General features: G+C 48.8%; 4 protein-coding genes and 4 long non-coding RNA genes across 10 annotated transcripts in view; 5 read left to right on the top strand and 3 right to left on the bottom strand.

The window, feature by feature from the left end:
• Positions 1–1,022: 1,022 nt before the first annotated feature.
• On the top strand, positions 1,023–5,710 carry LOC122184855. Its single transcript, XR_006180661.1, has 3 exons — positions 1,023–1,098; positions 1,920–2,014; positions 5,626–5,710. It is a non-coding gene; the product is annotated as an uncharacterized LOC122184855 (long non-coding RNA).
• An 11,225-nt stretch (positions 5,711–16,935) lies between these two features.
• LOC122184950 lies at positions 16,936–34,221 on the top strand. Its single transcript, XR_006180680.1, has 7 exons — positions 16,936–17,008; positions 18,043–18,108; positions 19,447–19,502; positions 19,660–19,792; positions 27,506–27,592; positions 30,715–30,824; positions 34,083–34,221. It is a non-coding gene; the product is annotated as an uncharacterized LOC122184950 (long non-coding RNA).
• DNAJB8 (DnaJ heat shock protein family (Hsp40) member B8) lies at positions 29,822–30,661 on the bottom strand. The gene has a single exon (XM_042880361.1). It carries the CDS (start codon positions 30,541–30,543, stop codon positions 29,917–29,919), a length of 627 nt encoding a protein of 208 aa, XP_042736295.1. The 5' UTR covers positions 30,544–30,661; the 3' UTR covers positions 29,822–29,916.
• Positions 34,222–35,676: 1,455 nt separating the features above from the next.
• LOC122185048 lies at positions 35,677–65,383 on the top strand. Of its 2 annotated transcripts, XR_006180712.1 has the most exons (16): positions 35,677–36,076; positions 36,231–36,326; positions 39,116–39,187; positions 43,770–43,866; positions 44,468–44,646; positions 48,053–48,154; positions 49,907–49,961; positions 51,796–51,920; positions 53,228–53,411; positions 55,821–55,871; positions 59,786–59,858; positions 61,548–61,689; positions 63,208–63,293; positions 64,510–64,631; positions 64,998–65,058; positions 65,146–65,383. It is a non-coding gene; the product is annotated as an uncharacterized LOC122185048 (long non-coding RNA). The 2 variants fall into 2 exon arrangements; XR_006180713.1 differs by lacking the exons at positions 35,677–36,076; positions 36,231–36,326; positions 39,116–39,187 and adding an exon at positions 42,965–43,232.
• Positions 65,384–74,474: 9,091 nt separating this feature from the next.
• On the bottom strand, positions 74,475–85,905 carry GATA2 (GATA binding protein 2). Of its 2 annotated transcripts, none has more exons than XM_042880258.1 (6): positions 85,690–85,905; positions 84,847–85,281; positions 83,612–84,211; positions 80,977–81,122; positions 78,028–78,153; positions 74,475–77,198 (listed from the first exon to the last, which is right to left on the bottom strand). In XM_042880258.1, exons 2-6 carry the CDS (start codon positions 85,073–85,075, stop codon positions 76,899–76,901), a joined length of 1,401 nt encoding a protein of 466 aa, XP_042736192.1. In that variant the 5' UTR covers positions 85,076–85,281; positions 85,690–85,905; the 3' UTR covers positions 74,475–76,898. The 2 variants fall into 2 exon arrangements, with proteins under 2 accessions (XP_042736192.1, XP_042736193.1); XM_042880259.1 differs by lacking the exon at positions 85,690–85,905 and adding an exon at positions 85,383–85,390.
• Positions 76,477–82,339, top strand: LOC122184907. The gene is made up of 3 exons (XR_006180673.1): positions 76,477–76,651; positions 79,684–79,833; positions 81,751–82,339. It is a non-coding gene; the product is annotated as an uncharacterized LOC122184907 (long non-coding RNA).
• A 35,085-nt stretch (positions 85,906–120,990) lies between the features above and the next one.
• Positions 120,991–128,541, bottom strand: RPN1 (ribophorin I). Its single transcript, XM_042880410.1, is given in 11 exon segments — positions 120,991–121,587; positions 122,670–122,915; positions 123,367–123,486; positions 123,681–123,819; positions 124,067–124,166; positions 124,494–124,686; positions 125,599–125,808; positions 126,009–126,315; positions 127,651–127,715; positions 128,024–128,508; positions 128,511–128,541. Coding segments are annotated over 11 exon segments (2,079 nt in total). The 3' UTR covers positions 120,991–121,404.
• A 6,775-nt stretch (positions 128,542–135,316) lies between these two features.
• Positions 135,317–140,657, top strand: part of RAB7A (RAB7A, member RAS oncogene family) — an 18,250-nt gene continuing 12,909 nt past the window's right edge. Inside the window, exon 1 of the mRNA XM_042880301.1 lies at positions 135,317–135,415. The gene's annotated coding sequence lies outside the window, so the exon portion shown is untranslated. The remainder of the gene's footprint in view (positions 135,416–140,657) is intronic.

The raw sequence follows: 140,657 nt of genomic DNA on the forward strand, positions 1-140,657 counted from the left end.
CCATCAGGTGCTCAGAGCCCATCCAGCCTGACCTTGAGTGTCTCCAGGGATGGGGCATCTGCCACAGCTCTAGACAACCTGTGCCAGTGCCTCACTGTCCTTATTGTAAAAATTTGTTCCTTATATGTAATCTAAATCTTCCCTCTTTTAGTTTGAAACCATTTCCCCTTGTCCTGTCACAACAGACCCTGCTAAAGAGTCTGTTCCCTTCTTTCCTACAGTCCCCCTTTAGATATTAAACGGCGCTCACAGATCACCCAGGAGCCTTTTCTTGGGACTCAAACTCTTGATTACTCTTGCTTTGGGGCTGAAGGATTGCCCAGCACGCTGCTTTTCCTCCAACAGAAAGAACTCCTTGCTTTCTCCACTGCTCCTGAGGAACCAGTGGCAGATGATGGAGACAGAGCGGCTCACTGCTCTCATGGCTGGAGAAGTGGTAGGAAGCTCTTGGCACCATAAGATCTGAGTTAATGTACTCTGCTCTGCCCGTTGTGCCTCCTTGCTCCCAGCATGGGCATGGGCTCCTGTTATGCAGCGTGCCACATTTTTTTCCTGCAGTAAGTCAGAGCCTCCTGGGATCTGGTATTGTGCTTTTTTTCCCCCCCAGGTATTTTTGTCTGTGAACCACAGAAAGCTGAATAGCAGGAAATGAAGTGCAGATTGAGAACATGGTTGAGTGCACTTGCTAAAATAAAACATTGGGGGGAGGAGGGAGAGATTCTTTTATAAATAGAAAATGAAGTGTGTTTATTTTTTATTGATGAAGTATTTAATTGCTGTGAGGATTTGAGAGATGTTTGTAGCTGTGCATTGACTAGAAAAGCTGCTTGGTCTTTGGTGCAATCACCCTGCTCAATCAAATCACCTGTTTCACAGCTGGGAAGGGCACGGGGATGTCAGGATTTCTTGAAGTTCTCTGATTTGCCACAATTGTGCCAGCAGTTTTGGAGAAATTGCTGGTTTCTTCTCCCTGCATCCTAGGAAGACGCAAAGACGAGATGAGAGGATGTGTTCGGCAGCAGAAGAGAAAGTCTCTGGCCAGCACACTTGCACTTTGGCCAGGCTGGCTTACCCAAGCAGTGATTTTGGTCAACACACGTAAGTGAAGGATGTTGAGATAAGGCTGTGACCTTTTAGTTTATTTTGTTCCTCTCCCACAAATGCTGGATGGATCCAGCCAAGCAGCTGAGTTCTTTTGTGAGACTAAATTAATCTCATTAATTCAAATGTCTAAAATTAGCAACCTTTAGTAATCAGTGACCTGGACTGCTTTCTTCTGGCGCGGTGAGTGGGTTAAATCTCTGCAGACCATCTCATCATCAAGCTCTCTGGAGCTGTTCTGCTCTCCCTGTGTCTCTGAATTACCGCCTGAAAGATTGCACTTTTAAGCTGTTTGCTCCAGTGAAGGATTATGGGGCTTCAAATAATGCAGAGACCACTGTGCTTGGAGTCTCCATGACAGGTCTGGGCCCCTTCATAGGAATCATGGTGTAACCAAGAGGTGTATTAAAAGAAAAAAGGGGGGGGGTGGGACTGCTTTGTTTGAGGTTTTGTAGAGTCTTAACTTAGTAGTGTCCCGGGAGGCTTTGAGGCACAGGCTGAAGCTAGAGAGTTAGCCGTCCTTATCAAACTTACTTGAATTAGATCCCCAGTGTACAGAAATTGGAAACACTAGTTGCATTTCAGAGGGACCAGTCATTGATCAGCCTCATGTCTGTGGAGCAAAACCATCATGAAGGAACTCAGGGTCACTGTTTCAGCTTGCCTTCACCTCAGCTGTTCCCATGTAGGAAAAGACATCAATTCCCTTTGTCCATAAGAGGCTGTATAGGTGATCCAAGCCCTTTTTCCTCATCTATCTTACCCATTTATACTAAGCCTCTATTTCTGAAAGTCTCGCCTTGACCTTGCTTTAACAGAACTCCTGTCCTGATGTTGCCATCACAGAGGAAAATGTCCAGTTATGCAGCCTCTGGACTAAACAGCCACCAGCCCAATGGAGACGACCTCATCTGTGAGTAAACTGCAAGTTCATTTGCCTTTCTTGGAGATGAAAACCTCTCAGCAGCTCATGAGCTCTCACAAGAAGGTCTGAATCCTTCTACATGGGAGTGGGTAGTCCCTCTGCTGGCTGATGTTCCAGTGGAAATTAGAAGGGGTTTCGGGCAGAGGAGAAATTCTAGAGGGGAGAATAGATGCAAGAAATTCCTAGGAATGTCACAGAAACCAACATCCCCCCCCTCCGCTCCTTCCAAACCAACCCACCTAAAAAATGCCATTTTGTGGGCTATTTTGGAAAGGAGTCCATGCCTGGGGAATTTTTGGCTGATGCCTATGGCTTTTAGAAGTTTCTGGGAGATCAGACGAATAGAAACAGGAACCAGATGGGACTTCTAGCTGCTGGAAAGAAAGGGAGAAAGAAAGGAAAAAAAATAATCCACCCCTTGTTTAAAATCTGAAGAGCACTTGTTCACTTTTGGGGAGTTTCCCCTTCACCCTGGTTTTCTTATTTTAAAGTAATTTAGCACAGTTCCATTATATTCTCATAGGACGTTTCTCCCTTTTGTTGTTGTTGCTAGGAATTTTTCTTTCTTTTGCAATAAAAACCAGTTTATTCTTAGGAGAATTTAAGCCTTTGCCTTACTAGATAAAAAGAAAGACAGCTGTTGGTTTTGTTCTCACAGCAACCTCAACATCCCTTGGCAATTTACTCACTGAGTTTATCTCTGTGTGGCTGCAAAATACAAAATAAGATGGTGGCAGTGAAGAGTAGAGCAAAGTCAGAGATGGCCCTGAACTAGCAAAACTGAGGGTGTGTAATTTCCATTTTATGTAAATGACCAAAAAAGGGAAAGTTGCACTATACTGAAATGCGAGGTGCACTCAAACATGGACTGCAGATGCCTGGTGCCCTCAGTGACCCAACTTGTCAGGTACAGCATTGGATTTGTAGAATTCTGACCGTTGGGTTTTGGGGGTTATGGATTTAAAAAAAACCCAGCCTGGTCCAGTCCCAGGCTCCATTTTATCAGACCTTGGCTCTGGAGCTGGTTCATTTCTGGAATATATCCCAGAGACTGAATAAGGGCCAAGGAGCATTTTCCAGCTCCTGTGTCCAAGCTGGACTCCGTGCTGGGAGTCGCAGTCCAGCTGAGATCTGACACCATGCTGGAACTGGGCTTAGTTGTGCATCATCCCTATAGTCTTTTCTTTCCATACTGATGGGCCAGAGGGAACCAGTGCCATACATCACATTGTGCCCTTACTCTTCTCAGGAAAGACGTGAGATCTTATTCCCTGGCTGGTGGGAAGAATGGAAAATAGATAGCAGCTCATAGGTGAAGGTGATAACTGGCTATTACCGTACTTAGAAGCTTTGCCAATTATCTTCTTTTAAGCATTCTGCTTTTAAGGATTCTTTTAGTGGTTAATGTGTCTTCCAATTTTCCAGATATTTACTGCTTCCTGGAAAAAAATGCACTCTTCCCAGGATCCTATCTTGTTTTACGGTCTTCCTCTCTTAGCATCATTTTGTATTATTTCTCGTGCTCTCTAATCTGCAGCCATTCCCAAGACAGGGTCATCAACACAATGCAATGATCCCTGATAAACTTTCACCCATGGTTTGTGTGTCAATATGAGAGGAAATCCATCCTTGGGACTTAGTAAATGGGTATTTCTAGGGATTGGATGCTTCACAAACAACGCTTAGACTATACTCTGTGTTATGATACTTACTAATGGTGATGCACAAAGTCAACAGTAGATATTTTAAGACATGATAGTTGATGCAAATGTGCGTGCACTTGAACACATGGCTTTGGTTCCAAGGTTCGTCACAGACAGACCTAACTAAGCCAGCTGCTTGAACCCTCTGTTATGGTGACCAATTGATTAGATTAGTTTAAATGAAAAAAATGCCCCCAAATGCAAGGCTTTGGTTTTGCACATCCCATTTGAGTTCCGACTTTATGGCTTGCTTTTTTCTTTTGGCTCCAACTGGTCAGGCAGGATGTCCCGTATTAGAATGCTGCTCAGTTGTTGTTGTTCTTTGCGGTTCCAGTGAGCTGTTTTTTCAGAAATGTCTGGAAGGAAAGAGACAGAGGGGACTTGGTTCACAGGTTTTGTACAAAAGCTTTTATTTTCCCTTTTTCCCCCCTCTTTTTTACTTCCCATGGATCTGATGTGCGAGTGCTCTCAGGAGTGACATGCTCAGATTTTACAGCGAAGCGCTTATCACATGACTCAGGTGACTGCTGTTGTGGTTGAAGCAGTATCATCCTAGGAATTTTGTTTGAATTTAGCTGCCAGCTCAAACAAAAGTCATCTGAGTAGGCAAGCTTTTACTGGTTTCACTTTGGCTTCCCACGTCGGTTTAATTTGGCCCATGCTTGCTCAAAATGTCTCCAGCTGTCTAGAAACTTGTTCCTAGCATTCTGGAACACTCACAGTCCTTTTGGCCGGTGTGACCTTAGTTGTAAAGGCTGGATGTTGTTTATTTCAGATCATTTTTACTAGCTCTATTATATATAAGGCAGCTTGCATAATCGTAAGAGACAAATGTGTTGGTTGCTGTCCTTCTGTTCACAGGTTCTAAGTTACTGTTGTCCACAATGCTCAGGCATGAGATTTCCCAGAGAACACCACCTCGTTTTGTTCCATGGGAGTTTTTGCTAATATTTTCTTTTATATTATCACTCTGTTGGAAACTTTCCATGCACTTCACGTGGAGGACCAAGGTGTTGGAAGATTAAAGGAATGTCTTTTTTGCCCAACCAACATGAATTGGGTGCTGAACTAGGCACAACTATGCACTACTCAGAAAAAGAAATGCCTCCTAAAGAAGTAAGTGACTGGAAGGAGGCAGCGAAAATCCATCAGATTTGCATGACTAATTAGCTTATCTACTAGTTATTATCCTTGTGTTTACTTGTAATGAGAATCTTCAAAGATTATTCTATATTGGACATGTAGCTGACTTTTTGCTTACATAATTCTTTCTGTACCCAGATATTGCTGTGATGGTTGTCCTACTTCAGCAAATCTAATTTTCTCTTTAGATCAGGTGCGAGTCAGGGAGGCCATAAGAAGGAAGGGGAAAGACTCCTCAGCAGGGTCTGTTGTAATAGGACAAGGGGAAATGGTTTCAAAAATAAAAGAAGGAAAATTTAGGCTGGATGTAAGAAGTTTTTACAACTAAGGTAGTGAGGCATAGGTTGCCCAGATAGGTATTGGGTGCTCCATCCTTGGAGACAGCCAAGGTCAGGCTGAACAGGCTCTGAGCACCTGATGGAGCTGTGGGTGTCCCTGTTCATTGCAGGCGAGTTGAACTAGGCGGCATTTAAGGGTCCCTTCCAACTCAAACAACTCTATGATCTTCCTTACTCATAAATGTTGAGAGGATATGAGTTGTCCTCTTAAAAAAAAAAAAAAAAAAGTCACCTTTAAATACCTACTAGTGTTTCTGTATATCCCACAACTAATTGAACTTACTGCTGGGTAAAGGATTAATTTTCACATGCTGAAAGCAGGGTGCAGGAAGCATGTTACCTTGGTGTTTTGAAACGTGGCTGAAAAGAAAAATTTGAGGTGGTTTTTTTTTTTTACTTTGTTTTTGTTTTTAAGTGTCTGCTAGGTAGTTCTCTTAGAAAGACTGGCAGAACTGAAAAAGAGGACTGATGAAATAAAACTGCCTTTTGACAAATCATTCCAAAGAGCTGAATTCAGCACTGTTCTCTTTCTGAGCATCACAACCAACCAGGTCAGTATTGTTTCCTGTTTTCTGACATTCACAAACTTCCACTGGACACATAAAACTTTACATTTACCACAAAAAGTCATCCAATTTTAACAACAACAACGGTAAATATTAAAAGTACTTTCAACCTGGTAAGGCCTTTATGTATGAAAAAAAATCTGTGTTTGTTACCTAACCCATCAGCTTCCTCTTAAGAAATCTTATGATTCCAGAATCATAGAATCATTGGAAGAGAGAATCTTAAAGGCCATCTAGTCCAATTCCCATATCTGAGCCTTATGTAAACGAGGAAGTTTAATTTTACAGCTCAGTTGTATTTATTTTTTTGTATAAGAGTTTTCAAAATCAGAGACAGGTCCTATGGGGGCATGCCAGGTGTGTTTTGCCCAAAATCAAAGTTCCTGATGTGTTTGGGCTCTTACCTTCACCTACTCCTCTTTCAATGAGAGTGAAAGAGAAGCAGCAATTGATATTCTCTCCAAGCATTCACCCATAATTTCTGTAAGTTTTTTACTGGGCTTCTAAGAAATATTAAGTGTGTGTTGTCTGGGGCATGAAGTGGTTGGTGTCCCATCCCTGCAGACAGCCAAGGTCAGGCTGGGCGAGGTTCTGAGCACCTGGTGGAGCTGTAGGTGTCCCTGTTCATTGCAGGGAGTTGGACCAGATGGCCTTAAGGTTCCTTCCAACTCAAACGATTCTGTGATTTTATGTTCGAAGCCCTCTGCTGCCTGGACAGTGGAAAGAGGGACACTGCATCCTTGGAATTGTCTGAATTTCTGCAGTGCTCCCCATGCTTTGGGTCTCCTAGGTTCCGTAGCCTGGCATTTCACAACAAGGACATCCCCAGAGCAGCTTGGGACCTCCGCAGCATGCGTCCTCCAAAGAAAATGGAGAAATGAAGATGAAAACGGGTCCGGCTTTGCCTTGGGTGAGTCTGGCTGGGCCTCATTCAGAAAAGCCCACCCGTGTTTCCCTCTGAGCACACAAATTGCTGCGACGAGACGTGTCCCCTCGGCGAGCACTTAAGTGCTTCGCTGAACCGGGGCCAAGGTCCGGCCTGGAGCCACCCCGCTCCGTCTTTGGCGCCGCACCGTGGAGTTGGCCCTCCTCTTGGGCTGGAGAAGGTTACGAAATCCTGGCCCTGACAGAGAGCAGATGCATTATTGGGAAGCCCTCGGGTCATGAGAGGGCTAATAGTCACATTCCTGGCTGGGATGGCGAAAGATTTACGCCGGGCGCTTGCTCGCCTCGCCCTGCACCAGCCCGGCTCCCTGCTTCACCAGCCCCCTCGGCTTTAATTGTTGTGTTAATGGCCCTTTTATTTGAAGCAGATCCCCTGGCTTACAGAGGAGAATGTCATTATGTCGTATTTTAGATGTATTTACATTCTCCTTGCCACAGGGATAACGTTCTAATTATTTTCTATAGCTGACAGCACCAGCGTCTCTGGTATTAGGGACCCCTTAGACCTGATTACGTGGTCTGTTTTTCTTCAAATCACCCACAAATGACAGCGTGGAGCAGGTTTATTATCAATTGACGTACCTTTGCTTAACGCAACTTGCTCCCGAAACAAATGTCCTGAGCAGATAATACATGTTAAGAGCATGTCTTTCTGCCTGCACGAAGGCAGATGGGCTTAGGAGGTCAAGCCAACGGTTGACCTCTCCTGACTCCTCGGCACAGTGCCGGGCCATGTTTCCTATGCAAATCCTATCCAAAGGCCATTGGAAAGGGCTGCTGTAAATTATACAGCTACCGTGTCAAACGATTGCATGGGTAGGGAGAAGTGGGTGCTAGGCTGGTTTTGCAGTGAGATGTAGAGAGGCACCGGGCTGTGGTGTAGATGGCGGGACTGTGCTTGTGTGAGAAGTTTCTTTTTAAGGGAAGAAGAGGAATGGAGAGCTGAAAGGAGCCGAGGTTCCTTGCTGGATAGAGCTGTACAACGCACATTGGCCTTGATGGAAAGGGTGGTGAGAGGGGACGCCTGGCAGCGGGGTGTGTGGGGCTGTGGAGGGAGGTTGGGAACTCCATAGAGAAAAGTTACTATAGAAAACAAGCCGGGAGAAGCCTAACAGCTTTGTGAGAAGAGCTGGGTCGGGGACCACCAGGGCCAAGCGCTGGAGATGGGGTGGAGAGGGTGGCTGCAAAGAAGTGTTGAAGCCCTGAAGTTGGCCATGCAGGTATGGGGGCGTGCAGAATTAGGGATAGCAATCAAGATGAGGAGAGTGAAAGAAACAGTTGTTAGAACAGGATGATTTGATTTATCCCAAGTCATTTATTCACCAGATTTTCCCCCTGAGATCTTAAACAGACTGAAGTGGTTTCAAACATCATTATTTAGGACAATTCAACAAAATGTTTGTTACTTTGAAAAGAAAGGAGAGGCGGGGGGTGGAGAAATGAAAGAAAGAAAGGAAAAATAAAAGTCTGGATAGTCTGGTTTGCCACATTTGAATTTTATTGCCAAATTGGGATGGGTCAAGAAAATCACTCTTTCTCTTCTCTGAACAGGGGAGTTTCACTTACAAAGACCCTTCTGATGTGAATGCTTACGCAAGCCCAGATGCAGTCTCCTTGTGTATTCAAACAACAAAAGGCAAGTATTAGTTCTAGTGAAACCCTGTCGAGGAAAAGTTTGTGCACCGGGACATCTGAACATGAGGACAATTTCATTACAAAACTCAGGCGCGTCTTAGTGGAGACTTTTCTCCTTGCAGCACCAGAGATAATTTTTTCCTTGTAGCTCCTGGGCATGCAGGGCATTTTAAAAGCAAATAGAAAAGCAAAGATGCTGCCCCAAGGGGAGTTACAATTTAAGTCAGACTAAAGCAGAATGAAAATGCTGGCTGCCTGGTATTAAAAGCCAGAAGATGGGCACTTTTACTTGGAAAGCTAAGACTTCCATTAAGCTATTTAGATTTTCTTGTCTGTACGCATGGCTTCTGTAGCCATTTTTAGCTTCTCCTTAAAAGAAATAGGTCTCACTGGTTCCTGCAGTAACTTCAGAGCCTATCTGCAAGGTTCAGTGAAAGGTGGCAGTGGGGTGGATGTCTTACGTTTGTTGAAAATAAAAAGCCAGGTAGAAGAGAGACAAACCATTTATTTCAACTGAAGTAAAAGCTTCTCCTTGTGCAGAAGCAGTATTACTAATCTTTAAAAAATCTGAGAGAGACAGAGAGGGATAGATGTTTTCTTGCAGTCATTGCAGCTGCAGCCAACTGGAGAAAATTTCCATCACAGCATGTACAGGAGAGTTGTACCCTTTAAGATGCAGGATAATTCAACCAAGGGAACACAAAGTCTGGGAAAACAGGATCCATGCTTCCACCTCTCTTAAAGTTACTACTTTAATTTTATTTTAATTTGTTCATATGAATTTGGTGGACAGCAGTTTGGGGATTCTTCTTTTGGCTCAAAAAATGTGAACGAGCACCGCATCCTCCGCCTCTGCGGGAGAGCATTTTGGGGGTGGAGGTGCCAATGGGTCATCATCCAGTTGGCCGCAGTGCGAACAGGAGGAGAGGGGATGAGCTGTAATTTTCCTACCACTTTTCTTATGTAGGACTGAGTAATAAAACTGAATATCTGTTGCCCCGGCTTGATTTGATTATCCGTAGGTCTTAGTAGAGGATGAGGATTGACTATGTGCCACTGGGATTGTACCAGTGTTCATTTGTAGAGTTTCCCTTGAAAATACTGACATGTGTGTCTTTTGAATATTTGACTTGTAATTAATACTCGTGGAAGGCAAAGGTTTAATTAGTTCTGCTGTTTCCATACTTTCTTAAAGTGCACTTCAAATCATATATTTCGCTGTGAAATCAGTCATCACTGCTGTATTTAATAGTTACAGAAGAGGGTGTTTTTTCTTAGCATTTCTTCCACAACAGACCCTGATCGCTTGGCTTAGTTTTCAGGATGCAGCACAAAAGAATAAATTGCAAGCTTTAATTGCAAGTACTCTGTGAATTATTAAAGAAAAATATTATGGATAACTTGGAAGAGGAAATGCGTGCAGGAATTTAATGTCATGCTGGCTAATTGTCCAGTAACAAATGGGAAGAGAAAGACTAACTCCATTAGCTCAGATTATTTTTTAAAAGTTGTTTGCTGATAATTTTTGGGTAGCTGTGCTTGGCAAACCAAATATTAGTGTGAAGGTCATTCCAGAGATCTGGGGCTTTGATTTATTTATTTTTTAAACAAAAATGATTGGATTGTTCCACCAACTGATAGAAAAACTTTGTATGCTTCTGTGAGGCTTTTCTCTAAGGGTGACTCCCAAGCTGTACTGATACAGTGCTCTTCCAAAGTGGTCAATATATAGCACTACAGACAGATAAGAGGGGCTGCTGCTTAGCTGGGAGCACTGAAAAACTCTGGACATGCATGCTGAACATGCTGGAGCAAAACTCTAGAAAAGTTTAGGGTCTATAAATCACTGCTGGTGGAGCCCAAGAGCGACAGCTGTAGCACGGACAGACTTAGGATACTACACCTCTGCTGCATAACAAATCCTCTTGTATGCTGTAGCCACCACCATCGTTATCTCAGGTCCAGCTGGGTCTTGCTGGTGAAGATTGACAAGTCACACTTCTGCACGGAGCTCACTTTATCTTCATCAGGAGGTTGTAGGGCTGAGTCAACGCTGCTGGGATTTGCACCGGTGGTTCCAGGATGTCTGGGTATTTCAAACCTAAGGCTTAGACCTCTAATCATCCTCTTATCTAAACTGCCTAACATCTGAGTCTGCAAAATTGGGTTGGAAATCTCACACAAACGTGCTTTACCCACTAGCACTTCTGTGTTTATTTGCCAGGGGAGCTTGGGACTACTGATGGGCACAGAAGATTCAGCTTGGAAGCCAAAGGTTTAATCAAAGTATTGCTTGAAAGGTCCAGTCCTTGACTGATAGATGGCTTGCTTGCTGACAGCTGGAATGGTTCATTCTTTGGGGCAGAAACCCAGCAGCAGCACTCAGTGAGGCAAGTGTTGACCTTTCCTGGGCTGTAAGACCAGAGGAACCCGGTTATTTTATATTAAGTTTTGAATCCACTGGGGATGGAAGGAAGAGTTGGTTGCTTCTTTGTACCTTACAAAGAAGTAGCCTCATCCCTTCTCACCCCCCACCCTCCCAGTCCTTATTGCTTGGTGCATGAGGAAATTGTTCAAAGTAACCAATGTTGCTGGGTTTTTTGGTGGTTTTTTTTCAACCAAAAAATCCAAAGACAAGCGGTATGAGGTCCTACAGCAGCCCAGCATCTCTCTGAATCCTTCCCCAAGCAACTTTTTCAACAGCACTTGGCCACAAAGTCTAGAGAGCTCAGAGATACGAAATTCTTACAGGTTTTATGAGAAGATGGTTGAATGGAGATGACAGGCTAAATTAGCACCTCTATTGCAAAAAGTAGTGTTGTAGTGTTAATTAATTCCTTAACAAACAGCAGAGGATCCTCAGCAGACACTGGGTCAAGGGGAGCCAAAGGGCTTTCTGATCTTCCCCAGCTGTGGAGAAGCTCCAGTTAAAACTCTCACTTTATCAGCCATCTCATTGTGCAGTGGCACCTTGAAAAACAAACAAACTGGTTTTATTTGTTCCCTGTCTCTCAGAACTTCTTGCTTATGTGACATCTTCATTGATATCTTATGTGCATATGGAAGCTCTTCTGTATCTCGTCTTTAGTCTCATTTCTGAAGGAAAGGAATATCCCCTGGCTTAGAGCCACATTGGAATGGGTGATACAACAGAAAGGAAACTTTCCAGTTTTGTCCTCTAGTCAAGAAGGAGGGCTGGTGTAAATAATTCCTCACAAATGAGTGCTTTGATATGTTTGGCTTCTTTCAGACTATCTGGGAGTAGATGCATGATAAATTTCTCATTTTAACTGATGTAGCAAATCTCTGGAGAAAGCAACTGCTGTTTGCTGCACATCTATAGTAGTTAGCCAGATTCCTCTGTTCTGATTTGTCAGATAGAGTGACTGATGATGTTTGTAAATGTAAATTTTGAGTTTCCTCAAATTCTAGTGTGTAGAGCTTCAAAACAGTCATTTTCTATAAACACTGTTGCTTGAAAAAGTCCTGCCACTTGAATATCTGGTGAAGATGAATGCTCATTGCATGCAGAGTTGGCAACGAAGCACCCATCTATAAACATAGAGTTACTATTCATGGAGATTTCTTTTATCCTCTTTCCAGTTGTACAAACACACCACCGCCACCCCCGGCAATATTGCATTGTAAATTACCCTCCTTTTAAAAGCCCTCTCCCCTTAGTGCTTTTCATTCAAGAGATGGGAGACAGCCCTGGGCTTGCTGTCTTCAGATCAAATACAAGCTGCAGACTGAGTATTCACCTGAATTATATGAACTTCTGCCGTCGCTATTTACTTGTTGTGATACATTTCCTTTTCTTGATTGACTAAGCTCTGAGAGGACACATCTGCTTCAGCATTGCCCCCTCAAGGCAGTCCTTCAGCCCTCTGTCACATCTTTTTCTCCCACCTTTTCCTTGTCTGATCCTCTATGGTCTGCTACAGTTTTTTATCATGTGTTCATGATCTGTGTTACACGGGGGAGTCCTGGGATAGGGAGTGTGTTGTGGTGATTGCCCGTGAAGGGCTCCTATCATGCAATGGATGTGAGAAATATTTAGGGAGACAGAGTGCTGCAGTCTATTCTAAGTAGTTATGTAGTGCCTCTCTATAGCATCCTATGATGCTCCAAGGTCTGATTGAGCAGTTTGTCTCTTGACTTCAACGGTGTTCATTCAGCATCTTGGATACCAGGTCCAGGCCAGTTTGGTCTCTGGATACTAATGTGCCAAAGTCCTTTAACATCTTAAATCTATATGTGTATATGTTGGACACTGCAACAGGCTGCCCAGAGGGGTGGTGGAGTCACCTTCCCGGGAGGTGGTTAAGAATCGTGAAGATGTGGTACTTATGGACATGGTTTAGTAGGCAATGTTGGTGATAGGTGAATGGTCAGACTAGGTGATCTTAGAGGTCTTTTCCAATCTTAACAATTCTATGGTTCAGTGTTCAGGGCTATTTAGTTAGAAATTGAACAGGACCGTAATTTGTGGTTAAAATAAATACAAAGCAATTTATTAGAACACATTCTTAGAGCCACAGCCTCTGCAAGACATTTTCCTCCACTATACTATCCAAGTACTGGAGGTGTTTACTGTATGGTTTACTACGTGTCATCCAAAACCCCTCCATAAACAGCTGTTGATTTGCACATAGGAACCATGCAAGGGAGAAAGAAGAGCGGGAGCCTTAGGCTGAGGCTTTGATCAGGGCCCTGGGAGAGCAGCGTGCCCCCACAGCCCAGCAGACCTCATGCCATTGCCACATCCCATGCCCTGCAGTCCTCGCCCAGCGGTGCTGCTATCTGCCACTGTGTTCTGCTCCCCGGCCTCTCTGGCCCTTTGAAGATTCCCCATTGTTTGGGCTATTAACATACTTTCGGGGTGGATGTTTATCTTTTTTGAAACTTTTACAGCAGGCGCACTGTTAAACCAAGCTCGTGGAAGCCCCTTGCAGGCAAGCACCACCAGCGCCCTTCAGTGAGCGCAGTGCAGCTCTTCCCTTTATTTGATCAGCTTCTAATACCTAACAGTTCTGTAAGTAAACATTTATAGATCAAATCAAAAGCTCGTAGAAGGAAGCACTCTCGATAGATTAGAAGCTAAACTGATCTAAATTAGAAGAGATGCAGAGATAACCTTGCCTGGCTAAAAAGCATATACTATCGGTTGCACGCAGATAATTAAATGAATGAGCCCTTTTCTATTGAACAACTGATGTGCAATTGATAAACTTAATTAATAATTAACTTTTTAATTAAATATCAATTTAAAACAAGTGTGGTAATGTGCCGCTTGCATTTAATTTTGCTGCCTTTTCTTCAAGAAAGAAGCGTCATTAGGGTTACAGGTATCTGTTTAAGATGCCTCTGTGCACTGCGCAGGGAATAAATGTGTCCGCTGGGCACTTGCCAGTGAGAAGATGGCTGTAAACAACAGCACCCAGAGACAAAGCCAGCATGCAACTTCTGAGAGGCAGCAGGAACTGCAGATAAAAGGCATGTACATCTCCATCTGTAACTTTCTCAGCAGCAGAAGGCCTACCTGTTCTATGCCCTTGTTTGCGTAAGAAAGGCTACAGTGAGTATAGAGGAGCTGAGTCTCTGTAGCAGCCCTTTGGGAAGAAGGTCCTTCTCCGGCTTTATGAATGGAGTGGCTTGGTGAAAGCAAGGCTAAATATCCAGAACCACCAGATATTACCTTGTTTAGGAAAACAATCCCTAATAAGCATGGGAAAGCTGCAATCTTTTTCCACGTGTCTTCTCACGTGATACCTTAGTGCAATTCCTATTAGTGCTAATGGGGTAATTGGCTCCCTTCAATGTGAACTCCCTATAATGCATCCACATAACTTGATTTGAGAGTGTAAATCCCATTAGCCTGAATGGCGATCTTCTCTGCCTCTCATTTACCCATTTGATCCTGCAAGCACTAACAGCCGATCGTCTCCCTTTGCCCTTTGAAAGCGATAAATACTCATCCAACTTCCACTAAATGGCTCTCAGACACCTTCCAGATCGTTCCTTCCACTGTCCTGCATACAGCAAGGAGCAAGGCAATGCGCAGAAGGCAGGAAATTGGGTTTGCAAACTGGGGAAAAAAAGGTGAAAGGCTGCAAGAAATATTTCCACCAACCCTACGCCCGCTAGCAACAGGGAAATATTTGAGCGCCTCGATGAGGATGTAAGAAAATCTTTCCACTGCAGTGAAGGAGGATCTGGGTGAAGATTAAGGGTTGCTATTTTTTTTTTTCTGTTAATGACTTGATTTGTTTCCAACTGAAAGAAGTTGGATAGAGGATAAGCCAATGGGCCCTACACTGTCTGTCTGCAATGTGGGGCTTGAAGCCAATTGGAAATGACTCTTCTGAAGGTACCATCTTGGACACAGCACCAGACACCTATCCGGTCGGAATACACCGCCAATGAAAGGATGATTTCTTTTCCTGCTTTGCCTCATAAGAGGATATTCTTGCTTCTCCACATGTGAAGGGAAGATGGGTCCCTCCCATGGGGAATGTTACTGCTGGCCACCACTTCCTTTCTGAAAGCCCCATTTGAAAAGGAGGAAATAGTTGGTGGAGGAAGTTCCTGAAAAGGAATCTTTCAAATCCTTATTTTTGTCAGGTTTTTTTTCTTTCAGGGGACACCCAATACGATGGAAATAATTGGCGTGGCTGCCTCAAGTGATGGAAAAATTACAGAAAACTGCAAGGGGTGTGACAGCAAGAAAACCGGCTTCTTCTCCATTTATTGTACAATATTTATCATCAACCCGTTTTGTATATTTTGCTTTCTTTTGTGTAATCTTATCATCACTGGGGTTGAAAACGATGTGATTTTTCTCCTTTGAGTAGTTGCCAAAAAAGCACTTACGTCGGAGTATTAGTGTATCATTTGGCTAGCACATCACATAATGGTTTTTTTACAGCAAGTATTTAACCATGTTTTCATCCTGTGGGAAAGAATGATGGGTCTGTTTTGTAAAAATAAGACCTTGTGGCAATGTGGACATGCAAGAGATAGAAACATAATGCAACAAATTAGTTTCAACACACAGAAATGAGGTAGTCCAGGCTCCATATACATTCAGCAGCGCTGGTTTTTCTCTCTCTCCTTTGTCTCTACTTTTGTCTCTTATTTTGAAATGCGTTGCCTGATCTTATGGGAAAACTTTGCAAGCAGAACCTATTAGAATTCAACCAGCCACCTACCTGGTTTGGGTAGGCAAGCGTATGTTCTTTGCATACGTGTAGGTAAAACAGTGTTTATGAGAACACGTGAGAAAGGGAATGGTAAGGAGTGCCGTGCAGATATGATCAAATTCATCCATTCTGTGTGATTCGATGCAAGCTCATGGTGTTGCATCAAGAAGCAAATTAGCTTTATTACAAACTGAGAAGATGCTTTGGTTTTTAGCAACAGTGAAATATGAGAAATTTGATCATTCTAATGTCATCACAGAAAATGGAGACCTGAAGCAAAAAATAATTTGTCTTTAGGTACTTCAGAAATAATCAAATGTTTGTCATTATAGTTTCAAGTGATCCCATCAACTCTTTTCCAAATAGCAGCTAAGTGAATCTCTATTATAACCTGAAACCCACCATTAACTTGAAAACCATTCGTGCTGTGATCCACATCTTTCCAATCTGTGTGTTTTATAACCTGCCCAGTGTAACAGTTGTGCTCACCTCCATCGAGATGGGGAAAAGTATGTTTAGAAATGGCAGATCTTTATTCTTTTTAGTAAAATATCCCAGTGAGCTGTGACTTTCTTTTCCTTCATATGTAAAAATTCATCATTCTCTCTGTTTTCATGAAGTGACTGTATAATCTGTTTGATGTCCACCTTCCCTCTTCCTACCAGCTGCTTATCCTTTTCTGCAGTTACATGCACATTCGTATTTTGTCATGTCTGAATTCAGACCTGCAGTCTGGAAATGCCATGTACGTGCCTAAATGTACTTATGTGAGAAGTGGATTTAAGCATATGGCTACATGATTTCTATGTTTAAAAAAAAATGCCATTCAGTAAATTTATTAGGGCTTTATAATGAGTTATCATCAGTAGTTGCACTAAAATACAACTCGGAAAAAAAAATCCATTGCAAAGGCCTTGTGGCAGAGTGGGCTTTTTGTGTGTCTTTTATTCGCTTGCTAATTTACAACATTCCATAATTCTGGCCCTTCTAAAAACATCTACGAATTGTTCTCCGAAAGCCTTTCATCCCAGAAGGTGCTGGGCAGGCACAGAGCCTGATGTGAGGCAGGGTGCTTGGATCCTGCCCTTCGGGTGTGCAGTCACTCCTTTGAACCATCGGGTTTTATGGTAGCAGGAGCATACCTAGGGAGGGTTTCACTAGGCTGCTTTAGTAGCTCGGGACAGGGACTGTCCTGTTTTGAAAAACAGGAAAGCCCCTGTTGCATAATGCTGCCCTGTTGTACTACTATAACAAGTCATTGGAAAATAGAGGTGGGAGAAGGAGATGAAGGCTGTCCCGTTGTGTACAGTCCTGCTGAGGAGGATGCACCCGGTGGCACAGCAGAATTTTTCTAACCAGTCTGCTCTCCTAACCAGGTTTGCTCTCATTGCAAGTAGAGCTTCACCTTTCTTGTGCTGTAGCAAGAGTGATTAAAGGCAGCTGAGAGAAGGTGAGTCAACAGTGACTAAAGACCATGCATAAATTCCTAACGAATGGCTAGCAGGGGAGATAAACAGCAGAAACATGAAGCAGCCTTAGTATACCTTACTCAACGCTTTATCTTCATGGAAACGTCACCACTGTGTTACATCATTTCCTCTCCAGATATGGCAGTGGAAGTGCAAGACCTTCCCATAATGGGGCATAAGGTGATTGGGATGTTTTTCATGGCTGCCTGGGGAGTGCCATCAGCCATAACAGAGCAAGTACTTGGGGCAAGGAGAAGAGCTAATAAATGACCTTTGCAATAGTGTGATCAAGTCAAGCCCACCAAAAAATGATAGGTGAGGCAAGAGTTTGCTCAGGAGCTGTGTCCTTCCCGCAGGGCATAACCGGGCAGTCAGCTAGATAGGAACAAACTTGCAACACTGGATTTTTTTGGAGGGCTTGTGTTATCCTTGATAAAAATCTCTTTGGTATTTGGGGCAGAATGGCTCTGCTGGATGCTCCATCCAGCTCTTTCCTATTACCTTTACAAGTATTTTCATTTCCAATCTGCCAAAATCATGGTGTTTACTAATCCTTGCTTCAAATAAAATGCTCTGGTCTAAATGCATCTCCTTGAACTTGGGGGTGTCCTTCTCTTCTGCAGGGTCGGATCCTGCACAAACACACATGGCACAAATTCAGCAGTGAGCGTTGCCGCAGGGCTGCACACATCCATCATTCTTTGTAAAAGACTCTGAGGTAGATGTCTTGTGCAGAAAAAAAAAAAAGTTTAAATAAAACTTAAGCTTCTAGAAAATCTTTTTATTTTTCTTGGAGAAAGAATATCTCCCCTCCCGAGATGAATTCTAAGTAATTTTTGGGAAATATGTTTTTTTGCAAGGTCTTACAATGTGACAGCAACCAAAGGATTACACAGAGCCTTATGTCAAAATCAGAAATTTAACAGAAAGATTTGTTTTCTTGTTTAATGTGACTTTGAGCTTAAAGATTTGAATGTTCCATTTCTCGTATTTTTTTTTTTTTCCCCTTAAAAAGTTTATCTTACTGTCTGAAATATTTTGCGAACCTTGCTTCTTTACTGCTGTGGAGGGGATCTTTCAGGTAAGTTCTTGTTTCTTGTATTTTCAATTTTACAGTTATGGGGATGTAAGAGATGTAACATGCATTTTCATGGAATAACCATCTGACATGAACTTATGGTAAATGTGTTTGCTCTGCCTGTTTCCTGTTTGTATTGACTTTCCATGAATTTCCTGGCACACATACAGATGAGTATATATGGGAATACGGCTGGCAACAGATACGTGCAACTAATGGTAGAAAATGGTTGGGGTAGGGGTCAGTTTCAAGCTTTCTTTAGTGCCTTTCTCTAAAATTTTGATCGACTAACAAGGTGTACACAGTCATCTGACAGGTACACTCACTTAAAGCTAGATGAAAGATGTAATTTCTGTTTTTCAGATGACAAATGCTGCAATGAGTGATGCCAGTAACAAAAATTAGTTGCAGAAAATTAAAAAAAAAAAAAAAAAAAAAAAAAAAAAGATTTCCAAAGCCATTGCAAAGTCCTTACTAGCTGTTTGGAGGGTGAAAACAAAATTCATTAACTAAATAATTTGATCCAAATGATTAGTCCGGTTGTTGGTGGGGCTAACAGGATGTCTGGGCTTGTCTAGCAGTTTGGTTAGAGTTATAGAGATGAGGAATGTGATGCAGAAATACTTTTTTTTTTTAGAAAGCTGCTCTTTTCTTGGCTGGGAAGGAAGCGCTAGTGCTGTATCATGAGACCTTTCCCAGTCCAGACTTCGAATGGAACCATTCAGTTAGAAGAAAATGGTACTAATAAGGAGGTGGGCCAATGCGTCTTGGTGTTGTTCCCATCACTGGAATACTGAGGCACAAAATTGGAACGCTACTTGTAGGAATGGTTGAGGAGCATTTCCATGTAGCTTGCATAAACTGTGTTCATCTTTGGCCCCACTCTATAACGTGGAAATCAGAGTGGTTTTGGAATATGCATTTGGAAAACCAGGTGCAGCATGGATCCAGTTTTTGTTTAATCCAAATGAGTGGATCTTAGAGAGTATGGATTTAACAAAAATGGGTTTGGCCAACAATGAGAGCAGTCCAGTAAATTCCACCAGTACCAACAAACGTCCCCAGCCTTACATACAGTTCAGAACCATCTCCAAACTCAGGGACCCCCTTGGCTATGGGTTTTATGTGTCACAAAGGCTGGCTCTGACAAACATTTTTAGAATCACCATCTGTCAGCTTTTCCTTCAGGGATCCCCATTTACAATAGCTTGTATCCAGGCCATGTGCAAATCCCACTGGGCTGAAACTTGGCCCCATACTTGGTTGGCCTGGATGCAATTAACAAACACAAAATTTATTCAATTTAGTTTGGCCAAAAATATAAGATTCTTTTGTTTGCAGATGCTGAAGTTGAGATGCCTTTCCAAACTTATCAAGGACAAGGGAACCGTTTCGGAGTAAGTAACAGCCAACCCCAAAGTCATCCTAAAATTCAAGTTGAACTGCAAACCTAAGCACCAAATCATTTGTGAAGCTCAGAAGTTGAGTCCATTTTTTTTATTTCTTTAATTTTCATTGCTGTCTCTGAAATTCATTGTTCTGGTTGGGCTCTAGACAGAAACATTGGAAGAGGACACCCAGCACTCACAACATCCAGCAGGAGCAGCAGGAAGCATCAGATATTGTCGGGGAATTCTTCAGTTCCAGAAGTTTTGAAGAAACGTCTGATCCAAATTCTGGAGTGGAGGTTAGAACTCACATTGGCAGCACCTCTAAATAGCTTCGGTCTGGAGATCTTGTAAGATCAGGATCTGTCCCTCTTGATTGTCCATCCAAGCCTTCCATTTTTCAGGTCTTATCTGTCCAACTTGAGCATGATAAACCTTATGGTGCCTGATTAATCTGTCTCAGAAAGATGAAGGGCTGAGTCAATCCTTTTGCATTCACATCTTTGCCTCCCAGCTCCCACAAAAGCACCAGACCACTTAATTTATTCCCATTAACTGTGCCGGTACTCTGTGATTATAAAACAAAATTCACGTCCAGGACATGGGCTTTCTTTGAGCACTTTTAACCCTTCACCACCCATCTATCACAGTGAGTTCTGGAGTCATAGAATCATCAAAGTTGGAAAAGACCTCTAAGATCATCCAATCCAACTGTCCGTCTTCCACCTATATTGCTCACTAAACCGTGTCCCAAACCATTAGCCCTGATCCAGGGATGTGCCATGCCTCTACCTGAGTTGAGCAGTGGGATGAGAAGATAAAGGTGAGATCCTCTGCACATACCTAGCAGCAAGGAGGCCTGAGGCCAATGGTTAATGCAGTGCAGGAAGGAGTTCACATAGGCATTGATCAACGTGGTATAAAATACTTGCAGATGTTGCCTCCCCCAGATTACTTTACTCTGAGAACTAGCACTAGAACATAATATATTTTCTTTTTTACTAATTAAGGGGGAGCTGCCTCCAACTCCTCTAACAGTGTGAAGACCCAGAGGTGCTGGTGATGCTGGGTCACCCCTTCTCCATGTCTCTCAGCCATCCCTGCTGCTGGTGGATAGGAGCTGATGGGGTGCAATGAAGCCACCAGCACCCTCCATTGCTGCAGGTTAGTTAGTATGCTGGGGCTGTGCGGTTCCTCTGCCATCTTCATTCACCTTAGAAATGTGGAGTTTGAATGGTTTATCTCTATTAATCACCAGCTCAAAAAGCTTTGTGCACCAAGGGCCACAGATAATTAACTTCACTATACTGCTTGTCTTATCAGTATCAACCTCTTGTCCTCCTGTGAAATAGTTAAAACCATCAGCCCCTTTTTACTTTTCCATTTAACTCTAATGCTTTAACACTGATGTTCTAAATGGCCCTGCGATTCATACTTATTAGACAAACCTTTCTTTCTGCATCTCTTATATTTTTTGATAATTGGCCATGTACGTTTCTAAGGGGCTCAACAGCTTTTCATGCCACTATACTAATAATTAAAGGTTTCTCACAGTCTTTCAGATTTCTCTTTACCTTCTCTTCTTTGATAAGTATAATTTGCTGTTTAATTTAGGGGCGGGGTGGGGGTGAGGAAAAGTAGTGAGAGGCTGGCTGAATAGGAAAATATTTTGTTTAACAAAATTTGCTAATTTTAAACAAATCTCCATTGCTTCCTCATTTTTATCACTCCTCTTGCTGAAGACACCCTCCCTCCTGCACTGCAAAGAGAGAAGTGGGGAGGCAGGAGATGAGGGCTGTTCTTGCTGTTCTGCTTGGTTTAGCCCTTTGCTGTGCTGGTATCTTTATTCCCATTGCTCCTGTCACTCCAAGGAGCTGATCTGGGACCAAGCCCTTGTGCAGTGGAGCTAGGTTCCAGCTTTTCATCTCCCAGTTTGCTTTCAAAAGGATATTCCTCCCAGAGGCTTTCTTAGCTCCATCAATCTGCCATTCAGTTCTCCCATCCTATTTACTGTGGGGTGTTTGTGCAACTGATGCTTATGCCATTCAGAAGTTTTGCTCCATTTCCTGCCTGTCTCTCACTGTTCTTGAGGGCTTTCTTCCTTCTCCCATTTGCATTACTTGAGTTTTTCCCTTTTATTTCACTTGGTTTTGTGTATGTTTGTTTTAATCCAAATTCCCCAGTTCTCAAACTATTATCTTCTCTCTTCTGTCTTTAAAGTTCTTTCATTTAATTTCTTCTATTTTTCCTGCACAGGGAACCTGCTGGGGAGAGTGACATGTCTGGACCTATCTTTGTCCCAAGCAATAGAGCCATCCCACGTGGAGGACAACCCCAGGGGCATGATCCTGCACCCATGGAGAACACAAGGACAAAGAGGTTTTGGATCTGATAGCACCACCCTGGGTGAGTACCACCACACCAATGGAGGGAAGGCACAGAGTCTGGGGCAGCCTTGTTACTGTTTGTCATCTCTGCTTGCCCAGATGTTGCATCTTTGAGAGAGGTGTTTAAGGGCTCCTGGAAACAGGGGCGTTAGGGAGGACTGGGTCTAGTGCAGTGACAATGCTGCTGTCTCCGTTCACACAGGTGAGGCCACCTGAGCTCAGAAGACCCAATGACTTTAGTCTTCAGTAATCCACTCTGAAAAATAGTACTCAACAGCTCCCATTCTATTTTTTAAATGAACTCACCCCAACTCCCCACCTCTTTCCATGCATGTAGGTTCAACAAGCGTTGATGCTCATGTGGGACATGTGCTCTGAGTGACATGCTTTAGTGGGCACAGTGGGGTTGGGTTAATGGATGATCTTAGTGGTCTTTTCTGACCTGGATGATTCTATGATTCTATAGTGTATACTCTTAAACCCCAGTTCCTGGAATCATGCAATGTCAGGTTCTTTACTTTCCTTCAAAAGAAAACATTTACACAGTTTTGCAGAGAAGGATGCACATGTGACCCCAGTGCTCTGAAGTGCTTACACAAACATCCAATGCAGTTTTTGAGGCGTGTGACTGTTACACTACCTCTTGAAGTGAGGAGGAGGTGGGAGCAGAGGGAAGAGCCGATCATAAATTTTTCCTGTTGGAGATGGGCAGCGTGGTGTTGTGCTCCTACAGTTAACACACAGCGACTGTTTCTTATCAGCTCTGGAGCTGAATTGCAAAACAAGTTCATGCAGAAGTCATTCCATTTGCTTTTTTTTTTTTTTTTAGCAAAGAATTCACACAACCTGTGATCTGTTCTGGGTTTATCCTCCAGTAGGGGAGAAGAAAAAGACCGGTGATGCCACTGTAGTGAATAATTCATCCCATCCTCCTTGCTGGGTGCTAAGTGACCCCTTTGCTTAGCTCCCGCTTAGGCTGGGGAGGAGAGCAGGACGTCTCCCATATCTCCGTTAGCTGCTGGGGGTTAATAGGGGCATTCAACACACACATGCAGGCTCTAAACAGGGTCAGGGGGCAGCCAGCACATTGCGACCTGAAATCTGACAGCTTTTACTCATTCCAGGTTAGGTGACCCCATTTCTCTCTGGGTAGCAGCCTTGCCTGGTGCCCAGCGTGGGCATCTTACGCAGCACGGTGTCTCGAGGTGTTTCTTCTCCTTCCCCATTTCCACTTGTCTGTCTCCCTCCACCACTTTGTTACCCTGATGCTGGTGAGTCCCTGCTTTCCTCCTCCTTCTCCCTAGTTGGTCCATTTGTCGTTTTCTCTCAGTAGTCCATCCTCCTTTCTCTCCGACTTCTTCTGTCCCTTGTTTTTCCCTCCTTCCTCTCTCTTTCGCTTTTCCCCCCTAGTGTCGGAACTTCTTTCTTTGATTCCCCCCCTCCACCTCCCACCCTTTATAGTGCTGTTATCTGTGATTTTGGCAAAGAGCACATTTATTGGGGAGGAATATCCCCATGGCAACGCAGCAGATGGTGACTTTTGATTAGCTTGGCTTTTTTTTTTTTCCCCCGACTGCCAAATCACAATCCGTCTTTGAAATTAAATCAGGCTGTGATAGCATCAGTTGTTCTGGAGAGGGGACGAGAGAGAAACAAGACTGAAGTATTACAGCGGGAGCCAGGATGTAATGCAAATTCGTGTTTTTTAACCCCAGCAATAAAACCCCCCGTTCATTCCGGGAGCAGAAGGAACCACAAGAGAGGGAATAATAAAACTTTAAAAAAATGTATAAGACTTTTTTTTTTTTTTTTTTTTTAATGTTATCACCCCATATGGGCTCCTCACTCTGACCACAGCAGTGTGTTTGTAACATTGATGTCACCGGAGCTGCTGGGCCTAATCCTGTGGCTGTTTAAACACTATTGAGAATTTTCCTCCTGTCATGGGTGGTGGGGACAGGCCGGGTTCTCAGCTGAGCCACTGGAGCAACTATTTATTAATGGGGTGCGGCATCCCAAGTGGGGAGAAAAGCATTAGCAAGCAGCTCCTGGAGGGCAGTGGAGGAGGGAGGCGAGGGGAATTCAGGATAACACGGGGAAGTGGAGCAGCTGGAGAGGGCGGATGGCATCGGCGAGCCAAGATGTTGAGTGATCAAGGGCATGGGAAAGTGAGGAGCTGTCTGAAATGGCACCAGGGAGGTCTGAGCCTGGGGAAGGAAGGGTGCAAAGCTGTTGCCAGCCACGAAGAGAAAGTTACAGGGCATAGCTCCATGGAAGATGGGAAAGCAGATACCAGAGTCAAACAGTAAGGAACTTTCTTGAACGCTTCAGAAGTGGGTGGTATTCAAGACCCGTGAGCTCTTTTGCCTGGTGCCTTCTGGAGGGTGACCAAAGGTGAACGCAATTGAGTGCTAATCATAGCCAAAGATAAAGGAGGGCTTGAAAATGAAAGCTGCAGAGAGGAGATGACTAATGGCCCAGCCATTTCGTGGGAACTGACGTGGTGTCTCGGGCCGTGAGTCGCTGGGCTGCTATCTCCAATTACCCACGCAGGAGTTTAGAAAGCAGTTGTCTGGTCTCAGTGCTGGCTCTTGTGGAGGAAGGGAGTTCAGTAGTAATGACTAAAGGTAAATAAAGGGCCACATCCAGTCTTGGAGGAGTTTCATCAGAAACAAAGTGCTTTTTCTTTCTGGGGTTGCAGCATGCACATTTTCTGGTACTGTGGAGAGCAACTACACATGAGCAAAAGATGCATCTCCTGGAAGAGCTCTGATCTTAACGTAGGATTCAAATCTGTGCCCTTCTGATCTGCAGCATCTCTGCATATATGGGACTATCCTGTCAAGAGAAATAATTGAGGTCTTCCCACTTCTTCCTGATAAGTACTCCGTGCACTCCTGCTTGCTAGGAGCTCTGAGCCACCACCACATCCCGCCCACTGCTTTTTCAGTCCAACCAGTGCCTTTTCCTGCTGTGCTTCAGGGGACTCTGCAGGCTGTCTCAAGTTCTTCCAGGATAAGCCTTCTGGCCAACAGATAAAATTTTGCTGCAGATGTTGCTTCTGCTGGAGAGCTCAATTCAGGAACATTTTGTGTATGCCTTGTATTACATCTGATGTTCGTTGGGGAGCAGATAAGATTTGGGTGTAGGAGATAAGTCAGGTAGAGATGCTGCTGCACCTAAATTGCCAGGAGATATCTCAGGGCCGGATCCTTCCCTATGAGATGCAGGCTCAGGGGAGTGCTCCAGCCTGGAGGGCCTCACATGTTGGTGGAGAGTATGGGAGAAGAGTTTTACGAGCAGAATGAGATCTAAACCTCTTACTGAATCTCAGGGGATGTTCAACCTAAGTTCCTTTTTGTTTAGAAGTTAATCCTAGATTAGAGTTTGTGGAAGCTGGGCATTGCTTCTTGCATTGGTCAGACAGCCACCACCCAAATGGCTGGACTTCTTGCCCTGGACTTACCTTGCAAGTGAATGTCTGCCCTCAAATTTCTTTCCCTTGTCCATCCCCCATTGCCCTGCACAAATACTTTGCAACCACACTGGCTGGCACCTGTAGGAACCACTCTGCCCCACGGCACTGTTGTGCCTGAGTTGCTGATCCCCAATAATTGCAAGAGGGCTGAGAGTCAGCGCTGCTCTACATCCTGCCCGCAGAGCCCATCCCATCAGCATGGCGTGCATGTCCCCAGCGGTCCCAGCACGAGCCTGGCATCTGCAGGGCTGCAATCCAGGCTCGTGGAGCTGCACAAAACAAACTGGCTGTGACACCGCCGCAGCGCGCTCGAGCCTCTCCAGCTTGACACCGCATCATTATATATTGATGCCATGACACCAGCGCTCAAAATAGCATCAGGACAATTTGATTTCCTGCAGATCTCAGGATGGGGTCATAAAAACGGAGACTGTTCTGGAGAAATAGGATAGGGTGGAAATGTTTGTAGTGACATCACAGCCGCTTCCATGCCAATGGCCTCCTACTGCTGCAAACATGTGATTGTGATTTTGTTGCACGCTCCATCAGAAGAGAGCCAGGATGGCCAGGGAGGGAGGAGAAGGGACGGAAATATTCAGTTCTTGTATCTTGATTCAAATATCTGACAATAGCTTTGCAGCCCTGGGGTGCTGAGTGATCAGGAGTGGGGCCATGGAGCTGCTGCCAGATCAGGGGGCTGCAGAGTATAACTGGAGGCTGAATATGGACCTTTGGCTTTGTGGTGGATGATGCTGCTCTGTATTGGGGTACTTTGTTGGAGAGTTGGGTGGTCTCATGCTCACTCTTCTCTACTGGTCCCTGTTTTGTCTATCGTCACTCTTCTTGGCAAGAACCACCTTCAGGCCAAAAAATACAGCTGCAAAAGCCTCTGCATAGCTGTTGTCTTTAGGGGTTCCTGTTATGGAGAAGAAAAGCAAGAAACAGCAGCAAGGGGATTTAAGTAGCTGGGGATAAGAGGAGGGAGGAAGGGAGAAAAGATACAGTGAGAGAAGCAGAAGTCAGCCTAGGAGACAAAACCTTGTAGGAGAAAAACTCATTTGGTGACCCCACAAAAGGCTCTGACGGCTGCAGAGCCCAGCTCAGTGCTGGGGGCACATGAGAGTGAAGGGATCCAGCTAATGCACCCGTCCATCAGATTAGGCTGTCAGAAAACCCAACCACTTCCATCACTGTCTGAGGAGAGAGACTCACTCCCCGCTTAATGTGATCGCAGTCCTGTTGTTGCCACTCCAGGGAGAGGGGCCACCGCCACCGCAGTGTGCAGCAGGCTGTGAGTTTAAAATCCTATTAGGCAGAGACTAACAGTTGCAAAAAGAAAGCAGGTATCCCCTAGTGGGGATTTAAAGATGTTTAGACATAATTGGATTTTCCAAGCAGATGTCATTATTGTTAAACAGTTGCCCACTTGATATGTTCAAGTTGTTGGCTGTAATTGCTAAAATTAGCAGGTCTGCATAGAGCAAAGGTCAGTTGGTTAATATTGTGATTTAGTATTTTATGAAGTAATTCCAAATGCTTTTATGTATGTTTTTGTTTTTGCAGTCTAAGCCCACATTAAAGTAGTTGTGGGGCCTGCTAATAAAATAATGACTCAGCCTCTCCGAGAGGCTGCTGGCTGGACTTGAGCTGCCTCTGCTATGTGTGCTCTTCCCATTGCTCCAGTCCTACAGCAGGAGACTGCAAACTGCCCCCATACTCTGCTTTCAAGCAGAGCTCATTCTCAACCAGCCCATTACCAGCTGAGCTCTGCTGTCACAGCTTGTGGTCCTCCTTGTGGACCAGCTGTGTGTGCAAGCTCACCAGGGAGAGTCCCAAAACATGGCTTTTTACAGGGACAATGCAGTTCTGGGAGAGACTGTCCTTTGCACAAGCAAATGATTTCTTCCAAGGCCATATTGGCAACACTGGCTAAGATTTATTTTTGTAACAGAGGCACAACCCATTCCTACAGGTGGTTTGGGCACACACCTGGCAGATTTCTCGCTATTGCCGCAATGTGGGCCATAGCCAGTGCAGTCCAACCTGCTTTCTTACCACCTACCATTTAGGGCTGTCTCTCTCCTTTTTTTTTTTTTTTTTTTCCCTTTCTTTTATCATTTTCTTAATCTCCACTCTTTTACTTGCAGGAAGTGCTGAGAGCTGCCATGTGCCCTGCAGAGCACAAGGAGCTGTGGACGAAGATCTGCATTCCTCCTGGACCCAGCGCTTGCTGGGTGAGCAAACTGAGTCTTTTCCCAATCCATGTTCCCATAATCCAAAGAGCAAGTTTTGGTGTGTGCAGCTGCCAGAGCTGCTACAGGAGCTCTCTGTGGCTGCAAGAGGTGATAGAAATGTTCTGAGTGAGGGATGGGAAAAGGAAGTGCTCTCTCTTGGGTGCTGTCTTAAGTAGTGATGTAACATCCCAAGCAGACTGGGTCTGGGATAGGTATAGATTGATCACAGATTATGCACATCTTGATGGACATGCACAAAAATATCAGACTGGGGACAAGACTGAGGCAAAGTTTTAGCCCAGCAAGCTGAAAATGTTAGGGGCTGGGCTGTTCAACTCTGGTCCAGATTTCAAAACATGCTATTTTGATCAAAGACCATTTCAGTTTCCGATCCAAAATGTGCTTTTCTTTTTTAATAAACCCTTGAACTTCCTCCAAAGTAACATAAGGTAAATTCAAATGGTCATCTCACGTAGTGAGCACAGAGAATATTGGTAGAAATACGTAATTGTGTTTGCTCTGCCCAAAATAATAATCTTTGCCAATTTGTAAAACCGACAAATTCCTTGCAATCCCCAGGGCTCCAGTGTCTGCAGGGCTCCTTCTGGCTCCCAAACCATGGAGCAGCAGCAGACAGGGATTGTACCACTGGCTGTCCCTACTGCCATCGCTGCTGGCTTCCTTCTACAAACCCAGCAAGTCCTTACGCATCCACTTGCCTCTCAGTGCTGTACCTTTTTTTATGGGAGGGGGACTCTCACAGGAACTTAAGAGGCCTTAACACAGCAAATTCAGTTTTGTTCTGTTTCTTTTCCAAGCAGGGCATGGCATCAGTTTGCAAAGGATAGCAATTTGTGCTGTGTTTTTCCTTTCAGAAGTAAAACGTTTCTGTTAAGTGGCTGCAGTATTCTGGCTAATTTAACTTAGCGTTGGGAGACCTTTATGTATATCACTGCTTTGCAGTCTCCTTCAAAGCAAAGGAGCCTGTTATTCCCATTTCACTGCAGAGGAAACAGATGCAAAGACCTGCCCAAATGCAGGCAGCAATTGCAATCTGGATTAGAGTGAAAATGTCCCTGAAAACCAGTTCCACCCTCCAGGGAGACATCAGTGGGCAGGGCAAGCTGGGAAACTCAAGGGGATGTAGTGTAGGACTGAAAATAAAGCGTGTGAGATTTTAAATGCCTAAGGTGATCTGGCCAAGCAAGAAACAAGGCTCTGTGGTTCATGTCAGCCCAAGGGGGGGGGGGGGGGGCAGAAACATGGGGAGCGCGTTCCTCAGCTCAGTGGAGGACGAAAGCAGCATGCTGCCAGGCTGTGCAAGAAGTGCATTGTAAGCTGGCTCTAGCAGCTGTGAGCAAGACAATGAGGATGGTAAAGCACCATCGAGCTCCCCATGTTCAGCTTTGCACAAAGAGGGAGCTAAATTCAGCCCCCTGGATTCTGTTTGCTCATGGTTTGAATTTAGCTGGCTTTGTCTGAACAACTCCAAGCAGAAAGGAACCATAGATTGTCCCAGTTCAAGACCCAAATTCACCTTCTGCCTGCTTGTTTTCCGCCCCCAAACTACGCAGGGATCTCCAGATACAGTTTTCAGGGCATTTTCAAGGAATACCCTATTTTCTTTTATGGAACAGCTTTCTCTTCCTTCTTTTCCTCACCAAAATCTCCTTTTGTTTTTTCCCATGGCAGTCCCTCTCCTTACTACATTTTGGGCTACAGCTTGATACATCCTCACTAGATAAAGAGGAGAGGGGAGAGGGCTCTTCATCACCCCTGAACCTCCCCTACTTTCTTGCTAGTGTACAAAAAATGTTTCAATGAATGTATCTTGTATTCCAGCGCCTAAAGGCAGGACACCCTTCACTCAGCCTCAGGACTGTGTATGACAGTCAGACAAGAGCCTTTATTCTTCTGGCTAGCAGGCTTGGACATTTAAAAAGGGTCAGTTTCAGGGGGTGGGAGGAGAGCCTCCAGCTTGTCATATAGCCCTCGTACCTGTTCATCAACTATCCTTTTGCAGTACTAACTTACTTGGCCTCTGACAAACAAGCAAGGTAGCTCTTGTGTGTATTTACTGTATATTTACTATGTATTTCCAGACCAAACACTATATATCGCCTTACATAAAATCAGTATAGTTCCTCTCCTTAGTTTAGCATAACTCCTTATCTCTACCTGTCAGTAATTTGTTCCAGGCTGTTCAGAAGCTATCAGTTGTGCCACGAACTCAGCTTTTATTAACACTGCTCACAGTAGATTCCATTCGTTGAGCAATGAGAGCACATCCCACAGCTTGCATCTGATGTGTGTGCTGGGGGACATTACAGCTTCAGCTGGTCTTTTCCATTTACTGACACAGACCTCAACCGGCCATCTTCTTCAATTTCTATCTTCTCCTGCCCATTTTCAATGATTTTCCTGGTGGTGATCCTCTTGCCGTTGACCACTTCAGTGGAGGTTAAGACTGATCTGAAACTACGCGGCCCAGCTGTTTCCTCAACGAAGGAGAAGATGGTCTGCCCACTGTGACCGAATGAAGTAAATGGCATAAAGGACTGCATCAATCCAGAATACAAACTGGAGCTGCTTCCTCTTCCACTGTTTCTGATGTTGTTGAAGAGATCCATCCCTCCAAAGACTTCCCTAAAGATATTTTCGGGGTCTTGGAATACGTAAGCGATATCAAAGAAGTTGTTATGGTCCCCCATGGCACTTCTTCCTATATGGGATCGGCTCTCCTTGACAGATCTGTCATAGCGTGATCGTTTCTGAGGGTCAGACAAAATTTTGTATGCCTCAGTGACAGCTTTGAATTTATTTTCGGCTTCCTCCTTGTTGGTGAGATTCTTATCAGGATGCCATTTTAGTGCCAGTCTGTGGTAGGATTTCCTGATATCATCCTGGGAGGCACTTTTTTGCAGTTCGAGGATTTTGTAATAATCCACCATCTCAGGAGAGAGCTGAGACTGCTTGGAAGTAGCCTGGCACCTCTCTCTCACCACAGATACGAAGCCTGGAGATGTCCTGCACCCAGAGGCTCCTGGACACCCACTGCCACTGCACTGCCTGGGGTCAGGCTCAGTTCATCCCTTGCTCTGCTTTGTCTTTTGGTGTTACAGGACCACATAGGAAGCTGAGTCCCGTGTTACAGGATTGTTCCTTTTGAAGCCTGCTGTTCCCGGATCGTGAGATTGTGACCTCAGAGCGCCTTCAGCCAATTGTTGCTCAGGTGATCAAACTACGTTCTGGGGTGGGGTTGGTTGCCATTGGCCTTATGTTCTTAAATGTTGGTTGTGTACATGATGCAGTTGTCCAACATAGCTGTAATATCATATCTCTGATGTACGGCTTTGTCAGATCAGTTTTTGTGTTGCCTGCCCAAAAGTGGGATTCTTAGATACTGAGTATAGATCTGTGTGCAGTCTGGAGAAGTGTAATGTCATCAGGTCATGTTAATTCTATAGGACATTATTACCCTACAGCAGCAGCTACAGGAAAGCTGTTTGTAGTTTAGAGCCATTCACAGCTCAGGGAGAGTGCTGATAAGTTGGAGAAGGCACAGGAAAGAGCCCTAAGATGTGATCAGGGGTTTGGAAAACACACTTTGGAGTGAAATGCTCGGGGAAGTTTTCTTGATATTAAGAGGAAGTTCAACACCAGCTTCATCATATCCTGTAAGACCCTGGATGAAAACAGAGATTTGGTGGTACAGAGGTCTTCAGACTCTCAGGAAAAGCAGTTGGAAGGTGGCACTAGCAAGTTAAAACTCCTAATGTGTTGCATATCCTACACAGTGAAGGTAGTGAATTACTACAACCTCCTTGTGTGTCCATTTTTAAACCCAAAGTGGACCTTTTCACCTAAAATAATGATTAGATGACCATAATGTATATTTATGCCCAAACCTAATACCTCTGCAAGAACTTAGCTCCCATGATAGCACCAAAATAAATGTCCAGAATGAAGCTCATTAACAACCTTAGCTTCTTTTCTATGTGCTCTTTGGGATAGTTGGCCTAGGTACAGCAGGGATGCTGCATAAGCTCAATACTGACAAGTTCAGTCTGAGGAGCTGAACTCCCTGATCCAGTGTGAGGTTTTCCTGCATCTGTTTCTATTCCCTGGTTTTGTCATTCCTGTGGGAAATGCAATATCTTTGCAGGGAATCATTGCATGAAGGAGGTCTCCAAGGAAGTGCCAACAATGAGAACTCAGCTGTCTGTAACCCTGTCATAAACACCTACTAATGGCAGTGTGGGTTGCAGATCACTGCCCTCATTTCCATTATCCCACACTTTGGGAAGGAGTAAACAGCTGATCATACCAAAGAGTGTATGCACAGCACATGAGCCCACTGCTGCTCTAACACACATTGTAAGTGTGGAGCAATGATGGCAAGAGGGAGCCATGTCAGCTTGTAGAAAGCAGTATGGTGAAGGAGGAAAGAAAAGTGCTGGAGATGATGGGCACTGAGGAAGGGCTTTGTTGGGCTGGTTTCCTCTTTGGTCAGCGATGAGGCAGCACTATGGAGGTACTCACTGTATTCTGGCCCTGTGATAGAGGCTGCCATTAAGCAGTGCAGTGCTGGTCTGGCGGCCGACTGTACACTGGACTTGAGGATGATCCAAGCTTCCCACCCACAAGCCACCAAAAGGTGCAGCATTCTCCTATCCTCTGCCACTGTGACCTCTTTGTAGATGCTTGGCAGAAACTTCAGGAGCAATTGCTGTTCCTGCTCTCTGCTACCCAGAAGTGAAAATGGGATGTCAGAAACAGGTGAAAGAGCCCTATTGGAAGCTCCCAGGCTTGTTATCTGCTGCGCACAGAAGGAAGGAGGTGGCCCTGCCTTGGGCTGTCTCTGCAAAGCATCTCCTCCAGGACTTGCTTTCGCTGCAGAGTGCCTATCACAGACTTGCTGGCGCAGTAGATCATCTGTCCTGGATTTAGTGTGTCCTACCCATCTAAAACATAGGGAGTGTTTTTCTCCTGTCATCCTGTAGCGGGGGACACTCACTGCCTGTTTGTCTGCTGCCTGCAGCAGGCAGGCATCAGAGATTAGCAGCCATTCAACAGAGACCACTGTTGTGAGCCAGAAGGGTTTGCAAGGAAAAAAGAAAGGGTCGAGGAGAAATGGGGAGAAAGGAAAATGGGAGAGGCATGCACACTGCAAGTAACTAGACCCAAACTAGCCTGGCAGCCCCATCCCTAGAAACCAAGGCTTTGAAATGAGAAATGTTTTTCGTATCTCAAATCTCAAGTACAAACAATAAAAACCAGCCCAGACTGTGTTCTTTGAAGAGAAAGTACGAGTGACCTGAACAGTGGTTATCAGCAGCGTCATTAAGATAAACCCTTAACATGATTTAAAGCATCCGAAACTGAAGGCAGCACTTTCAGATACTAACAAAATGGTCTGACATTGGGGATGGAAATCAATAGTAATCTGATGTCACTAAAAATACTCAAAAGTGTCCCATGGCTGATGGAGGTGAGATTAGTGTAAATATTTGTATTCTAATCAGTGGCACGCGAGGGCTGGAGGCGGCCTTTCTGTCTATTTAATTAATGGAGTGGCTTTTTAAAAGGATCCTAATCATATGTGATTGTATCTGCTTATCAACATTTTTGCTAATTAGATGATATGGAGGCAGTCACTCTGCTAATTCCCTCATCCAAACAGCATATCCTGCACAGATAAAGTACAGTCTCTTTTTAATAAGAAACAATCATGAGACAGACTAACCTTAATGGTGCTTATTATCCGAGGATCTTTGGGATTTTCTCTTTTACCCACCCCCTCCTTCCTTTTCCTTCAGTCTCTGCTTCAGTATGCCAGATGGATGTGGATGTGGCAGTCCCTGTCCCCTTGGCACCACCATGTCCCACTCTTCCCTCCCAGCCGAGCAGCAGTGGTGGGTCAGGTGGGAGACGAGGAGCAAAACACAGGGCACTCAGGGGCAAAACGCCCCAAGATTTTGGTTCATGGACCACAGGTAACCCCAGATTTGTAGCCCCTATCACCGATCTTGCCATTGGCATCCCAAAAATATCCTGGTTCAGAAAGAAGTGAGCATCTCTGAGATGTGAAAACTTTCTTCTGTTGTTATTGTTCCTTGTATTATAGTTGATTCTATTACAAAAGGGTCTGGGGGCCAAGGGATTCTTGATAAGCATTTTCTCACCATCCCCCCTGATACCTTGACAAGTCTGGGTTCCTTTTATCTAAAACATGAGCCACAGACATTTGTTCCAAGTCCTTTGGCTATCTAAACAAACACACATCACACTTTGTCCCACCACTCAAGCTGTCATCGGATGCTTTCCCTTAAGGCATCTGTGCTTGTCCCCTGCTTGCTCCCCAAGCCGTGATCTCAAAGACAACTACAGATGAGCATATAAGCCTGACCTCCTGTTGAATGGCAGAGTGTCCTTCTTGCCTTCAGCATGAGGATTGAAAATAAGTAGAAAATGTGTCCCCTCAATGCAGATGCTTATGGTGAGATGGAAGATGGAAGATGGAGATGGAAGATGGAGCTGGAATAGGTCCTGGAGAGCTGTGTCTGGATTCAGTTTTCTGAGCCTTGAGGCCAAACCATGGTTCAGGCAAGAGGGCACTTGGCTTCTAGGTGGTGGCAAGGAGCAGAACCTCCAAAGAAACACTATTTTTTTGAGGTATGAAGCCAAAGAGAAGGTCTGGTCCTGCTTACTGGAGTCAAGGGGCCTGGCATGTTTTTTACGTTTGATCATGCCCAGGGCAAGACCTTGCTCCAGTCTTGGAAAGCACAAACGGTGATGTAACTTCTCTCCAGGGACTCTGATCCCAGGAGAATTCAGAGCACTCCAGTTTCACTGCCTGGGTCATCTCCACATGTCATCTGCAACGTCCTCACCCAGGCACGGCTCTGCTGAGGCTGTACTCAGCAATACAGTTGGCTGATCCTTCTCTATTCCTTCTCTCTGGCACAGACCTGGACTCTTCTTCCTCTCCATTCTACATACTAGGATTAATTCGATATTGACCGCTTTCCCAGAGCGCCGTCCCATTGCCAGTTCCGTGACTGAAGCCTACGACTTGAAAAGAAGAGAAACATCTGGGCCAAGGATTGCTCTGCAAGCGGTTGAGTCCCGGGGCCTAATGAGGCGCTGCTTATCAACAGAGCGTGCTTATCTGGAGCCCGCTGCCGGTGTACCTGCTCCAGCCCCATCGTGAGTGAACATGTTTTACCACCCAGTCGCAGGGAGCCGGCAGCGTGTGCGCGGTCAGGCAGCGCAGCTCAGGCGGTGCGTGGTAACTCGCGAAGCCGCAGCAACTTTATCACTTTGCAACATCCATACATAGCTACAGCCTTGAATCTTCTCAGGGGAAGAAAGGATGATGAGTTACTGTCCTGGGATTTTTGCTCTGTCTCCAGTCAGTGGGAAGTGGCATGTGGAGCATTCATTTAATAAACCAGAGGGGAAAAGCTGTAGATCAGCTTCTCATTATTTCAGAGCTGGCTCACGCCATCGCTTGGGTTTGTGCCTGACAGTTCAGTGTGTTATTTGAGGCCACTGAAGCATTCTGCAGAAATGATGCCACCCTCTTCTGAAAGCATGGGGTTTGTGAAAGCAGGGAGGGCCTGCCTCCCTTAGTAGCTTTACCATTGCCAATTCCATCTCAATTTTAGGTTTGCAGAGGAGATGCCCACTTTGGAGACCGGTTCCTGTCAAAAGCCACCACTCCAGCAGGAAACCCTCTGAAGATGGTTCTTCTGCTGAAGTAAAGCAACTCTAGGAGAGTAAAAATGCACCTCTGAGGCTGGTTTGCAGGGAATGGCAAGGTCCGGAGTCCTACAGTATTTAGATTGCTGTGTGCACATAAAACTGGTGCACCTCATTAAGGGAAGCAGCATCCTCCTCTGGAAGGAGAGATCATAGGAGATCATTGCTAGCATTCACCCCCCAGTATTTGCCAATGTGTTGCAACTGTTTCTGGGAGTGGGGAAGTGGAGTTGACCCCACAATGAAGATGTCAGGAGACAAGTTTAAGTTCTGGTCCTGCCTGTGGACTCATAAACGAGGCTGCCGGGAACAGTGAAATTTCCACGCTGCCTCAGCAAAGGTTTAGTCCAAGTTTATTGCTGAGATTAAAAGACTGGAGAATATAAATTGTAAATGTGATGACTTAAGAGCTCATAAATTCAGTATACAGCTCCATTCCAGAGAGCCAGTGAGCAGTGCAGCCATGCTGCCTTGGGCTCACATGCTGCCCTGTGCTCAAACCCAAGTTCTCTAAAGAGTCCTTCTGGAGGGGTAGTCACCCCTCCATGGAATCTATTGAAGCAACATTACCTGTTTGAGCTGCCAGAATGGGAAAGATGAACGTTTCTACTAATCCACAGGTTCTTCTACCAGTTTTTTGCTTATTCTACTTGTGTCCCCTTTCATGGAGCTGGGTGACCTCTGAGAGCAGACGGATGAGGAGGGCTCTGTGGAGGAGAGGTGAACATGCCACAATACTTTTGGGGTGAATTGTGAGGGGCTTCTACAGCTGGGTCGTGATTGTCATTGAGTTTGTCCAGTACAGATTTCCTTTAATAACTTGCTTAGGCGTTAAGACTTGGCCACTCTGTCTTTTCCTTTATTGTTTTTCCAGGAATTATGGAGAGTTAGAATACATTCTGCCTCTAGAATTAGTCTGGTCCACACCAGGGATGCAGATACTGGGCTGTGAGCTGTAATGGAATCAGAGGTAAGAATGCAGTACTCAGTGCCAACCTTGCTATCCTGCTGGGAGCAGAGCTTGTGACCACAGTGTGAGCAAGAAGAGACGGACAACATCAGGTGAACTGGACAGCATGCAGTAAGTGTGGAGGGGATGGACTCAGTGCTGCTTCCCTGGCTGAAGTCAGTCTGGCAGTGTTTGGGTTTGGGACCTTCTCTTTTTGCTTTCTTCCAACCAAACTCTTGAAAACTATTCAGATTCACCCCAAATATTCATCATCCCCCATTGCTGCAGTGCAGGTTTGTGTAACTAACAGGCAAGAGCAGATGAGAAGGAGATAAAGGAATAAGGAGGGGGGGGGGGAAGGGAGAAGTGAGGGAGGGGAAGAGGAATGCAGAGGTATGTGGCTGCATGTTGTGCTGTGTTTATGCACAAACAGGCACGCTTATCAATACCCAGATGGGAGCATGTCTGCATAGCTGTATCTCTGAAGGCAGCGGGTGCCCCTGGGCTGGGCAGCACGGCTGCAGCCGCCCCTTGGGATGCTGCTGCGTTATCAGGTTGCAGCAGGCAACCCTTGCTCCCCTTCTCACTGGGATCACAGCCCTTGAGCCTGTGTGGGGCTTTCAAAGCCTCTCCCACAGCCTCCCTGGGTAGGACAAGAGGGGATACAGATGTCACTCACTGGGGTGTGGGAGCTGGCGTTGTCCCCCTGCTTTGGTGGGACAACAGTGGGTGAGCAGAGGACCTGGAGAGAGCATTTGTTTGGGTCATTGTGGGCAGTGCAGGATGGGCCAAAACAGTCATTTCACCCCATAAATTGGGCTGTCCAGATTGGATCTGTGCACAGTACGCTGGGGAGACAGCCATGAAGTCTCCTTTTTTATTTTCTCTGTGCTTTTTAAAGAGGAGCAAAAAAAACATTTTTACAACCTTCCTCCTACCTCCACTTCCCAGCACCCAGTCACAGTGACCACTAATCTTACGTGGCTCATAACTGCAAATAGCTCAGGAACTAATTAATTTGACTGTGTCGCGCTTGCCTGCCTTTTTCACCAAAAATCAATTAAGGAAGAACACATTTCCCCTTCCCCTCCTTCCCCACTCCATTTTGCAGAGGGGAGATGGGGCAGCGTGGACCAACACTGCGTTCCCAGGGCTCCCAGGGGTCGGGGTGCAGCGGAGGGGGATTAGCAAAGTGGAGAGACGCAGCTTCTGCCAGCGGGAGAGGGGCTGCTCCCCAGGGACATGCAGCGGTGGGAAAGCTTGATTGTCACATGCAGCCACGCAGCACCATGCTCCTCCCTCCCCGCTGTCCCTGCTCCCCAAAGACCCCCATGAATTGTATGTGTGTGCTGGGAGGGGATCGGCTGTCGGAGTGTTATTTATTTGCATGGGTAATGAGCCCCTCCAGAAGGGGCTGTGAAGGAGAGATGGGTGGGAATTGTGATGCTGCTTCCCTGCCAAAGTGAGGGTAGAGGTGTTGGTTATAAAGGAGTAAGCGAGGAATTCAGGAAGGTGAATTTTGTGTTCTGTGGGAGATAATAGTAGGAATTGGAGTGGAGTCTAATGTGGATTTGGAGGTCTTGGAGGTGGGGCTCCTCCACTGCCCCAAAAGCGCAGCAAGAACGTACTCCTCGACACACATCTCCCCTCCACACTTGCTCTTCTAGCTCTGCTGCGTCCCTGGATGCATTCAGTGCCAGGCTGGATGTGGGTCTGGGCAGCATGGGCTAGTGGTTGGTGACACTGCCTATGGCAGGGGGTTTGAAACTAGATAATCATTGTGATGATCCTTTTCAACTTAGGCCATTTTATGCAGTCCCCAAAAACACTTTTCCTGAGAACGGGAGATGGCCCTCCCCAGGACTAGTGCTAAGACACCTGGGCACACCAGGTAAAACCTCCTGAGCATTATTTCTGTAAATGCCTCCATTTGGTCCATATCACCTCCTCAGATCTCTATTGAAATGCCCTTCTATTAATAAATAACTCCATTCTCCATTACCCCGCATCCACTGCTCACATTGAACTAACTGTGAATTCGGGTTTGGTTTTTATAGACATCAGAAATAGATTTTATCTTCAGCAAGGGCTCTCCCTCCACCTCTCCAACCTCTGTCCCATTGCACCGAGCACAGCGGTGGCTGGGAGCATCTCTCACTGGTATTGGGAAGGATGGGCTTACAAGGGTCAAATCCTTCCCTCTGTGCTAGTGAGCTGTGTGTTCATCTCTGTAGCACAGAGTAAAGCACTTGAGAAAACAGGGAAGAAATTTTGAATGAAGTATCTGTGTATCCAAAATAGTTGATTCTCAAGGCTTTTTGTTTCATTTTGTTTTCTTTGGGAGAGGAGTAGTCTGGCTTGGGAAATACCTATCAGGAATCTTCCTTGAATACAGCTATGACACTGAGCCACTGCATGAATGTGGGGAAGATTTTCTTTTTTTAGACTGTGGGTTGCAAACATTCCCTGGAAAATATTTGAGTTTTGAAGAGGATCAGTTGGTCGTGATTGGGCAAGGAAGTCACAGGGTGATGTTTCTATCCCTGGGTTGGATGGAAGCATGCTTTCTGGCAGGGAAATCAGTGCATGTGAATTAGAGTTGTGGTTTCCATGAATACTATCATATATGGATTTGAAGCTGATTTTCCAAGAGCAGTCATGCCAGGAAAACTTGCACTCTCACATTGTCCCAGGCAGCAAACGCAAGTGACACAAATACAGCGAGGGCGAGTTCATTTACAGCAGTGACTGTTAAAGAAAAGAAAAGAAATACTGTGTGTAAAATCTGCCTTCTCTGCTCTCCCTCCCAGAGACACGAGCTCCGACGGCTGGCATTGGTGCACAGCACGCGGGGACCGGCGCCGGCGCACACCTGGGCGCAGGTAAGGCTGCACTGGGGTGGGGACTGGATTCCTTCCAGGCCCCATTCGGCAAACAGCTCCTGCCCCGCAGCCCTGCGTGCCTTTGCCCTTATCTCCCCATGTGAGGCGAAGCGATAAGTGTTATTGGCCGTGGAGCTATGCATCCCTCCAGAAGCGCGCGTATGCTAAGTATGTTTCTTGCTAGAAATGGGAGCCTTCCTCATGCAAGAGCTCAATGATTTTATTTCATTTTTAAGAAATAAAAACCTGATTTATTGCTTGATCCAGCAGTAGGCAACTCTGCCTGCGGCAGGGGGGTTGGAACTAAATGAGCCTTGAGGTCCCCTCCAACCCAAGCCATTCTCTGATTAAATGTCTAAGAAAGTAAAACTACATTAATAAATAGCACTATTAATAGTGGTAGATGTGTGGACCTCATCCATGTTAGTGCAGACAAACAACCACAGTATTTCTCAAGAGGTAAATACAATCTTGGTCTGGAAATGACCAAACCAAGCTACATAGCAAAGAGACCTGTCTGGTCCATGCAATTGACAGTGAAGGAAATAACTAGGAGGTGACCTGTGGCACCTCTAGCTGGGGCATGCAGTTTGTACCATGGAGACAGCCCAGCCCCTTGCCCCTCACACACTGGCAGGACGTGGTGCTGGTCCAACCCAGCGGCTGTCAGTTGGGATCGGGGTTTCAGAGCTCAGGAGATGCCACTGCCTTCTGCTGGGAGCCCATTGCATTCATTCTGGTTCATGACTGCCGTCATTTTAACCCATCTCTTTTCAAGGAATGAGTCAGCTCCAGAAAAGCAAGCAGTTATTTTATTCCCCGTGCTCACAAGGAGAATCTGATTGTATATAAAGGAATAGGAGCTCCTTTGTCTCTCCCTGACCCCAGGGCTGGAAGAAGCAGCTCCCATCTGTGTCATGTCTGTTTTGTGAGGCATATGGACAGGTCAGCTCGCTGTTCTCTTTCCATGCTCTCTTGGCAGCTCAGATCACCCTGCAAAGCATGCACCAGTAGACCTAGAAACCTCCATGCCCAGGCAGCAGCTTTCCATCACTGTGCCATGCCTCTGCCTTTCTGTGGGGCACACACAAGGGCTGAACAAGCATGGGGGTGTTTGGGGAAACAAACCCCAGCTTCTGTCCCGCATTTCAACTTCCGTGGCCGACATCAAACGCGTCGCTGCAGCCCGAGCCCCCACGGGCCTGACAGAGGAGCAAAAAGAGAGGGCTGGAGGCAGCAGATCCTAATCTTTATTAAATAAGAACAAAGCTTATGCCGGCTAATGAGAAAAACAAACTGATGAAAGATCCGGCAAGCTCCTCAGAAGGACACAAAGAAATTCTCTCTGAACGAGACCATGCTAAAAATATGCCCGAATATTTATTTTGCTGGCAGTGGCTTCACAGGCTCCAGATTCGATGCCGTCTATTCAGGGACTGGCAGAGTGATTTGGGAGTAAGGTGCTCCATCCAGTGCCACATCCAGAGCTGTGGCAGTGCCAGGAAGCAACCACTGGGTCTATGTGCTCTTGGACCTTCATGCTGCCAGGCCTGTGTGCCACCAGGTCTGTGAGGACATAGGGGCACTTTGCTATCTGTTGGATGCCCCATTCCTGGAGATGTTCAAGGCCAGGATGGATGGAGCCCTGGGCAACCTGGTCCTGTGCATGATTTAGTGGTTGGCAACCTTACCCGTAGCACCAGGTTGGAACTGGGTGATCTTTGCGCTCCTTTCCAACCCAACCTTCTGTGATCATTTTGTGTTTGCTGTCTGGTGGTCTCATCTAGGCAGAGCCCAGGCCAAATGAAATTGCCACATAACACAGCAGGGGGCTGTTCTGAAATCCTCCCCGGCTCCTAGCCGGCTCCACCTGAGCCCCGCCTCAGCTTTGCCAAATGCTGAACGTGACTAAAAACGTGGCTTCTAAAGGCAAAAGCAATGCAGTTCCTCCTCCACCTCCGCTGACCATGAAACCTCAGCCTCTACTCTTTTAATGTCCTGTGCCTGAACTTGCTGCCAGCAGGTCAAGGGGAACATAATTTACTCAGGCTTTGATGCATTTGATACAGGTTGGGGTGAGAGGTGGGAGGGGAGGGAGGTTGCCCAGGATGGGTTGGAAAGTGCCAGAGCCCTTTGCTAACCACAAGGTGCTGCCTGGGGGGGCTCCTCACAGCGGGTGGGAGGCAGCAGGCGTTTGTCTGCAGGCCCCTTCTTATCTCCTGCTCTGATGAGGAGATTGGGAAGGAGGGGAGGCTCTGCCTGTGCTCTGCGCTGCCTGGAGAGGTTTCTGAGTTCTCAGGCTACAGATCCCAGAACCCTGTGCCTCCCCACTCCTGTCCCTCTCGCCCCTCCAGTGACTGCCCTCAGCCATGTGCTGCTCAGTGTAGGACTTTCTGTAGGTACAGGAGCTGCATCCCATCCCGAAGCAAAGTGGGAGCTGACAGATTTTGCAAACAGCCCCTCCCAACAACATTGCTTTTGAATTACATCCTGCACCTTGGTATGAGCACTGGGCCAAAGGCTGATGCTTCCCAGCTCAGTTGATCTCCCCCCCCACCCCACACCTCTCTTTTATTTTTTTTAATTATTTGGGAGTTTCTTTTGTTTTGTTTTCAAGGAGAGGAAACTGAGGAAAAAAATAACACCCCAGTGAGAAGAGGTGCCCAGGCTGTGCCCTGACCCACTGCTGTTCATCAGGAGGAAGCAGAATGGTGTGACTGCTGCGGTTTCAGTTCTCACTCCATCCCACTGCCCAGGAGCCAGGACAGTGGCTTAGGAGAGGAAAGGTCCTCTGAGCCAAGCTGCTCTGGGGGGGCTCCCCCTATCCTACAGAAGGGTTGGAAATTGGGGGGGGGGGGGGGGGGGCTGGAAAAGCAGGACACCCCTGCAAACCCCACTCCGGTGTATTGATATTCAGTGTAGAGAGAGGGGTGTAAATTCAGTGCTATCTCCTCGCCGCTCACCGTTTATGCCGTTCATTTCACATAGATGTCACTACTGCCTTATAAGCACTCCTCCGAGCCAGCCGCTTAAATGGACCCAGTGCATTATAGTAATGGAGTAACTGTATAAAAACAATGAAATCCAATCTCTTTAAACTGATTTGATGTCTGCCTGAACCACAACATTTCCTGCTAATGGCTTCCTTCATTTTGTAACCGTGATCTCCACCTGATCAGATTACAGCTGTTTTTAATTACAAAGCTAATAGAGTTTGTAGGCAGTGTCGGGAGGATGGCGCATGCCCCGGGCAGAGAGGAGCTGGTGGGGGCTTGAGGTGGTTGTGCTGACACTCAGCCTATGGAGCAGACTGTCAAAACACTAGGATGGGGACAGAGTAGGGATGTTGGTGCCATCTGACTGCTGCAGCTGATGGGGCAGGAAAAAGCACTGAGGATGACTGATAGTGGAAAATGTCCTCGAGATTGATGTCTTTCTTATGGGATAGCGCAGCCAGCTGCAGGGTTGGATTCCTCCACCTCGGCCTGGATGGTGGAGCCCTGGGGAGTATCTGCGCAGCTCATCCTGCTCCCCAAGGGCCTCGTTTTGTCCAGCAGTCGGTTTGTTTGCTGATTGCTCTATTGCTGTGGGTTAGGAGCACAGAGCAGAGTAACTGTGGGGAGAGAAGCAGTTTGAAATCTGTTCCCAAGCGGTGATGGTCGAGGATGTTTGATGCCCAGAAAAAACACTGTGGTGTGTTACAGATGCTTCTCAGTAGCCCATACTGGTGTTTAGGATTGAGCTGATGTTGGGTTCAGCTGAAAAATGTCAGCAGCAAAGGAGAGCAGCATCTCCAGGTTGAAGCCATGTCCTGCTGTAGGAATCTCCCATTTGGGGTGCTGGAGTTGTTCTTGTGCCCACAGTAGTAAGCAATCCACTTCCAGCAGCTGGGACAAGGGGAGGACAAGGCAGGAAGAACCCCAGAGCCCCATGGGGAAGTTCATGCTATTGAGACCTGCTTTGGAGCTGCTCCCACTGCCTGCTTCGTCACACTGCTCAGGATGTTCGTCCTCCACTGCCTTGGTGCAGGAGTTGCTTGTGCCAGGTGAGGCTTTGTAAATGAGTTAGGGTCCACATCAAGAGCACATCAATTACATACCCTGAGACTTAATTTTTTCACTTGACGGGAGTCTCTCTCCTTAATTTCATTGTCTCCTCAGTCTCCCCTTACACAGCAGAGCTGTGGATGGTCTGCTGGGCAGTGTGTTTTCTTCTCCTTCCCAGTACTGCCCAAACTCAGCTGTTACCTCTTTTCATTAGCAAAAAATGAGCCCTGGACACAGTGCTGAGGCCAGGTGAGGACTGGGCCTGTGTTCCCAGAGTGTGGGCTTTGGGAGGCTCTGGAGATGTGCTGTAGTGAGCTGGAATGTATTTGTGCCTTACAGAGTTCTTTTCACTGCCTGGTTGCCCATCAGCAGCCTGGCACAGGATGATGCTGAAAGCCCTCATCAGCCACACCAGAGCTTTTCCTCTTCTCCTTACACCTCTTCCCTCATCTGAACTTTTAAACCCTGTGTCTGGTGAAGCTTTTTGCAGTAACTCAAGCCCTTGGAGAATCATTAATAACGTGCTGTTTTCGCAGTGACACCAACATGAGCTGCCAAAACACCAAACACCAACAGCCAGTCCTGCCCAGAAGAGCGGAACGTGGGGACTCACCATCTCCTCCCCATAGCTTGGTATGTCTTTAAGCGTGTTTATTTTTCAAGCCTTAAAACTACCCTTTCCTAAAATAAATAAATGGAACTAATACCAGGAGCCTAGGATTTTAAAGCAACCCTGCAAAAACAAAGCAGTGCGTGCAGATCAGTTGTCACCAGCAACCGTACAATAACAAAATAACACACGCAACCCATGCAATGCTGGAGCAACCACTGTGTGCTTGCAAGAGGGGAAATATATGGAGAGGGGATGTAGGAACCAAACCATGATGAGCAGTGCAGCTTCAGCATCGGGCTCAAGACAGGGCATTCAATGCATTCAATGCCACTTTGTTGGCACAGTTTTAACAGCCAGACAAAGCAAAAGGACGTGAGGTTTTGTGGTAAAACAGGAAGCTCCCTCAAATCCTGGAGCCTATGAAGAATTGTCAGTGGAATGAGAAGCTGAAACTGCTCCGGGTTGTGGGGCAGGAAGGGCAGGGGAGCATGGAAGGGAGGCTCCAAGCACAGACCTCCCCGACTCCCACATTCTGCTCTTTGTTCCCCTTTTATATGTATATGTATTATATTTTCAATTATTTGAGGCTTTCTCATTGCTTGTTTTTTTTCCAATGCACAGGCACTCTGAGGTTAGTGAGAGTGTTCTCAGAGCAAACCCCATCCTACACGAGCCGTTGCTGGTGAGACCCACCTGCGTGCACTGTGCTACAGAGCAGGATCAGCACCGCCATCCAGACTCTGCCTGTGCCTGATGCACAAAACCATGTGTTTGAGGAAGTACTTCTGGAGTTTGAAAAGGTCTGGTTACCTTCTTCTTCTTCTTCTTCTTCTTCTTTTTTTTTTTTTTTTTTTAAATACTTATTTTATATTTTATTTCTGCACCTTCTGTTTTTCACACACAGCACTTGTGTGTGGCTGCGGGAGCTGCTGAGCAAAGCCTCTGCTCCTGGGTCAGCTAAGAGTCACCCGAGACGATTCCTTTAGCGATTTCTGACCCATTCTTCTACATCTGAAACACAAATGTGCTGAAAAAAAATGTGGTTTGGTGGTTTAGCTGTTACTAGAGGGAATCTGGTGGCCACAAAGTTACTGCACAGAGGCTGGTGAGGGCTGAGTCTCCGTGCAGCCTGTGCTTTTCAGTTGTTCCCAGCCCATGGCTCCCTTCCATGGCCATCAAAGGGACACCTGGACCAGCTGAAGACAGTACTGTGGGGATGCCTGTGGGCAGCAGGGGATGGTGCTCCAAGGCAAACTCAAGGCAGCTCCAAGGGAAATGGGATCTGTCCTGCCCCAGCCCATGATGGGCTGCCTGTCCCTAGCAGGGGGCCCTTCCCCGTGCCCAGAAATGGCAGGGGAGCACTCAGCCATGGGGCTGACGAAGGGAGCCCAAGGGAAGAGCCAAGAGGCTGTCATGACACCGTGCTCTCCTCCGTGCTAATTGTACACTTGGGACCAAATTTAGCCTGGTGGAACTTTGCTGAAGTCACCAGGGATTAATTTGGCCTCTGGTGGCTCCATTGTTTTAGCTAAATGAGTCAGAAGAAGCAGCCTATTCTTATCTGCGCACAGTGGGGCAGTGACAGTAATGGCTCGGCAAGGCAGACCCCAAAAGCAGTGCGGCTCAGACCTGGGGTCAGGACTACCATGAGCAAAACGGGGCTGCAGGAGGAAATGTTTTGACGTTTGGGTTACAGATGGAGGCAGGCCCAGTGTGGGCGTGCTGTCGGTGCTCACCGCCACTGCGGGTGGAAGGGAAGGGGGCTGCCAGGTTCCCTGAATATTTGGCGGTGCCGTTGGAGTTCCTCAATTCTTTGTCGGACAGAGAGGGAAGCTGTGGCTCTGGAAGGGGCATGTGGTGTCGGAGGGGACTTCACACCCGGTGAGAAAGGGAGCCGTGTGTTGGAAACAGCTGAAAAGCACCGGCTGCATCCCTTGCAGGGCTTGCACAGGACTGGAGGTATCCTGGGGAAAAGGTTTAGTGTGTTGAGTTTCCCAACTTCTGGGAAATTTGGTATGAGTTGGGTCACTGTGATCTTCCAACCCAGGTTGGGTCGGAGCCATTAGCAAGCAGAGAGGAGATGGCTGGATGGGCCATGGTAGCCTTGTGTCTTGGCCAGCTGGCACCGAGGAGGGTTTGGAATGCAAAGCTGGCACTGAGCAGGCCATAGAGATGGGACTGCTGTCCCTTTTCCTGCACCCAGCCTCCCCTTTCCATTCCCTTGGCAGATCAGTAGAAAGCCTTTGGTCCTCAGGCTGCCACCCAGCGCCTTTCACTGTGGCCAAATGCACTTTAAATGAACCCGAAGAAGGTTTGAGACGAGGCCGGGTGGACACGGGGCGCCCCGATGGGCGCATCCCAGCTGGGCAGGGAGCGGGGCCGCAGCGCTGTGCTCTGACCCTACCGACGTAACTACATAATGAGCCTCTTGGAATCCCTCCGTCCCTGCCAAAGGGGTGGGATCGGGGGACGCTTTTGTTTGCCGTAATGAACCTGTAATTATGCTGCTTTTCTTGGGTTTAACCGCATTTTTTTGCGTGTGCGTCGTTCTCTTTGTATTGACAGATTTACGGCTGGGATACCCCGCTGCAGCCCGGCCGTGCAGCACACAGCGCCGGCAGCTGCCGGCTCAGCAAGCTGCGGGGCGGGGATGGGGGCTTTGCATTTCCCCAGCTTCCAAAGGGTTAAAGAAAGACATGGAAATTTATGCACACGCAGAGGTGCCGCCTCTCCAAAATCCACGGCTGTCGGCACAGTTTAAAATATATATATATATATATATATATATATACTTATTATTATTATTATTTTTGAGGTCCGGGTGAATTAAAGGAGAGAAAGGAAGAAAAAAAAAATAAAGTAGGGACCGATTGAGCGGCATAAATAAATAAATAACACACAGCAGATTTCAGCTCCCAGGCGCTCAATAAAATTACACTTTGAAATGCAAGGATTAAGCAGGGTAGGTGACAAGGTAACTTTGTTAACAGGCTAATCTCTCGCCTTAACAGAGACAGGGGATTTACATGTGACTGCACAGAACTGTTTTATGGCCTCTTTTTTTTTTTTTCTTTTTCTTTTTTTTTTTCCAGCTGGAGATGGTAGGAAGGGGCAGGATGAGGTGGGACGCGGCTGGATGTTTTAAAGCCATTTGTAAAACGAGTTTAAACTGTTGGGTTGTTTTTTAAAGGTTGCTTTTGTCTTTGTTTGACTGTTTTTAATGAGCAAGACTGTAAGAAAATGTGTAGCCAACAACCGGCTGTCTCCCAACAGTCCGGGTGGGCAATGCTGAAGATGTCACAGACGATGAAAAATTGGGTGGAAGCATTGGTTGTGCCATCTTGCTCCAGGTGGCTTTATCTGCCCTCTTATAAAAAGCCAGCTAGCAGCACAGGCTGTTTGAAATGTTATGTCTGCATTTCTTTTGCCCTGAGTCTTTCCCCTGAGTTTCAGTATTTCTTCACCCAGAAAGGTATAAAATAAAATTCTGGGAGAAAAAGAAAAAAGTGCTTCATTTCTTGGTAGGGTGAGAGGTAAGGGCCTGAAGTTGTGCAGGGAGGCTCAGGCTAGATGTTAGGGAAAATTTCCTCTCAGAATGAGTGGTGAGGTAATGGAATGGGCTGCCTAGGAGGTGGTGGGGACGCCGTCCTTGGAGGTTTTGAGGGGTAGATGTCACAGTGAGCAATGTGATTTAGAGGTATGGTGGTGATGGGTTGATGGTGGAACTAGATGATCTTAGTGGCCTTTCCAGCCTTCATGATTCTGACCCTGAGATTTTATTCTGTGATTTCTTTACTTTTTTTGTCCATTACTAAAATGTGACAGTAGCAGGAGGATGAGCCTGAAATGAGACCTGGATCCACCTGCCTGGCTTTGTTCACCCAAACCACACGCTGCCCACCCTGCTGTGTTGGGGTTCCACCACTCCCTGCCTGCCCTCTGCCACGCAGTGAGCTGCTCGCTCAGCCCTGCAGCTCTTGGAGCGTGGTTGAGCTGCTGAACCACCCATGGCAAAGCAGGGGAGATGTGGGGAGCCAGCAGAAGTTCAGGCCTTCTCCAGGCTTCTTTGTTTCTGGATAAAAACAATGAGAAAGCCATCTCCTCCAAAATCTTCATTTGAAATCCAACAGAAAGCAGCGGGGTGAACATGTTCTCTGGTTTTAAATAGCACTGGTGACAGTATTTATCACTCTATTTTCATTGCAGCATTGCTGGGGTTTGAGCTGGCTGCGGGTGGAAGGACTGAGCCTGGAAGGAAACCCCGTGTGAAATCCCCAGCCTGCTTTGCAGATGCTGGGCTGGTTTTAGGTGAGATTTCAGCTTTGGCAGGTGGGTGAAGGTGAGCTTACCCACGAGCTGAGGTGAGGGAGAGATGCTTTTCCCTGTGCACGAATGTACACAGGGCAGGAGACAAGGTGTATTCATGCAGGAAGGCTGTGCTTCATCAGCTGAGTGTGACTTTTTAAATACCTCCTAACCATCAAAACCAAATAGACTTCTAACTGAAAAAAATGTTGTAGCCAAGCATGGCCTCTCAGCCTCCAGACCTCGGGTTTATGGCTCCAAGCTGCCTTTGCAGGAAGGCAAATGCAAAGCTTGGCAGCACATCTCCTCCAGACAGCCCTCTGTGCCGCTTTCTCAGACACGAACACCCACTTTAAACATCGGGCAAAACCTCAGCTCTGAAGTTTCTCTATCATTTGGGCGCTAAAACCTATTCAAACCGAGCAGCAGACACTTATTCTGTGCAGGAATCCGGCCAATTGTTTCTCTACCCTCTCTCCTTATACCTTAAATCATTTTGACCTTTAATTGGCCCTAATTTGCCCACAGACGGCCCTGGGACCCTTCAACACATTGGCTTGTAATTGGGTCTCTTTGTTATTTTTCCAGCGAGCCTCTCGCTGCTTGTTTCTTTTTGAAAACATTGCGGCGTGTCATTGAGAGCGGAGCCGCTTTTAAATGAGCCCTGCTGGGGGCCAGGAGAGCCCTGTGAAAAGCCCAGCAGAGAGAGACAGGGCTATCTAAACGCAATTATCATATCACTGCGAAAACGTGAAACCAGCCCCGGCTTAAGCAAACACCGCACGCCCCTGGGCTGGCGGCTGAGCGGCGGGTGGGCGAGGCGTGGGGTGGGAGAGGTTTGTGCTGGGAGAGCGCGGGGCTGGGAAAGGGCTTCGGCCATCCCGGCTCCATGCGGGGATGCTGTGAGCATCGCTGCTTCGTGTTCGGTGCCACGCGTTGACCTAGGGGGGCTGTGCTTAAATCCACCTCGTTTCGGTGAGCCGGTTGCGAGTTTGGCTATGGGGAGGAACAGGGAAGTTCGGGAGCAAAGCAGCACTCGCTTCGGTACTGAGCAAAGGGATCAGCCCAGCCCTGTGCACGCTATTAATCTGACTGCGGCCACGGTTTGCCCCTAGCCCCGCTCATAATGTCATCAAGATCTTAACTGTCCAAAGTTGTAACAGTGAGGGATAACACCACAGCCAGATAGCATCTGCGCTGCCTCCTGCGCTAATGGACACTTGTTCTGTAACAGAGCCTCCCAGCTCCGCTCGCCCTGCAGCACGGACACCTCGTGTTGGTATTCGCTCCGTGTGGACCTTAAACTGAGTGAAGGCACAGAGCTGTCAGCTCCCTGAGCTGGGCTGTGGTGCCGGTGTTGGCCCTCATCCCGCCAGCTGGGATCGGAGCATCCATGCAAGCAGCACCCGCAGGCTGGGTTGGCAAATTGCACCTTGTGTTGTACAGAAAATCGAGAGAACGTGGCTGGCAAAGCCATGGCTGCACTTCTGCCCTGCTGATGGGAGCTCTGTGTCAATCGGTCTGCGTGCAGCTCCAGCAAGGCAAAGACACCATCCTCATGAGTGTGTTCAGATACACGATCCTTCCCCTTCAGCTCGAGTGCCCAGGATTCTTGCATACGTAAATGTTTGCAGAGTCAGGGCTCTGTTTGTATTGCCTGTTCACTAATCTAAGTTTATATTTAAGCTTCTGATGTTCAGTTCATTTTTTAAATCCATCTATTGCATTAAGGAAAGGTATTTGTTTTGTTTTCAGGCAGATGTCTGAAACACTCCTGGTGGGCTCGGTGCCTCGCTGCAGTAAATATAGGGTGAGTCCAATGGTTTGGGTTGGGGGCTCCAGTTTTGAGCGGTGATGGAGAATGAGAACTATGTTGTACACAGATTGTCAGACCGTTCTACAGCTCTGTGCTCCATGCTGGCTCAGCAGGCTTCCAACAGGATGAGCAGAAGGCACGCCTCCATCTCACAGCAACTCCTCCAAGCCCAAATACTTCCCAGAGACTCATCCTGGAGATGCTCATGTCATGGAAGTCCTCTGATAGTGCTGCCTTGGTCTGATATGGTTATTCCTCACTGGTAGGGCATGGCACAAAAGGGATTTTGCTCTCCATGCTCTGACTACTGTGCATAGAGCTTCAGGGCTCTTTGTCCAGCAGTAAAAAAAAAAAAAAAAACACAACACTTTTTAACAATGCTCTTTTTTTTAATTAAAACAAACAAACAAAAAGACTGAACATCCAGGCAGGAAGAAGTCCTCTTTTTTCCAAAATAATCAGTGGTGAATTTGGGAAAGCTGGAGGGAGGCCAAGGAGCTGCAGCAAAGTGAAAGTTAGGTGACTTTCCCAGCAGTGGGCAGGGACATGTCCACAGCATCCCCCCACTGCCACAGGAGCATCGAGCCCTGGTGGGCAGGGCAGCCTCTGCCTCCTTCCCTTGCTGCCAGATAAAGAGGACAGGCTCTCCTTTTTCAGCCCATTCTGCTCACACAATGGGAGAAGGGGATCAGCGCCAAAATTACAAGTGTGAGCCCTTAATGCACCAGGTTGAACAATGGGCTTCGGAGGCATCTGCCTTGTACAGCGAGTTCTGAGTACCCAGCGCCATGGAAAGAAACCTCAATGTGCTGGCGAAATGCTCGCCAGAATGAAAACAGCCTCCTCCTCCTTTCTTCAGCTTCCTAATGGGAAGCAAAATAACAAACTGGGCCCACAATTAAACAAACATGCCACTAACCGAGCAGAGCTCAAGTGGAACAGATGTTGCTGCAGTTGCACCAGGCTGGGGGCCGGGAGCAGTGCTGGCTGCGCTTCCCAGGACGCTGTGCCACTCACCTCCTCCTTCCCACCCATCTCTCATCCCTTTTCTCCAGTGTACCCTGTCCTTCCTCTCCCCCTCAATCTTCAAGTCAAAAACCCTCCCAGTTTGCTAAAGTTGGTTTTGCTGGGCTAAGGAGCTCTCCTTCCAAAATGTGGCATCTCTGCAATACAAGAGATGTAGTGTTGCAGAGGTGAGAGAGGTGGCTGAATAGTGGAAACCAAAAGTGAAGCTGCCTGAATCCATCTTTTCTGTACAGGTCTTATTACTCTGAGGATTAAGGTCCCTGAGTCCCCACCTGTCACCATCTGATGCTCCCTCTGCTTTACAGGGATCTGTTCCCTCCATCTCCATGGCAAAGGGGACAAAATAATTTGGCACATCCTGGAAAAGGAGGTTGGATTGCTTGCTGCCTGCAAGCTGTGCCAGGGCCATTCACTGCTGGAGGAGCCAGAGGGACTTGTGGTCAGAGAAAGCCCAGCAGCCCTACAAGATTGGGTGCAGCCTGGTCAGGTCTTGGGGTCCTTCCCTGGGCCAGAATCATTGAGTCCAGAGATACTGACCACAGCAGGTTCCAGGCTCTCTCTCACCTGGGAGCCACATTCACCAACACCTCACTTGTTTAGAAAAGGCACACAGGGCTGTGATATGGAGCACCTGTGTGTACACAGTTACGACTCTTCTTATTTTCTACCTGCTCTTGCCAGCGAGGGACCTGTGCAGCAGAGCTTCACTTTGCCATGGGCTGCTGCAGCACGGCAACTTCTGCAACTATTATTAGAATCCTGAAGATGGAAGAAAAGTTACTTCTCTTTCTCCTTCAAACAGGGGGAGCTGGAAGAGGTGGGGAGAGCCCTGATATCTTCCAGGAGCTGCCTCAGGAGAGAGACTGGACCAGCCTGAAGAGCCAAAGTCCAGCAGCACAGCTGGGGACACAAACATCCCACACACAGGTAAGAAGCTCAGTGGAAGCCTCACTTGGGTCAGGTTTACCCAATTTTCTGGTGAGACTTGCTCTGTGAGCGCTCATTGCTGGATATCCTGGGGACACTGGTGATTGATGTCCAGCCAGTGGCACCTCTCACTGCTCTGCTTTGGTAAAAGGCAGCCAAATGCATGGTTGCTATGGAGCACGTCTGCTTGTTCACCATCTCGGTGGCCAGAATGGCCGTGGCCAATGCTAGCCAAAACTGGCCCTCGTATGCCCCCAGTCTGAGCGATAGTCCCACTCACCTGACAAACATGCAAACAAACAACTTGGGCACCTTAGCAAAAAAGCACCCCTGCTGCCAAAACCCCAGTTCAAAACAAAAACCGAGGTGAACATCCCGGTATTCCAGAGCACAGTGGCACCAAGGGTAAATCACAGCAAGCCAACCAGCCACATTATCGGATTACCTTTCCCCTAAGATTTGCTTCTTTTATCTTACTTAGCGAGGCAAAACACCTCAGATGGAAAATTTGATCAGAGTATTGGTTTTGACTTCCTTTTTCACAGTCGATGCACACAATGTATGCACATATGTGACTGCACATTTGATAAATTCAGCAGCAGCTTTACCGAGTTGGCCCTATTAGAACAGCTGATGACATGAGCTAAAATGACTGGGAATTAACATCCAGAAGTGGATGTAAAATTATCGGACTTCAAGAAACTCAAGAGAAATCCTGTCCTGTAAAACAGTGGTGCATTGTTCCTAAAAGGCATCTCTTTTCTCATCACCCTTCATTCTTCACCCCACCCCCTTCTTTCTCTCATCTGAAACTCAAATTTACCTCTGTTCAATTCCTGCTCTGTTGCCACAGCATCTTTTATTTTCATAGTAGCTTGGCGATGCAGATTTTGAGACTAAGACCTCAGAAGACACGCACCTTGTAACGTTGTATCTGGGTTTTAGTTTGCATGGATGCCCTGCTGAGCCAGCTCAGGATATTCAGCAGCAAATAATAACATGAATAATAATAATAAAAAGTCATTTATAAAGTCCTTTTTTGTTGGGTTAGATTTATGCCAGCCCAACACATGGAGGCAATTCTCTAGAGGGTTAGATGAAGAAATAGGGTAGAAAGTGGGGATAATGGAGGACAGTTTGTTAATGTTGGTGTATGTATTTCATTTGTGTTTTTGTGCTGATTCTTGCTCAAGGCATTGACCTGACTGTGCTGGTTAACAACAGCTCTTCATTTAGTCCTATCCTAGCAAAGACTTATGTGGCTTTTGTATTTTAAAGCCAATTCAATTCAGATCTTCTCTAAGCAGGACTATTTTGATGGAGCTGGAGAAGTGATGACACAAATAGCTGATGACACAAATAATTCTGCTGGCAGAGCAGCAGAGGTGGCAACCTCTGGATGGGATCCATGAGCAGCAGCTGCAGACAGGCACCTCTTCATGGAGCTGGAGCAGGATGTACAGTGCAGGGCTCCTGTCACCATTCCTCCAGGTCAGTGGAAGGGGATGGAGCAAGTGAAAACTATGCTGAATGTCTGTTCATAAAACCAAAGGGAGGAATTATTATTATTATTATTATTATTGCTGCAGTTTGAAAATATTTGCCTCATCTTCTGCCATTCTATAATTTCTGTTGTCGATCTAGCGCCTGCTTCAATTCCCATCCCAGACAAAAGCAGAAATGTCAGGATACCACAAGTTGCTGTTGGTCTCTGTAGCTTTTCAGGCCAGGTAGAAGCAGAAGTAGTGGGGATTTCTCATGAATTATCCACTCTATTTCTAAAAGTGTGTCTGTACAGTTGCTCGAGTGCCTCAGCTTCAGATACTGCAAGGCACCAGCAGCAGCAGCGTTTCTGGCTGTGATTTTGCTGCAGCGTCGCAGATGCCTCAGATACCACGAGCTCTTGAGGGATGAAGCCTGCATGCATAACTCCGGGTCCAACTGAGCATTTACTGGAAAAGTGAAGGCAAAGCAAAGGGGGAGCACCCGATGTGACTTAGGGCTGAGTGAGGCCAAGCAGAGCTGCGTGACAGTAATTCCCAGCCATTATTGTAGCCCTCAGGAGATCTGCTACAAACTGGGATAGTTTGTAACAGCCCTGAGGGACCAGGGCCAGAGCAAGGGAGATAGCAGCCAGCTTTGTCCCCCTCACAGGCCTGGAGCTCAGCATGACTTGGAAAGCAGAGGATTTGTGCTCTTCTCTCTGGGAAATGGGAATCCAAGGATGCCAACAGATTGGAACTCTTCTGTTAGAAAGTGCAGAATAGGAGCACTGCACAGCCCGGCTGTTGCCCTTAATCCAGCAGTTTCTAATCCTTCTTCTGCCCCTCCTGAATGGTCTCCTCACTCTTGTAGAGTAATGGTGTTGCGATGGTGTTTTCCTGCAGGGCTGCAGGGGCAGGAGGGAAAGGCAGCCACCCACCTGCCCCTGCAACCATGCAGGGCCATCTCTTTGATGCAAAGCCCCTTTGGCCCTATGCTCCCATGTGAGGCAGCTCCCCGCTTTTTGCATTTCAATCACATGCATCTAAATCCAGTCATCTGGGAATCTTATCGGAACTCACCTAAAGGAGTCCTCTCTGCTGTGTAATTACAGGGCCCCACGAGCGGGTCCTTAAACAGCTTTGTGAGTCAGCTGATGGGGACGTGGCCTCGGGTACCCAACCCTCCAGCAATGAAGGCCATCATCATTAGCTAACCTCCTCCAGGGCCGGTATGTGGCAAGCACTGGAATTCACCACTTTTCTTTGTCAGCCTTTGACAACTACTTGCTTGATATAATTACTTTCAGTGTTATTTAAGGCTCTGACTAATCGCATGGCAATGGCCAGGTTTATAATGCAACAGTGTGTAGCCTGGAGCAAATTCTGACATAATTACACTGTATAAATTCCCCCATTAGAAATGACACTGCATTGGCATTGTGTACAAAGCAGCCATGGTCCAGTCAACTGGCTCTGTGAAAATCTGTCTGACAATTGTTTACCCTGTTGGTATCTTATTGACACTTCATACGATGATGAAACTGCTACATGACAGCAAATGGGAGCCAGAGACCTGGACGAACCTCTCATTTCCTCTCTTCCTTCAAGTGTGGTCATTTTCTTGCCTGGCTTACTCAGGATGGTGGTTTGCCGGCTTCTGATGGCTCTGAAACAGAAAGAAAAGCCAATGGTTGCAGCACAAATCACAAAAGCCTATAGAAATCTGTTCAGCGTTGCATCATCTGTCCAAAGGTGTCCTTGGAGGATGACTATGGCCAAATTCAGCCCCATGGCACAGCACATTGTGGTAGGGTTGTTTGCAAAAACAAAGGCTTGAAGCATGCTGCAAAGACAGCTTTGTCACCTGCCTGAGCCAAGCACGTATGCAACTTAAACTAGGAAGGACATGCCAAAAATACATCTTAAACAGCAGGTCTGCAAGTGGCAGAATAAAGGAAATGTCGATACAGCGTGGTGTTGGAGGAGGAGGTTTCCAGTCTGTCTATGGCTTGGGACACGTGAGAGCATTTGAAGTGCTGGGAATGGGATCCGGAGCCTTTCTAGATTTTTAGTTTCAAGCTGGCTCCAGAGACCTTCAATTTAGAGATGCCAAAAATGGACTCTTCTTTTGAGTTAGAGCAGAGAAAGAGGGAGAAGCTGAATACCTGTGTCCTATCGTGTTCTGCAGTATGTTGTCTATACCAGTCGATTTATGAAACCCCAAGAGTTGGAATGTCTTTATTTCCCCATGGAATAGACTATTCTTTAAAGAAGCTACTGTCATGTCCATTTGGAAACCATTTGGTGTTTGTGCAATATAAGCAACGTTGGAAGCATCTGTCCATTTTCACCAGGTAAGAGTCAAACTCATTAACCTAACCTGGAGCGATAACCCACATCTTTCTTTTGTTTTCAGTATCACCAGGAAACCTGTGACCCAGATGAGCCACAGCCTCCTTCCTGAGCAGTAAGTAATGCCCTAAGAAAGAGATCTTTCTAGATGGCACACAGAGGCTGGAGCAAGGCCCTGAGATGCTGCTGTATGTATGGGGACAGTGGCAAGGTCCCTACTTATGATTCCCCCCTGCTAGGGCTGCATGTCCTTGTCAGGGCGAGGAGCAGCATGGAACAAGTGAGCACTGCCACGGCCAACTGTGCTGTGGCTGGAGGTTTATTCTGATACCCTGGGCTGCCAATTCAGAACTTGCCTGAAACCCGCAGTAAAATTCGCCTCCGATTCCTTTTTAGGAAAAGAAGGCTGTAGTATAAAGTTCCATTTTCTAGGCATTAAATTTTACAGTCTGCACCATTAAAAGCAGCATTCTGTGTCAAACTTAATGTTTGGTCTTCAGGAACAGCTCGGAGGAAAAGAGAAGGTTCCCTGTTTGTTCTACAAAACAGGAAAGCGGTTGCTTTCTATACTGTAAATATGCATTAGGGAAGCTCTTATAGACTCGTGCTGGGGATTTGATGTTTTTAACTGACTACATTCCTTACATTTTTGTATAACTGCCAAGAAAGCTGAATAAAATGGCTTTTTTAGTGTTTTCTCTAAGAATAGCCCCGCTTCTTTGTAAATATAGCAAAGGAATTGTTGATAATAATTCTTTGGGAGAATAACTGGTGTTATTGATGTTAAAAGGAGAAAGATTGCTGTTTCTCTGTCTCAGAAATACAGCTATCCAAGTGGGCTGGGACTTCAGAAAGCCTGAGCATTCCTCAGCCAGTGACTGAGATTAGACTGGTTTCATTCCTGTGCCAAAAGGTGTAGAAATCAGAGAGAGAAGACTGGCACTGACATCCAAAAAAAAAAAAAAAAGATTAAAAAAAAAACAACAACCAAGATTTGCATTTTCTTTCAGGATGCAAAACTGAACTTTTTTCCTCCTTGTTTGCATTTCTCAGTTTGCAGATAATTCTGCCTTCTGCCAGCTTGCCCTGAAAAGCTGCAGGTTCATCTGCTCAGCCTGACTCAAACGTGCACCATTAACAGCTGGGCACCCCTACACTCCTGCAGTGTTAGGTCAGGCCCCACACTGCTAAGGTTCCAGGAGGTGAAAGTCATTCATTCTCATCTCCAGGTTGGCAGGCTGAGCCAAATTTTGACTACTGAGCCATAGCTGTTGCTGGTTTGAAGATCTTGGCTGGTCCTTGCAGAGCCATGTGATTTAATAGTGGTAAAAGCAACTGTTGCATGAAAAATTGAACCAGCCTATGCCACGCTGACTGCTGAACCTTTATGCCATTCAGGGTGATACTGGGAAAAGAGTTAACCCATCAGTCCTGTCCTGAAAGATGGTCTACTTCTCAGTGAGACTTTGTGCCAGATGGCATTTGGGGCTGAGATCTTGGCATCTTTCAGCCACAGGAATTGCTCTGCACTTCACCTTCAAGCCTGTGCTTGTGCCACAGCTTTGGCATTGCTTTCTGCTCAACGCTCCAATACCTAGAATGGCAGTGAAATGCATGGAGCCCAAAAGGGAGAAGCATCCCATCATCTGTGTGAGTGACTTGGGGATGTAAGGTGAAGGAGGTGGAGGGCAGAGTTCCCACCCGGAAAGGATTTTCAAGATTTGAAAAGTCAAAACAGCCCCCAGTGTTCCTCTTATCTATCAATTAAAATCAAACTAGTTTCTTTTTATCATGATTGAGAGATGCCACACAGGCTGACTGCAGTATTAGTGAGGTTATCTGTGGTATAAGAAATCCAGATTCAAATGCTTCACGTGCCATCACCAGTGCACATCTGGGCTGTTGGCTGCTGTGTTTGTGTTCCTAGATCTCATGTTGTCACTGTTAGTTCTAAGCTTGTGTTGAGCCTCAAGCAGGTCAGACCTGGTCTGTGATGAGACACAGTGCATGAGTGCCGAGTTGTGCATGACAACACGGCTTTTATATTGCACAGGCTCCTAAAGAGCTTGTTCTAACAATGGGATAAAACAACTGCTGCCTTCCCGAATCACTCCATGTGCTGAAGACAGGGGGATGCGAGTGAGGGCTGTTCCCAGGGTGAGTGCTGGGAGCACAGTGTGGGAGCATGCAGTGCTGTGCAGAAACATAGCTTAAGGTCAGAGTCAGCTCTAAAGCTTCCCCAGAATCCCAAATCCTCTTTTTATATGAGTTCTACCAAACACAAACAATTAAAGAATTTCATCTTCTCCTACTATGGTGGAAAAGCCCGAATGCTTCTCTAAACTTTATTAAAAAGCTTCAGCGCGTTCCCTAGGTGAGAGTCCTGCTTGGCTTCTGAGAGCCCATATCTTTGTGTTTGGTGCGAATGAATCAGTCACTGATGCCAGTTGGCAGTGGGGAAGAGAAATAACACAGCCCATTGCAAAGAGGAAAAAAAGCAGCTATAAGCCTCGTGTCTGCCATTTGACAAGGACCCCAGTCAATGGCAGCTTTACACAGACCTCCACGACAGCTATTGCACATCCCTGCTATCTGCCTCCACTTATTTTCCTCTCCTAGGGATTACTCCAGCACCAGGTTTCGAGCCTAAGCACCATACATTCCGGTGCCAGCCTGGAGTGCAGGGAGAAGCATTTTGTAGCTTTAGTTTTGGAATGCACCGCACTGGTAGCAATAGGCTGGTGGGACAGGCAGGAACCTTCCCCTGGGCCAGGTCTCTCTGGCGGGCAGCAGCTCTCTCATCACCAGGGGTTTGTCAAAGTGTGTGGTATGCTAACATCCTGCCAGCTCACCTTTCGTAAGCTGAGTCGAAAGCATTATTCCCACCAGTGCAAACACGGCGTCTGCCACATGTCTGCTGGTTTCTCCCCGCTGCACTGAGGCAAAGCAGCCCTTCCTTGTCAGTCATTGACCAAAAGCTGTTGATTCTGGAACGACTGACTGCACTGGTTGTAAGGGATGCCAAAACCCCCTGAAAGCTGGGAGGCAAAGGTGTTTTCTTTTTAAATGAATTAAGCTGTAGAAGGAATTTCCCTGAGAGCTTGTTTGATATCTGGAATAGAAATGGCTTTCCGTCTCCATCTCCACCTAGTCAGCACTCAGAGCCACATCCAGAGAGCCTGCAGACACATCTGCCCTCTCCTCTGTGTCAGAGTTCCTCTGCATCTTGTTGACAGCTGACAAACATTCCAGGTGGGTCTGCCTCCAATTCTGTGCTCACTGGGTCACTGTAAACCTTAGCCTAAGAGAATACTGCCTAGGGAGAGCACAGTTGTTGTAGAATTCATTTTCTATTTGTATCAGTATCAGGCGTTTCTGGCAGGGCTGAGCTGGAGTTTGGTCCACTTTGTTTAAACCACAGCCTGTTCCGCAGCCATCCACTAGCTCAGGCCTGGCACATCCCACATTATGGACATGCTCTGTGCTCTCCCCAGAGGGAAGCAGGCTGCTCCCCGCTTCCTTCTGAGCCTGCACGCAGAAGCACAGTGCAGGCACACAGGAGAGCAACCCCACAGTATGAGCAATGTTTATAAACAAGCCTTTGTCAAGAGGTAAAGCAGCTCTACGTGTACCTAAAGGCACAGATAACACCTGGTGGCACCAATAAAGCACTGGCACTGTGAGCCTAATGCCCCATGGTTCCCGTAGGAAACCATGGACCTGTAGCAGCATCTGTAAATAAATATCCCACTGTGCCTTTAGACACTTAAATACCTTTCCAAACCTGGCTTCTTGCCTGTTTCCCATGCTCTGCTGTTGCTGCTTTACTTTTGCACGGCAGCAGGAGTATGGAGCTCAGCTGTATGGAGGCTGTGCTGTGCCAAGCACAGTGCAGGCACCAAACAAAAGCCCTCTGACCGCTTCCCAGCATCTAGCTGCTGTTATTTTAAAAACAACTCTCCTTGCCTATTTTCTTTTGCCTTTTATTCATTGTTTTCTTGCTTCCTTTGTATGTCTGTTGCCTCCCAGCTAGAATACCTTTGCTGAGCTCCTGGGTGGAAAAAAAAGGAGGATTTACCTGAGTCCAACCCATCTGCACGTGGTAAGTGATGCAAGGGCTGAAATGAGGGTGTTAGGGGAATGCAGAGCTACAGACACAGTGTTCCAAGCTTCCCAGTGGGATTAGGGAACATAAGCACTGCTGGGGAGAAAGAAAATGGGAGAGTTCAGATCATGGAGAACGGAGCAGATGCAGACATATGACACACAACTGAGAAGCAGTGCTCCAAGAGAGGCAAATTTCCCCCAGCTGTGCCTGGAGCGGGTGGGTTGTGCTTTTCCTGTGCCTGGGCTAGCTGACAGCAGCTGCCACAATGGGATCTCCTTCATCTTCGTGTTAAGGAGCTTCACTTTGTGCAGCTTGAAGCTTATCTAGGTAAAAGTGATTTTATTAACAAACAGCTGACCTTGGGTTCAAGCTCAGAGTGGCAATCTGAATCTCTCCCAGAGTTAAATAAATCGAAGTCACCGCATTTGAAGTAAAAAGTTGCCACGCTGCTCTTTGTTGTGAAATTCCAACAGGAGAAATGTGTTTTTGGGGCGCTCTGATGCACTTCAGGTTCACTTTGGGGCTCGCCGTTTCATGGCAGCTGGTTCTCTGATTATTTTCTATTAAGGACCAACTTCCAGTAACATCAGTGGGAGCAGGATTTCAGCTCTAAATCTATTATTAACTAATACAGCACAACAATGCCTGGCTTTTGTTCTGTTTTGTTTTCTCCTGGGGTCGGAACGTGTGTGTATCCCATTAACTCTGTCCTCGCTGCTCTCAAGATGTCCCACACAAATGATTTTATTTTTTTGGTAAGAAAATATATTTTACTAGGCAGTTTTATGAGAGCTGACAAAATGCCTCATAAATAACCCAGCAGGAAATATGGGGTAAATAAAATTTTTACAACTTTATCATAAACCTGAGAAGTCTTTGGTTCCTTTTCGAATGGAATGAGCGAGGTATTTCATTAAAGGAAAAGACACGCTCTCTAAAGCCCAACAATTACAGACACAATGCCTTTTTAACCTGCAATTCAGTCAAACAGGTTTGGTGGCAGTGGAAAACGTAAAAGGCCCTGTTTTGACACTTTGGGTCATGCTCCCCATGGGTCAGTTTGTGCTGTGGGTTCCCTGCACAGCAGAGCTGGAGAGCTGGTGTGTGCCTGACCTGCCCCGAATTACCCAGGACCTCTGAGGAACCACATATCTGGGGAACGTGCTTAGGGCAGGCTGCAGTTTTGCACAGGCAGATGCGATTGGGGCCCTGAGTGCAGGGGGAACACAAACAAATATGGTCCTCAGGTCTTCAGCACAAGCCTGAAATGCAATGAGTTGGTCAAAGACCAAGTGTCTGAAATAGAAACACTTGGAACAATCCTCAGTCCCCAAACTTTGCATGAAGGGGGAATTCATCTCTCAGCAGGAGTATCTTTGACACGTGATATTTTGGTACTGTGGGAAGATGGGAGGGGGTGCCACTTTTATGTCCTTTGCACTTGTAAGAATTCATACTGACAGCCATGACTGCTTTCTTCTTAATGGTGAAAACAGAAATCTGGCAAAATACATCCTGGGTTGTATGTATGCCTGTATAAGAAGTATGGAAACTGCCTTCCAAAGGAAGTAACAAAATGCCACTGCATGCCCACTTGATCTGATGAGAAAATGATCTGGAGTGAAGGAAGGCCTTTACCCTTTCTCACACTTCTGGTCTACCTCACTTGTGTTTCTGTGTCAGCTGAAAACAGAGAGGATCAGCGAAACTGGAACTGTTCAGAACCACACATTACTTCCATGTGCCGTGAACGGAGCTCTCAGGCTCATCAGAGGAAGACCAGAATGAACTCCACCACCGTGGCCTCACCTTGCTGGCATTGCAGGTTGTACCACTGTGACCCCCCACCTCTCCCCCAGGGCTTGATTGCATAAAGCCCACCACCCTCCCTCGCAGGCACTCTTGCATTCCCCTGTGCTCCCATGCCTTCAGGCTTACCCTCCCACCCTCAGATCACACGGGTCCTTAGGACATCTACAGCAACTTCCTACAGGCATGTCACATCAGGAAGATATTTAAAGCCTTTGTAGATCTAATGCTTTCTAAATAGGAGGTAAGCGCACCCCACACTACCACTCCAGAGTGCTTTTGATGCCGATTTCTTTTATGAGCACTTTGGGAATGGGGCACTTTAGGGATAGCTGCTCCCTGCACCAACAGGTCTGCAGTCCCCTGCCTCATCACACATCGTGCTGAGTGCTCAGAGCTGACACTGGAGCCAAGTCAGGGTGTCCCTGGGAGCTTTGCCTGTATAAAGGCTCCAGGCTCTGGCACGTTGTCTGGAAATCACTGTGTAAATAGGAGAGACAATTATTGCAACTCTTTCCCAAAAGGAAATTCCATATTGGCACCGAATGGGGCGTTGTATGGCAGAGCACAGCCCTGACGGAGCAAGCTGCCTGGCAGCAACTGACAGCACACTGAGGGAAATTGGCTTTTTGGTGGGACGTGCTTTAGTGAAAGCCCATATGTTACAGAGTTATCTGCTGTGAATCCCCCAGCATTATCCCCACGCCTCTGTCACCTCCCCCCTGCTTCTGCCCTCCCCTCGGGCCCCCACCTCGACGCAGAGGTTAAATAAAATATCATTTCCTCCTGATCTAGCCTTTGTCTTTGGCAATCAAAATGCCCTTCAGGCCCCCATGGAGTCAACCTTGCAGGTCAGGGTAGGACATGGGAAACCCCTTCCCAGGCATTTCACTGCAGATAATGTCATGGCTGATTCATGAGATCACTCCAAGTGCTGCCTTCCGCCACAGCTGCTCCTTTCAGTGCTGAAGCTTCTTGGCTCCTTGCTCCTTTTCCCTCCTGTGACAACACCTCTCCTGCTGCCTGGGAGATTCCTGGGCAGCTGGGAGAGATGGAACAGGTACTCAGAAGGAAAGAGGAATAAAAGGGGTTATTTTTGTAGCAGCACGGCTCTGTGCAGGGCAGAGGCAGGTTAGGAGCCACCAAACTCTGTCTCTCCTCCAGCCTCCAGGAGGGACAGAGGTGAGGGAACATGTATACTTGCCTATAAATTCAGCATTCAGCATCACCTGTGTGTCACTCCTCAGTTTAGGGTTCAATACCAAATCACAGAATTGTAGAAACACAGAATGGCTTGGGATGGATAGGACCTCAGAGATGATCTAGTTCCAAATGATGGCATGTAACTGTTTTTCTTATAGCTCTTCTGATCTCCTGCTTGGTGACTCTTTGGAGAGTCCCACTAACATAACACCCAATAGAGATCACGTTAGTAAAAGCACAACTGGTGGAAGGGGAAGACCTATAAATGTCAGTATATTCTCTGTCTTTAATTATTGACTGCTGTTATTTTAACCTCTCTTTCCTCCTGTAGTTTTACATACTCGGGTTGAAAGTGCAAAGAGGCAATAGGGAGATAGAGAGCGCTGACTTCACCCTGCAATGCACAACACAACACAGGTAAAATGGAAGGGAGTCAGCAGTGGTTTTGTCATTTGTGGGGACTTGAGTGGATGGGTGTGGAATGAGCCTCCAGTGTCAGTGCCCAGCCTACAGAGCCACCTGCTCAGCCCTGTGTAACAGCCGTGTGATTTGCATGGCTGACCCGTGGGCCAAAGCACCCTGTATCTTTGGAGGATGGAGCTGTGGGGAACTGGCTCGCAAGAGTTTAGGCTGTCCCGTTTTCCCTTGCAGAAATAGAGTCCTATTTTAAAACGTAGTTTTTATTTTCTACTCATCAGCCTGCTAACTATCTAAAGCACTTAAAAGAAGTGAAAATCAGAGGGATACAGCCAGAGTGGCGGAAGGGAGAGTCAGGAATGGAGGACAAATGGCCCCCGCCCAGCCATGGTCCCAGCCCCCATTCGCACCCAGCTAACATCCCTCCCTTTGGTAAACAGAGACAGGCAGGTTGGCACCTTGTCTCCTGCCATGAAGGCGCTGGCCCTTTGTTTCCTGCCTGGCAGATGGGGGCTGGAGGGTGCCTGAGGGGTCTGGTTTGGGGAAAGCCTCCAGCAGCCCACGGGCAGGACAGCTATGAGCTCCCTGCTATGAAAGAGCTGGGCAAAATAGTTTCTATCCTCTGATGTGTTGTTGTGTTTTTTTTAACTTTGACAAAATATAAATACTCTGTCGTTTTCCTAGCTGAGCCTCTTGTTTATATAGGAACTGAGAGGGAAACCTGGGATTTGGAGCCAAATTTTATTTCTGGAGCGGGAGAAAGCCAAAATCCTGATGGCAGGAATGTGTGCATATCTGAAATGCTTCAAATCCTTGCGCAAACTTTCTTAATAGGTTAGAATTTGGCTCACCAGTCAGTGAAATGCAAGTTTTACAGAGTCCTAATACGTGTCAATCCCTGCTTCCAGCCCTAAGGGATTTGCTGGGTGTTACCCGTGGTTGCTGTCTGTGGGGCTGACCAAGGCAGACAAAGAAGAAATAACCTAGCTAAGGCAACACGAGCCAAAGAAAGGCCCATAGATATTTGGACATGTTTTAGCTAGGTCTTCTTCTGAGGCCACTGCACCACATACGTGGATAACCTTAGCTCTTTCAGCCTCCTACACCGCAAAAATCCAGGCAGTTTTTCCTCCATCAGCCACTGCTGTTTTATTGTATGAGCCTGCCTGATCTGAGGCAGTTACATCGCTGAAAACATTCATCTTGATTTCTTCAGGGCAGGTGTCAGGTGTTGCACAGAGCTTCATGGCACATCTCCACACCCAGCTCAGATGTGTCCTTGTGGATGAGAGTCTCCAGTTGAACCCTACCTCAGTTATGGAGGTCCCAGGCTGCATGGTAGCAGGAAGATGCCCACATAGCTCTTGGCATGATTTGTCCCCTTGTTTCATTATTTTCCTTCCCTACTCTGACCTATTATTAACAGACCCACCTTCTACCTAGTTCTTCTGTTTCCCCTGATATATTTGTAAAAGGCCTCTTATTCTCCTTAATCCCTTTGGCTATAATTAACTCATTCTGCATTTTTGCTGCCCTTATCTTTTCCCTGCAAGCCTTAACTGACTGAATATTCTTGTTTGGTTGCCTCCCTGTTTTCCATTTCTACTAAAGGTTTTCTTTTTAATCCTTAGATCTCTGAGTGGGCTTTTGCACGCTCTCATTTCTTGCCTTCTTTATTTACTCCTTTTTTCTATCTCCCTTTAGGTTTTTGCCTCATAAGGACTCCATCTTCCTCACACCCAGGTGGAGTTCAGGACAACCTCAGGTGACACCTCTATTTCTTTATTCCTTTCAATGCATTTTTCTTTTTCCTTTGGCACTACTTTTTTTTTTTTTTTTTTTTTTTTTGCAGTGTTCAATTTGTCCCTTCCACCCTTCCACTTTGTGGATTCCCGTGTTGTCTTCTTTCACCCAATACCTTTTGTTATACAGAAAATGTGCAAAGTAAAAATTGTCTTGTTTTGCTTTGTGTAAGGTTTATTTTTGACCCAGCAGTGCCCCAAAATTAGAAGAGCTGAATGTGCTCTATCAAGCAGATCTCCAACATCGTTGCCAAAACTGCCTTTAGAGTTTGGGCCTTTATAACTTTCCAGCGTTTCTTCCTCAACGGGAGGAGGAAATTTGCAGCACACGATGCAGATCCAGCATATTTCCCTCAGGGAAAGGTGCTGGGGTGGTGAGAGCTTGTGTGGGGATGGCAGAGGGCTGTCCGCCATCACGGGGCTGAGGTCTGTCCCGACCGCCATTTTAGGCTGCAGATGGAGGGGGCTCAGGCCACAGACTCGCTGCTTGGCCCACTGCTATCAGGAAGCATGGCAAGAGGAAAGCTTTGCTGCTAACAAAGAGCAGTAAACAGAAGTGAGGGCTCCAGCCATGCTTCCCCTCTCCCTGCCCGATGTGGTGGGTGGGAATGGTGACAGACACCCTTTTTTTGTCCCCATTATAGTGGAAATAGGCTAAAAGAGACCTGATGGAGTGATATTGGTCGAAGGAGAATTGCAGCTGAAGTTGTCCCCTAGGAGGCTCTCATCCAAGCCTCCATCTTCTCTTCAGCATCACTCAGGGAGAAGACAACAACCTAGCCATGCTTTGAAGAGGGAAGAAAGAAAACCAAACTGTTTTTATCCTACCATCGGCTCATTTTACCTTTCCTGCCATGCTCCCCAGACCTGAGCCTTCACAGAGGCAGGGGCCGTGCTACTAGAACAGTGGGATGGCAGCAGGGAGGAGGGAGCTGGATGATGGCTGGTGGTGGCTGCCTCCTTCACTCTCCTCCAGCATAAGGTTCTGCCGCTCTGTTGCTGCGGTTCAACAGGGCAGGGTGGGGAGGGAAGGAGGAAGGAGTGGGGGGAGCTGAAAAAAAAGAAGAAGAAAAAAAAAAAAAAGAGAGAAAAGGCAGTCATTTGGGGCCTGGGCATGGTGGTGGTTTCACCGCTTCCGCTGCCTGATCCACCTTTTCAGACACGCATGAGGAGATTTCTGAGAAATGGCCCTGGGCCGGCCCCAAGCACTTCAGCATAACTGTGCACACGCGTGTGTGTGTGAGCACGCAGCCCTGCACACATGCTTGCATGCTGGGATCCTTCTCACGAGTCCAGGCTGCTCCCAGCACACACTGGCTGCACACCGACTTCCCTCCTTCCACAAAAGGTCTCTTTCATTTCCCACGAGAGGAGGAGGTGGGAGAGAGGGAACTAGAAGGTTGCAAATTGCTCAGTCTCGTATCTCACCTCGCTCTCCGTCAGGCTACAAGTAGGCAAGGCTGGACAAATGTGCTTTTCACCTTGAGACAACTTTCCGTTGCTTCGTAGAGAAGTTTTTTGTTGTTGCTCTTTTCGGCGTTTGTGTGCTTTGCCTCTCAGAATGCTGTGCTAACTCTACAGGGCTAAGCTGCTGTTTGGTTATGAAGAGCGTGCCTTGCACTGTGCTTGTAGCATTTTCTTTCCCCATGTTATCCCTCCTTGCTGCCAGCCAGCCCCAGGAGACTTGTCTTCATGCATATTGCCAATTGCCTTGTGCTACAGCAAGGCTTTTCCAAACCCTTAGCAGATCTGGTATTTCAAAGGGATGTTGCTGTCAGGCGCTCAGCTTGTCACAGAACTGCGAGCTGGAGCCAGTAAAGCAGCAGGTGGTACCCAGGTGTGTTAGGTTAATCCTCAACTCTTTTAAGCCAGTTACTTTCTCTTGTAACTAGGACCAGCACAGGGGAGGCAGAGGGTGTAGCCTTCATTGTTTCACGGTTGTTTAGTGCTTGTAGGCTCTCCCTTATTTCTACAGGTAGTTGGGATTGCTTCTCTCATGTCATGCATGAAGACATTTAAGGCAGTGGCTAAAGCCTTACTCTTTGCAGAGCGATGGCAAAGCAGCTTGCATCAGGTAGCCAGAGCTTCTGTGGCTGTGAGGTGGTGATTCTGAGCCTGTTCAGAGCATCCTGGTATTGTGCTGCAGCTCACATAGAGCAGATGATGTAGGAGGGAGTCTAGCTGGCACTCTTGTTTCTTTGCCTGATACTGCAGTTATAAACAACTAGTATCAATCAGGTCTGCCTGAAAGGCAAGTAGGCGTTGTCTCCATTTTAATAGGGGAAATCCTGTGCACAGAGATTTCAGGACCTGGTGGCTGGAGTGCAGAACACATGGAGGGAAAGCTCGCTTTTACAGAACATTTCCCAAGGCATCCAAGGACTCTTGCAAACCCACAAAGCTTGCCCTATGAAAAACCACAGCTGCAACAAAAGAGGAAGAGTCCACAGCAGAACTTGGAGCATATTAAACCTTGAAGATAGGTCTCTTTTTGTGGTGGGATGTATTTGTATAAATACATGCGTATGTGTACATGAAGAAAAGAGCTGGGTTTGTTCAGCATTGGGACTAAAAGTGAAAGCAGGCTGTAGGAACACCACCAGGGCAGTGATGTCAGACAGAGCTATAGCATTGACAGGGATGGATCATACAGTGGCATGCAGCAATGGCTGGTCTTCCCAGGCCCAATAGACATTAATGGAGCAGAAGTAAAGGAACATGGCTGGTTTGTGAGCCACAAAGGTAAATTCTGCAAGGGTGTAAATGCGAGAGACATTGGAAAGAGAGCTCTGAGAAAGAGGGTGCAAGTGAAAAGATGCACAACTGATGCAGAAAGCTTGGGCCAAAGGAGCACAGTCTCTGTGGGGTACTAGGTACTAAGGAATTACATAGTAGGGGCAAAAAGTGAAATGAGATTTAAAATGGGAGCATCTGGTCCCATGCTGGTCCCATGTCAGTTCCTGCTGATCCTCACGCAACATAATGTGGTTGCTGTTGAGTTCAGAGTTGTATGGGTTCCTGTGAAGGCAGTTCAGTGCTCAAGGCTGGCTCTGGTGAGACTCCACCTGAAGTGGGTGCATTCCTGTGCATTGAGCCTGGAGCTCACGGTTAACTCTTTAAAGGATTCAGGACCCTTGCTGGGGAGGCATGGGTCCCTTGTGGACAGCTTTGCTGGAGCTGGAATGACACTGACCAAAGGAGTTTCACCACGGACAGGAAATTCAAAGAGCCTGTGTCTGAACAGTGTCAGTAAGAGAATTTCCTTCATTGGACAAACCTGGTGTATACTTTGTAAACATGCCTATGGCATGGTTTGCAGTCACAGCTGCATTCTTTAGCTGCGGCACATTTTCAGCTTTATGCATTCATTCTTTAATGCATTGTTGCAATGCTTTGTGAGGGTGGTAAATCCTACCTTAACAGAGTGAGTAGAGGCCCTACGCCACCTGGATCAGATGGTGTAGAGCTCATTGTAGATTTCTGGAGTCCATACTTCTGGACAGACTGCCTCCTGGATCACTTTGGAAAGCACAGAAGGAAATGTACCTGTTAATATTATCTCAATCCTTTTGAGTGCAAGGTCAGTAGAGGAAAAGTTGCTCCCTGCTATGTCTGGACTGCAGGCAGACAGGCTCTGCTGGGCAGGTCACAACCATTGTTCCTGGTCAGCCAGGCCAGGGATGTGGCTGGAGCTCCCTAACCTCTTTTAGCCTGTACACCCGATCCGAAGGAGTCAGGGCAGAGCTGCTGCAACCATCAACATGAAAGAACCAACGGCTGGCTGAGACCAGGGGTTACAGTAAGTATTGTTTCCTTCCCTGAGATTATCTGCATCTCACCTTCCATTGGAGCAAAATTCACTTCCTGGTGTGAAAGTGGTGGAGAAAGAGATTAAAGCGAGCAGATAATGCAGTGGGAAAGCATTTCTTTGCATCTTTCCTGGATAGAAGCGCTGTCTCCATTCCCATCACTTGCAGGACCAGCTGTGGTTTCTGGCAATGGCAGACACAGACATTGCCCTCCAGGTTCCTTTCCCTTTCATTACCCCTCCGGAGAACAGGACTCTTGTTAAAAGCCATGGATATATCACTGGGAGCCAGCTCTATTATGCACCAGCCAGTGAAGCAAGATAGGCATACTCTCCCACAATCTAGGGATGCCCCTGCTGATCTGTTACCAATGGGGCTATCTTTAGTGGGATCAGAGGCTGCCCTTTTCCATGCCCCAATGGGACAACACCTGCCCACCAAAGGACAAAGAGGAAACCTGTTGCGATGGGAAAGAAGACAGAGTTCTCCCCAGAGAGGCTGTTTAATTAAGAGCGTCTTTCTGCTAGCCAGCTGGTTTGTTAGCAAAGCATCTAACTAAGCTTCACCTCTGTGCAAGAGAGAAAGTCTCTGTGAAGCAAATGCCATGAATCCAGTTTTACTCTCTCATATAAACCATAAGAAATCTGGTGAAGTCACTGTGGAAAAAAGTCTGTAGGATAAACAGGCTCCAAGGGGTCAGAAGAAAGCTATCTATGGCCCAGGGGCTGCCCTGTGTCACAAAGTCCATTGGCCTGTCCAGAGCTAGGGTGGAAGAGTTGAGGCATGGCTGGATGTGTTTGTGTGCGCTGGTTTTTTGGAGTCTGGGGGATTCTGGCAGAAGTGTAAATGTGAGCAAAGCTTAATTTCACTGGATGCAGCATGTAACAAGAAGTTCAACTTCAGTTAGAAAGGATCTTAATATGACCTTCCTTTTTTTTTTTTTTTTTTTTTTTTTTTTAAATAAAGAAAAAAAGGGGGCATTGTTTTGAGTTGTTAAACAGCTGCTGTGTTCCACCCCAGTAATGGCTGCATTTAAGTAGTGAATAATATAACACTTAGATAAACAGCCGGTAAAATAATTTGGGATCTTTCCTTAGGGGGCAAAGCAGGCAAGTTGCTCTACAAAAATAAATCATTATTCGCTCTACCTAGGAAATGAAGTGTTCTCCCTTCCATCACCAAGTGGGCTGTCACGCATCTCCTCCCTCCCTTCTGTGCTGGAAGTGTTTGCAACACTCTTTTACCACCTTCAGCTTCCGAGGAGGTTTGGATTCGTGCATCTTTACTGTTTCCTCTTTCCCCCCTTGGCTTTTTCTCCATCTCATCCCCAATCTCCTTAAAAACAACCCTCCCAGCTGCCCATCTGGTGTCCTTCACCATCTCCTCATTTAAGGCGGCCGCAAATTGACCATATTAGAAGTTTGGCTGAGCCGCTTCTCCCGCATCGCCGTGCTGCCTCTGCAGGGCAGGACGGAGGAGCGCCAGGCCTTGGGTCTTGGCCTCCATCGGATGAACAATTTCCCGTTGAAGGTTACTCACTTCCTGTTTTCTGTATTTAGACAATCTGGGCCTATGGGGAGGCTTTGATTTGTTGTAAACTTCAGCTGGTTTAAGCGTTAAGTAGCGAGAGAGCACGGCGGGCGGAGGAGAGGAAAGGCCTGGAGACAAATTAGTGCTATTTCGTACGGTGACCGTGTTTTCTCGCAGTTTTCTAGCGACCATCAGAGCATGTGAAAGGAAGGCCAGCAGCTAACAGCATGGGAGATGGAGACAGCGTGGCTTCACAATGGACTGGCTGTGTGCAGCACAGGGAGCAGGCGGGCAGCACAGAGCAATGACTAATTCCTGCGATGTGTCACTTTTGCCCTGCACACAGCTGCATGGAGGGGGCAGGGAGGAGCCTCCAACCTGGAGAGAGGAGCGCTGTGCCCTTCCTCGATGCCTAGCAGCACACGCCGCACGCCGAGCTTTGTTCCGACTTGCCCAGAAGTCTGCTGGGATGAGCGAGTCAGCACTCGCAGGCAACTGATAGGGCAGGTTGTGTCTTTGAGATGCCTGTTTCGCAGAGGGGAAACTGAGGCACGGAGTCGTGCACCTTTGCTCGTTATCAGAAAGGGAGCGTGGGAGGATCGCGGTGAGCCCTGGCGCCAGGAGAGCGGTGCTCTGTCTCCTGGGATGCGTGTTCCCTGTGCTGGATCTGCGCTCGGCTGGAGAGTGCAGTGTCACAGAGTGCCTGTGGGCGCAGAGGTTACCTGAGTGATGTGGGTCTGTCTGCTCCCTTCTCTTCTAACAGGTCAACTGTCAAAATGGGGTACTTTTACTTGGGGCTACAAAAAGCGGGGGGGAAGAGGGGAAAGAAAAAGATTAGAGAAAGAACAGAATTACAGTAGGAGGAGGTAAATGAATGTAAATTTTACAGTAAAATCCTTTAGGAGTTTCCAGAGACACCCAAAAATCCCTCCAGCAGTATAACCTGCTACAAAAATGCCACTGTGGGTAGGTGGGAGTGAGTGGAAGATAATCATAATCAAAACAGTCAACATAAATGTTCTTTTACTCTTGTGTCCCAAGCAAAGAAATCTGCTGCATCCTCTCTTGTGATGGAGGGTGGGCACAAGGAGTCAAGCTCAGAGGAAAACAAAGCAGCTGAGGAAGATCTTAGTGAAGCCCTGAAGTGTTCAGAAGAAACAAGTCCATGCTCACGCTCTGCCACTGACAGGCCCAACTTCAAATGATTTATGGATGCCATTGGCCCTCATAAGCCAGAGCCAGCTTTCCTGCGAGTAACTCCCTGCAGCCCACAGCGCAGAACCATATGGACATGGGAGCAGGATGTAGGCAGGCAGGTAGCTGGTTTCTCCTTGGCATTGCCGCATAGGCTGGGTTACCATTATACTTCCCTGATGCAGTTTTTATAGTCCAAACAGTAGCAGTTCCCTCCCTCTGCGGTATGTAGAAACCTTCCCTTGCAGGAGGGGTTGATTCTCTATTGTGTTACCTGGTGGCTAATTTTATTCTTTTTTTCTTTTTCCTGAACCAAGAATCACTGCAGAGAATTGCACCCGGTGCCATTCGAGCAAAGGGTGTTTCTGAATCGGCACCAGCCGGCTGCTGTGGTTTGATCTGTTAGATCCAGAGCAGCCTGGTTTGCACTCAGATCACCATGCTTAAAGAACAGTCACTTAATCTCACTTAGAAATGTTTACTTGCGAGGACCAGATGGCCCAGGGAGTTGGGCTAAATGAAACGTTTTACTTCTAGGTCATGTGTTCTAATCCAGTCCAGGTTGGTAATAAATGAACATATTCACCTGATAGTCACTTCTGGCTCTGTTTTTGGTATTTTTCAGGCTGGTTTCCAAGTGGAGATGTCACACCACAAAATCTCCCTCTGCGCCATGCCATTGTCAGCACTGATTTGACCATCTCAGTGAAGAAGCCAAGGATCGAATGATCCACAGTGCCAGACTTTTCTTTTTCAGCCTGCAGGTAAGGGGAAATTGTGAGGTGTTGTGCCTGTGCCATGGGCAGCATTTCAGTTTGCAAGGCTGCCAGTCCAATCCCCTCCACCAACGTGAAATTCATTCAAAAAAATTGGGAAATGTTTAATTGCAGTTGACATATAGGCACTCTCTGCTATGAACTTTACACACACAGATAACAGCATCAGAATTAATGCCTGCTTCCCACTTGTCCTGCTATAAGCAATAAACGTTTGGCAAGTCAGTAAATAACAAAATTCTCATGTGGCCATCTACAGGTCACCAGGATACTTAAGAAGTTTGCGTTAATTATACCATGTTTGCCATCAAAGGGGGGCTATTAACCCTTCAAGCTGCTTCAGGAAAGCGGTCGAGTTGTTTGGAAGCAAATGAAGTATTGCCACTAAAGAAGTGCAACCTTTGCAAAAAAAAATAAAAAATTTAAAAAAAAAAATTGAGGCAAAAACCTCACTAGACATCATGGAAAATAGGCTACCTTTTCAGCTTTCCTTTTATTTATTTTGTATTTTGACATCAAACACTCCCTGTAACCTAATCTTCTCGGCTTTTGATGTGGCTGTGGAGACATGACAATTAAGCACAGCTTAAAACAATAATCCCAACAACAGGAACCAAAGGCAAGTGATGTCAGGGTTCCCTCCTCACAACAAGCCTGTCCCCTAGTATTTGGCAGTAGTGAAAGGACCATCAGTCCCAATTTGTTGTCTCTGTACCAGCTCTGTGCTTCCACTTTGTGTTGAACTTTACATGCTTGCTCCATTTCCATTCCCTGCTGTTTGTTTTCCTTCTGCTTTGCAAAATGTCTGGAGACAAACACGACATATACGTTGCAGAGGGGTGGTTTGATCTTTTGCTGCTTAGTGGCACCTAATGAATGTGGCACTGTTTGTTACCTGTGTTGCAGGAACCAGGTCCATCCCAGCATGGGAATGGAGCACGGCCCCAGTGCTGCCAGCAGATAGCAGAGACCCCATGAGATGCCTACAGAGAGGCAACACCGAGGTGAATCTTCATCAAAGCCTGGGCTTGGCTGTGTAATGTGCAACAAAAGCAAGTGGTTGGATTATTCTAAGGGTTTTTTTTTTTTTAATGATGTGGTTGGTGCTGCTCCTGTTCTCTCCTCCTGAGAGTGTGTCTGGCATTCAAATATGGAGCAAGGGTGGGTGACTTTGCTTATAACCCCATTTTAAACCCGTTTGAGGATGAACGTGTTTCTTCGTAAATGAAGCTTGCATGGTATGCCATAAATTGCTGTTTTTTTTTAATGGGTGTTTGCACTAAGCCTCGCTGAACAAGTTTAGAGAGATGATTAACTCGTCTGAAATGGCACAGGAAGGCCCTGTCCTGGCCGTGTGGGCTTTGTGCAGCACATCCAGAGCTGCTGTGGCCCTGTGTCATCTGCTTGCTAGCTGGGCCTGCAAACGGGGCCGAGGAGGAGGCTGCGCCGCTAAGAGGCAGTGATATGAAAGGTTGGAATTTGCACATGTTCACTGAAAAAGGAACTGGTGTTTTTTTTTCTTAATAAGCAAGGAGTTATCCCAGGCTGGCTTCCACAGAAGTGATCTGCAACTCCCAGGGGGTCGAAGGAGGAAACCCAAAGTTCATTAGCAGTTTTCTTGCAAACATTGTTTCAGTGGCAGCAGCACTCACCCCTGCGCATGGCAGGGACGCTCGCAGGGCTTTGTTTCGCTTTGTTCGGCCCCAAGAGTTCCTCGCGTGGGTCAGACCAGAGCATGTGATGAAAGCACCACAAGTGTTGGCCATGGGAAAGCTGTCCGGCGGTAAACCCTCATCCCCAGAGCACAGGCAGCAGAGGGGCTCCGGGCTGGCTGTCTCCCCTTGCTCCTTTCATGCCATGCATGACACCAAATGGTAAGAAACAGATTTCTGTGTTCGTGGTGTTGCCTGTCACACCGGAGTGGGAGCCTACAGCGAGCTGTGCCTGGTCTAACAAAGGCTCTGCCCTGAAACCCATTGGGATGCTTTTCCACATCTACAGTACGACTTTGCCAACTCAACCTTTCCTTGCTGAAAGCAGCCCGTGTGACAGAAAACTGGGCACGGGTCATTTCACAAAAAAGGTATTTTATTATTCTTAGCAATATTCACCTTGAAGGAATATGAGGAAAGCATACGCTTTTTACAGACAATATATAAACATGTTGTACATAATTAACAATAACTTAGTTCACTAATCCAAAAATAAGCAAAATAAAAAAATTAAAATAAAAACAGAAAATACTGCAGATTTTTTTTTTTTTTAATATGCTGATACAAGTACAAAATAATTTAAATCTCAACTGCCATTGTCTATGCTGCAGTGACCGACAATATATTGCACTTTGTCAACTGTATCAGTAATCCCTGTCTTCCACCCACGTCCCTTCCCCACCCCCTGCACAAATCCTACCGAAATTTGAGTCGGGTACAAATAATGTACAACTGTACCATTGTAAAAGGTAGAAAGTAAAAAGGATCCGATTCTTTTTTTCCCTCAGTAGATTAAGAAGGTTTGTGATTTCTCCCAACTGCTTTTGTTTTCCCGTTCGTTTCCACTTCTTTACAAAGTGCACCTATATGCCTACGCAGACCAGGAAAAGGATGCAAGCAGGATTTTCCATGTCTGCCTGGTTCTTAATTCATTACCAAATTTTCGAATTACATGGTTAGAAAAAGAAAATTAACATACATCTGTTTTTATTTGTTTTGTTGTGTTTTTTCTTTCTTTAAAGCAGGACTGTTGCAGTAAAGATACAATTGGCTTGATCCAAAATATTAAAAAAAAAAAAAAAAAAAAAAAAACAACCCCATCAATAACAAAAAAGTTAAAAGTTAAAAAAAAAAAAAGAAAGAAAGAAAGAAAGAAGCTTGTCACAGAGTTAAGCTTACATGGTTTACATTATCAAACCCCTCTGCTCATTGGGGCATTTTCATCAGAAGTATAGCTAAATATGTACACTGTATGTTATACTGGAGCTTGTGTTCACGAGAGGCATCAGATCATAACAATCAATAGAATACACTTCACATTGGCAATAGCTTTGTTTTCGATCATTTACGTACAACGTGGTTTAATAATGGGAGCTCTAAGGTTTTTTTTCTTTTTCTCTTTTTTTTCCTCTTTTCTTACAAAACGCACTACGGAAGGCGGCCGTACGGCGCTTTCCCTCATCTCATCAGCTGTCGCTGCGTCTGGGGTTTGACGGATGTGTGAAGCTCAAACTGATTGTCTCTCCCTTTCCCCTCTCCAGTGATCTCAACCTCATTTCTGCCCTTCCTCCCTGCGAAGTCCATGGGGGCTGGATGCCTGAGACAGCACGCGCTGCCTTGCTGCGTGCGGACCCGCTGCCGCGCTGCCCTAAGTTTACCCAAGGAGCTGAGCTGCATTTTTTTAAGCAACAGCTGCCAACACAACAGAACAAAATGCTTCAACTTCTGCAGTCTGTGAGTTGGATGGGTTTATGCCCTGCCATTTTTTTCTGTTGTTTTGCTGCATGTTAGCTGCAGCGATTTGGTATTTTAGCCCTCGCTAGTGCAGGACTGCCTTCCGGGAGCGTCTTCCCACCAGTTAGTCTGATGGAGCTGTCTGGTTCAAGGAATGATATGGTAGCTGGGAGGGGGGCTGTTGTGTGGGTTTTGTTGTTGTTGTTTTTTAAAATAAGTCATTCTTTTCCCTAACATGAAAGAAGAAATTGTGTCAAAAATAATCATCGTCTTGGGCGCTTTGAAATCCCATGCTGCGGCTACAGTTCTCGCTTTGCCCACCCTCTCTTTCTTCCCTTCCTAGGGGATATTTTGGTATGGAAGATAGATGGAGCAAATCCAGGAGGGCCACTGAATATTGTCCCTCCCCATATTTACGAAGGCAGATTTTCATACAGAGTAGTAGCCATTGCAACCAACAGCACAAAAACATGCACTCAGAGGGGTTGAGGCTTTTTGTGGAAAACAAGAGCAAAATAAATATGACTTTCTGTCTGATTTCATTTTAAAAATTAAGTTTTTATAAAGACATCCTTTTTTTTTTTTTTTTTTCTTTTTTTTTCTTCCCCCTCCCCAAACAGAGTCCACAATAGAAATCCAGCATGTGTGGCTTCCAGTGAGCCGATTCCATCCTGGGAGGCTGCTTATATCTCTTCACAATATTCACAGTAATAACAAAGAGAGAAAGGAAAGCCAGTTCCAGCCTCTTCTTTCTGCTTCTGCCACCTTTTGCTTTCTGCTAGACAACTGAATATCGACCGGGTGAGTTCTTCTTTTCCTTATACCTGAGGGGGCAAAGTGCATTACAGGCACCACTACACATTTCTGCAGAAGACCCATCTCTTGCAAGGTTTTAGTCCAGCATGAAGAGTTAAACCACACGGGAGCACAGATCCCCTTTTTTGCCATCCCTACATTCTCCTCTTGGCAGAACATTTTCTTACTTGGTGTCGTCTTAGGTAAAGCCCCATGTTCTCAATCTCTGGGTGGGTCTCTTGGTCGTCAGGTTTTATCCCATGGCTGTAACCATGCTGGATGGGTGCGGATGTCCAAATGAGATGCTGGAAGATGGGTGGATGGGGGTAGGTGTTGGTAGGATGTGTCCAGAGTGGCTGAAAGGTGGCAAATGCCCCATAGGTGCCATGTGACTAGCAAGGGCAGCAGCGCTGAAAGGAGACGATTTCTCTTGCATGCACTTGGACAGTTCCTCAAAACACTCGGAGCCTTTCTTGCTTTTCTTTGATTTGTTGGACATTTTCCTATTCCTGGTCTGAATTCCTTCCTTTTTCATGGTCAGAGGCCTGTTCACCTGCAAGAAATGAGAAAATCAGGCTCATGCCGACAAAATGACTTTATTGTGCAAAAATGAAAATATTTGGACAGCCCCCATGTGTTTTTCCTGGATGGAGACCTTTTTCTGGCCAAAAAAAAAAAAAGAAAAAAGAAAAAAAGAAAAAAAATGGTGTTTCTCTCTGCAGAACTTGTTTATATTGGTTTGTTTAATAAAACCACACACACAAAAAAACCCTAGACATGAAAAACAAATTGAACTGAATTTGGCAGCCGATGACTCTCTTTCCCGTAGGCTTGCCCTCAGTCATTCATTTCCTAAGAGAATGAGATCAAACCAGGAGGCACACGTTGACCTAAATTCAGACCTAAGACGTGAGCAACCCAAGACCAATAACCTCAGTTACCTGTAGTCTAAATAACTGTACAACAGGACAAGTGATTCCTGCTTGGAACAAATTTCTTTTTAAACAAATGACAGTAACACAAAGCCTTAGATGCATTATTATTTTGAAATCAAAACGAAGATGCTCCATTGGGATCAATTCTTGCACACAGCCCATTTCCAATGGCCAAAAGATGCACAAAACTCGCTTAGTTAAAACCAAGTGTCATGCTCAATTCTGCCTGCTTTGCCCAAGCGTTAGAAGCCAAGCTCATACATTGTAATGTCACCGAACTTAGCATCACTATGCCGACAAAGAATGGCTGTCACTCCCCAGGGGAACCTTAGAGATGAGGGAAGGGATAAAACAACAACCAAACCCCCCAAAACCAATAAAAGCCCAGTGTACAGCGCGCAGTTAAGACATCAATCCCCGCGACACATGAGATGAGCAAATACTCACATTGTGCAGTTTATAGTAGAGTCCGCAGGCATTACAAACCGGGTCCCCGTTGGCGTTGCGTCGCCATAAGGTCGTGGTGGTTGTCTGACAGTTGGCACAACACGTCCCTGCTCTCCTGGCCGCTGACTAACCAAAAGAGAGAGAAAATTAAAAATCTATCAGCAGGAGGGGGGGGGGGGATCATGAGAAAGGTCAACTTGGGCTCGATATTTAGGTTGGGCAGATCTATACTGAGGTTTTGCAGAGCGTTGGGGCTGAACGAAAGCTCCTGTCAGTTTCGCATGCTGTGGCCGTTGGGTTTTTGTTTAATGCACGTATTCTCCTATGCAGGCTGCAGCACTGAGCCCCATGGCACCATGTGTGCAGAGGAAACAATGCGTCTCTTCAACTCCCCGAACAAAAAATTTTAGGAGGGGGAAATCGATGTTTGATTTGCTCAAGGTTTCCCTTTGCAGGATTCTAGAATGTCTCAGGAAAATTATTTTTCTTTCTCCCCCCCCCCCTCCCCTTTTTCTTAAGTGACCAACCTAAGTCAGTGCCAGTGTAGGGTTTGAAAAAAGGTAATGATCTTAAAGAATGTGATTTTTTTTTTTTCTCTTCACCTCCTCTGTCCCTTTAAAGATGTCCACAAAAGAAAACCAACCGCATTGCTTAGCTGGGTGCAGTATTTATCAGAGCCATCACTGAAAATTCAGTTTCCATTTACAAGTGAAAGGGAGAAAACAAAACTGGCTCCAACTTTCTTTAAATATTTAGCAAACCAAATTTCATGCCTCGCAGCAATGATTGCGCTGACCCAGCTGCCGCCTCTGTCCCTACTCCGTCTCTGGGCTGACAAGCCCTCAGCCAACCATCTTTAAAAAAATATAAAAGGATCATTTAAACAGCATTGTTCTGCCGAAACCAGGGCGGAGGGGGGGCAAAAATATCCCAAACATTCACCCACCTCCCAGAACAAGAGCAGGAAGAGCGGAACAGCAGGCAGCGGGTGATTTCTGCCCTTCTCTAGCAGGCCCTACGACAACACGCTGCTCGTTGGATGGAAGCGCTGTCAGTGGCACCCCAAATTCTGGGAAATAATTTTGTATAAGAAAGCTGCAGCTCTGCTTCCGGAAGCAGGCAGAACACAATTCAATTTGTGCGATTGGATTAAAGGAGAGGACTCGATATTTTCTTAAATTAGTGCAGTTTGCTTACTAACGCACATAAATGGCGTTAATTTCCCCAGGGCCTTGCTCTCTAGGTATTTCTGCAATTAGCCACCAGAACCACGCGGTGAAGCGGCAGCGAGGTTTGCTTTAAGCACTGAGCACCTCTGCGAGCCGACGGCGATGTCCCAGCGTTTGGCCTTTCTGTATGAGAGCGCTGAGCACTGACCGACCCGGCTCGCAGAAGGGCAGCGCTGGGTTTGTAGGCACTCACTGATTTTACACTCCGGCTATGTAACTTTCCCAAAGTGGTGGACGGCTTAGCAGCTTAAAGCAGGAATCAGCCCTCTGGGACTTGTATATTTCAGCCCCCGCTCGCTTGTGAGAACAGGCCGAAGGCAAAGAGAAGGGGTACCCCCTACTGCAAGTACGCTCATGCAACCCAAACACAATTAATGCCAGACCTCCGAGCACTGACATTAATGATGGCTTTGCTATTGCATGTCAGATGAACGCATTCCCAAAGATGGCCATCTCTCCTCTGCAAACAAGCAAACTACAGTGGAAAAAGGGGCAATAAACAAAGCTGTAAATCAATTAAAACAACAACAACAAACAACCAAACGAAGAGAAAAGCTCTCTGTCTGCTTGCAGTGGGGTAAGTACAGAAAAAGAAGTGCAACCCTCTCCCAGCACAGGGGAAGGTGGAGTGCTGTGTTTGTGGCCGGGACGCGGCTCACTGATACTGCTGGGCTCTACGGCCTGTCCCATTCAGACTGCAAAGTACTTGAGCCTGGGAGTCGATAATGTTACACTGTTGTCTTAACATTTTTCTGTGTGTCAGTCACTAAGCAGCCTGCATAGCTGAAATTCTGACTCACGACAAATCTTCTGCATCTCATCCCAGCGTCAGAGCAGCGGTGCCAATTTTCTGCTCTCCAAACCTCATTGAAACGTGCCCACGAGTAGCTGAGGGACTTAGGCACCATAAATCACAAAGCTCCAAAAAAATATATTTATTATTCTTAGCATTTTACGCCTTATTTGTGGAATAGAGTGTATTAGAAATTTCAAAACAGCGAGCATGACTGGCAAGGCTCGCCTATAGAAACTCTCTAAAGCTTTTAGAGTCAGGAAACAGATACACAAAGTTTCCTTATCTTTAACGTACAGATATCCGGATAGGAAACTACTACCAGGAGCTCAGAAAGGACATTTTTTTTAAATGGCTCAAATGAAAATACAAAGTATAGGTGACTCCATGGAAAAATAATAGGATTTTTTTTTTTTTTTTTTTAAACAGTAGGGGATTGTCTGGGGAGGGAACCAATATTAGTATTGCCAGAGAATATAAGAGTGAAAATTACTTCATGGCTTTCATACAAATAATTATGAAGTAGGGAGCAGTAGCTTTGACTCATCTGATTTGTTTTGCTTTTTGGAGCTGGAACTTTTCTTTCTTTTTTTTTTTTTTTAAGCACACGGTGGAGAACATTCACGCTCATAACCCTTTCGCTCCCAAAACGTCCCAAGAGGCCAAATGAATGAGGAATTAAATTAAAAGCTGTCATCTGAGGATAAACGGGGAGACGGATACCCGATCTCCCGCTGGCCTGGCCGCGCAGAAGCTCGGCTGGGGGCTCAGGGCACGTTGGGGGGGTGGGAGGGATCTGCCCCCAGGCATGGCCTGACCCTGCTGTGACTATGGGGCCGAGCACGGTAGGACGCATCAGGCTCGTGCCTGCGTGTGGTCCCTTTGCCACATGTATCCCCCAACCCAAGGAAAGTCAAAGACACCTACCAGCCTTCGTTTGGGTTTAATGAGAGGTCGGTTTTGACCGTTCATTTTGTGGTAGAGCCCGCAGGCGTTACACAGGTAATGCCCGGTGCCGTCTCTTCTCCAGAGAGGGGTAGCGGTTGCTCCACAGTTCACACACTCTCTGCCTTCTAAATGGAAACACGAAGAAACCGGATTTCTTTCTTTAAAAACAAATTCACAAAAGCTTTTTGCATTGTCCTTTAGGCGTTTTCCAAAAGTCAAAACCGCGTTAGCTCAAGCAGGGGCAGACAGCAGGGGCGCGCAGCGCATGCAGCGGGGACCTCGAGAGCACCGCCAGTAGTGCGTGCCACCAGCAGGGATCAGCTCCTGCTCCCCGTGGGGAGGGAAGGACTGAGCCGGTGTTGGTGCTGGGAAAACAAGAGCTCCCTCCCGCACCCACAGCACTGCGGTGCTCGGGCTGTGCCTTCTGCCATGCACACACACACACACACCTGTGAACACACAAGACGTAAAACAAACAACAACAACAAAAGATAAAAAGGAACCAAAGAAATGGGTTTCCTAGAATTAAATCTAAGCAGAAAGACCTCCTCTTCTGGGCTTGCTCTGTTTGCTGCAAACACTACCAGGCAGGAAAGCAAAGCTGAGCAGGTTGGGAATAGACACGGCGTGCCAAAGGCTCGGTTATGAATTTTGTTCCAAAGGCACAATACTGATCTTTCAGAAACTTCAGTTCCAGCACTGACACTGGGAATTATTGTAAAAAAGTCCTTTTCTGTCTTTTTTTCCCCCTAGATGTAGTGCGGAGCAGCTACCCATGTTACTGCTTTGTGCTTCAGCACAACATGGGAACCACGGCATGGCAGAGCGGCCCTACAGAAACCCAGCATGCAGCTCCTACGTGTGTCTGTGCCTCAGAGAACTCTCTGCTAGAAGTTCATTCGCCTCCGACGGTTCGAGGGCAGGTCTGCTTAATATAGAAATCTCTTCATATAGTGTATGCAAATCCTACAGCGTTTAAGCGGAGAGGAAATTCTCCTTTTGCTAATAACTGCAGCAGGCCACGCCGAGTTCAGCGGGGTTGTGCCTCCTTTAATCTAGGGAGTGGGTGGCTTTTAAACAACACGGTGAAAAATGAGGGGAGCTCTCAGTGCTGCGCTTGGAGCTTTTGTCCCTCCTTGGGCAGGAAGCTGCCGGAGTCGCCGTGTCGTGAGCCTGAGCTTTCCTACAAAAACACCGGGTGGTCACGAACTTTCCCCAGTTCCCCCCAGCACGGGGGGCTCCCTTGCAGGAAAAAAAGGAAAAACAAACAACGGAGCCCCAGGCTTCCCCCATTTAATAAAGCTGCCGGTGACCACAGGATAAAATAAAAAGCTCCTCGAGATCCGGTTATCTTCAGAGATGGGGGCCTTGGGTCTGTTTGTAAGTCAGGGGCTCAGGCTGCTAATTGCATCTTCTTACTGCGCTGTGCACCGCTAAAAGAATGCATGCATGTAGCAGCAACTGCATTTAAGTAGTGACTGTGGTGTTCCCTTCAGAGGGGCCGTTTGAATTGGAGCTGGTGAGGCTGTGAAGTGTCTGATGCTTTTGTTGCAAAACTCGTAAAGGAGCACGTTTCTGAATTGCTTTAAAAATAATTGCATGTGGTGTATTCAATGATATTTAAGAACACACACACAACAGCTTACACGGTTGCTAATTTTCAAGGGCTATCTTAATTCAGTACCAGTACACCGTATTGAAATACATCGTACATCTTTTCCTTCTGATGGCTGATTTTAAAGCAGGAAGGTCAGAGTTACAGAAATGTCCATAATTCTATGCCTGGTTGTACAACTGGGGTCATTTCAAAGCGCAATCAGCATTTCAACCGTCGCAGTTTGCTGATTTGGAACTGCACTGCCAGGTAGAAATGCGAGGCAGATCTGTGGAAAGCTCTGCACTACGGAGCAGAGATGTGTGGATCAGAAAGAAGCAGTGTTTTCTGGTCGGGCTGCAGTAAGTTAGCGATGACTGGACACCTTAGTCTTTAGCACTGGTATGTAAACTATATTTGAACTTTTGCTCCTTTAAATGTGAAGGAAATAGGGCCGGCATGGAGCGGCCGGGGAAGTTTCGCTTTCACCCTGCGCTGGGGCCTTCTCTCTTATTGAAGAGGAGACGTGAAAAATTATCAAAGGGGAAACAACTCTGAGCAGAAAGTCCCCACGTGGAACTGGGGGGGGGTGGGGGGTTAACCACTTCGGGAGAACGTGAGCCCTCGGGGGCCACAGCCTGCCGGGGGCTGTTTGACATTCTTCCCCATATAAATCCTTCTTTGTAGTGCGATCTGCTGCGCCGCTCACTCCGCGCTCACTCCTGTCCCTCGGCCCCATCCGAGTGCCCCAGGGCTCAGCAGCCGCTGCCAGCACGATGGCACCAGGGAAGCCTGGTACAAGCTCCATTTAAAAATGCAGCACGGTGAGGCCAAGCAGTCACCTGCCCTTCTGTCCCAAAGAGAGCTAGCACAAACCCCGGCACTACAGCCGCCTACGGCTTCAACTGTATACTGCAAGCACAGCCAACCACGACACGCACACATGCAGCACAACGGCCCTAAATTTAGTCCTCCCACCCAAGGGATAGCATCAATGCATGGCAGGGGTGCTCCGCTTACCCGAACAGGATCTGGCCTTGCTTCGTGGCTTGGGGGTGAAGCTGGACGCCGGGCCCCCTAGGAAGCTTCCCGGGTGGAAGAGGCTGCTGCTGTAATCGTGGGCAGCCGGCACGTAGGAGGGGTATGTGGGGATGGGGTGGTGAGTGGAGGGCTGGGCCCCCATGCTGGTGAGGCTGCTGCGGAGCGGGCTGGCGCTCTCCATCTTCATCCCTTCTGACAGCGACACTTGGTATTTGATGCTGTCTTTGTCCTCCTGTCGGGCCCCAGCAGAGGACGAAGGGGAAGCAGCGCTGGTGGAGTTGGGGTCCGGAGACACTTCCTTGGGAGGGGTCGGGGGGAAACCGAAGAGGTGGGAGCCCGAGTGAGAGGCCGGGGTGAGCGACGAGACGGAGGCGGTGCTGGACGTGCTGCTGCCGGGGTACACTGAGATGGCCCCGGGTGCTCCGGCTGCCGAGGGGTGCAGGGGGGTCTTGGTGAAGGGGTTGACGGTCCAGGGGTTGTGGTGATGGGCAGAGAGTGCCGCCTTACTGCTGTCCAGCCAAGGGATCCCGGGGCTGTGGATAAGATGAGGCCGGCACATTTGACTCCCGGTCAGGCGGGCTGTAGGGACACAAGAGCGTCAGGGATCAGTGAAACATCCCAACTCGCGGCCCAGAGAGCTGCAGGGGAGCCAGAGCGGGGAGAGATTTCCCAGCACAGAGAGCAGCACCCACAGTCTGCAAACAGCCCCTTATCTGCATGCCCTCCGAGGGAGACCCCAACCACCCGGGGAAAACTCGGAGAAATAGAGCCAGCCGGGGAAGAAGCAAAGGACCCCCCCCCCGTTTCCACCCCACCCCACTCTACAGCAAGCAGCAAACCCCCTTCTGTGCTGTCTTCCGAGCTGCCACAGCGCTCTCTCTTCAGATCCTACAAACACCCCAGGTAAAATCCATTGCCGATTCGAATCTGTTCGTATTTTGCATCCGGGAAGCAGCCGTGTCTGAGAAGTTTGAGCCTCCGCACACACTATTTCCCCTTCCTTTCTCACCCTCCCCTTCTTTCCCTCCTCTCCGCCAATGCCCGGTCATCGCTAGGGTTAAAATTTACCCGTGCCTCCCTTTCTGTTCTATTTCCTTCCATCGCCTTTCCCCCCTGGCCCCGACACACCGGAGCGGCCGCAAGAACATCTCCCCACCCACACGTCGGAACGGGCAGAGCTGGGGAAGGGGCCGAGGAGCGGGATGCTCATTTACCGTGTGCCTGGCTGTAAGAGACCCGGGCCCGGGCATGGGCAGAGTTGGCGTAGTAAGGGTTGCCCTGGGAATCCAGGTGGTTGAAGAAGACGTCGACTTCGTCTGGAGGTAGGAGCTGCGCTGGTTCCATGTAGTTGTGAGCCAGTCCCGGGTGGTGGCTCTCGGGGTGCTGCCCGTTGAGCACGGCGTGGTGGGTCATCCAGCGAGGCTGGTCCGTGGCCACCTCCATGGCCTCGGGCCTCCCCTCCCGCCCACCCGCGGGGCAGCGGCGAGCGGCGGTCGGGGTCGGCAGGCGGAGGTACCGGGGGTGTTTAGCAGACGGGCGATTGTTTAGGAGAAAGCCGTCGGGTGTCCGAAGATCGCCCTCGGGAGGATGCAGGGTGGGCCCCGGAGTCAACGCGTCCCTCTGTCCGCGGGCGGATGGCGGGGCAGCACCTGTAAGAGATACGGGGTGAGCGGGTCCCCCCTAAATGTATAGGGAGGTGGCGGCCGAGCCCCTCCCCCTTCCTAAAATATCTGCTCCCCCGACTCCTCACCCTGCGCCCTCCCGTCACTAAATAAACAGATCTCATTTCGAACTTTAAAAAAAAAAAAAAAAAAATCCAAAAGCTTCCTTTCCCCCCTCCCTCCCCCCCCAGCCCTCTCGCTACAAACGTCAACAGGAGTTTTTCCAGCTGGCTTCAAAAGGGGAGAGGGGGAAGGAAGGACGGCAGATCCCATAGAGTCCCAGCGAGAACTTGGGCTGACACAAAAGGAAAACGAGGGACGGAGGAGAAAAGGATCGGGGACAGAAGGGTGGGAGGAGGGGGAAAGCGGCGATGCCCCCCCGCGCCTCACACTTACCCGGGGCGGGAGGCAGAGAGGCGGCGGGTGCCCGCTCGGAGGCTGCGGGAGAGAGGAGAACGAGAGGGAGAGAGAAGGGGGGAAAAGCCGAGCGAGCGCGGGAGGAGGAGAGCGGGAGGTTGGATGGAGGGTGTTACTCAGATGGCAAAGCCGCGGCTCTGGCCGGCTCGGTCCCATCCCCGCGCATCCTATATGAGCGCTGGCGCCAGCTGGCCGCGGCGCCGCAGACGGGCCGGGGCGCGCAGGGCCGGCGGCCGGGCCAGCCAATCCCGCCGCCCCACACCGCCCCCAACCGCACCCCCGGCCCCAAACGGAGCCGGCCCGGGGGGGCGCGGCGCGGACCCCCTCCTCCGCCCCCTGCCCCCGCCCGCAGCATCCTCGCCCAGCAGCGCCGTGGGGGCTTTCCCCACCCGGGCTCTGCACGCCCCTGTGGGGCGGGGACGGCGGAATAGGGGGGTCCCGGCTGGGTGCGTGGGGATGGGGGGGGGATCGGGGCGGGAAGGGTTCGGCGCCGGGGGCGGCTCCGTCAGGGGTGCCCGGGCGCGGAGATGCGCTGCCGCCGGGATGCGTGGGGCCGGGGATGGAGGCCGGCACCGGGGAGATGGAGGCGGCACGGCTTCCCCCCCCCCTCGAACGGGGCACAGCGGGACGGATCCCAGCGCGGTCGCTGATGGCATCACGTTAGTTGGAAAACGGCAAAAAGAAACAAACGCGAGGCTCCACTTCGAGCGGGCACGGCCGGATCCCGTCCGCAGCGCTCGGCCGGGCTCGGGGCAGGGCAGCGCTCCCGGGAGCGGTCCGCGTCGTGTCCCTCCCGGTGGGGCTGCGGCGCCGCAGCTCTGCCTTTTATTTTCCTTCCCCCCTCGGTTCTTTAAACGGTTTCATTATTCGCAGTCACCCCCGCGCTTCGGGCCGTGCGTGCCCAGGAGCTGCCCCGCACGGCGGGAGTGCCGCGGCCGCAGCGGGGCTCAGCTCCGAGTCTTCCCGAAAAGCGCCTCGGGACCCATCCGCTTTTGGGGCAGGAAAGGAAAACAAAACAGAACAAAACCAACACAAGACCAAAACCGACGCAGGGAAAGTCGCAGCCAGACGCCCGCCGCGCTATCGGAGCTGCCGCAGGTCCCGATGCACAGACGCTGCCTTCCCGTTCCTCAAACCTCTGCTTTCGGAGGAAAAGGGAAACGAGCGCTGAAGTCTCCGAGCGAGGAAATCGTGGAGCAAAGCCCGCCGGGCAACGGCAGCGGCTCCGACCCGACGGCGCGGCCGACCCGGGGTGCCTGGAGGAGGCGGCGAGGGGAGCACGGCTCGAACCCCCCCGGGCAGCGCTGGGAGCCGCGACCCCCCCCGGCCCGACCGCCCCAGTCACTACGACGCCGGGGCTCTGACGTCACCGCCACTGCCAAATTCGCCAGGAAATGAACTTGCTTTTAAAAAATAATAACAATAATAATAATAATAACGACGGTAATAATAATAAAAACCTCCCTTTCCTCTCTGCGCTGCTCGAGCGAAGCGGGGCTCCCTCGCTCCTGCCCGCTCCCCACCCGCTGTCCCCTACGAGAGGCCCCGGGAGGGGCTGTGGAGCACCCCCATCCCCGCAGCCCTTCCTCTGCCGCCTCCCGGACCCAAACCGGGCTCGGGGGGCCCCAGGCCGGGCAGGACGGGAGCGGCCCACTGGATGGGAGGCGGTAGAGGCTGGAGAGGGCAAAGTGCCCCCGTGCCCGGGGCGCCTGGGGCCGGAGCTGCCAGGGAGGAGGAAAGGGAAACAAAGCGAGGGGAAAATAAAGAAGAAAAAAAAAAAAAAAAAAAAAAAGAAGGAAGAAAAAAAAAAAAAAAAAAAAAAGGAAAGTTAAAAGGCAGAGCGAGAACAGAGGAGCTTTCTAAAAATCCGGCTTCTCCTTCTACGGCTGAAGGTATTTTCTTTCCACGGACAGAAATAACTCTACCAAAACCAGATAGATATCCCCAAACCGAGACTTTCCTTCTGTTATTATGACTATTTTCTAAAAAGGGCGAGTAGGAACCAAAGCGGCCGCTCGCAGGTAGGTCTCTGTTCGCAGTACAGCCGGGCCGGGTGCAGGCATCCCCCTGCCCGAGAAGGGCCGCAGCCCCCGGCCGTGCCCAGCGCTCCGATGATGATTACTACAGATGTTTTAATTATTGCTCGGCTGCCATCGGCACGAGGCCGAGTTTTGCGGGTTTTCTTTTCTTTTTCTTTTCCTTTTTTTTTTTTTTTTTTTTTGGGGGGGGGGGGGGGGGCAGGGGGGGGGCTGTTTGTTTTACGCAGGTGATAAAATCGCAGTTAACGAGCTGATAATTCGTTCGTGTTTGTTTTAAAAGACAAATTGTAAAGATTAATCAGGCGGCTTGATTTATGGCGACGCAGACCCCGGAGCTGCCCGCCTAGGGCTCTCTCCCCGAAGCCCCCGGCTCGGGTTACCCCGGGGCCGGAGGGAGAAGCACAACAAAAGGGCCGAACGGGCTCCGGCTCCGGACGCTCTGCCCCGAGCCCGGCCCCGCCCGGGGGGTCCCGCTGTCCCGGCGCCTCCCGGAGCGCCCAAAGCCCCGCATCCCCCTCCCTGAACCCCCCGCAAAACGAACGAGCGCTCCGGCGGGGAGAAGCCGGATTTCAACTCCACAGAACAGGGTTCCTCAATAGTGAGGATTCCTACCGAGCATTCCTTGGAGCATTTTTCATTTTTTTATGCTTTATTTTATTTTTTCTTTTTCCCTCCTATCTCGCATCCCCGATGCCGGTGACCGAGCTGCGGGTCCGAGGCTGGAAACGGAACGGATAAATGAGTTTCCCCCGGGGAGCGCCGCGCAGGGCAATGCGGGCAGCCGGCTGCGCTCCGCTCCGCAGCCCCTTCCGCGGGCAGCCGAGCCCCGCAGCTCCCGCTCTCTCCCCATTCTCCTTCTTTTCCCTTTTCTCCTGTTTTTTTTTTTTTTTTTTTTTTTTTTTCTTTCTCTCTCTTTTTTTTTTTTAACTGATATCCGGCCTCACTTTTATCAACTTTATTTTCTTATTGCCGTCCCATTATTATTATTTCTTGTAATAAGGGAGATTTCCCAGCGCTGGCTGCACAACTGGTCCTCTGGATGTGATTGACAAGTGATGTCACATCGCTCCGGGGGGGGGGCAGACGGCGCCGTGTTTTAGCAACAGTTAGCGATGGAGCTGACACCTCTGCCCGGGCAGACGCGAAGCCAGAAAACAAATATCGCAGTATTTATTTACATGCCCGGACTGGGGCTCTTTCCTCCTCTCTCCCCCTCACCCCCCCATTTTATCTTTTCTGAGGGGTGGGGCGGGGTGGAGGATTATTCTCTTTCCGCCTCTTTTTTTTTTCTTTCTTGCTTTTTTAATTTTTCGGTATTTTTTTCCCTCTGCTTTTCTTTTTTATCTCTGTGGGGGGGGGGGGGCCCGCCCTTCACCCCCGTCCCGTGTGCATTACCAGCACATATTAATGGCTGCTAATAGGGTTATAAAATGACACAGTTACCTCTTAACCACAAGACACGATTTAGGCAGCATTAAAAAAAACAACAACAACAAAAAGCAAAAAACAAACACGGCTCGGGGAATAAACCACGAAATAACCTCTTTTGCTTTTTTCTCGCCCCCTTTTTTCCCCCCTGAATCTCACAGAAGCCACCTTGCTGTCCCTCTCACCTCCCCCGCCAACCCCACAAAGGTTTGTCCTCCAGCGTGGGAACCTCGGGTCCCCCCGTGCCCCTCCACGGCCGCGCACAACTTCACCTCCTCTCTGCCCTCACTTTCCCCTCACTTTGCCCACGGATAAAGAGCACAAACCCCACCGCCCTCCCCCCGTCACCGCCTTTTGTGCACGTTCCCAAAGCAGAACGCGGGCGGGGGGCTTCACGCGGACACGTTCATCCGGAGAAAGGTATACCAAAAAAATTCAGCCGCTGCCTCGAAAGATTTCGTTCTCAGGAGCCAGCTGGATTTCTTTTTTTTTTTTCCCTTTTTCCCTTTTTTTTTTTTCCTTTTTAAGGTGATTTCGGCCTCTGCCGCCGCAGGAGGTGCCCCGCAGGTCGCACTGCTTTCCCCGCAGCGCAGCGGGTCTGGCACCGCCTGCGGAGCGGCCGAACCGGGCTGACACTTCCGACAGTTTTTTTCTTCCTTTTTTTTTTTTTTTCCCTTTCTTTCTTTCTTTCTTTCTTTCTTTTTTTTTTAATTGCTTTTAATTCATAAAGATGCTCTCGGGGAGAACGATCCCCGGACAGAGAACCCCGCACCTCCCTGATGGAAATCGCTTTTCTTATTGAAATCGCCTCAAATCCACGCTCCTGTTGGCTATACCTTTTTTTTTTTTTCCCCTATTGCCTTCCAGCCTCGGCACCCCAAAGCAAAAGGCGGATAAAGAGGGGGACTTTGCACATGCACCAAAAAAAAAAAAAAAAAAAGAGAGAGAGAGAGCGGTGGAAGAGCAGCAGAGAGGAGCGGGCCGTGCTGGGGTAATTCTAAATCATGCAAAGCCCCATAAAGCTGCCGCACGGGACTGGGCCGGGCGGCTCCCGGCGGGCAGGTGCTCTCTCCGGGCAGAACAAACCCCGCATCTTTGTGTTTGCTGTCCAAATCTGCCAACAATGGGAGCGGGGAGATATAGGATGCGGGGAGGGGGCGAGGGGTTCCGCACACACACACACACACACACACACACCCTTTGCTCCGGGAAAGTGGCTGCCCTGGGTGAAATGCAAACTTTCAAAGATGGAGATTTAAATAATTAGCGCGGTGATAATAAGAAAAGCTGGGGGGGGGGGGGGAGAAAAAGGGAAAAGAAAAGCGAACGAGGGCGGCCCCGCTCCCCACAGGGTGCCGAGGAGAGGAAAAAAAAAAAAAAAAAAAAAAAAAAGAAAAAGAAAAAGGAAAAAAAAAGGAAAAGAAAAGCGAACGAGGGCGGCCCCGCTCCCCGCAGGGCACCGCCGGGCAGAGCAGCACAGCCCCGCGGCTCTGCGGTGCCTCCAGCCGGGGCTGCGGGAGGAGGAGGCCGGGGAGGGACGCGGGGATTTTTTCGTTCTTTACCAAACCGCCCCGCTCTGTTCCCCGGGGAAAACCGCCCCGGGCGGAGGGACGCGGATCGCTGCGGAGCCGCACGCCCTTACCTTGCCTGCCTCCCGCCGCGGATCGCCGCCCGCTGCCTGCGGAGCGCCCGCTCTCCCCTTCGGGCTGGGGAGGGGGCTCCGGCCGCCGGTCCTCCCCCGCCCGTGGGTGCGCGCAGCCGGCGGAGGGGCTGCCCGAGGAGCGCTCTGCTTCGAACTGGCGGCACTTCTCGAGCTGAGCCCTTTTTTTTTTTTGCCTCCCTCCTTTCCCCCTCCCTTCCTCCCTCCCTCCCTCCCTCTCTTTTCCTCTCTCCCTTCTTTCCCTCCCCTTCTCTCTCTCACTCTCCTGCATTCAAGGATGGCACGGCGAGCCACTGTGTATTTATGTACATAATAAGGCAGCTCGTCCCCTCCACTTCATTTGCATCATTACAATATCTGTACAAGCACATCACATTGTCTGTTGCTTGCACCTTTTGTTACGGTTGCTGTCACAGTCTACGCGACTTGACTTTCATATTTTAAATGAATTGATATTATACCAACACAACACACGCTCGCATCCCCGGCGCTGGGAACGGGGCTCCTCTGCCCGCAGCTCCGCGCCGCTCCTCTGCCACCGGACCCCGAGGAAGGTGGGGTGGGCTGGGGGAGCGCTTTGTGGTGTCAATTATGGATATTAAATATTCCTATTGGTTTTTCTTCCACTCTTTGGTGCTGGACTGACTTTTTTTTTAAATTTTATTTTAATTTTTTGCGTTGACCAGCCTGTTTTTTTTACTAACCTCGTGTCTCTTCTCCCCAGTCTCCCTTCCCAAACTCAGTCTTTCAGGCTGTGCACCTGCAACTAAGAGAGCCGGCAGAGGAGCTGGGAGAGGCACAAGCCTCAACTAGTCGTTGTTATAGCTAGAAAAGAAACAGTGAAATACGAATTTCGTGGCACTGGGCGATTCAGCCCGAACGAATGGTTTGGGAAATGTCGCCGCGCCTCAGCCCCTAGCTTGGCACTGCTCACCTGCCGTGCCTTTTGCCCCCGCTGCGTGCCTGTATGCGGGGCTGGGGTCCCCTCGTCGAACCCCGGAGGCTGCATGGGGTCGGCGGGCGCCGGGGTTGGCCGGGGGGGCAGCGCCAGGAGCGGCGGTGGGCGCAGCGCCGGATCGCCGCGGGGCGCGGGGGGATTTTCCGATGGAGGGTCGGGGAGACCCCCGGAGCTGCTGCGGGCGAAGCGTCCTAATGGGAAGACAAAGGCCGGAGCGTCCAGTGGGGGCCCTGTGGGAGCGGGGGAACGAAATACGGTTCGGGAAGGGAAGGAGAAAAGTTTCGCGGGAGCGGAATTATCATCATAATGGAGGTAAAAATGTGAGCAGGGAAAGGGAGGGGGGAATCCTATTCTGCTGGCATTTTCTGTCTGTCTTTGTGATATGGTTCGGGGGAAAAAGGGTCCTTGATATGCGGGAGATAATTCTTATCAGCTCCACGCAGCCCATTTCTAAAGTAAGTGTTTTAATTACTCCTCCTGTATTACCCTTCATCCTCTGAGAGAAGATACGTTCTCAGATTTATGCAGGAGAAAGAAAAAAAAAACACCAAGAAACAGAAAAAAAAAAAAAAAAAAAAAGAATGCGGTATTAAAATATATACATATATACATATCCCCCTCTTTTTCCCTTGTGCCCAGGACGATGGAGACGGCACCGCATCCCTGGATCGCCCCGGCACGGAACGACTCCGGAACGGGGGAGCGTCGCCCTGGAGTAAAAACCACACGAAAAGCGGCTTTGGGAGCGTGCAGAACAACCCCGGGCGGGGGCACACAGGGGTGTCCGAAACGGGGGCCGGGGGGGCCGAGAGCCGCGGAGAAACCGCTGCGCTCCCGGGGCGATCCGCGGTGCTCTGCCGGGATACGCCGGGCTGTGCGCGGGGTCAGGGCCGCCTCCGAGTGCCACCAGAAGCACTGGGGGGACATTGAGGGGGGACGCGGTGTCCCCCCCGATTCTCCTTGGAAGAGAAGGACGCTTTCCTCTGCTGTTTGCCTTCTGTACTAAAGATGTCATCTGAAAGTCTGGGAGGAAGGAGAGACCGTGCTCAGCTCTCTTCCACGGTAACAACCATATTCTTCATATGGAGAAATATGATAGACAGCGGGGAAGGCTTTTTTTTTATTAATTTTTTTTTTCTTTCTTAAAAATAAAATAAGAAAAGAGGGGGAAAAAAGAATAAAAAAAAAAAAAGAAGAACCAACCTTTTCAATATTGATTCAACAGAAAAAAAAAAAAAAAAAAAAGAGAGGGAGAGAATTTTAAAGAGAAGAAGCAGCAGCAGCAGTGGGGAGAATATAGGCTCAGCAACTCTCCAGGTTCGCTTCCTTATTATTACTATCCAGGGGTAATTTTTCATCTCTGCTAGCTAATCTTTGTTCCTTGTGAAGATAATGAATAGCCCAATCCTTATCTCCTGGGCTCCTGGAGGCTGCTGGAGAATGGGGTTGAACAGGGTTGAAAATTGGTTCCAAAGTGCTGCTGAATAAATGGTGTTCCTTATCTCTCGCTTCCAGATTATCGGAACCCTTTCAAAACTCACACAACAAATACAGCCACCGCATCTAATGCATCATTTACCAGAGCAGATCTCCGCGTTTGATCGGCAGATAGGCAAAATCTATGTATTCCTTGCTGTACTTAGTATGCATGGACGCCGGGCTGCCGTGCATGCGGGGTGCCCCTCCGGGCCGGGACACCAGGGGCTGTCAGGAGTGTCCCCTGCCCTTCCCCGGCGCGGGGAGCCGGGTGGGAGAGCGAAGCAGGGCGCAAGGCGGATTCGGCCCCGCTGGGACCTGCGGGGGGGACGCGAGGTGCCCGCCTCGCCTCGCGCATCGCCGCCCGCATCCGCCGCTCTGTGCTGTGGGGCAGCCGGCAGGAGCCCAAAGCGGGGGTTTCGGCACCTCCGGCTCAGAGCTGAGCGAGACCCTCATCCCGCGGGAGGGCCGGGACACCCGGGGCAGCAAAACCCCATAGGAGGGGAATTCCTCCCGCCTGGAGTTAGCCTGAAGTCTGCCCGCTCAGAGAAGCACCAGGCTCTTTCCTTTCTTCCTTTCCTTCCCTCCTTCCTTTCTTTTTTTTCCTTTTCCCTCTTTCTTCTTCTTTTCCTTCCTTTTCACATTTTTTCTCCTTCTTTTCAACTTTTTTTTTTCCTTCTCTTATTTTTATTATTAACTTATTTTTATTTTGGCCACAACCAGCCTAACATCGAACACCTCTCAGCCCTGGCTGGTGATTCCACAGCGTCGAGCAGCTCTCAGCACCCCCTTCTTTCCCCGGCGGCCTCTGACCTCGCGCTCCGACACCGAACCAGACGGCATTTCGCACTGCACTCCTGATGTCCCCAGCACCGCCCCATTAAGCACACAGTGTCCGCAGTGCCCCGGTTCCCTTCGCCCGTCCCCTGCAGCGGGAGCCGTCCCCTCCTCCGGGAAAAGGAGAGAAACTTCGTGGGAAGTTGTGGGTGCAGCAGCCCTGCCCATGCACAGGAGTTTTGCAAGCGTTCAACTTGTACTAATTTTTTTTATAGTTGTATCCGCAGTTGTTCCCTATAAAAAATGGACCTGTGTTAGTTTATTAATAACCTAAACATTACGTATTAAAGACCTATGAGTGACACGAGATGACAAAAAGCTGTATTTTTCCAATATACACAAGCACACATTTAATAACCTTCTATTGCATCTCAGCTAGGCCTTCTCTCTGATGGTTCCCATGGCAACCGAGATAAAAAAGCAGCCATTTTCCATATCTCTATGAAAGTCTATTATATTGCAGGATTAGTTCATCTTCTGCTAAGGTCAAACACAAAGTCATACAACCTGAAATATTTAGAATCCATGTACATTCATTTTTTTATATGCCCTTTCATTTCCCACAAAAGACGGGGCTCCTCTGAGGTTTTATTCCCTGAGAAAATGCTAAGCAAAGCAATAAAAAAAAAATCACGATTAGCGGCTGATGAAAAGTTGAATTGTTTTTTTTTTTTTTTTTTTTTTCCCCCAAAATTTTTTTTTTTTCCCCTTAAAAAAAAAAAAAAAAAAAAACCGAAAAAAAAAAAAAAACCCACGCACTATTGTTGCGCAGATAGCGCCTTCCCCATTTATCTCTATCAGCAGCCGTGATTGCGGCGATACGGCGCTAATTGGGGCCGGCAGCGATCTGCGGGCGGACGGCGTCACCTTCTGGCCGAGCCGGGCACCAAACCGAGCATCGCCGAGGGATCGGGCAGAAATCCCGGCTGCTCGAAAAAACACGCGTTAAAGCACGAGTGGAGAGGTTGGCTGTCATCCGCGCTACGATGACAAGCTACGATGACAAGCTACGGCTCTTGCTTTGTTGGTTTTTTTTTTTTTTCTCTCCTTTTACCCAAGGTCACTCTTGAAAATGCAAGAAGGAAATGTATGTATGTATGTATGTGTGTGTGTGTGAGCACCTGCTCATGGTTCACCATGTTCCTCCACCTGTGCACCCATAAAAGCCCACACCTGTGGCTCTGCCTGCTCACTCTCAGGCTCTGACCCCATAAGAAGGGAGCAGAGAGTTGGTGGTTTTAGGGCCAATGTGTAGTTTTGTGCTTTTAAGCTTTAGGTCCTGGATTACTTGCTTTGCCTTTGGTGTTTGTGTTTCTGGTAGCGGAGTTTATAGGAGAGGGCAGAGGGCCAAAAGCACACCCTGAGCTGCGAGTCTGAAGAGGAGCACAGAGCGTCCCCAAACGTAGGTGGTTTTCTTTTTTTTAAGCCTTGTGGTTTCTCTCCTTCCCTCCTGCATCCTTCTCATCCTGGCAGCAGCAGATGTGCTGTTTGGGGTCTGCAACCCTGAAAAACCCTCTAGAAGCATCAGAGGAGCTGCACCCTCTGCCCAAAGCTGGGTGTCCCGTAGCACACCCATTCCTCAGGGCAGTGCTTTTGTTTCCCTTGGGATTCTGCTTGTACCAGGGAGGAAGGCTCTGCCCGCAGTCCTGGCTGCTCAAGGATGGCCTTAATGGGCGTTTGCTCCCTCAGCCCCACAATTGTGGTTCAGAGTGGTATGGGATTCAGGGGAGGGTGAAATGCCCCAGGTTGGCCCTGGGCTGTTATTTTGTCTCTGCGACATCTGGTGCATTGCTGCGAGTTCCCAGAAAGAGGCCCGGATGGAGGACGTCAGGGTAGGAAGAAAGGAGCTGACCTCACGATTAAAAGCCAAAGGGAATGGAAATGCTTCAGACAGCTTCCAGCAGACGTCTCTGGGAAGAAAATCTCCTTGTTCTGCTCCATCGGGCTCTGGTGGGCAGCTTTGTCTGCTAATTGCCCGCTTTGTGCCGCGCTGGAGATGCGTGATTTATCTCCACTCCTGTCACTGTGCTTGAAAAGATCTTGTGGAGTTGGAGAAGGATTTAAGCCCCGCTGATCCCTCATGGATTCGTACGTTCATACAGTCTTATAGCAGTGCCTACAGCCCCGATGGGCTCAGATCAAAGATGCTCATCTCGAGCTGGAGCCTGGAGCTGCTGGGATCCCACCCATCCCAGTGCTCTCGGCGGCGCTCAGATCTCTGCTCCCTGCTCAGAGCAGGGTCCGGTGCAGGGAGGAAATCTTCACACTGCGTGGTGCTCCCTGCGATTGGGGGAGAAGCAGAGTAATTATCTGATTAGCAGCAATAAGCCTTGCTTACAGCTTGAGATAAATGAACGTTTGAAGCCCTCTTGGCTTTTTGGCTGCGATCAAACGTGGCATCAGTTTAACAACTGTATCCTTTATCTGGGGAGGGGAAGGCAAACCTATCTTGACGCGGGGCGTGAACTTGAGCTAAAAGGGCTCTCCTTCAATTTTTTTTACCTGTGCTGTGTGATGCTGCTGGGTGATAGCATGGGGCTGCAGTGCTGGGAGGATGGGGACAGAGTGCGAAGCTGCACAGGATATTTGGAGAATGGTGAGAGGAACGCATGCCAGAAGCCCCTTCCCTTGTTTTTCCCAGCTCTGTTTTTGGAGATGACTGGGTGGTACTGGGCAGAAACCTGCCCAGCCCACAGAAGCCATAGCAGTGCTTCCTATGGGGCTGATAAAAGCAGGGTTGCTATTTTTATATCTTTTTCTTTCTCTGGAATCCAAACCAGTCACTTCTATGCCCCAGGCGCATTGAGGGGCTAGCCCAGCGTGATGGCTGTGTGCCCTGCCTTCACTGCAGGTGAAACAGGAGCATCCCCACAGGCAAGCCTTTCCTTAAGGCTGAATCCTGAGCCTTGCCTGCCGGGCTCCTAAACAAAGCCCCTTCATTTGTTACTATGGCCACGTTTTCTTGGATGAAGGGATGGATTTCTCCATGAATCACTATTTTTCATCAAATTAAGAGGGGAAGAGAAGTGGGGAGGAAGGGGTACACCCCAGCCCTTGTCTTGGTGGCTCGTCATGCTTGCTTTTAATTGACAGAGCCCATTATTAATGTTTTCCAGCCGCCTCTCATCCAGGGCTCAAACCTCCCTTTTAAAGCCCTGTCATGTTCAAAATTGACGTGTGTTGACTTTGGCCTGGGAGAAGCCAGGCCCTGGCTGTAGGTAGGAACTGCATGTGTTTAGTCTGGCATATGTTTTATTTTCCCCTTTCATCAAATTAGTTCAGCTGTATTTTTTTTTTTTTTTTCCTAAAGGAAAGAAAAGAAAAACTCTTTGACAATCCAAAGCTCTGGGTTAGAATTGCAGCATGGCGTTAAAACAACAAAAAATAACTCACAAGTATGGGCTGGGCAGGATGGAGATGCAGTCCCTGCAAGGCTCTGCCTTGAGGAGTGGCAGATGCTGGAGGAGAGCAGGGATTTAGTTTAATTGGAGCTGCCTATGTCAGCATGTTCACCATTAGTCTCACCCATTCATGTGCCATCTCTTTCTGTGTTGACACTGTTTTGTATCTGCCCATCAGCTGCACCAGGGCATCACCTATAACATCCACTAGTTCCTGTTATCATAGAATGGCCTGGGTTGAAAGGGATCTCAGTGATCATCTAGTTTTAACCCCCTGCTATGTGCAGAGTGGCCAACCAGCAGACCAGGCTGCCCAGAGCCACATCCAGCCTGGCCTTGAATGCCTCCAGGGATGGGGCATCCACAGCCTCCTTGGGCAACCTGTTCCAGTGCCTCACCTCCCACAATCAGGCTGTGACTTCTCCTTGGCTCAGCCAAAAACTGTGCTGCAAGCCTGGCAGGGTGAACTGTTGGGTGGCTGGGAAGCCAAGGAATCATAGAATCATTAAAGTTGGAAAAGGCCTCTAAGGCCATCAAGTCCAACCAAGAAAAGCAAGGCATTGAGTGACCAGTATCCCCTGGAGGTTTTCCATCGATGAACTAAGTATGATCCTGCTTAGATTCTGAGATGCTGTCGCTTCCCCACTGAGCACCTGGGACCAGCAGTGATGTGATGAATCTCACTGGGGTGCAGCCCAGGCCCAGAGCACCCGTCAGGGATGCGGTGCCCATAGGTGTGGGAAGGAGCTCCCATCTGTGGGGTAGAAGTGCTGCCTGAGAGTTTTTACCAAAATGGAGGTGCCTTGTTTGGAGAGATGTCTCCCTACTGATCCAGTGTTGCCCCAGGTGCTTTGGAGTCAAATGCACCAGAAATATCAGTGGTGTGCATATAATATAGAGCAAATCAAGCACTTGGCTCCCCAGTGAACCTTAGAATCATAGAATAGTTTGAGTTGGAAGGGACTATTAAAGGCCACCTGGTTCCGCTGCACTGCAATGAACAGGGATGCCCACAGCTCCATCAGGTGCTCAGAGCCATCCAGTCTGACCTTGAGTGTCTCCAGGAATCCACCTCCTCTCCGGGCAGCCTGTGCCAGTGCCTCGCTGCCTTTACTGAAATGAAGTCCTTACACCCAGGGAAGAGTGGGGGAGATGGAGTGCTGCCGCCCCATGATCCCTCTCCAAAGGGTCTGGCCCCTACAGGGGGGCTGAAATGTTTCCTAGAGCGACTTCTGTAACATTAGTGAAATCAAAGCAAAACGTGTCAAAATTCCCATTAAGACACATTTGACTTCCCTTATTTCAAGACAAAGTGTCTTTGCCTGCAGGCAGGTTTTGGGTTCACCACGGTGGCCGTGGGAGACTATTGGATTACAGGGCAGCTCGGAGCAAGGTTTTGCTCTCTTTGGGGTGAGGGCTTTTTCTAATCAGGATCGGTTTAATTCTGTCATCTGAATTATGAGCTTGGCTCTGTTTCTGGCTGGCGCAGGAAGGAGCTGAGGGGAAGGAGCGTGCTGCTGGAGGAGGGGAGCAGACAAGGGCAGATCCCTGGGACCTGCTCTTTGCACTGCAAGAGCTTCATATTCACCTTTCAGATGATGATGGATGATGGAAGGTGTGATGCTTCCAAGGGTTTTGCAGATACAGACTAAACCTCACCTCCCAGCTTTGCCACTGGATTGATTTCCAGGTGGGGAAACTGAGGCAGAGGGTATGCTGCCTGTCTCCTCTGCAGCAGGGAAGGAGGCCAGGGGATGTGGCAGTGCTAAAGCTGAGCAAATTCCTCATTAAACAGTGGAGATGGCAAAGTCCCTCCTTTCTGCCTGAGAAAGGCAGTGGCAGTGTCTCCATATCCTGGCTTGTGTGTCAGGGGAAGCTATCTGGCCCTCACCACATCCTTGCTCTGAAAAGGATACTTTTATTTTTTCCCATTCCCTTTTTTTTTTCTTTTTTTTTTTTTTTCCAAAAGCAGGTCTGGAATTTGAAAAACTGTGGCTTTCCCTGTTATTCTGCAAACTGGCAGGAGGCAATGGAGGAGGCAGAAGTAAGGCAGCAGATGGACCCATTGCTTTGTGTGAGTGATCTGTGGGTCCAGACTCTATCTGGAAAAAGGGAATTGCTTCCAGTTACCTGCAAGGAGAGGAGCAGTTGCCAGGAGGAGTTTAGGCAGTTGCTGGGTTAGCCACTGGAAAATGCACTGCAGTACATCTTCTCCTTTGTGCCAACATGGGAAGTGGCTCCTTGCACATTTTCTCCTTGTGGAGAGAAGCAATTCAGTGAGATCTTCCCCATCTCATAGCAGTGAGACCCCTCTATATGATAACCTCTGCTCCTTGGTTATGCTCAGGCCGCAGTTGTTCACAGGTCTGGGCCCAGGTTGGACTCAGATGTGTTGGCAGAGATGGAGGATGTGGGTGAGATGCAGAGGAGTCTTTAGCAGATCTACCATTGCATCATGGCCTACTGGGTTTTTTAAAAGGTTTCCTTAGTACCAAAGAGATCTAGTTGGCATGTGAAGTGTCTTCAACCCATTGGATTTGGGGACAAAGAGCTGTCTGCTCCCTGGCTGGGCCAGTCCTTGGCTGGAGCAGGGAAACCCAGAATAGTGCAGTGGGATGGCACAAACAGTGCTGGGTCTGGCTTGTTGGCATTCACCCTGCAGCAGCCAGCTTGCTGCAGGGCTCCGCTAGAAGGGGATGTTTTTGGCTTGGTTCCTTGCTGGCATAATCAATCTTCCAGAAGAGATGCTCTCTGCTCAGCATCTCTGATGTTATCACATCCCCACTGTCAAGTGCGGGGTGAAAAAACGTCCCAGTGCTTTCATTTTCAGTCACTTAAGCCCTGAGCATCTCTGCAGCTTTGGTTCCATGCTGCTTTTTGCATCCTCACCTCCCTGCTGATGAATGGCAGGGGAGACATCCCACATCAGCGGTGTCCTGCTCTGCAAGGTGCAGCTGTGTTGCAGCAAAATCTCCAGGGGAATTTGGAGTTGGTAATGGATGCCTGCCTTGGAAGGGCACAGTTTTGTCTTTGTGCACTGATGTGATGGAATATTTGCGCAGAATGCCTTTCTGACTCTTTGGATGTGGATCATAGACAAGAACCGTGGCTTGCATCTTACAGGTGCTGGCTCATCTGATTCCTTTTCCTATGGCCTAGTTTGTTTAGTCTGCAGAGACCTTCACGTCAGAGAACGTCTTTCTTCCTAAACTGGAATCTGATAGCTGCATGCAAGCCCAAGAACTCAGCAATCCTGAAATTCTTTTCTTGGCTTCCTTAATCTGATGGAGTCAACATGACACTTACTGACAGGGCCCAAAGATATTACAGAGGTAATATTTTGGGGCTACTACTTTGGGATGTGCTGATTTGTCTGCATTTAGGACTCCGTTGTATATTTCAAGGTTGTTGAGGATTGAAAGATATGATGATAATTTACGGATTGATGCTGAGAGTCAGTGTTTCCTTAGGTCACAGTTGTAGGCTTCTACCACAGAGCTGCTGGAACTGGTGTCTGGGAAACATGAGGTTCTTGTGTGTCTCTTTGAATGTCTTCACCAACATCTGCCAAACAAGGAGTCCATATATCCTGGACTCTTTTTTTCTCCCACTTAGAAATACTGAAGGTGTTGTATATGGTATATGGTATATACAGTATATACAGTATATGGTGTTGGCTCAGGACATGGAAGGCTGCACCCTCTGGCATGAGCCACCAGGGTGGGGGGGTGACAGGGATGGCATTTCCCAGGGCCATAAAGTGGGACAGCCCACAGCCACCCCTACAAGTTCCACTGTGCTTCAGCAGCATGTCTTCTCTGGTAGCCTGGTGCCACTTCAAGCCCTGTCTTCCAGCTACATCTCGGAGAGCTCAGACCATCCCTGCAGCTCCAGCCAGGCATTACAATGTGCATTGCCACACACCCAGGGAGAGGGGATTTGTGCTGGGTGCTGTGCTGGGGCAGAGCTGCCTAGAGCTGCTGGGCTGATGCTGGCTCCCCTCACCCCAGGGTGCCCCACCAAAATAGCTGCTATGGAAAGAAGTTTGTTGACTTTTTTTCTTTTCCTTTCCTTTTTCTTTCTTTTTTTTTCTTCCTGTGTTCAGACTTCCCCAGGCCTCCTCAGAAAGCCCTGGCATATCATCCTACAGATGTGGCACAAAACCCCTGGTTGCAAAATATATCCGTCATGGCAGTTGGTAGTGTTGTGCAATCTCCATCAACTTACGGAAACCACTGTGAGATCCTATTAAAGAGAAACTCCAGCCCCATCCATCACTCCAGCCACAGTCACGTGTCCGGCTGTCAGGCAGGAGGGCACAGGCAGGCTGTAGGCACCAAGAGAGCTTTCCCTTGCAGTGGGAACTCTACTGCAGGAATGGACAGGATGAGAGATCTGGATTGGCGTCAGCTCCCAGTGTGCACACCAGGGGCTGCGGGGTCGCCTTCAGCCACAGGCAAACCTGAGCTGGAGGATGTGGATCTCACCAACCCCATCCATGCCTGTCCTTGGGGCACCTTTCCTCCAACCCCAGTGTCAGACCTCACAGGGCATTAGGAAGGGACTGTGCTGGTATGAGCATCCGTTGCTGATGGACCCCTCTCAACCTGGCAGCTTTATTGCTTGATGCCTCTCCCTCTCTACAGCCGCATTAATCCCCGAGGGCTGCCTGGCCAAAATTGCTGGTGCTCCATTACTCTGCTGTCAGCATCTGTTTCCCTCGTGAGAATCAGGCTCCACATCAGAAAATAATAAAGGCGATATTATGAGCAGAGGGGAGAGGAGATTAAAAAACCTGTTCAAAGAGCCTGCTGCTCCCTGCGCTGTTTATTGCACGTCGTGGCTTTGCGTTGTTTTTGTTGTCACTGAAGTTGGACTTTTAATTTTCCTCCGATGGTGAAGTGACTGGTTTGCAATTTCCCTATAGCTCTGAGGATTCAAAATTCTGAAGTGTTGCTGTGGGTTTTCTTATTTTTCAAAGTACCTGCTGCTCCCCAGGAACTCACTGCTCACTGAAGTGCTAATAAAACCCTTTATTCCCTCAGACCTTGACGTGCATTGGGCTCAGCCCTGGGATTAAGCCAAACTTATGGCAGGGATGGGGCTGTTGGGGCCTTTGTGACCCAGCGCTGGGCTGGCTCTGCTCCCCTTGGGTTTTGCTGTGATATGTGCCATCATCCAAAAAAGTTTTTTTTTTCAAGATACAATTTTTTTTCCAGAATGTTTTGGTCAATTTTCACCCTTAATGCCTATGGCTAATGAGTCTGCTGAATTTCACAGAATGGTTTTCATGCTCTGACACATTTGTGCTGCAGGTTGGCAGCTCTAAAGAGAGAAGGTATTTAAGTCCTGAAGCCAAAAATACTGTCTCCTCAACCCCTGTGCCAAATACTTTATATGTGATAGTTGTTTTTTTTTTTCTTCCTGTTGGTGTTGTTTCTTTAATTAATGGGGGACTTGTGTCAATGCAGAGCTGGACTGGTAAATCATGCAGAGTTGTGCTGGGATGACGCTGTAACTGAGGTCTGCTGGCAGGGGATAACTGGTGCTCCATCCCAGCCATGTCCTGCACACCTCTGTGGGTGGGACTCTGTAAATGATAAAATATCTTGAATTGGAAGGGAATCATAAGGGTCACTGAGGCCATAAGGATCTCCTGGTGGCAGGAGAACAGCAGGGCTCTGCCTTGTTTCTGGTCCATTGAAGACAGCCAGGTTTAGGGCTGCCCCCCAACATTTTTCATTGGCACACACAGAAAAAAAGGAGGGGGTGAGGGGAGGAGGAAAATAGAGAGAAATTAAAAATCCATTTATTTCTGAAAGAAATCTCCCAGCTGAGCTTTCCCAGCTGGACAGTAGGGGACGGTTGCTTTGTAATCACACCCAGCTTACTGTTGAAAACATTTTGGTCAGATTTTTATCTGTGTCGGAACAGGAGCAGCCTTGAAGGACTGTCTCTGGGGAGATTAGGTGGCTGCCAGTGCAGGGCAGGATCCTACTCGACCAGCTGGGACTTGCTGCAAGTGACACTGATTTGTGGCTGCCCAGAGACTGCATCCCCTCTGTGCTGTGGTGGAGCTGGGTGTCTGCATAATAATCTGACCAGGTGATGTCTGTGGTGGGGACTGGGAGTGGGGTTGTTATCTGCCCACCAGGGGAGCTCAAAAGAGAAGAGAGATGAGTCCTAGTCCTCAGAGTGGTGTGGAAGGAGTGAGAAGGCACCAGGGTTGCCCTGTGTGGACAGCATCTGTGTTGGCACTGAGTTGCCAACAGGGAACCCAATGGCAAAACATCTTTGAGGAACTGGAGACAAGATGAGAGTCCAGGGGGTGCGTGAGAAGCTGGAAGTGGTGAGATTTCATGGATTCATAATGATTGGAAAAGACATTTAAGATTATTTAGTCCAAATATCAATCTACCACCATGCCCAATAAACCACATTTCTGGAACCATCATCCACAGTTCTGGAACAACTCCAGGGACGGGGACTCCACTCACTCCCCAGCAGCCTGTTCCAATGCCTGACCACTTTTTCAAAGAAGAAATGTTTCCTAATATCTGACTTCAACCTCCACGGGGCAACTTAAGACCATCACCTGTCATCCTATTGCTGTTACCTGGGAGAAGAGACCATCCCCGTCTTGCCACCACCTCCGTTCAGGCAGTTCTACAGAGTGATGAGGTTTCCCTTGAGCCTCTTCTTCTCCATACTGCCCATCCCAGTTCCCTCAGCTGCTCTCTGTAAGTCTTGTGTTCCAGACCCTTCACAGCTCCTTTGCCCTACTCTGGACAAGATCCATGGCCTCAAGGGTCCCAAAGCTGAGCCCAGTGCTCAAGGCATAGCCCCACCAAAGCTGAGTACAGAGAGGCAGTCACCTCCTGCTCCTGCTGGCCGCACTACTGCTGATACAAGCCAGGATGCCATTGGTCTTCTTGTCCTTCTGGGCACACTGCTGGCTCATGTTCACCCATCTGTTACCTAACACCTCCAGATCCTTTCCCTTCATGCAGCTTGCCAGCCACACTGCCTTGAGCCTGCAGTGGTGTTGGAAGAAGAGCCCACCGCACAGCCACTGCTGCCTGGGGAGTCCAAACCCTGCAGGGACAAATCCTCCGTTCACCTTCTCCCTCTCTGCTCTCCTCCCTGACTTTTATACTCTTACAGAAAGAGAACAGTCCCAATCCATCAGCAACAGCATGAGCCAGTAGGAAGGAGGACAGCAAGGCAGAGGCTCACACCAGCCAGTGACACCTGAAAAATGCTGGTGGCTGCACTGGGCAGTGCTAGGGTTTCCAGTAAGCCTTGTGCTGGGGCAGGAAGTGTGCAGCAGGAGGCAGGAAGCTGCTGCTGTGCTGTCCTGCATTCCTGCGTGCTGGAAAGCCGAGTCACGCTTCCTGCAGCCTGCCTGGAGCTCCAACGCCCTGAGCAGTACCCAGCTGGATGCAGCCCTGCTGTTCTGCTTGGGAATGGGAGCAAAGGGATGCCCGGGGGCTCTGATTCAGCCTTAGGTGCTTAGACTCTAGTTGCAGATCCCTTGGTGGTTGCAGCATAGCAGGGAGTTGGATATGCTCTGGGGAGATGAGGTGCATCTCCTCCATGCCACACAACCTCCTGTTCTCAGATCCCATCTCCATGCACATCTCTGCTCTCCTCTTCCTCAGTTTGGATTCTGGAGAAACCTAACCAGCATGACAGCAACAGCTGGCATTGGACCTGCCTATACAAGTTGTCTCCCCTCCTCCACTTACCTACATCAGTGGGGTCATGGCTCACAGGACAGCCCCCTTCTATGCTTGCCTCAGGATACATCATGGGGATTTTCTCCTCTTCTGTGCCCATCTTTAGGTTATTTCCTTTAAGTTCCCTCTGCTTTAATGCTGGTAAGACCTCAGCTGGCTCTCACTGTAGTTTCTGTTTGTTTTCCTTCTAGATATCTGCAAATCCCATTTGCTTGTGGCCACAGACTGCTTAATTTATCAACATGTCATTTAGCTGAATCTGGGCAATGCACTGACTCTGAAATGCATCACTGGGAGGTTTTCAGATTTGTTCTCCTCCAGTAGTGTTCTCCTCCAATAGCCCATTGGGTGAGCTCAATCTTCTACAAGTTACAGATGTCCAAGTTTGCTCAAATTATTGTTTCTGTTTCTTTGCTTATTTTTATTGTATTAGTGATCGTTCAGTTTGGGGGCCTTCACTATAAGATATCAAGGCTCTGGAGCATGTCCAGAGAAGGGCAACAGAGATGTGAAGGATCTGGAGCAAAAGTCTATGGCAAGCAGCTGAGAGAACTGAGATTGTTCATTCTGGAGGAGGATCAGGGGAGCCCTCATTGCTCTCTACAACTGTCTGAAAGGAGATGGCGTTGAGGTGGGGGTCGGCCTCTTCTCCCAAGTAACAGCAATAGAACTCCCAAGCAAAAGAGAGGTGGTGGCCTTAAGTCGCCCCCGGGGAGGTTCAAGTCAGATATTAGAAAACATTTATTCTCTGAAAGAGCAGTTAGGCATTGGCACAGGCTGCCCGGGGAGGTGGTGGAGTCCCTGTCCTTGGAGGTGTTCCAGAACTGTGGAGATGTGGCACTGCGGGATGTGGTTTATTGGGCACAGCGGTGGGTCATTTTTTGGACTGGAATATCTTACTGTTTTTTTCCAACCTTAATGATTCTATGATTCTCTATTGTTTACCTGGTTGGCTTGCATGGAAAAGCCCATCCAAGGTTCACATTCTGGCCTCAGTGTTCTGCTGCTGATTACAACATTGCTGCTGCTCACAACACCTAAAAGCAACCTGGCCTCTCTAGAGACCACCTCTACTCACGAGCTTCTCTGTGCCCTTTGAGTATTGTTGCAGGCTCCAAAGCAGCTCACAGCCAACACATGCTAGTGATGCCAGTGTCCCTGCCTTGTCCAGCAGCGACCCCAGACTGCACAGAAACCCACCCCATAGGAAGCGGGATCACAGCTGGTGACTGCGGTTTCCCATGCGGCCGCCGTCCCCGCTGCCATCGCCTTGTTGATGGGGCTACATGCACACCATGTGGTGCCGACGTGGGGATGAGTTATCCAGAGCTCTGAGCACAGCAGAGCCGGCGGGGTTCCCAGGGAAGGAAATCCAGCACTTCATGAGCTCCAAAGAATGGCAGGCAGCAAGGAGCAGGAAACGCTTGTTAGGAAGGAGCGAGGAAATGGAGCCTCTGCCCCAACCCAAGCAAACTTTTGAGGACCGGAAAGTGGGAGTAGGAAGGTGTAAAAGTGCTTTGAGCTTTGGCAGAGGATTGCAGAGGGCAAAGGGTGAAGGGAAAGGGACAAACACCGCTGCAGAGCTCGAGGAGGGAGCAGCCCATGTGTGCGTGCCGTGGAGAGAACTTCACGGTGGAGCTGCTAATTAAATAAAGAAAGCCTCGTCGCCATGCCTGTTAGGTTAACTCAGCAGGGATATTGCAAAAGCAAATTCCTCCCAGCAAGTGTAATTAGAGGGCCGGAATTCCTCCAGTTCCTTGTCCTTACTGTGGATTCTGCTAAAGCCATCAGGTGAGGGGGAACAAGAAAGTCCTATGCAATAACAACCCCCTCCTGGAGAGGCAAGGATTTCACATCAAGGCTTGACACTTTTCTCGCTGATTATTCCAGAGTGGAAACTATGTGTCAGACAAAACAGTCAGGGTCGTAGGGCTGCTTCCCCCAGGGCAGCACACTCACATTAGGGATGGAAAGAAGACAGCGAGAGGTCTGGGCAGGGCACTGTCAGGATTTGGGAGGTGCCCGCATGCAGGATCCAGTCCCATCTGCTTGGCTGAGAATTTTGCAGCACTCAGACTGCTACATCCCAGTGCATCACAGGAAAATTGGGATCCCTGGGCTCATCATGGTACCCTATGCTTATATGGGGAGGGAAGATGCTCACAGGAGTCAGCATATGAAGACATCTCACCTGGTTCTGGGGGACAACAGGTACCTGGGGAGATGGGGACAAGGCAGACCGCATGGTGTGGGTCAAGGGGAGAGCCTGGGGCTGGGCAGTGGGGATGGAACGCATGGGGTGGGGGGAGAGGAAATGTGGGGGGAGGAGAAAGGGTGAGCCTGGGACCTTAAAGAGCAATTAGTCAAAGCTGAATTGTTTTTCTAAACTCTTAATGAAAACAAAGAGTGGGGCATGGCCCAGATGGTGCCAGGGGATCAAATAAATGTCGCGCTCAGGAAGCAGCTGCTACTGGGAATGTTTCCTGCCAGCCCCGCTGCTGCTCGCAGCCACTTTTATTATTTGTTATTTTTCAGGACTGCAGCTGGGGTTTCCCTCCAGCTGTGTGGAATTACACTTAGAGCTGGTCCATGAAGAGCCCACAAATCCCTGCCTGAGCATCCCTGGGGCATGCAGCATCCCTGTCCCCCCCCCTGCGCAGAGAGGTCTCATCCTCTGATGTGACCCCCCCACTGCGCAGAGAGGTCTCATCCTCTGATCCAGATGCTTTGTGTCTGTATAGGGGTTTATCCAAGGTGAGCATCCCATTTCCCTGCCTGGTCCACAGGAGTTCAGTCTGTGCCTGCTCCAAGCCTGTAGCTGATGTGAATGACCAAAGTTGAGAAATTTGATGAAGATGAATAATTTGGGGTGTTACTTTCACCTGCCTGCTGCTTTTAGAGAGACAGAAAGATATTTATCTGTAATCCCAAGGTCTATGAAATCTGTGCTTCTATTAAAAAAATATAAACCACAACTGAACAGCGAAACACCTGACTCCAGCAGCTGGGGATTTATGGAACCCTGTCATTAATTAGAAATTTAAGAAACTTGCTGGCTCTTATTATAGCCAGCAGAGACACCATGTAGGAGCTGTGTTTTGTGGCACAGAGCAGTAAGAAGCTGGCTAGGTAGGGTGGCTGTTTCCAGAGCAATGTGCCCTCAAGGCAGAAGGCCACAATGGGATGGTAGGTGTTAATGGGTTGTACCTTTTCCAAGGGCCATCCAGATGGTGATACCACTAGGGTCCCTCCCAAGGAACTAAGAGCTCATCTCCTGGCCTTTTATACATGGAAAACCCCACAAGCACAGCAGGGCAAGATTTTTGACATACAACCTTGTCACAGGAGCTCTGGAAGAACCAAATCCCCAGCTGCTGTGGGATTTGGAGGCGCCCACCTGGGTCTGGTGGTTGCTGCTTCCCGACTGTGACATCCAGGGCTTGGCCAGCCTGTGAGGCACTGCTTCCCTGCCCGTCACTGCATGCCCTGGGGCCCGCTGTTATGTCCTCAGAGCCATTTGATCCACAGAAATCACAGCTGATCAAAGGGGCAGCTTACGGGAACACTCTGCTGGTGACTTCCTCTGGTGGTGCCAAGGGGCTGCGCTGCAGAGGCGAGACGCGAGGGAAGAGATTGTTAACTGCTCAGCCTCTGCTCCCTCTGACGGCACAGCAAAGAGGTTCTCCTAAAAAAAGATTAAAAAAAAAAACCAACCCAAAAACTTGATGGATGATTTTGAATTTCCCCTTTTCTGCAGAAGCACGTTTAAAAAATGTGAATTCCCACAAAACCATGATGGGCTCCTTGGGTTTGTGCTTTGCACATCTGCTGGGGAAGAAGTGATAGTAAAAGCAGGGACCCCTGCCAGCCAGCAACAATTCCCCACTCCTCCCATGTTTCTTTCTATGAACGTTTTGGTTGTTAGTGTGTAATGTGTTTTTCCTTGGACAAGGGAAGAAAAATTTAACAGTGTCTGTCCTGCAGCAGCAGCCACATGAAGCCCTGCTGTTGGTGCACAGGGAGTGCCACCAGTGTGGGAAGAGATCACCTCAGGTGTGTGCTGCCAAGCTGGTGGTTATTGGCATGGTTGGCGTGGGTTGAGGTTGGACCCGATGATCTCAGTGCTCTTTTCCGGCCCTTATGATTCTACAGTTCACTATGCTGCCCACCCTGGGCTGGTGACATCCAAAACTTCCTAAGGTGTTTTTCACTCCTTCTAGTGAACCAGGAGGTTTGCTTGCAAACAAGACCAGTGTTGGGCTTTGTTGCTTTGTTTCTGGAAGCTGGACCATCCCCAGGGTCAGCAGGGGAGGGATGGGATAACCTCCAAACGGAAGGACCATGCAGGGATAACCGCTGATCTGAACTGAGCTTGTGACTGGGACCTTTCTGTGCTGAGCCAAAGCATCAAACTGCTGAGACCTGAACTGGTGCAGTGGCACAGGGCAGGAGGGGGCTGGCAGAGCAGAAAGTCAGCGGGCAGTGGGAAACATCACAGAGGCAGGGCGGACGTGTGGTGATCCCACCCTGTGCACTGGAAAGGGACCGCTCCCAGGTAGAGGGGGAAGCTGGTGGTGATGATGCGTTCCAGATGACACCATGAAATCAGAGAGGCTATTTATAGGTGGCTAATTGATTAGGGCGGCAACAGCAGGAGGAAATGACTTTCAGGAGTGCCAGCCAGCTTTGGAGAGGTGTCAGGGAGAGCAGAAAGTTCCCAGATGATCAAAAGGCTTGAGAAAGAGATATTTCTGTGGGTTGCTCCTGACTTGGGTATGGCCTGAAGAGAAATCATGTCGGTGCTGCTCACAGAGCCCATTGGTAGGACAAAGATGCCACCATCAGATATTGGTGGCTGTGCATGACGCTCAGTGCTCTTGGCTCTTCATAGCTGACCTTGTGGGTCTTACTGTCTTTTCTGAGCTCCACTTAGAAGCTTGAATTTCTCATTTTTAATTCATTGAAGGCTTCAGAGAATGCCTTAAAATCTGCTCAACATCTTCCTAGGTGGGATGATTTTCTTCCACAGCTTCTTGAGCAGAACCCATTCCCTCCAGCCACGGGTTCATAGAATAATGAAGGTTGGAAAGATCACTAAGATCATCTAGTCCAACTGTCAACCCATGTCTCTGATCACTCTAGGCCATGTCACTCGATGTGACATCTACCCTTTTAGTGAATATCTCCAGGAATGGTGACTCCACCAGCTCCCTTGGCAGCCCGCTCCAATGCATTACCCCTATTTCAGAGAAGTTTTTCCTAACATCCAACCTGAACCTTCCCTGTAGGTACAACTTAAGGCCTTTAACTCTTGTCCTGCCAACAAGGTTGATGTTGCTGTTGGCCGTTGGGCTACCCAAGTCAGCGTCTCAGAGCAACGGCAGCTCTCCCTTGCAGCCTGAAAGGCACAGAGGTGACCTCCAGAATAAACCTGTGCAACATCACATGCCCGTGACAAGGAAGAGGCCATTCCGAGGAGGTTGGAAGGCAGTATCCCGGCTGGCATGGATGTGGTTCACGGGGAGGTGGTGCCTGCCATGCCCAAGGGAGTGTGCAAAGCAATGTCAGCAGCAGTCGTGCACTGTCTCAGAGTCTGCTCATTTGGAAATGGTGCTCTTTTCAACGGTTCTGTTATCAGATGGAGCATTTCCTTCATCAGTGTTAATATCCATGTAGTGAAACAATGAAAGGGCTTCCTATCAGTTCCAAATAGGACGTGAAAAGCTCTCAGCGTTAAGAGTAGAGGATGCTGGAATAGGGCAATGGGAAACGCCTGAGTCACTGAAATGCCTCTTTGATTCCATTAGGCTGATATGTTCAAAAGGGAAGAAGGAAAAAAAAAAAAGAGAGAGAGAGCGAGAGTGGAGTTAGTTAATGATCTGAGAGACAGAGGGCAGGAAGGGCCAGCACTCAGCGTGATCCCTGCAGAGGAGGGAAGGCACGGAGGGATGTGCTGGCACGGGCTTTGGAAAGTGGTGAGCACAGCAGGGAGCTGTGTGCAGGGAACCACACGGTTTGTTTTTGGAGAGGGGAGGCTCAGCGGGGGAATGGAGAAAGCTTTAACCCTGTGCACTTCATCCTGCTGCCTCCTGGCTGCTGTGGTGTAGCGTTGTTCCCTCTGCCTGAGCGGTGCTCTGTCCATGATCTGTGCCAGGGGAGGGCTGTGCAGTGATGTGCAGCACAGGACAAGGAAACAGCACAGGGAAAACGAAAGGGCTGAATGTGATTTAAAGGTCTCTCTAAGTGCTGCAGGCTCAGGAGGGGAGGGAAAAGCCTGTTTACCAAGCATCCAAGGCCACTAGCCAGAGCAGCAGCAGTGCACATGCCCATCACCCCATCTGGGAGGGCACACGGCCACTTGTGCTGGAACTGTGGGCACTAGTGAGGGATCTGCCAAGGCTGGGAGCACCTGCAGCCTGGGCATAGCAAGCAGGATTTCCCGACTGGAGGTGGGCAGGCAGCCAGGACCATGCAGTCACTGGCTGATGCTCTGCAGGGATTGAAGGGCTCACTGCCCATCTTGACAGCCAGGTGTCAATCCCAAGGCCGCTGTACAAGCACGCAGGCTTTGACACATGCCAGGTCAGGGGCTGTGAGCAGATTCTTTTTACTTTTTATTTGCTATTGTAGGAAGAGCTGCAAAGAGAAGGATATGGCACTCTCTGCTCAGGGTGACCAAGCTCTGCATTCCCAAACCCCTCCTTTCTTGGCTACATGCCCCACTCCTGCTCTCCGGAGAGGTGACCCACTCCCATTCCTCCCCATCCTTTACAGAGGAGATGTGCTGGGCTCTCAGGGACAGGGCTGCCCTTTGTGGCAGTGAGATGGGAGGTGCTGAAAAGCTGGGGAGCTGTGCCAGCTCCGCTGAAAACCTGCCCTGGGGAACGGGTGGCCGGGAGACTGGCACACAAAGGGCCGTCCTGTCCTCACACCTGTGGGGAGGCCGGGTGCTGACAGCTGGGAGACGGTGCCCCTGGCGGGGGGAAGGTGATCGCTGCGCCTGGGGATGATGCTGGAGGATGAGGAGAGGATGGAGGAACACGGGTAGTTCTCTCTCCCATCTCTCCAGCATTCAAACCAGGCATCCAGGTGGTGCTTGCTGGAATGCACCTTGGCCAATCTGTTTTCTGCCACTGTAGGAGAAATTGGTGCCATCGTTGAACTTCAACGGGCGAAGCTTGGCCGATGGTGCCCTCCCGCGGCACAGAAGTCCGGCTGCGAGCCGCGTCCATGAGCGGAGCTGCATCCAGGCCGGGATGCTCGCAGTGCCCAGGGGAGGAGGCGGCTCTGGGGCTCTGAGATCAGCCCCACCCGCGTCCCGTGGGCTGCGTTCGTGCTGGATACCCGCCGGGACCCCGGGGCTGGGAGGTAACAAAGAGATTCGGGGAGCTTCAGGTGGGGCACGAAGGGATGGGGTGGTCCCAGAGGAGATGATCCCTCTTGGGATGGGCAGCCTGCAGTGGGTTATGCTCAGTGCTCATACACCGCTGCTGTTCGTGCCCTGAGCAGGGACGGAGCGTCTCTTTCCTGTCCCAGCTGGGAAGGGCTGGGTCCCTGCCAGCTTTCCTGTTTGTGTTCCATCCTGCCGCTCCCCAGCAACTGGGCCCTTGCAGATCCCAACCCTGCGAGCCTCCACCTGCACTGTGGGATGATGCTGGGCCATGCAGCAGCTTGGTCCCTGCTCCACATGTCTCCAGGGACTGTGCAGGTCACTGGGTAGGAGGGAGAACACTGAGCATCAACCAGCTCCTGTCAGAGTCTGAGCAACACTTGTAAGCCTCCAAGTCACAGCCTTTGGAGCTGCAGGGATGTAAAGTGTAGCTCCTTGTTTTGCTGGGGCGGGGGGAGGAGATGGGCTCTCTCCAGCTGGCTGTGCCAGCCTGTCCACAGGCATACAGCGGTGAGAGATGCCTCCTGGAACTGTCAGGACATGAGGACAGAGGTTCCAGCCCTGCCTTGCAGATGGGCTGAGGCAGAGCTGCTATCAAAGCGAAGTCTGGAAGCTCCCAGGATTAGAAAATTAAGGGCTTGCATTGTTTTCCCCAGTCCAGATGGGGTGGATACCAGGCAGGATTAGTCTGGCAAAGCTTCCCAGTATTCTGCAAGGGGCACAATAGGACCTTAAAGAGAAGAAGATGCACTGATGACAGGTGAGAGGCACATCTCTCAGCAGCTTCTGTCTCCTGACACACATGGGATGCACTCACTGCAGGTGCTGCTGCTTTGTGTTCCACTCTGCCAGGGAACACTTCCCCATGTATCCCAACACCGCTGGGCTGCAGGGTGGGCTCAGAGGCACCTGCCCTTTTAGGGCATGGGGAGGGGGGAGGTAGGGCATGGTGGGGAGGGATGGTGCAATGTCTGGGAAAATAGGGGTGTGCAGGTAAGCAGGTAATATATGCATGGGAGTGATAATTTGTAATTAGCAGGTAAAACCTGAAGAGCCTGGAAAGAGGTGACAAAGATCCTGCCTTGCTATGTGGTTCTGCACCCCAGAGTTCTCCTGCATTCTGGGACTTGCATCAGCTCTGGTGCAGCTGTACAGAGTGAGGTCACACGGGGACTGGAGCAGCCAGCTGCTAGGTGGCACCTCCTGCCCGAATACATGTCCTAAATGGTGGTGGACTCAGGCATACTGATGAGGCTGGAGGACAGCTGCTTCTTCAGGGTGCAGGGTGATGCTTCAAGTCCTGTGTGCCTTACATGGGATTTCCCAGAGTTTGGTGCCTGGGCTCAGTCTCTTGGCACAGGAGAGTGATGCCTGTGCTAAAGACAGCACTTCTGTATGAGGATGCGCCTCCCCCTCGGCAGCTGGTTCCTGCACATAGGTTGTGCTGTGGGTGTCTGAAACTGGTTTGAGGTTGTTTCTGTAAAGAGGAAAAGGGGAAGGAGGGAGGAGAAGCCCTTTTATGTCCCTTCAGTCCCTACAGCAGCAGTGCTCCTGCTTCTGAGTTTTGCTGAAACCTGTATTACTAAGAGCCAAATATAACTGAATAAAGAGATGCATCCAAGCTGTGTGGGGTGGTAAGAGAAAGAGAGCCAGGGGTGTTCACTGCAGCCATGCCAGTGAGCTGCAGTGATTGCCCAGGTCCTAGCTGAAACCACAGCTTTGCCCTGCGGCACGCAACAACAGCCTCTGTTCCCCTGTGATAACTTGTGAACTGTGATAGAGAATGAAGCCATGGGGAACACGAGCGCATGTCATCACTCAGCTCTTCCACTGTGGGTAACCCATGGGCCTGGAGCTGGCCTGTGCATGGCTGTGCCCAGTGTAGCAGTGCTATGCTGGGCTGTGGGTACACACAAGCTGCTGAGGGAAGGTAGAAACTCACTGCCTAGCCTACTGCAAGAGCTGCAGTGCTGCAAGCCAGGTTGGGGGTTGGAGAGATACAGCACACCTCAGGCATCCAGCAGCAGCACCTCTGGTTCTGGGGAGCCTGGGGGGCATCTCGCTGCTGCTGTGGTCCCACGAAGCATCCGGAACATCGGTTGGGCCGTAGGGCCAGGCCCCAGTGCACCCTGGCTGGCACACCGTGTTTGTGAAACCCCCCGTGCTTGCGGTTGACCAGAAGGCTGAAATAAGCCTGTCCGGAATTGGTTGCAGGGCTCTGTATCCTGATGTGGTGAGGAGCTCAGCGGGGTGGCTGCTGGCTGTGAGGATGGTGGGGTTTGGCACAAGGAGCACCCCAGGGCCCCGCCAGCGCCCGGAAAGCTCAGCCTGGCACTAACGGAACTGTGATAAAAATGAACGTGACCAGGACAGCGAGGAGAGGGAGATTAATGTCTGATTGTCAGAGGGGCGGAAACTAAGGCAGACAGTGCTCAAACAGATACTGGAGCATGTGGGGGGCTGATGCTGCTTTTCCCAGTATTGCTGCATCTGTAGGTCTGCATCACCTCCTGCAGCCTTCGTGGAGAGAGAAGGGGACAAAGGGTGTGCAGCAAGCCCACGTCCCATCGGTGTCCCATCTCTGCAGGTGGGGGACATGCTTTCCAGACAGGCCTGAGTAACACCATGGGCAGTGCTTGCTGCCTGAAGCATCACATCACTGCACATCTCTGGGGGACTCTGCCTAGGCCAGGTTTGCCCACTTCCCCAAGGTCCCCGCGGTCCCCAGCCCTTGCGGGTAGGTGGGGGATTTGCTCCGTGGATTTGCTCCATCGGTGCCAGTGAGCCCAGCGCTGCTTCTCTCCAGCCCTCCTTTCTGCAGGGCGACAGTCACCTCTGCCCGGCCCGATCCCCATCCCTTACGAATGAAGCAACCCAAGCGTGGGCTTGCAGGGACACCTGGTGGCTGCCAGCCTCACTGCGGGGCAGGAAGATCCCTGGGGCTGCGCGGGAGCTGCGTGATTGCCCCGCGGGAGCTCAGGGTGGGATTGTTGCAGGGTTTGGTTTCTGTGCAGCAGCCAGGGCCAGCCGCAAGCAGCCGTGCCTGCAGGGCAGCAGTAGCAGCAACAGAGCTTGTGAGCAGGGAACGGCAAATCCTCCGGGGGCTGATGGAGGTGCTTGCCTGCTCTGTTCCTTTAGCACAGGGAGGTCCCAGGGACAAGGCCACAACGTCCAGCAGGCAGAGCTGGCTCTGGACACTGGCCAGCCTGTGCCAGTGAAAGCAGGGAACGCTGTGGGTGCAGGACCCAGTGAGAGAAGGAGAGGGGGCAACTCAGAGTCACTGCCCACAGGACATCCTCCTCCTCTCTGCGTGCTCCCAAGGAGAGAGCTGTCTGCTTAGCGCGCTCTGTCCTTGCTCCCCCTGAGGCAATGCTGTTCCCTTTGCCATGATGCTCCAGGCTATTGGCAGGGATAAAACAAAGAGGATTTTGCATCCAGCTGCCTGCTGGAGATCCATATCCTCACTCAGAGAGGGGAGATTTGTTCATGTGTGGTAGCAAGTAATTAGTGTCTCCCTTTTCTCAGCTCTGCTCCACTTTATCGGGACAATGCTGAGTCCCTCTGCAGCTCTGTCCTGCCAGTTCATTTTTTTAGAAGCCATGTTTCATACATGCCAAGCAGCAGCCCCAGCACTGTGAGCTCTATTAGGATGCTCACTGATTCTCTTATACCCTTTAGCATCAACATAACTCAGCCCTCAGTGATAGTACTTGGTCCTCCTACCTGAGCTCATAGCTTGTCTGTCTTGCCTCCTGCTAACGTATGCCATCTGGATTTGCTTTTTCAGTACATCCTCCCCAGCCTGTAAGATTTCCCAAAGGTGCAGAAGATCGCAATAAAAGCATGTTGACTTTACCAGAGAGATGCTGTGCATTCCCTTCCCTCTCCCTGCTCCAAACCACTGTGAGGCTGCTCTGTGAGCAGTGAGCAGGAGACTTTCGCCCTGAAAGAACATTTGGGGTGCCACATTCTCTGGCCATGACTCAGCCCATCAGGACTTGGACCCCTCCAGGTTCAGAACCAGAGGGCAAGAAGTGCCTGGAGCCCGATGCCCAGACTGATGTCTGCCTCCCTCAGTGAGGAAGGATTGATATGACACGCAGCACTGCTTTCACCATGTGCTCGTCACTCCTCTGCTGCCTTCCTGTGTGCTCTGAGAGGTGCCAGCAGAGGATCCCCTCCGTTCAATGTCCCACAGCACACTGAGAGCCTCCCTGAGGTCTCTTTGCTTTCAGCTCAGCTCTCTGCAGCCGGTGGCTGCACGCACAGCGCAGCCACATCCCTGCTGGCCGGGAGATGCTCTGCACCCGCGGCCCTGCCACACGGGCTACTAACCAACACAGCCCTCACGTTCCCACGAGGAGGATGTCCCCATGTCCCCTGGAGCCTTCTGGTACAGCAGTGCCATTGGGTACACTGGAAGACGGGGCTGGGCACCACGCGGGGCCACATAAGGAACATTTGCTGGGGAAGTCCCCAAGTTTGTGCCACCATGGCAGGCGAGGCCCACGCCATCCCGCTGAGCCCTGCAGCCTCCACATGCACAGCCACAGCCCCTAGGAGGAGGCAGCGCCTCCAAGCACAGCTCAGGGTCTGGCACCAGGTGCTCATGTGGCTGGTTCAGTGGGCTAAGAGCGGCGGGGGGCTTGTGGTGGCCCAGGTGAGGTGAGGGCCACCGGGCCAGGCCTGGAGAGCCGGGCAGACCCTGTGGAGCTCCCCATGCCGGGGAAGTTTCCTGTTTGCTGCCCTTGCTGAAGCATCGGCCCCGCAACCGCCGCCGGGCCCGCGCTTCCGGCCGGGGCTCCCGCCCGGAGCCCCCCTGCACTATCAGCTCGCCAGATGCCTTTTTCAGGATACTGTGGTAAAACTGTGCCGGGCAGGCGCTGTCATTTGGGGTTTTCTCTCATGTCAGCCTCGAAGACAAATTGGATAAGGAGGAGCGGGAGGGGAAAGAAAAAATAAAATTGAAAAAAAAAAAAAAAATAGAAGAAAGGAAGATGCCTGCTGCCCTGGGGGCCGTGCAGCAATGGCACCACCAAGCTGTGGGGTGAGGTGATGGTGGGATGGGGTGGTTGCCATGGCAGCATGGCCCGCCTGGGCGCTGTCGGCCTCTAGTGGTGGCGATGGCAGCGTGGTGCCATGGCGGTGTTGCTGCGGGTCCCAGCTGCATCACCAGCCTTCTGCCTTCCCTCCTGGTGCTGCTGTTCAGTCTGGATGTGGCCTCTGGTTGCTGCCTCTGCCAGGATGTCACCTTCCACTGAGACACCGTTTTAGGTGGTCATCCTCCAACAGCACGTCATCATCCATCAGGACGTTGGTCTCCATTGTAACACTGTCCTGCATTGGGACGTGGCCCACAGCACGATGGCAGGGGAGCAGGAACAGCATGCACTACCTGTCCTCGTGTAGCAGCAGCAGCAGCCAGGCAGGCCGCGGTGGTCCAGAGCACTCACAGTGCTCTCCTGGTCATTCCTCTGCACTGGATGGTGTTGAGCATCCTCTGTACTGGGCACATTGACAGCTGGCTGGGGCAGACTGGGAGAGCAGAGACAAATAGGGAAAAGATATCCTCTGGGATGCAGCAGTGCAGCAGCACCAGCTGTCCTGCAGCAGTGTGAAGGGCAGGGTGGGGATAGCAGGGCCCAGCATGGGCAGCCCACAGTGCCACCCTGCCAGGCAGCGGCTGTGCTGAGCCAGTGACCTGAAATCATGGCCTCTCGCTTTCACCGGCAAATCTTGTGTGTTTGTGTGGTTTCCTTTTCCTTCTTCAACATACTCTTTTTTCCTTCTCTCTTAGTGTTGTTCCCTTTCCTGCGGAGGCAAATAGCAGCCCTTCCAACCTTTTGGTTCCACATTCTGCATAGGATCAAAACTAATCAGAGTCCCAGCGGAGTTCAGCTTTAATTACCCATGAGATGCTAATCTGCTGCAGGGTCTATATGCTCCTTCATCCAAACTTTCCTTTTCCCTCTGCTGCTCTGCAATTCCCCTGTCACATGTCTCCCAATTCCCCACAGCTTCCCCAGGCAATTTGCTCTAAACAAGATCACAAGTGAAATTCCTAGCCCAAAAAAGCTTCTGTGCAGAGTGGCATAGAAAAAGCCCAGCTCCGCTGCAGCAGGACAATAGAGGTCTTCTCCATCAGGCAGAGGCTCCACCTGGGACCCCCCATATCTCATGTAAGATGTCTCCAGCACAGCTGAAGGAAAGAATCCCAGGAATCCTCAAGCCTAAGTTCCCTGGATTCTTCCCTGGCAATGCCTTCCTCCCTGCACAGTGCTGACTGAGATGCTTTGGGAACCTTTTTGGCTCCAGCTCTGCATCTGATAAGCAGCCAAGCCAGGAAGAAATAAGGGATACCCTTGGAAAACAACAGCTCAGGTGGATCCTGCTGGCAGAGTGGACAATGGCTGTGGCTGAGTTGGCAGCAGTGAAGGACACAGTGGGTGCAGGAGGAAAGCAAGCACAATCTGAGCCACAAAGCAGAGAGACTGAGCTCCTTGATCCCTCTCCTGATGAGGACTGCTTCTTCAGCAACACCTGAGAAACGTCAGCCACCAGGGGGAGGATCGGCTAGCCAGAAACCCACCTGCAGTGGGGCTTTTGCAAAACAATTTAGGTTAGTTTTGACCCCACCTCTCAGGCCGGAGGCCTCTCCTTTTAAACTTGCCAAACAGCTGCAGCCCTGGTTGACCTATTTGCTACCATCAGGTGCTCCTGCCCCAGCTCTTCTCCAGGCTCTGAGCTCCCAGTAGGTGCTGTTTTATTTTTTCTTTCTCTTTTTCTAGTGCATTGTCAGGAGTAAGTTTGCAGGAATCCAGAAATTGCTCTGATTTCTAGGTCACTCTGCTGCTGAACGATTGTGGGTGATGTTTACAATGTGTGTGTTGCTGTAGGCTATGGTCACAGGTTGTGGAAACTCAGCTGTCCTGTTTTGTGAGGTTGCATGCTTTAGGGCTTGGGGTGCCTCCATGCTGTGGCTCCCTAGCAGCCTAGGGGCTACACACACAACCTAACCCTGGACCACCTGCCTGGGGTTGCCCTTTCCACATGCAAGAGCTGGCTCAAGGAGCAGTGCTGGGTTTGCACAGCACCAGGGGCAGTGGCTTCCCGAGGAGGGCAGCAGGGTGTAGAACAGCAAAGCATTGCTTGTTCTAGTGGCCACTTTATCCTCAGACACTGGAACTGGGGCAGCTCTCCTCAGGGACCAGAGGCCTCTTTTTCTGGGGCTGTCTGCATTTATCCCTATTTATAGCAGCCATCTCTGCAATCAAAGCTTCCTTTAACATGCAGGATCTGAAGCTACCCAGCAGGCACGAGGGCTGAGCCATGGCAGTGATCAAGCAGAGCTCCTGGGAGAGGGAGGAACGGACAGTGACACACTGTGTGTCCCCACAGACTTCTGATGTGATGGGTGTGACAGACACTGCTGTACTCACCAGGGACAAGGCTGCTAGGAGGGATCAGGGCAGGAAGCGTGGTACTGCCTTTCCCTTCAAAGGGGAAATAAGAAATTAACAATACCTCTCAGATCAGCAGTTTGATAGTTCTTCTCCATCGCCTGGACCTGATTACAACACCTCAGATGCAGCAGGCAGTCCTGTCTGGCTTTAGGAGCTGCTGGTATTTCCCCATGCCCTGTATATTTTGGCATTATGGATTAATGATGATTTACTGGGCATTTAGTTGTTTGTCAGGCAGACTGAGAAGCCCTGAGCTGAGCTCGCTCCTTGTGCTCCAGTTCTGCTTGCCTGGGATTCTGGGGCATGGAAAAGCCCCTGGGCAGGATGTGGGGCCAGGTGCAATTATCATAGGTGTGGTGAAACTCTCTTTCTCCCTTTCCTCACCCAATGTTTTTTAAAAAGGGAAATAAGTATGCACTAATTGGCACCTTGAAAGCTGTCTGCTTCCTCAGCCACCAGCCCAGAGCCCTGGGCAACAGCAAGAGTTGAAACTGGAGTTTACTGATGTTTCTGAGGCCTGCCAAAAACGTGTGCCCTTCCAGCAGGTAAGAAAAAAAAGCTCTGGGAGAGTAAAAAGTTGTGTTTGTTTAGCAGAGGACTGCACTCCATCATGGTGAGTGGACTGTCAGGGAAGTGACAGGCAGTAGCAGTGGTCTGGAAGGGCTGGGGTGTGCCCAGCTGCAGAGTAGTGGTGTGTTGTGTTTTTGTTCCCTGGGAGGGTTTAAGTGTGTGTATATCTTTAGGAAAGGAGGGCTCGGCTCTCCTGCCTCAGTCAGGGCTGTGCAGGGTGGCAGAGCTGTGTGTTCCTGGACTATAGGCAGGGACGGAGACACCCAGCACCTCATCCACCCCCTCTCTGTCCCACCATGGAAAGGCAAGGCAGTGGCAGTTTTATCTCAAAGTAGAACAAAGGGTTCTTTTATTCTTTCTGGAGACACATTTTGATTTGCCGTGAGCACGTCTGTGCTCAGACTGGCTGGCTGTGTCGGCTTCATCAGGGCACATCTATACAGGGAAAACTGAAAGCAGGAGACTTCTGTCACCAGGCTGAGTTTCACTTCTAGGAAAGAAACCCTGTTACCAGCCAAACAGTATGATACTGTGGTCCCCTGCACAGCAGATGTTGCTGAGCAGACAGGCTCAACAGAACAATCTAAAAATAAAACATACTTGCAGATATTTTTCACATCAACTTTTTTCCTTAATTTTTCTGGGAAGGAGTTTTGGCTCAAAGTGTATCTACTCCCAGGCTTCTCATCTTCTTTCACGCCTCTCCCCTTCACCTGACTGCTATACTGGAGAGCTACAGCGCATCAAGGATGTTGTCAATTTTGGTGACCAGATCCTGACGCTTGTTGGAATGCATCTTCTCATTCTCAATGTATGTATCCTTCTTGAGCTTGCCAGCTACAAGCCGCTCAGCTTCCACTGAGGACTTCAAAACAAGTTCCTTGACTTGGCCATCCAGCTTCTGAATCTCACTTACCTTACAGGATAAAAGACAAAAGGAACATTAGAGAAGACAAAAACAAAAATCCTACATCCCTATAGTAAAGTTGGAATAGAAGAGATGATTGAGGTACAGCAAAAGATGAAGTCTGTGCTAAACAGAAATGTCTCCAATCCCTGCATGTTGCCTCCTGAGCTGTTGCCTCTTCCTGCCAACACATTATGAGGAACATCTCATGAATGGATAATTAAGCAGTGCAGATATAAAAGGGCACTAAGGACCCAGGAGCCATACTGGCAGGAGACGGATGCAATGACTGTTAAAGAGTGCTTAATGATGGGTTTTAAAGGCTTTAAGCTATATCACCACTATGACAGCTGGAAGATGTGCCCCTGCAGTTAATGTCAATGGTGTGCAAGAAGCAGCTCTATAATGACTTAGTTACCCCTTCGGGTAATAACAGATTAAGAAAAGTGTCTGTTGGTTGAAGGGATCTCAGTGATTAAAACATCCCCTGCTTGGGGTTAGGTGGCTGTTCCAGGTAAGTTCTGAAATACAGCAGATGCAGTGAGGTGTGCTCTCCGTACTGCAGCTTTCACAGAATGGCCAGGGTTGGAAGGGACCTCAAGGATCATGAATCTCCAGCTTTCAACATGGTACAGCAAAATACCCCCTGAGGAGCATCATGCTATGAAAAATCTATCAAATTTATACATGGAAGAAAACATGAGATTAGGGAGATATTAGCTTGGCTGGTGTCAGCAGTTGAGTCGTAACTGATGTTGGTGGTTTCCATTTTTGCCAATTGTCACCATAATGAGCAAAGTGAGCATTAAGACTGTTACAAAACCACTACCCATGCAGCAGGTTTTAGGGGCTGCTTAAGAAACAGCACAAGCAGCTGTTTAACAATGTGGCTGCATAACCAAGATTACTGCAAGTGGAAAAAAGAAAAAAAAACAAAATGTATCTTCACCCCCTCTGGCAGGGATCAAGCCAGTTTTTGCAGGGGAGAGGGAAAGATATAAGCTGCAGAAACTAAACACCACATTACAAGTCAGCTCAAATATCTGACTGAGCCAAAAGCAGGAGAGCTTCAGAAAATTAACATTTCTTACTTTATCACATAAGTCAGAGCCTTCTGTCTTCAGTTTAGACTGCAGAGCAGCTATTTCACTTGTCAGGGCCTTATGTTCTGTCTCCAAAGACTTCTTGCCACTATTCAGGGTGGAGATGTCCCGCGACTGTTTGTATTTATTCACTGCTTCATCAAAATGACGGTACAGCCCAAGTCTCTTGTTTACCAGAGTAAGCACTTGCTCTGTGATGCAGGCAACTTTCATCCTAGCTTCAGCAGCTGGATCCTGGAAGAAGACAGAAGAAAAGATCAAAGCAGTCCTATCTTTGATCTGCATTAAGCCATGCCTGCTATGTGCCACAAGACTGTTACAGCAATTGCACCCTTTGCAATTAGGTCAACTGACAGCAGCTAGGAAATGGTTCAAGTACTGACTAGGGCAAGCACCTTTCAGAAATTCAGCACAGCCCAACAAAGAGCTTCAAAAAAAAAAAAAAAAAAAGGCAAAAAAATTGCAGAAAGGTTTGCAGATGTCCTTGTTTATCAGGGACATCTTTTTTTTATCCAGGGGGCAAAATTCACATTAGCCATAATACACCAAACCCTGCGGGAATACCAAAACAGGGATCCACTTAAATGTCAAGTGGGAACAGTTGGAGAGAATTACTGGCATGAAAAATCTCTGACCGTTGCCTGAGTAAGACATTAACATTTGCAAAGGATTCTTCATACAGCACCTTAGTGATGGAGAAATCCAGCCTCACGTAGATGATCACAGTGAAGAACAAGATGTAAAAGGCTCCAACCACCAACAGAGGTTCCTGCAGCATCAGTATTTTATTGAAGGTGTAATGAACCTACGAGAGAAGTTTGAAATGCTGAGCAGTGACCCACGTTGGCACAGGACAGAACACCTCAGGCAGCAGCAGAACTAGCTGTGCAGTTAAGGAGGCGTTCATTTCTGAAACCAAACATGAATGTTTTGACCATCATGATAAATGCAGAGGAAGCCCCACTGGTCAGGCAAACCTCGCAGGGTGGCTGTGCTCACCACTATGTCTTGGATGTGCTGCTCCACCAGGTTGCTCTTGTGTGCTACAATAACTGGGCGTCCAAAAGTGTCCAGGTACGTGTAGTGAAGCTCATCTGAAGCACGATTGATTTCATAAGGGCTGTCCACGTGGATATTCCTGTGGATAAAGCCAGACAGTCCTGTCTGAGGCTATGCTGGGACTTGACTGGTCAACTGTGGACTCCATCACAAGGCCAATTATGCAATTTAAACATCACTCTAGAAGGAAGCAAAGCTGTCTTCCAAGATCTCTACATGTCTAATCACTGTGCTGTTTCACTGTCTTCAGGCCATCAGAGCAGCCAAAGTAACTGCTACCAATACAGCATCTTCTACGGCAACAAACCAGGAGTAATGGCACTTACTTGGCACCTTCTGGCAGTACGATCTTGACAGTCAGAGAATCTGTAACTTGCTCGTCAAACACGTGGTCCACAAACCTCATTTTCAGGGCATACTGATCACCTAGGAGAGTACAGACCACGGAGTGGTTATGTTTCAAAGAACAAGGAGCAAGCCTGAAGCTCAGCTCCTATTAGAAGCAAAACCAGAACTCAGACAGATGCATCACACAGCAGGGGGCACTAGCTCACTCAAATACGTTTTAAACAGATGTCTCCAAAAACCTGTAGGAAGCACAGAAAAGAGGGATGGATTTGCATATTCTAGAAATAACTCCTAGCAACAATTGCTAAGGTACAGCATACTATGGCTTTGAATTTGTTACTGTACTGCAACCACCTTCACATGCAGAGGAAAAGATTTCTTATTCCCTTTGCCCAAACCACCCACCAAGATTGTAGAGGTATTCGTAGCTTGGCAGGTTATAACCAATGATGTAATGGGTTTTCCATCCTCCAAAAAGTGGGAAACGGGGACGGATCTCCATCTCAACAGAGTCATCCAGGACCAGCAAGTGGCTGGTGGAGATGTTTCCGATTTCATCTCTGTAATAGACATCCTGAGCAGCAGCTGGGAGAATGGTCTGTATGAAGAGAAGCAACAGTCAGTTCTGACAAAACCAGCAACAGCTGTAAAGCATCAGAAAACAGTGCTCCCACGAGACAACAAAATGCCATTCAGCACTAAGAGGCAAAACTGCGCTATTCCAAGTGCTCAGTCACTGCAGTGACTGCCAGTACCCAATTTACCTGGCCTATAAGTGAGTGTGGAAAACCAGGGCTTTCTCCAGCCCACATTCAAATATTCCAGACAGCAACGGATTTCATCGCACCTACCAGAACAGCAATTCTCTTTTCACTCCAGCTCACTGCTCCTAGCTCACTGAGCTTGCTGGTTTATGCACAGCAAAATGAGATTTCTGTTTGGCTGCATCACCTAGCAGAATTACATCAATCAATTCTGGAGGCCTCAAGCAGTGAGGAAGGTTTTGGTTCAGATGAAGACATAAAATACTTTCTCATATCTGGCTAGCAGAGCCACAGCTTTACCTTTTGTTAAGTGTTTTATGATTAAGGAATGGATGGGTGAGTTTCCAATTATTGCTCAACATGCTATGATAGAAAAGGCAACTCTGAAAACAGGAGGGTGGGGAAAGGATGAAAGGCCCTTGTGTAGTGGAAACAGGAAACTGGAACTGTTAATGCATTTGATTAAGGGGTGTAAGACAGTTCTTGAGACTGGAAGGTTAAGAGCGCAGAGAGACACTACATGCCTGGCATATGCAGCTTCTTTGGCCACCAGATGAAATAAGGCATATAACCTCCAATTTCCATTTCCAAAAGCCACTTTTGGCTTTTTGGAATGATCCTTCTCTGAAAACAGATGAGAGCTTTAATAATCCCTTATTACTCAGAACTGGGTATTTATTTATATGTTTAAATCTAGGGATACGAGGAAGAAGCCATGGTATGAACAGGTGATGCAAAATGCCAACCTTGAAAGATTTGACAGAAGAGATTCCGCTGTCTGGTTGTCTCTGGTAGTCATATCTGGAGAAGGGCCCTTTCAGCACTGCTCCCGTGTGCTTTAAATCAACTGTCTCTTCAACTGCAATATTTCCCCAGTGGGATACCTCAATGACTCGGGTCATACTGGTGATGGTCAGGAATGGACTGTTGTTTTCATAGTGCACCTTCAGAGTGTCCTAGCAGAAAGAGAAAGCAAGTGACTAACCCAAAGTGAGGAGCAACTTCCCCTTCCTTCCAATTACGGGTCTCTATGTCCCCAAGAGAAACTTCCTCAACAAACTCTACACAGGTAGAAGTTGTTTCTTCTGCTTGAGCCACCCCAGCCCAACCTACATACCAGGTGCCATGGTCACAATTTCTCTATGCAGGCATTTACCTGGCTATATGGAGGGATGTCCTTGAAGGGACCATACTCAATCATGTCTTCTGTGCGGGAAGGGTTTCCCAGCTTGGTGTAACTCTCCACATTCCTTGAGGCCAGTTTGACACGAGTTGTTTGGGTTTTGGTGAAGTATGGCGAGTAGAAATAGTGATTTCCTTCAAAGACCACAAATTGCTTCTCGCTCTGGGTAATGTGAGTGGGGTAGGGCTGCAGGACGTGCGTGAAAACCATTTCAACAGAGACACGGACCTTGGCCCCAGGTGCCAAAGGAGATGGCAGCTTCACAGTGAAAAACTTCCCACTGCAAAGAAGAAGAGGCAGTGAGATCTCCCCAAAACAACAATCAGATCCAACCCTCTGCGAGATCCCCTGTGCATGGAAACACCTAAGATTCTGTATTGGATATATATGGTGTGCGATTGGGGACAATGTTATATTTGCTCCTCAGAGGCCTCATTCAAGAGGGTGAGCTTATTCTGTACCAAGAGGGCAGCACGAGGGAAAACACAGGGTGAACTGTGTTCAGGCACAATTATAGCCTCTTTCCCAGATATCTGGGTATCGTTTTGGTACTGGAATGGTGTTACGCTCCTGTCTCTAGTTCTGCATTTATAATGCATGCTTCAGTGGCATTTTCCCATTCTCCAGATGACAAGAACGATATGAATCAGAGACAGCATGTGCAAATGTGCTTAAGATGTCTATAATTTGTCTTCTGAACATGTTCCACCAAATCTTTATTTTCAGCTTTTGCCCACAGGAGCTGAAACCATGGCACTGTTAGAAAATGATCACAGTCTTGGAATGGGGTACTACACAACGCATTGAGGTTTCACCAAACTGCTAAGTATGTACCAGGCGGACTGAGGTGATGTGAGCAGCATGTGGATTTCACGCCACGCCTGGTGTCCCACATGCAGAACAACATGAGGCTTCCTGCTATCAGGAACCCTGATCCACCTGACCAGTGTAACTGCACAGCTACCATTCCCTTAACATTCATCAGCACTGCACTGTTGACCCACTTTTTAAAAGATCCTTTATTTCTCAGCACGGCTTAGAAATCATGTGCTGGTCCTGTCTTACAACCCATGCACAGCATCCCAAAGTTGGCAGAGCAGAGCCCCGGGCACAAGACAGTGTTCTCTGTCCCTGCAGCAGGAATTGCAGTACCCCACACACTGTATTACTTCCCACATCACAGACTAAGAACAGTGCTTGGGGACACGGCCAAAGAGCATTTCTAATTTGTCGTCATTGCTGCCAATCATCTGAGACCCCAAAAGGCATTACTGCAGCTATAATTCTTCCCACCTGCTGCTCTTTAATGAAGGAACGGGATGTTACTTAGGGATGTGGTTGAGCAGGCATGGTGGTGACGGGCTGACGGTTCGAATGAATGATCTTAGAGGTCTTTTCCAGTGTTAACGATTCTCTGATTCTTACGGGGCCTGCAGGCAGCAGGACCTGGGCCTGGCTGCTCCTTAGCCCTGCAGTCAGCACGGAGCACATCTCAGCAACGAGCACGGGGCTCTCCCTGCGCACGGAGCTGTGGAGCACTTCCGTCTCACCCCGCGGACAGCGCTGCAGCCCAGATGTGTAACTGCAGGTACAGTCCTCTGAGGGTGACACTCACCTTTTCCCCTTCACTTTCGTCTCTTTCACTTCCAAGATGTTCTCCTCCTCTTCCTCGCCCTTCACCTGTTCCAGAACACACCGATCAACGCGCTGCCCTTTCAATCACCGAAGGCAGCCGGGTCGGACCCCAGACGTGGCTTTTAAAGGGCCGTTCCCGCAGAAGCTGACAAGAAGCACCCGCCGCTCTCCCGCTGCCCGGACTCAGCACCTCGGCCCGCTTTGTTCCTCCCGATCTCGGCAGGTCCTCCCGCTGCCGACGTGTCCCGGCGGGGCGGCTCGGGGCGCGGCGCTGTGCCGACGTGGCCCTGCAGCCCCGGGCCGTGCTGCGGCTGTCCCGGTTCGCGGGGCTCCCCACCGCTTCCCGCACTCACCTGCACGCCCAGGTAGGCCAGGCGCGGCTCCAGGCCCGGCTCCAGCGCCAGCAGGAAGGAGGAGGCGGCGGGGCCGCCCGGTGCGTTGGCCAGGCTGAGCTCAGCCGACACCTTGGCCAGGTGCGTGCTCAGGTCCACGGTGCGCCGCGCCTCCTCCAGCTGCAGGTCGGCGGCGGCGGCGGCCCACACGGCCGCCAGGCAGAGGAGCAGGCGGCAACACAGCCCCGCCATGGCCGACGCGTGCACGGGGAGGGCACAAGATGGCGGCGCCCGCGCTGTACGGGGAGGGCACAAGATGGCGGCGCCCAGCGGCATAGGAGACGCGCGATGGCGGCGCCCGGCAGCGCGTGAGGCCCCCGGCGGGGAAGGTGGCCGTGCGAGTGCCTGAGTAAAAAAACGGGGCCGGAGGCGTGGTGCTTTGTGCTGTCCGCGTTGCAGAGAAAAGCGGAGGGCGATGTTGTCTGCCGTGACCGCTGTGGGTACGACCCCGCGGGACAACGGGCCGTGAGCGTTTTCATAACGTGCTTCAGGCCCTGGCCTTGGTTTAATATGTTGACGCGAGCTGCAGAGATAATGCTCTGAATTGGGCTGAGGTTGCCAAGGGTCGGATCGGAAGCGGATTTCCTACATGAGTTTGGAGCTGGAGTCACACGGCCCCTTGGCAGCGGTGAAACGAAGTGGGACGTTTCGTGGTGTGTTACGTTCTGAACAGCGTCACCTCTGAAGCAGCCTGCTGGCTCTGATCCAGGCTTTGCACAGCACTGCTGCATTTTAGGGCTCCCTCTGGGTGTCCGTGTGGGTTTTGTGTGGAAGTGTCCTCTCCAGGAGCAGCTGTCCCTGCCCTTCCTCCAACCCCAGCCTCTGTGCCACAGGGAGTAAATGAACTCCAGACTGCCTTTATTTCCCCTCTCTCCCTCAGGGAGATTTCTCCTGGCAAACGGAGGGAAAGAAATAATACACATTCCATTGTGTCTGAAGATAATTGGGTTTCAGTTGTTATATCCAGGGCCAAAAGTTGGATTTGGCCCAGATCCTGACTCTGAGCTAGCTGGCAAACACGGCATTCCTAAACCTGACCCATCCCAGACCCCAGAGTGCTCTGAGTCAGGCTGTGATACGCTCACCCCATGCTCAGATCCATTCCTAACTGTGATAATTGAGTCATGCTGAGTCTGTGTAGCATCTGCTCCCAGCTCTACCACATTGTCTAAATTTATCCTTAGGCTCAAAAGCCACTGCTTTTAGGATTCTTGCTTGCAGAACAGGTTTTGCTTGCAGGCCCCTCTCACTGCTGTCCTGCACCCAGTGTGGATGTGGTGTAACATGGTACCAGGCTACAGCTACTTGTGCTGAGTTAAGGCTCTCAGAAGGCACAAGAGAAACTCTGGCTAGGTTTGCTGGTTACATCTGCTCAAGCAGGAAGGGAGAGGCTGGGTTTAAACATGAGAAGTGCTGCGGGACCCTGGCCAGATGCTGCACACTAATTGTTCCAGGCTGCAGGGCCAGCATTCCTTGTCTTAGCCAGTCCCCATGCCCCAGCGAGGTAGCTCAGCTCCTCTGCCATCTGCAAAGCATGTGGTGCAGGGAAAGTGTGTCACCCTCAGGGACACCGAGCACTGGGAGGGGATGGAGCTGGTGCCAGCCCAGCATCTGCTGGGCCTGAGGGGCAAGAGCAGTCTGCCAGAGGGATGCAGAAGCATTCCTCTCTCTCCATTAGCCCCAGACCATTGAGGTTTTGCAGTTCCAGCCCTGAGGCTATAGGTAAGACTGACAGCTGAGTTTGCTTAGCCTTGCTGAGGCCCTTGAGAAACAGATGGGGAAAAAAGAAAAAAAATAAAATAAAATAAAATTCCAATTTTGTTATTTTTACAACCTCATTTTTCAGCTAATCAGCACAACTCACGCACAGCTTTTGCCAAGGAAAACATGCTGCGATTTCTGGTTCGGGCTCAGGAGAGGTGGGTCTGGAGGGGGCTGTTTGGGGCTCACTGCTGCCCTGTGTTCATAAGCCCTGAAAATGTGTCCTGCTTCCACAGAGACAATGCTAAAGGGTGTTTTATCTGTACAAAAAGAAATTTTTTTCTTAGATGTTTAATGCTTCCTAGAAATGTAACTGAAATGGCTACAGATGAGCACTGGTGGTCTGCTTGTAGAAGAAATCTACACAAGCAGGTGAAATGCTTGAGCATAGAAGGGGATGTTGCCCATTTGAAGAGATGGCTTCAGTTCGGCTGGGTTTGGGTTTTGTTGCAGGATCAGACCATACTTTGGAGACAGGAACTGAGCAAGTTTGATTATATGAGAAAATCAGGGTGTGATCACAGCTGCCACTAACGTACCTCCGAGTGCTGGCAGGGCCTGATAACACACAACATTCAAACCGCTCTTAACGTGTGATCCGGCCCTTTGCATCACACCCCTGCTTGAAAATGCCTTTGGCAGATTGGATCCTGCAAAGCCAGAGAAGGCATAAGGGGAACAGAGTGCAAATCTTGGCTTGAAATGTTAAATTCTGCCTTTCCGCAGCGCCAGCAGCGCAGGGAGGCTGCTATCCTGCCAAGCTCTACGGCTCACGTCCCTCAGCCTTCCCTGCCGTGCCGCGCTCCGCGGCCATGCCCCTCGCTCTGCCCCAGCTTTGCTGCGCTCGCCCCCGCCAGCCCTTTGTGTCCGCATCCCGCCGCCAGGGGGCGCCCAAGCGTCCCTCAAGCCGAGGAGCGCGGCGGGGGCGATGCGGTAGCGCAGCCCCGCCCCTTGGTGAATACCGTGCGCTACGCCGCTGGCGCACGGAGCTGCGCGCATCAGTCCGGCCGTGTGGTTCGGTGTGACCCCTGTCATCAGTGGCACTGCGTTTTCCTTTCTGATCCTTTAAGGCCCTGCAAACGTGGGTGCTAGGAGTCACCTCATATCTAGTGCAGTCCCAGGGCCGTGATCCTGTGTTTGGTGTCAGCAGGGCGTGCTGAGGCATAGTCCCATGTTGCTTGCTCTGTTTCTTGGTGCAATAACTGAGCTCCTATCTTTGCACGGAACTTCTCAGCTTTTCTCAGGAAAGCAGAGCACTTGATGTGTATTTATCTTGGAAGCTTTTTTTTTTTCTTTTTTCTTTTTGTGGAGTGTGTTTTCTGTTTGCCAGAAATTCAAGCAGGGACATGAAACCAGTTCTGAGCACTGGAATAATTATTGAAGCTTTAACATCCAGCCACAACCATTTCAGTTTTAGATGATAGTGTTTTGCTGGACATACCTTCAATTTGGTGGCTCAAGGATTCGCAAACAATGAGTCATAACTCCCTGGGATCGAAATTGCAGCTGCTGGGGCACCAAGCATTGAAAAGTGTGGTCCAAGATAGAGCAAAGTAAACCTCACTGCCCACACACCCTTATCCTTCAAGGCTGAGTATCTTTGCAACACTCTTCAAAAACATGCACACAAAATTATACGGTTGCTATTGATACAGAACTTACTTCTCCTTTTAGAGCAGATAAGAGGGGATTGCGAAAATCTGTGATTTGAAAGAACTGAAACAGATGGACCTGAGGCCAATATGCAGCACCCTGTGCTTGCAGGGAGGCGGCTGGATTGTGAGAAAGGTGTTGTGCTATGGTATGTGGCCATGCCCTTCTGCCCAAAGAGCCCCCAGGGCCTCTGCAGACCACGTCTGGCCCTTCACATCCAGGATGGACCTGCATAAAGCGTGTGGAGGTGGTTTGGTTCCAACTCAAGGAGAGCTTCCCCTCTTCGAAATGCCTATGGGACACTTTTTTGGCATTGACTGACTGCTAAAGAAGCTGCCTGCAAGTCACCTGTACCATAAAATATCCCACGTGCAGCGCTCACATGGCATCAGGGTCCTGTCGTGTGACACATTCTGGGTACAACAGCATGACACAGCCACCTTTGCCACAAAACCGCCTGGCTGCGGGGCTCATGCGGCTGGTCTGTGCAAGGGAGAGTGGCAGGATACAACCTATTGGTCCTGCTGGCTGTTACAGGCCTGTCTGGCCTGGCCCTGTGGCTGCAAATGCACTTATGTCATGAGCTGGGAGATCTCAGACACACCAGACCTTCGCTCTCATGGCTTCAGAACCTGGTAAGAACAGAACAAGCTGCTGTAACAAAAGCTTGATTCCTGAAGAGACGTCAGTTCTGCAAAGGCCTGTGCCATTCTGTGCTGGCTGTGTGCACTGCTCTCTATTTTTATAGAATTTCTAGGGTTTAAAACATTATTTACAAATGTCCCTATTTAGAGGGACCTAGATCTGACAAGGTTACTGACTCACTTCAGCCTTAGGGAAGTTACTTCACCCCTGGATCATCTTTTCCATTTGAGTACTGAGACCAATCATGTAAAATTACCCGGCAGACTGCCAATGCAGCTGTAAAAATTAATTACCCAGTATTTAGCACTGCGTAAGAAGTGGGAAGCTGCTGCTGTTGGAGAATCTCTGTACCAGGGAGGCCAACTCAGAGACCCACAGGTTCTCAAGTGACGGTCACTATTTGTGGGACGGCCTCTTGACATGAATGGAATGTCGGCACCTTTCTGCTCCCTAGCCTGAAGTCTGAACTACAAAAACTTGCCTTTGTCCTTTGACACTTGAGTTTTCTGTGGGTTTTGGCTCCCACCAGTCCAGGCTCCAGGTCGCTGTGGTGGTGACGAAGCTGTGTGGTGGCTGTTTTACTTTGGCACTTTACATTTTACAGAGGCAGACAATTGCTTCTCCCCGCTTGCCATGCCACAGCCAGCACAGGCACTCTAAGATCTAAGAGAATGTCCCTGTGAGTCTCAGGCCTCAACAGATGCATTTAGACCCTTTATCAGTGCTTTGTTTTTATGATGTTCAGCCTCCAGCAGCTGCATTTCATCAGTGAGCAGAGATGCCAGTAATCCCTTGTGCTGTACCTAGCATTCCCTGCACCTCAAGAGAAGCGTGGATTAGAGAGATCTGGCATAAGATAACATGATTGCAGTCGCTTCCTGTGGTTGGTATCTGGTGATCTAGTCTTGTCAAGAGCTGGAATTTTACTTTCATGTGTTGCTGCTGTAAGATTTAGAAATCAGCTAAGGACTGCAAAGGAGAAAGCATCAGTAGATTACCAGAGCAGTATTTGTACTGCAGGCAGGGATTAGAGAAGAGGGCAGGCGAAAGACTACAGCTGTGCTTTTGCCAGTGGAAATGCTTATGTGGTCATGTAAGAGCAGATTTCTAGTGAACAAAATGCCAGAAGAAGCAGGGTGAATCTGGTTTAGCTTGGAGTACAAAAAGGAGATATTGTGTGTTTGCTGCCGCTTAGTTCCTTTTTTAAATTTTATTTTAGCAAGTCCTAGCATTATAATGATAATTTGAGGAAGCTGGCCTGGAAAGCAAAAGATGGCAAGAGAAAAACATTGCAAAGCTCCTGAGAGGAAGCTTCACACATGGATGGCAGGACGGTCAGCTGGAGCTTTATTTTTCCAGACCCAAGAGGCAACAAAGGATCCCAGGGCTGTGACCAGCAATGAGGAGGAGGGACTGCAGGACTCAGGTGAGCCAAAATATGCTGGGTAAGTACTAGAAGAATGAGCAGGCTCCCCCCAAGCTTTAACATCACAGATGGTCCAAGGTGAGGTGGCCGTATGTCCATGGGAAGTGTGTGAGTGCATTAGAAACTATGAGAAACATCAGCTAAGCCAAGGTGTAGGTTAGCCCCCTGGATCTCTCTGCAGGCCCCTCTGAAATCAGCACATAATGAGTGTTTTTGTATTCAGGCTATTTCTCTCACTGCCATTTCATGGACTGGCAAGAGGAAGGGGAGGATCCCTTTCAGTCCAAGGACACGCAAAGAGATGGTGTTTTATTGTCCCTAATTGGATGGGACAGAGATTAGATGTCACAAAGGGAACAAATCAAAGCTGGAGACGTTCTTACTTCCTGGTTCAGTGGGATAAGTGCCTGAAATATGTTGAGGTTTCTGCAGTGGTAAATGTTTGTTTGCTATAATATGATGGATCTGCTAATCTCTGTAAAGGTTCCTCAAAGGCAGCAAACTTCTTTCTTCTAAGCAATGTTAGTGATGGGGAACAATTGGCTTTGTGCTTTAAACCGATCAATTTTTATAAGGTTTCATTGAGTTTTTATATTATCAATTGAGTGGTCAGATATGAAACACCATTTTCTTCACAGGCTACAGCATTTAGTCGTGCTGTTCACTGCATAATGCTCTGGTGTCTCCTGAGCCACGTGTTTATTCTGGTGGGGAAGTGTGTGTGCTGTCTGTACAGCCAGGTAAAACGCAGAAGCCACCACTCAGCACTTCCATTTACCTCTTTCTTACCACTGTCTCTTTGCTTTCAACCACAGCCAACCTAACTGTCATCTGTGCCAAATTACAAGCACCCGGGCCACATCACAAGGTCCTCCCTGCAGACATTCATTCTCCTGAGTGCCAGCATTCACGTGTTCTTCAAGGCAGCAGGACTTTGCCTCGTCAGCCTGAGCAAATGCAGCATTTCCACAGTGGACCAGAAACTCATCACGGATGGCTATTGCATGACACAGCTGCTGGTTGTGCCAAGAAAGCCAGTAACACAGGAACTCAGTGCGAGGTTATCCTCTGTGTAACAAAAGCACTTAATAGATGGTGCCAGGATCGCTCTGCGATAGAGAGGGAAGGAGGAAATCTCACCCACGGGCCTTGATTGCTTTTCGTAGTGTGTAAAAAGAAAGAAAAATGAAAGTTTTAGGCACGAGAGCAGGGGAACGCTCTATAGCACAGCTCTCACGCCTGCTGCTAACAGCCCAGCGTGTGCCTTCACTTAAAGGAAACTGGCAGGGCCAGGAGTGCTGTGCCCCACCAGCTGCTGCTGTGCCCAAAGCTGCAGTCCTGGGGCTCAGCTGTGAACCGCAGACCTGCACGATCATCAGATCGTTTCAACTGGAACAGATACTCCAGATTATCGCATCCAACCATCATGCTGCCCTACCGCATCCCATCACTAAGCAATGCTCTTGGTGCCATGTCCTCGCACCTCTTAAATACCTGCACTGCCTCCCCGGGCAGCCCATTCCAACGTTTAACACTGCTAACGAATACATTCGAGTCGCCTTACTGCAGCGCGCAGTCTGCACTCGCACACCAGCCTCGCCCCCGCCCCACTAACATAAGATGGCGGCAGGTAGCCCGCGATCACGTGACGCGCACACGCCGCTTCGCTTCGCTTCCCTTCCCTCCCCCTCCCGCCGGCTCCCGGCGCCGTGATGACGTCAGCGACACCGGGCGGACCCCGTGACCGGAAGTTGTCGGGGGGGAGGCGGAAGTGAAAGCGGGGAGGTGGTTGGGCCCGATAAAGCCGACCGAGACGAGCGGGGGAGGGACAGCGAGGTTCGGGCGGGCGCTGCGGCACACGCACCACGGTGAGCGGGGGGGGCGTGCGCGGCGCCTGTGCTCGGGGCTGGGTTGGGGGTGCCAGCTCCGGCCCAGCTGCCGCTGCTGGGCGGGGGGTGCCGCTCGGGCTCCTCCCTGCGGCCGGAGGCGCCTCTGGGGCCGGCTGGGTTAGGGGGGCGCCGCCTTTGTGCTTCACCTGAGCTCGGCCCGGTGCCGGAGTGGCAGCCGCCCGCCCTGGGGTTGATCCGGGGCGGTGGAGCCGAGCTGCTGCCTCCCCGGGGCCGGGCCCGGCGCTTCTCCCGAAACAATGGAGCCGAGGGCTCTCTGGGAAAGGGCTTCTCCGCCCGGCGCCTCGGGCACGGCGGCACGAAGGCCTTCCTCGGGCTGTGCGTTTTCTCCAGGCCTGTGTGTGTGTCCTCGCTGTGAGGTGCCCGCGGTGGTCCCTCACGAAGCAGAGTGCGTTGTGTGTGGCGTGCTGCGCTGCTCTTTGCCGGTAGGGTAGGGCTGGGGGCCGGGGCTGCCCATAATGCTGGGAGGTGGGTGGTGGCTGTGCTTGAAGTGGTGGGGGGGAGGGAGGGGGGCGCCTGGGTGCTGCTTTAGAGACAAGCAGGCTGCCTGGGGAGCGATTTATGCTGCCAAACAGGAGGCTGGGAGAGCTGGCAGTTATTGCGAAAGGAGCTCTCGGCATGTGCAAAGCCTGACTCAGTTCTGAGCAGTATGAGAGTGGATGTTGGAAGTGCTTTTTGTTCTGAGAGTAATAAGGCAAATGAAATGATGGATGCATTATTAATGCCCAGGTACATTGAGGCTAATAAAGATAGGAATACTTAATGATTGTATTTAAAAAGAAGTGCGCTTTGTTTCTTGTAAATAGTGGAATTCTTGCAGTAGTAAGGCAGTTATTAAAAGAATAGGCTGCTGTAATCTGAAGGGAGAAAGGTAACTGCATCAGAATGAGCAAGTCTTACCCAATAGCTCTGAGTTATTTAAGTAAAAGCAGGAATTCTCAACACTGTTTTCTTGCAAGCTAAGAATACTTACTGATAAGCAGAGTTGTTGGGATATGTATTGGTTTTTTTAATGAGTAAACTGAGAACACATAATAGAACAAAGTCCTCCCAACTGTAAGCAAGCTGTTCTTTGTTTGATAACTATGAATTGGGAATGTTAAAGCTTCCAGCACCTGGCTGGCCAGCTCTGACCTGTGCTTAGCACTGTGCCTTTTGGTGTGGGTTAGTGCTGGGGAAGTGGGGAGTTCCTTTTGGGAGCAGTACACAACCAGCAGTATGCAGTGCTTGGCTGTGATTTCAAGGCTCCCTTGTGGCTGTTCTGCGTGTGATCAGTGGTGGTACTAGTGATGTGTGATAGAGGCTGCAGCCTTGCTGTGCCTCCAGCTGGGCTGGGCTGGCAAAGTGAATGTACTCTGCACTTAAAAGATAGATTTGAGGTTGTCTTGGGTGGAGTTGTTTGAATATTCCTTGTTTAATAATCAGAACTCCGTTGCTGTGCTTCTTCAGGAAGAACAAGTATACTTGTCTCTTTTTCCCCCCCTCCTTGTGACTTCCAACAGCTGACTGAACACATGACTTGCTCTCCATGAACTAATGAGCAGGCTCACCATGCCTTTAGAACCCAAAGTAGCTCTAATAATGCCACTTCCAAGTGCTGCCCTTTCTTTTCTGTACTGTTAATATTCCTGTGAGATGGGGGTTAATCTGTCCCCTCAACAGGGAAAACTCTGAAAAAAACTACAAGCAGTTTCTTGCTTTCTTCACCTGCAGCATGAAGTATAACTGGTAAGGTCTGAAATTCATTAAATTAAACTTTCCTTTTGCCCATGGTGTTGTGCAGTGGCCAGTGTCCTCAAATACTCTATTAATAGTTCAGCATGGCACGCTGAGACTTACACCTTAAAATGGAAAGGTGCCAAGGTAAAAGCTTAAATAACTGTTGCAGGTGACTGTGCTACAGTCATCCTTTTCATCTGCCAAATTCAGTGCATCAGCCACCATCCAGAGCAGCGCAGATGTGTTGTGAAGCAGGTGAATCCTGAATTGTAAACGGAAAGCATACGAACTCTGCTATTGAATCTCTCCTGAGTTTTATCTGAGGAAGACAACATCCTTTGTTTTCTACCCAAAACCAATGTTTGGGGAAAGAGATTTACCAGATTGAATTTGTAGCTTCTTAAAGCTACTGCTTTAAGGCTGCTGGCTTGGAAGGTCATGCGAATTACCTGTCAGAGCAAATCTCTGGCAAAACTTGTCCTTGAGGAAACATGACAATTAAGATCAAACCATCTGTGCAGAACTATATATAGTTTTGTTTCTGACATGTATGAGATTTTAGTCTGACTTCTCTGCAAAAATGAGACTAGCTTATGTGGAACTTAACATTTGACTGTAAACAAAACTGCTTGTGCTGGATTAGGATGTTCTTTCAAATGTTTCATCCAGAGATGGGTGCTTGGTGAGCCTGGGCTTAGGAATGAAGGCTGTGGAATAAGGCACAGGGTGTTTGCATTTCTGAATGGGCTTAGGAGTGTCTGGACTCACAGATGCTTGCTGTCCCTCCTGTTGTAGCATACCAATTTCTTTAATAACAGAAGTAAACTGAGTGTGCAAAGTGAGAGTTTGGTGCTTACCAGTGTTCTCTGCCTCCTGGGCTTTCCCATGGCTGTGACCTGAGCTGCTCTGAAGCACTTGCTAGGCTTGTTGGTACTGAGGTCCTTTTGGTAGAAGGGGGTGCAGATGAAAATGAACTTGGTGCTGAACTTGGCTGAGTGCTAGTAAGTTTATGCCTCGTATGCTGGTCTGACAGCAATCCAGCATCCTTCAGATACTGAAGCACTTCTTTGCACAGCATTGTTTTGATAATTGCAGTTTAATTGCCTGTTGGAGTTGGGTTGACTTCCCCCTGCAGCCTTTCAAAATGATCTCCTGCAGTTGCTGTGTAGCAGTCTGCCTTCAGACACAGAGAAGTTGTGGCACTAAATTGTGAGGGTAAAAGGTTGCTTTCTGCAGTAATGGTCCAAACATGGGCTCTGCTTCTCAAAACGGGATTGAGCACGGTAACAAATTGAATGACAGTAGCTAATATAGCATTTGCTGTTTTACAGTTAGCTGCCTTATTAAAAGGTTACTTCCCTTTAAATGCGATTTGAATAAAACTTCTAAATGAGTGCCCAAGGTCAGTGGCTCCAGTTGCGCTGTTCAGAAATAGTAGGCAGTTAAGGGAGGCTCCTATCACATGGCTGCTGCTAGCTTTCAGTATGCTTGCTTCTCCTGCTGCATCCCCACAAACAGAGCGTGCTTGAACTCTGCATGCTGCTGCATTTACTGCTTGCTGGAGATCTGCTGTGATGATGTCATTGTTGCTGTTACTGCTGCTCCTGTGAGACTGCTTCTCCTTCCTGGTGCCAGAGCCAGCACTCCATGCATGAGAAAGCTGTGTCAACACTGCTGTTGCTAACTCATGCTCGGTCAGTGACAGAGGGGAACAAGCTTGTCTGGGCCACAGAAGTGTGTTGATTTACAGCTGATCTCAAATAGCCTTGACGTCTCTCGCTGGGAAGCTCTGAGGGCACAACTGTTCTCACAGGGCAGAGCGGCTTCAGGAAAGGTGCACTGCGCTTGAGATGGATTGCAGTGTAAACTTGTGCCAAGAATCCTATTTGTGCATTTTGAAAGCACTTGAGGTAGTGAGTGATTTGCCCTCCTGCCCATCCAGAACTATCACCTGAAGCTGACGTTTCATATCTAACTGTGCTTGCTTGAGTTTTAAGCAGAAATTCCTAAAATAAATGGATAGATCTTTATGTAGCTACTCAAGGAAAACTCCTTCTGGAGCCTGTACTAGCTCACTGCATGTTGCAGCTTTGATCACCTGGCAGACTAGCTGGACTAGTTAAGCAGTGGGTGAAAGTGAAGGCAGATAGCTGGAGCTTGCCTTTGGAGGCTTCCTGGCTGTGGAGTACTGGACTTTGATTGCTGGGACTGCCAGTCTTATCTAATGAGTCCTTACCAAACACTGGGTCTCTGTGCTGGAAAGCAGCTTGAATGGTAGCCTGCTTGGTGTTCATCTCTTCCAAGTGGGCTGAGTCACTTGGCTCTGTAGGTTTCTCCTCAACTTGACTCCTGGATACTGCTAATGTATCTGAACTGCAATCTGGCACTGTGGTAATATTGGCTTGAGCATGAGTGGTGAGACAGCTGCAACGAAGGCATCCCTAGCCCTGATCTTCCCTCTGGCAAGAAGATGTAGCTTACCAGTGCTGTCTTATGAATAATGTGCAAGTCACTTCAGTGAAACTGTTCTAGTCCTTTGCAGAGAATAAGAGAATAACTGAGCTGGTAAATGTTGTAGGAGCTGTGCAAGGGGGAGTAAGGGGCGAAGTATGAGTTTGAAACAATCTCCACTGTAGGAATTCCTTGTTAGATGTTGACTCAGCTGTCATGGTAAGCTGTTTCCCTCCCATCCTGGGACTGTAATACTTGTCCTTCCTGCTCAGCAAACTGCGGTAGCATAGTAAGAGGTGTTGAGTATGAGTAGGATCAGGACTTCTGCTCACAGACCTAGGTGTAGTTCTTAGATTGCAGTGTGTCTCTGGAAGAAGTCACCTGTCTTTGAGCAGACTTATTCTCAAGAATAAGACTTCCTGAAATAAGAGGAAGGATGTTGCTGTTAATGCTGGTTTTGTAGTTCTTCCAATTTGCATGTATGGGATTGGATCTATCAGTATTTGTCCTGTCCCACTTACTAGGTTCCTGGTGCTAAAGCAGAACAGCTGAGGTGCATCGTCTTGCAGCCATTTCTCATGCCATTGTTTGTGACTTGAGTGCCTGAACCTTTGTTGAAGCCTTCTCAGTTACTTGTTTCCTGCCCAGCCTCTAGGAACTGGGAAAACTAGCAGCCAGGAGTAGATAAAGTAAGGCTTGAGTACCAGTGGCAAGGTCTAAGATCTGTGTTTTGCTTACCCCTCCAAAGGTTATCTAACACCTCCTGTCTGTGTTTCTAAAACTGAAAGCATGATAGGAATGTGTAAAATCTTAGCAAGCTGGAAACAAAACAAGAAATTAATCCCAGTACTTGAAATATATAGTTGGAGATGGTAGAGACTCAGCGACTTCACTGTATCTTAGTGGCCTGACAAACCTGCAGTATTTTGAACTGGTCAGGCTTATTCACTGGTTATCTTCTGGATTATAACCCAGCTGCCTCTGTCTCACTAACGTGGGAACTGTGCTGGGCTTTCAGTATTCATAGAGAGGT

Source organism: Lagopus leucura, unplaced genomic scaffold (assembly GCF_019238085.1).
Source record: "Lagopus leucura isolate 7727_CA_CO unplaced genomic scaffold, USGS_WTPT01 Super-Scaffold_100026, whole genome shotgun sequence".
Classification (NCBI taxonomy): domain Eukaryota; kingdom Metazoa; phylum Chordata; class Aves; order Galliformes; family Phasianidae; genus Lagopus; species Lagopus leucura.

Excerpts from the sequence above, each read along its gene's own strand:
- DNAJB8 (XM_042880361.1), bottom strand. The coding sequence starts at position 30,543 with ATGGTGGATTATTACAAAATCCTCGAACTGCAAAAAAGTGCCTCCCAG.
- GATA2 (XM_042880258.1), bottom strand. The coding sequence starts at position 85,075 with ATGGAGGTGGCCACGGACCAGCCTCGCTGGATGACCCACCACGCCGTG. Across the intron at positions 84,212-84,846 it reads CTCTTACAGCCAGGCACACG|CCCGCCTGACCGGGAGTCAA; the intron begins GTAAATGAGCAT and ends GTGTCCCTACAG. Across the intron at positions 78,154-80,976 it reads TTAAACCCAAACGAAGGCTG|TCAGCGGCCAGGAGAGCAGG; the intron begins GTAGGTGTCTTT and ends TCTTTTGGTTAG.